This window comes from Mixophyes fleayi, chromosome 6 (genome assembly GCF_038048845.1).
Source record: "Mixophyes fleayi isolate aMixFle1 chromosome 6, aMixFle1.hap1, whole genome shotgun sequence".
Classification (NCBI taxonomy): domain Eukaryota; kingdom Metazoa; phylum Chordata; class Amphibia; order Anura; family Limnodynastidae; genus Mixophyes; species Mixophyes fleayi.
In genome coordinates, this window is record NC_134407.1 from 36443315 (window position 1) to 36587493 (window position 144179).

The 144179-nt window shown below is 40.2% G+C and overlaps 3 protein-coding genes and 1 pseudogene across 3 annotated transcripts; all 4 read left to right on the top strand.

The window, feature by feature from the left end:
• The first annotated feature begins 24747 nt into the window (after positions 1–24747).
• LOC142095303 (olfactory receptor 5AR1-like) lies at positions 24748–95403 on the top strand (annotated as a pseudogene).
• An 11037-nt stretch (positions 95404–106440) lies between these two features.
• LOC142095304 (olfactory receptor 5AR1-like) lies at positions 106441–107415 on the top strand. The gene has a single exon (XM_075178261.1). It carries the CDS (start codon positions 106441–106443, stop codon positions 107413–107415), a length of 975 nt encoding a protein of 324 aa, XP_075034362.1.
• A 16074-nt stretch (positions 107416–123489) lies between these two features.
• Positions 123490–124407, top strand: LOC142095305 (olfactory receptor 1F1-like). Its single transcript, XM_075178262.1, has one exon. The coding sequence runs from the start codon at positions 123490–123492 to the stop codon at positions 124405–124407; it is 918 nt and encodes a 305-aa protein (XP_075034363.1).
• A 10494-nt stretch (positions 124408–134901) lies between these two features.
• Positions 134902–135846, top strand: LOC142095306 (olfactory receptor 5V1-like). The gene has a single exon (XM_075178263.1). The coding sequence runs from the start codon at positions 134902–134904 to the stop codon at positions 135844–135846; it is 945 nt and encodes a 314-aa protein (XP_075034364.1).
• Positions 135847–144179: the final 8333 nt, after the last annotated feature.

Below are 144179 nucleotides of genomic sequence, written 5' to 3' on the forward strand. Positions count from 1 at the left end.
TCCAATCTGGAGCTGGAAATAGTCAGAGAGGTCGCTAAGAGGTCAAAAAGAAAGGCAACACTTCAATGGGACACAAGAGACCCTCCCACTGAGACCCTCCTCCATGATAGAAAGCATTGCCTTACCTGCCAGAAACCGATTGATAGGTATAGGAGCACAAATCCTATCCATACATCATAAGTGGGTCCACACACATTCCTTTGCTTACATATTATAAGGTGACTGAGAACTACATATATACCCAGAATTTCAGTTTGTTGTGACTTTGGAAACATTTCAGCAAAAAAATTTGCGAAGTGCGTCAAAATCCATGTGTTCAAGATTCTACCAGTGAATTGGAGATTTCTGCCAATATGCAGGAGTGAATCAGTGATGTACACTGATCACTTTTCATTCAAGAACCTATGAATCATTATACAGTTGTGTGGACCAGCAGGCAGCAGTAAGGCTAGATACACCCAGCAAACACTTTCGACCAATTTGTTATCACTTACGATTTTACAAACGACTGAAGTTACAATCAGTCTGCTGATTCATGTGTACACAGTATACACCATTTACCTTCAGATCTGTGCTCTTACTCTAGTCCAAGAGCAGTGTAGTTGGTCATTCCTGTCACACTGATTATAACGCACAAAATAAACTTTGACTTTCCCACAATATCACGTTAGCGTCTGTGATTCTGAAATGTAACATTCAGGGGGGTATTCAATTAGGTTTCAGGTCCGCGGTACCGTGCTGAAACGGGCCTTGAAGGCAATCCACGGTACCGCAATAACATGGATTTTCGTGCACACCCCATAGGGTTGCAATGGAAAATCTGCGTTATTGCAGAAGTGTATTACTGTCAATACTGCGCACTTTTCACCGTAACATGCATTACCACGGACCGGAAACCTAATTTAATACCCTCCTCAGTCTCAGAACGAACTGACAAATTAATCCACCTACAGCACTCTCTACATTTATTAGAGTGCAATAAACTTTGACTTTTCCACAATGTCATTATAAATTTTATTAGCTTCTGTGATTCTGAAACAAAATATTCACTCTCAGAACGAATGGGCGAATTAATCCACCTACAGTACTCTTTATATTTCCTATTCTCTCTCTTGGCTGACAGTCATGTGAGTGCATACACACTGTAGGATTGGAAGGTGGTTGGAACGAGATGTTTAAACAGAACGAGCACTCAAATGAAACAACTCTCGTTTAACGTGTAAGTATAGATACTGACTAATGTGATATAGGCTAAACTGTCGTTTATCAGGTGTTTGGCCCTATACTTGGATGAAATACCTCTAGTTTATACCTAGCCTAAGTTGCTGAGTTTGATAGAAAGGATGGTGTCTAACGGGTGTTTTTGGGGCTGGTGCTTTTCCAACTGGAGAAGTGCTAGTGTTAATAGAGATCACATACTCCAGTATCTATACAGTTTGTCTCCTTTTTGAAAAAAATATATATTTTTTGACATTAGTAAATAAATGAACACAAATGTATCCACATAAATCATTCCATCAATCAATTAATATAATTTATTTAGTACAAACACAATTGAGCAAGCTCATTTACAAGGTGGACTTGCATTATATAAGCCAAGTAACAAGTAACAATACATTTATTTATATAGAGGAAAATAGAGAGTAGATGCAAGATTATGAGAGTCCATATAGCACTGCAATAGAAAGGATAAAAAAAAATACATTTGGGTTCAGTTGAAAGGCAGTCAGGAGAATGTGCACAGCAACTGAGTAACAATTTATTAATACAACAACATAGTTGGTTTTCCTGCAAAGGAAATACATTATATTCCAGTAAGGAGTTTAGTTAAATTGGATGCTCAAAGAAAGTGATGTACATAGAGAGTTTAACAGGAATTGAGGCTATCATGTCAACAGAGCTGGTCAACCAGTTGGGAAAAGGAGGGGGGAATCTGGAACTGTGATAAAACTAGCTGTAAGTATACAATAAATAGGTATGATATGGTAGGAACTGGTAAGTGAGGGAATGTTAGGAGATTTATGGCAATAGATAATCACATCCAATCCTCTCTCACCTCCTCAGATCCCTCTCGCCCATTACCTGCTCCCACCCGGCTCACCTCTTCAATTTATACCTTTCATCTGGTATCTTCCCTTCTTCCTTTAAAAATGTTCTAGTCTCTCCCATTCTTAAGAAACCAAATCTCGATCCCACCTCCCTGTCCAATTACCACCCCATCTATCCCCTCCACTTTGCCTCTAAATTACTTGAACGGTTAGTCTACAGCCAACTACCTCTCCGATTACTTCTTCCTTGATCCTCTTCAATCTGGTTTCCGCCCGCTTCACTCCACCGATACAGCCCCAGCCAAAGTCACTAATGACCTCCTAACTGCCAAATCCAAAGGCCACTACTCCCTCCTCATCCTCTTGGACCTCTCTGTAGCCTTTGATACAGTCGATCACCCTGTCTTGCTGCATACCCTCCACTCCTTTGGCCTTTCCGACACTGTCCTCTGTTGGTTCGACATCTATCTCTCTGACCGCTCCTTTTCTGTCTCTATCTCTGGCTCCTCCGCCTCCTCCCCACTTCCCATAGGTGTCCATCAGGGCTCCATCCTTGGCTTTGTTTTTTGTACACCTCTTCACTGGGTGATTTTATCAGCTCCTTCGGCCTCCAGTTCCATCTCTATGCTGATGACACCCAAATCTACCTTTCTTCTCCCCTTCTACGCTCAAAAAGGTGTCCTGCTGCGCCATGTACTCCTGGATAGCCCAACATTTCCTCAAACTTAATACGGTCAAATCTGAACTTATCATCTCCCCCCCTCTAGTGACTCCTCTCCCACCCTGTCCATCACTATTGGTTCTATGATCATCTCCTCTTTACCTTAAGTTCGATGCCTGGTGGTCACCCTTGACTCCTATCTCTCCTTCACCCCTCACATTCAATCCCTTGCTCAATCCAGCCGCTTTCATCTCTGCACCATAGCCCAGATCAGAGCCTTCCTCTCCTCCGAGGCCACAAAAACCCTCATCCACTCTCTGATCATCTCCAGTCTGGATTACTGCAACCTCCTCCTTACTAGACTCCCCGCTCCCATCTTGCTCCTCTTCAGTCCATACTCCATGCTGCCGCCCGACTTATTTACCTCTCCCGCCGGTCTTCATCTACCTCCCCTCTCTGTCATGTCCTTCACTGGCTCCCCCTCCGCTTCAGAATCCTCTTCAAACTGCTTTGCGTCACTTTTAAAACCCTCTCTAATTCCACTGCTCCATATCTCTCCAACCTCATCTCCATTCATACTCCTTCTCGCCCACTGTGGTCATCCAACGACCATCGCCTCACCTCCCATCTGATCACTACCTCTCATTCCTGCATTCAAGACTTCTCCCGTGCTACCCCCCTACTTTGGAATGCTCTCCCCATTCTAGCAGGCTTTCACCTAGCCTGTCTAACTTCAAACACTCCCTTAAAACCCACCTGTTCAGGTTAGCCTACCCTTCCTCCACTTAACCCTGCCCTTCTCCATCCCTCTTCTCTCTCACTTTAGCTAAACTTTCTATTCCTCGCCCTTCTTTCTTTCTCCCTGCTCCTCTCCCCTCAGTGTTCTTGTCCCTTACCCCCTCTTGCCACTCTGTGTCTCCTGTCAGTCTCCCTCTCTCCTTTACATTGTAAGCTCCCTCAAGCAGGGACCTTTTTCCTTGTGTCCTCCTCCTCTTGTTTTCCTTTGCACTATTTGTCCGTTTTGCCCAGTTCGTTTATTAGTTTACTCTGTTTGTCTCCAATTGTAAAGCACTACGGAATATGTTGGCGCTATATAAATAAATGATGATGATGATGATGATGATGATGAACATGGTCAAACCCATACATAACATCTTTTAACTGTGAGCTGCAAACACAAACTTTATTTTAACATCTTTTAATTCCAAACTACTTAGAATTTTGAGTTTGAATTCCAAGAAGTTATAAAATCCACGCCATGGGGGTCAAACCAAAGAGGAATTTTGATATTTTTGATATTTGTTTGACCAATAGTTTGAGTTTGTTGAACTACACTGGTTTTAGTAAATTTGATTTTCATTATACACACAGTGAATTCATATCTATTGCCACTGTACCATTTCTTTTTCATCACCCTTCTTAATGTGTGTTTCACTTGAATCCGAGTGCATTTTTGTAATCAGTGTCGAAGTTGTATAATTGGATGAACGAAAGTATATTGGTTAATATTGTTTTATTGGTCGATTGCACTCAGTATGCCACGCTACACGACATTACAACATTTAGTTATTTACATAATTCATATTCATATTGGTTCCGTTACACAGTAATTTATGAGCAGATAGTATTTAGTTTATTATTAGTTTATATATTATGATTATATGTACACTTCATTGTTATTTAAGGTTCAGGTTATAGGAAATGTGTCATGTCTGATATCATTCTAATCCCCTATTCATCAGCAGCTGTCCGGTTCCATCGCCGAAGAGATCGCATATTGCATACTCTAGTTATTGATGTTAGGCAATATCTTGTCAGATTGATATCAGACTGTAAAATGCTAATGGACTAGTTGTAACTGGTTTCTGGGCGGGAGAATCCTCTGGAATGTTGACCTCAGCCTTTGAGGGGGTAGTTTGAACTAGCCTATGACCTGTTTACCCTGGAGCCACTCGAAGTCTGGACCTATAGAAGCAAGCCACGTCATCTGCATTGTTCACTCTGTAACACTGAATGTATATATATCCTAGCTGCACTCCCACTAGTTTCAGTCTACTCTGAACACGGTATTCATGGGTGAACTACTGTTCACTGGTGCCCATGGTAGCGCAGCGGTATGTATGTATCTTTTGGTATTGGCTGTACTGTACTGTATTATATAATAATCATGTATTGAACTGTTAACTCTTTACATCTGCTAAAATAAATTACTTTGTGCCTTGAAAACACAATACAATCGCCTATGCAATGCTTATTTGAAAATGATAGAATTACTTTAATATCAGTCTTCATATCCTTTTACTCTATGGGGCATATTCAATGGTCCGTGTTATTACGGTAATAGTGCACGTAATTACCGTTATTACGGTACCTTTATTGCCGGCTTTCAGAGCGCAGCTCAGGGAGCTGAAATCCGGCTTAGAATTACCGTAATAACGGTAATTGTTACTTTTGCAAGTAACATGGACAATTGAATATGCCCCTATGTGTGCCCTGTTTAGAAGTGATCAGGGATAGAACAACCTGTAGTCAGAGGACTGGAATAGGAAAAATATATAGGTGAGGCCACGCTTCATGGCGTTAAAAGATATATTTTGCTGCCACAGAGCGGAACTGATGTGGTATAAGGGGGGGTTCCCACCGGGGGGGGTTCCCACCCTCTAAAATGGGCGCATAAAAATGTATTTATAAATTAGGAAGGAGATTGACCGGAATAGTACACAAGTGAATATTTTAATTCATAAACACATTCTGGTCAGAGCAATTTAAAATCCCAATGTAACAATGTATAAACTTTGATACTTGCAGATTAGCAAGTGACAGGCATATATCTGGATAGTTCAAAAGTAAAAACAAATGGCCGTCTATGAACCCACAATATGAGTAGTAAGGAGTCAATGGTGAGTCCGGTAACTTCCGAGCATATCCAATTGGAATGAAAATCAAAAGTCAAAAAGTGCATTGATAACTCACATTTGAGTAATATGGTGATCAAGCCAAGCTTAGGCATCCTCCTCCTGTGATCCGGGCGTTCCTTTTCCTCCCCTGAGGACTGGAATATTCACAGGAGCACTGAGTAACCTCACTTTTGTGGTTGTGCTTGTGAGAACAGTGCAGCATGTGACAAGGGCAGTATGTGACAGGGTCAGTATTATAATGGAGACATGCAAAAGACACAGACAGAGTTACGCTAGGTACACTCTACAGTGTTTTTAGCCAATGATTGGGCCAATCACTCGATAAATGACTGTTCAGCCCTATATCGCATTAGTGTGTACACTTGGACGATGAACGATAGTCGTTTCAAAGCACCGACCATCATTTGCTTTGATTGTTCAGCAGAACTATAAAACTCGTTCAGCTATGGAATGACATCCTTCCAATCCATCAGTGTGTATGCACTACCGATCAGGATCTTCATAGAGCTTATAGAGTTATGATCTTTTCAGCCGACGGTTATGATAGATAATGAGCACAGATTTGAAGGTAAATCGTGTAAAACTTGTATACTGTGTACACATGAATTAGCATGCTGATCGGGAATTTTTTCCCCCCAGTTGTTGGTACAATCGCAGTAGATAACACATTGCTCAGAAAATTCTGTAGTGTGTACACATCCTAAGGCTAAGTACACACTGGAGAATTTTCTGACCAATCTGTTATCTGCAACAATTCTACCTACGAGTGAAGGTCCAACACTCAGGGCAATTCATGTATACATACTATACATAATTTACCTTCAGGTCTGTGCTCTTCATCTAGTCCTATAGTTGTTTAGAGGATGACAGCACAATATGCATTCATTCATTCCTGTCACACTGCTTAACCACCTTGTTACAGCTATCCACATGTCATAATGAATTTTGTTAGCTATTCTGACTCTGAAATTAAATATTCAGTCTCAGAACTAACAAATTATTCCATCTACAGCACTCTCTACATTTAGCAACCAGTTCATTGCCGTCATCTGCTGAAAAAAACATGACTCTGTAAACTCTGAAGAGATCGTGAACATAAGTGCATACAAGCTACATGATTGGAAGGTGATTGGAACGAGATTATTAAATAGTACGAACAACCAAATAAAACGACAATCTGCACTTTGGAACGGCTGTCGCTCATCGTGTAAGTGTACACACTAACGCAATATGTGGCCGAGCGTTCGTTTATCAGGTAATTGGCACTATAATTGGCTGAGAAACCTCCAGTGTATACCTAGCCTAAGATAGGTAATGGAAGGCGCAATGATGGCAAACTATAGCAGGAAGATTATGGTGTCACATGCACCTCTAGAAATCAAAGTTCATACATTCAACTTGTTTCAATTTGCCGTAGGTTCCAAGATGTAACTAGTAAAACAATCTTCCAGGTCCTCTTGGCAGCAGATACATTCTTGCAATAATTTTGTTTTTAATAATTTGGTTGATGTACTTAGATTTCATATACATTTTTCTACCAGCAGCAGTGCAACATCATTGACCGTGGGGCTGTGACTCTTGTGCAAGCTGTATAAAATATGCAGTAAACCATGGCATTTGTACTAGTGTGCTCATCTGACAATACTTTAACATTTGGGTGGGTCCACCACAGGGAAACCCTGATTAAAGGGATTATGTATTAAAAATACTTATTGCTCATCCTCCACACCCACTTAGAGCTACATAATAGTTTAGTGCAGAGCAGCAATTGACAAAGGTACCTTAAATTCCTCTTTACCTGATGCCCAAAGTAATGCATCAGTGCCACAACATGCCAAACCATATCAAGGTGAAAAGATTTTGACCGCAAGTGATTTCGACTGTAGAGCTGTCCGGCACTACTGTTTAGTGTCATCGCGACTTCTATTAATCTGATTTTAAAGTGGCAATGTCAGGCCCCCCAGGTTAGGTGTTTATACCCTTAGCCCAACATTGCCGCTTTAAATTCAGATTAATAGAAGTTGCGATGACACTAAACATAGTGCTGGACAGCTGTACAGTCAAAATCACTTGCGGTCAGCATTCTGTTCAATCGGTGATCTGCAGAGTCGGTTTCAAGGTAAGTCTATTAATATTAACATCGGTTTTTAACACTTTTATTTTTTCTTTGTAGGTCAAGTGGGTGTCGTAAATGTGGTAAGCGTATTAACGATTACCACCGGGTAAGAACACCTTGAAGCTTCGAACAACTGTCAGGTAGGGCAATCAGTACTTGTAGTTTGGTCACCGATACTGAAATGGTTGCAGGAAAGTAATGATCATTAGCAAAAAATATTTATCCAACGCACTCAACAGAGACAGAGCCTGTAAGTTCTCCTCCAACTTCAGCCACCCCTTCTGCTACTGAGTTGCCCCTCACCTGAGGGTCAGTGTCTACTCTGATTGCGACCAATACCATACACTTTTGAACCTTTTTGAACCTTTGTGACCACTGTTCTTATAGGTGCAACTATATTTGACTAAAAGTATGGGTAAATTCTAAATAAGGGGGAAATTCAATTGACAGAGTTACTTGTGAGAATAACGCGGCCCGCGCACTATTAACGTTAGTACGGTAATTTCAAAATGGATTTCTGCTAGTGGCTCTCAGATCTGCGAGCAAAAATCAGCGTTGAAATTACCGTACTGATGGTAATAAGGCACACTATTACCGTAGTAACTGTAATATTGTGCAGGTCACGTAATTCTCAATTCAATTTCTCCCTTAGCTTTTTGTGGTTCGGACCAAAATGTGTTTGTGATCTACTGACTCACTGGAAATTCACTTATCTCCCTGAATTCTGAAATTGAACAAATTGTGTACTTCTATTTTCTAATTGCAAATGATTATTAATGTTATGTAAAACATGTCTATTTATGAATAGCTATTATTATTATTATTATTATTAATTATTATTATTATCATCATCCTCATCATTATCATTGATTGTTTGCCAAGCAATTCCACAGCAATGTTCATAATAGGTAGAAGGGACTAAATATTGAACAAATATTATAAGCAATTGTTATGAATTTAATCAAAGACAACGACGCTAAGGGGTAAATGTATCAAGCTGAAAGGTTTCAAAGGGTTTGAAAAGTGGAGATGTTGCCTATAGCAACCAATCAGATTTCAGCTGTCATTTTGTAGAATGTACTAAATAAATGATATCTAGAATCTGATTGGTTGCTATAGACAACACCTCCATTTTTCAAACCTGCCGGAAGCTCTCAGCTTGATAAATTTACCCCTAGATCTCTTGAACATTTTTTAGAGTTTTAGCTTTATCCATATTGTTACATGACAATTATTTCTACAAATGGCTTTTTTTTTCCTTAATCAATGTTTCTAATATTGATGTCTGTAAATTGAATATCCCTGTGTGTCTTCTGACTGTGGTCCAGACTTTGTACCTCCCTGAAGTTGGAAACTGGATATATACATGCTTCTCTAATAAAATAATGGAACGATGAAAAAAGTCAAACAGTAAATATGTTAAAAGACACTCTGCCTTGTGTTGTGATTGACAGGACGATCTTCTGTAAAAGATCTCCTGTCCATCATCCTGTGCCTGTCACACTAGGGAGCTGGAGTGAATGCAGAGACCATCAGCAAATAGTCCATCTCAGGGAAGGAATGTTACAAAAAACCTATTAGGATTCTACTGACAGCCACACACATTGGATACAATGTTACTCTGCTTTAACTAAACTACTTAAGATACCGCTGTAGTGCCCTTTTGTTGTCTCTAAAATGTAAAATGTGTTTAATCCTTTAAACCTACACATTCTCTGTGACCTGCGGGCCCAGCTGGCTCCCTCCTGACAACTAAAACAATGACTTTTAGAGACAGCCAATAAATCCACAGATTAACAGTTTCTAATCTAGGCCAACTTCTTCTATGCTCATTTTGGTGTCTTTGATCAGCGCTTTCAGCATTGTCAGGGATCATGAGAAGGGGAATTGTGAGAGCAAGAATGGCCATCATACACATAAGGATCTATGATTTGTAAATATCTATATACAATCCCATTTATCCTCAGGCAGCATCTTCATGGTAAATGGATGGTCAAATGGTGAGATGTCTAAATAATTTAAGTTAAATTTCTCTGCCAACAGGTGCTTGGTGCTTATTTAAGCAAGAATTGCATGGCTGGAAGAGATGATGGAGCGCACATGTCCATTAATAATGTGCACTGTCTGGCAGCATAATTAGAACTTTTAGGTTTACTGTAAAAACTGCTAGTGGGCCTCTCCTCAAAGTATATGCTACAAGAGACAAAATGTGCTATTTATTATTATAGATGCCAATTTGAACAGTGCACTAACCAATAGTGGCCAATCAGAGTTAGTTTTGATCAGTTTAGTACAAGCTAGACCAATAAACAGGATAGAAACATAATTTGACGGCAGATAAAAACCACTTGGCCCATCTAGTCTGCTCATTTCTTAACGTATGGTAACCTCAAGCCCTATTTGATCCTTAGGTCTTTGTAAGGATATCCTTATATGTATCACAAGCATGTTTAAACTGCTCTACTGTGTTAGCCTCTACCACCTCTGATGGAAGGCTATCCCACTTTTCCACTACCCTTTCTGTGAAGTAGTTTTTCCTCAAATTTGCTCTGAATCTACTTCCCTCCAGTGTCAGTACATGTTCTTGTGTTCAAATACTTCTCTTCCTTTGTAAAATGTTTCCCTCATGTACCTTGTTAAAACCCTTGATGAATTTGAAAGTTTCTATCATGTCCCCCCTTTTCCTTTTTTGCTTCAAACTATACATATTAAGTTCTTTCAGTCTTTCTGGGTAAGTTTTGTACCCTTCTTTGCACGGTTGCTTTTCTTTGTACAGTCTTTAATATATTTATACCCTTCTGGAGATATGGCCTCCAGAACTGAACACAGTATCTAGATGAGGCTGTACCAATGACCTATACAGTGGCATTATTACTTCTTTCTTTCTACTACTGATCCCTCTCGCTATTCAACCAAACCTCTGACTTACCTTTCACATTGCTTTTAAGTCACCTGCCTTTAAGTCACCTGAAATAGTGACTCCTAGATCCCTTTCCTCCTCAGTAGTTTCCATTATTATGCCATTAATACTATATTTAGCCTTTGGGTTTTTGAGACCCAAGTGCATGATTTTGCATTTTTTGGCATTACATTGTAGTTGCCACACTCTTGACCATTCCTCTAGTCTACTTAGATCATCAATCATTTGTTTTACCCCTCCTGGTGTGTCTACCCTGTTGCATATCTTTGGATAGTAATGGTAATGTCCGATTGGCCAGACAGCACCAGCAGAGATGTCTAGGTACAAGCAGGGTCAGGGCCACAGGCAAGCTTCAGAGTCCAGGTACAGACAGAAGGTCAGGGTCACCAGCAAAAGTTCAGAGTCCGGGTACAGGCAGAATGTCAGGGTCACAGGCAAAGCTCAGAGTCCAGGAACAGGCAGGGGTCATACACAGAAAAGGCAATCCTAGGTTTAACACCAATGTAGCACAGGAGCAGGTAGCAGACTGGGATAGAACGCTACAACCGGCAATGAGGCTCAGTCCTCACTGCCTTAAATAATACAACGGACCAATCACTAGCATAATCAATTAACTGTTACTGCAGCCAATGGAAGGGAAAGGTGAGAGCAGCATATACTAAACAGCCCTAATTGGCTGATTCCTAACAGCCCTGCACGCGCGTGCCCGAATGTTTGACAGATGGCCGGGCGTGGTGGCAGGTAGTCTGAAGCACCCCAGTTATTGCCCAGACAACTGGGACGAAGGAGATGGCCGGGACGCCACCAAAAGGCAGCAGAGAGTCGCGGAGGTGCCCGCGGTCGCCACGACCACTGGCACAATCTTGAAAGTTATTGAAATAATTGGAGAGAGCTGATAATGATAAAATAGAAGTGGGAGGCACAGAGAATCTTAAATAATTGTACAGAAGCATTATAAGACCTAGATGTGTTCACTATCCCTGAAGCTTACTGTCAATATGAGACAAAGATATATATATATGAGATAAAGTAATGTAGTTTGCAGTCTAAAACATTTTTAACAGCAGTCTAAAGGTTGATGGACAACAGTTGAAGAGTGTTGTACTGAATAGCAACATAGAAAGTATAGGGAAGCCACCTAGTGGGTGATGTGCTTGATATTTAGGATTCTAAATTATTTAGGGGTGGTGGTGCTGTACAATTCTACTGTAAAAGTGAAATAAACTGAATCCTTCATGTACAGCATTACATAGAGGGCAATTATATATTATTTCCAATTATCATTTTGTGAAATATAACAATGTACAAACCTAAATTGTATATCAAACAGATTATGGTAAGCTAAATGCCAGGCGATAGCATAACTGATTTCAATGATTGATTTCAATGCAAATGCAATACAATGGCTTAAATGATTTCAAATAATTGATTGAAAAAATGATTCAAATTAAAGAAGTGTCATCAAAGGTGTTACCAGATTATAGATAAAAGTGTAATTAGTTCAGAAATGTCCTATGGTAAGTCCAGAACAAGGTAAGAGAAGGTGGTGATCGCTGAAAGAATGCAAGCAAAATTATTTTAAACAGAAAATGTAGGCTTCTATACCCTTTGTCTCACGTCTGCACCTCCTTAGTCCACATCATCTGTACTTGTTCACTTCTTATATGCGATTATATTTTGTATAATTTGAATACCTGATTGCCCATCATTGCTGAGTTTTGTGACGTATTTCAAATAAAGGATGATATATACATATATATATATATATATATATATATATATATATATATGTACATTTATTTATACACACTATATGGACAAAAGTATTTAAAAGTTTGACCAATACACCAACAGGGACTGTAAAGACATTGTATTCAAATACATTAACTTTAATATGGAGTTGGTCCCCCTTTTACAGCGATAACAGCTTCCACTCTTCTTGGAAGGCTTTCCACTAGATGTTGGAGAGTTTCTGTGGGAATTTGTGCCCATTCGTTCTGTACGTTCTGTAGAGCATTTATGAGGTCAGGCACTGATGTTGGACGAGTAGGCCTGGCTCACAATCTCTGTTCCAGTTCATCCCAAAGGTGTTCGATGGGGTTGAGGTCAGGGCTCTGTCTGGGCCAGTCAAGTTCTTCCACACCAAACTCATTAGACCATGTCTTTGTAGTCCTTGCTTTGTGCATCGGGGTACAATCATGTTGAAAAAGAAAAGGGCCTTCTCCAAATTGTTGCCACAAAATTGGAAGCATTGTCCAAAATGACTTGGCATGCTGAAGCAGTAAGATTGCCCTTCACTGGAGATAAGGGGTCTAGCCCAAACCCTGAAAAACAGCCCTATACCATTATCCCTCCTCCACCAAACTTCACAGTTGGCATAATGCAGTCAGGCAGGTAATGTTCTCCCGGCATCTCCCAATCCCAGACTCGCCCATCTGACTGCCAAACAGAGAAGCGTGATTCGTCACTCCACAGAACACGTTTCCACTGCTCCACAGTCCAGTGTTGGTGTGCTTTACACCACTCCATCCAATGCTTAACATTGGTCTTGGTGATGTGAGGCTTGCATGCAGCTGCTCGGCCATGGAAACCAATTCCATTAAGCTCCCGCCACACAGTTTTTGTGCTTACATTAATGCCAGTGGAAGTTCAGAACTCTTCAACCATGGAATCAGCAGAGTATTGACGACTTTTACACACCATGCACCTTAGCAGTCGTTGACCCCGCTCTGTGATTTTATGTGGTCTTCCGCTTCGTGGCTGAGTTGCTGTTGTTTCTAAATGCTTCCACTTTCTAATAATATCACTTACAGTTGACCATGGAATATCCAGCAGGTATGAAATTTCACGAACCGACTTATTACAAAGGTAGCATCCTCTCACAGAACCAAGCTTCAAGTCACTGAGCTCTTCAGAGCGACCCATTTTGTATCACAAATGTTTGCATATGGAGACTGCATGGCTAGGTGCTTGATTTTATATATCTCTGGCAACGGGTCTGATTGACACGAAACACCTCAATTCAATAATTAACAGTAGTGGCTAAAAAATACTTTTTTGGGTGCTTACGGCCACTACTTCTGCTGCCTTCCTTGTAACACTATTACATTCCATTCACTTACATTTCCATTACATTTTTCATACCACCACTTCTATATTTCCACTGACCACTGCATATATATCTTAACATGCTGTGTAAACTTTTTGAATAACTTTTTACATATACATGTTCTATATCTTAGAAAGAGAAATTAAATGGATAATTAAAGATAGTTGGATTGTTCAAAACTGGAAAACCTCTTAATTTGTGATACCTATGAAATGGCCAATTTCTGGCAAACTGGCGCAGTAACTCACAGCCATCATTTTATAATACAATGATTTTATCTTGATCAAAGATCATTTATAAATTGAATTTATTTTAAACCTCCATTCCAATGTTTCATTTATTTTTTTTACTCTTAAACAGATAAAAATTGATTTATTAACTGCAAAATATGCAGTCATGCCACGCATTTCTATATAAGTCTAATTGCATCCTGCATGACAAGGAACATGGCACACCCACATTCCCACGGCATGCCCACATTCCGCATTTGGGAACTGACCCTGGAAAGTACTCTGCGCCAATTTTGTGGGTCAAGCTGGAAATGCATGTGTGGTTTAAAACCCTATGTGCATCTTAAAAGAATCATAAATTTAAAGGGACGTTTTCAATTAGGTGTCGCTTTGTTTGTTTGTTGTCATTTCAATGACCAGTGTGCGACTATAAATTGTTTTTTTAAATTATAAAGTGTAGATGGAAGGTGCAAAAGGTGTAAGTGGAAGCAGTTGGCTCTCCCGCCATGGCCCCCCACACAGGAGAGCGGGAGAGTGTGGGGCGGGGCAGATCATATTATTTTGGCACCGTCCCCAATTGATGAAATTGACATTTTGTCACGGGGACTAAATGACACGATTCCCCACGAAATCGCGTCATGTAGGCTTACGTCCTGCCCACTTCCTAGTGAAGTGAGCAGGATGCTAGAGAATTGTCTGCTCTCCCGGGAGTCTCCCGGGAGTCTCCCGGACTTTCCAGGAGAGTGGGCTAGTATGATCCACGGGCTTTGCATTAAATTGAAAGCATTTTCGCAAATGCCATTTGTATTGCACAAAATTGCTATTTTCACTTCATTAAGACAGTATCGCACACAAAGATACGCATAGTGAATCACACACTACTGCTGCAATTTTTCCTGCAGATATTTTATTAGTGAAAATGATATCCGGGACAAAGTAAAAGTGACACAAATGCAGTTGGGGACAATGTGGTGCACTCCTCGTGACCTACTAAGCCCTTCACACATCAGTAGGAATAGGAGTTATTCCCTCTCTGTAATGTATGCATTAGGATTTTGTGTCTTGTGCCTTTGAGCAAGTATTAGTGAGTTCCAATGAGCCAGGGACAGACATCCTGATCACACTTCTGAGATCACTTTGGGTTGGCTGATACCTATAATCCATACTTGTCTGTTTGCGGCTGGTATTTAAAATTAAAAGGATTTTGTTTTGAACTCTTTCGCTCCACCCCATTTCTAAACAAGGTGACATTGCAAACCCACTGTGACCCTGCTTATCCTCAACTCCCTATTACTGTGTATGTATGTGTCCCTCTCTCTCACACACACATAGCTCACTGATTGTAATCAGTGCATTTAGCCTCTAATCCATGTGTTTTTAAGATTAGCGGTCAGAAATAGGGTAAACACCAAAACAGCTACGGTTGATTAAATACCTTTTGCATATTTCTTTATAAAATGCAAATAAGAGGAACAAAGAGGGGACGGAGGAAACGCATGGTACTGTGTGTTGTTAAGATTACTCAGATTATAACATGAGAAATACCATTATTAAATGTAATTAACAAATAGAAAAAGTGAAAAACTTGTGCAAAAACTCTTTGCAACCAAGTTTTGTGTAAGTGTGCCCAGTTCTCTGTGTGTGTGTGTGTGGGGGGGGGGGGGGCAAAGGAGTTTGCATTAGCTGACGGGAGGGGTTGGCAGGTTGAGGACGTTCCTTGTTTAGTGCAGATTAGATTAACGAGCATACCTACTGTTGCACTGAAGTGCAAAAACTAGATTTCATCTTGAATCGGACGCTGCAGCGTGCGCACCGAGCACCGCCATATTGTACATTGCCTACGTGCATACAACTATTCCCCTCCCAGTTATGTCCATGCAATCATAGGTTGTTGGAAGTGTCCTTGTGCTCGAAGATGAATTGCATACACATGCGGTCACTGGCATATAGTGCGTATCTGTGCAATTTAATGCAAAATACATCACGTATCAGCATTTATGTTCCTTTTGAATCAGGCCCATTTTGTGAAATATACATGACCCTTCTGTTTAATTATAAGGGGCATATTCAATTGTCAGCGGAAACGCCGAAAATCTCGTGCTCCGGGCACTATTACCGTAATAACGGTATTACGGTAGTTTTCTCGCTGGATTTCAGCTCGCAGCTCCCTGAGCCGCGAGCTGAAATCCAGCTTACTATTACCATAATAACGGTAATAGTTTTAACGCAGCGGGATATTCAAACTATTAAATATGCCCCTAAGAGTCTCATTACTGTAGTCCTTGTTGTGAGTTTTACATATATTCCTTATATCAGATATGTCAACACTGGGCCTGATCCATCTTCAGACGCAATGTAACTTGTACGCAACTACGGCAGTATTCAAATACCAGCGGATATTAAGAAATGTTTGAGTCTGGGTACAGGTACGCTCTGGCTCTACGTTATTTGCTTATGTTAACAGACACAACACGCTACGCACATGCCTATGTGCAATATAAAGTTCCATCAGAAGACATGCAAAAAAATTATACTATAGAATAAAATTAGAACTCCTAATAATATAATCCTTATTAAAATATGTTTTTAAAATAATGTTTTTTCCGCATTAAATACATAAATCAGAATGTTCTTAATGTGCACTGTAAGTAAAATGCATTTTTATAGTTGCGCTTACTTGCAAACACCTGTCCTGGCACGCATATGTGTAGTCATCACTATCAGTCAGCACTTACACCTGCCCTGTAGTTGGTACAAATGATACGGCTAAAAAAATTAGCTGAATGTGTGTGCGCTAGACTTCGGCACGCCCAGGGGTGGGCTGGTAAATTTTAGCCCGGGGGGCAAGACTGGACTCAGCAGCCTATTTTAATGGAAAAAAAATTTAGGTGGCCCAGTGACCCAGCCCAAGGTAGCATACTATTGTATCGCCCTGGGGTGCAGATGTCCCCCTGCCACCCAGCCCAGCCTGCCCCTGGGCACACCCTTATGTTACATTGTGTACGTTAGTCTGTTTCTTCCCACCTCTGTTCCGCCCTTTAAATTGTCTGCGGTCAGTATTATCATTTGCGTGCGACCATGAATTGTATGCAATTGTATTCATTGGTGTAAGTCCCATTCTGGTGAATGCGCAGAGCGATTTCATGCAAGATATGGCACGCAAATGGACTTGCTTTCGAAGATGAATGAGGCCCACTGTGTATGTCTATCTATCTATATACAGTATCTATTTATCTATCTATCTATCTATCTATCTATCTATCTAGGTAAATATATAGTTATAGATATGTGTGTTTGTTGCACCATTTAAGTAAACTAACTTCTACTTTGATGTTGCTACATGACTAATGGCTTAATGTGGGTAGCACAGTGGCCTAGTGGTTAGCACGTCTGCCTCACAGCACTGGGGTCATGAGTTCGATTCTCGACCATGGCCTTATCTGTGTGGAGTTTGTATGTTCTCCCTGTGTTTGTGTGTCTTTCCTCCGGGTGCTTCGGTTTCCTCCCACACTCCAAAAACATACTGGTAGGTTAATTGGTTGCAATCAAAAATTGACCCTAGTCTCTTCCTGTCTGTCTGTCTGTGTGTGAGTGTCTATAGTAGGGAATTTAGACTGTAAGCTCCAATGGGACAGGGACTGATGTGAATGAGTTACAGCGCTGCGGAATTAGTGGCGCTATATAAATAAATGATGATGATGATGGGTACAGGTTTGAACTATTTACACTACTTTACTGTCATAGTTGTTAAAAAAAACTACTGACAACAGATTTACTGCAATATCTTTATTTATACAATATTGACTGTATAGTAATAAAAAAGGAGCATCTATAGAATAAATATGTCTTGGAATGGGGAAAGCAGGAGTTTAGTAGATGTTTTACTAGCTGTCAGCAAATTGGACAGTGGAAAATCACTTATCTATTCCCCTGATCTACTCAGCCATGCACACAACCACAAACCACACCCCAATCCGCAGACTGTGCTCACTTTTTCTCCATTGTTGAACAAAATCAAAACAGAAAGTGACAGCTGGGGGTATGCAAATCTGTTGAAAGCTTCACCCAAAATAATGAATCTGTATTTATCTATGGCAGCATTCCTGGTTATTCTTATCAAGTGTATATCTAAAATAATAATAGCAACCTCATAAGCCTCCGTGAGGCACCACTGCCCAGCAGAGGTCTATGTGATGCTAGTGCTGTGATAATGAAACCTGTGTTCTTTTCTTATACCATATACTGGCTGGGGTACGGAATAATGATGCTGATTATTCCGACAACACTTACCCTGACGTCTTCACACCGAAGGGCTCCTTCCTGAGGAGGCTCCAGGATGACCGATGTGCCAAGCGACGGGAAGCAATCGCGATGAATGAAGAAGCCGGCGCCACTTGATGACTTCACTGCCAACCGTGACGCTGTTATCAGTGCTGTTAAGGGGGTAATATAAGTATGTAGGCATGGGCAATGTACAATACTTTGTAAAGTACATTGTCCATGGCCACATACTTACATTACCCCCTTAACAGCACCGATAACAGCGTCGCGGTTGGCAGTGACGTCATCAAGTCGCGCCGGCTACTTCATCACCGTAATTGCTTCCAGTCGCTTGGTACATCAGTCGTCCTGGAGTCTCGCCGGGAAGGAGCCCTTTGGTGTGAAGACGTTGGGGTAGTCAGCATGAATATGTTGACTACCACTGTATATACCATTATCTTTTAACTAAGTATTAGCTAAATAACTGTGCACAAGAGGTGCTATAACCCAATAACCAAACCAAACATCAGCTGTAAACTATATTACAAAAATTACTGAATCTGCCCTAGTTACTATGGCTTATACAATTTTATCTGGACACCAGTTTTCATTCAATTCCTCTGTATGTATTGTATTACATCATACAAGCTGTACATGTTTTCAGGATAACCATGTTATGAAAGTGCTTTGGTCACATTCAAAACCTCACGGTTCTAAAAGGGAGCCATAAAGGTGCGCACTTTATCCAATGACTTCTCCATCAATTGATTTTCGTCTATGTTCAAATGAGCCGGCGCACAAGAAAATAAACATTCTCAAGGAATAAAGTGTGACGTCGTTGGTGTAATGTATAGCTCAGATAGGATCCATGTAATCAATACCTTTATTTTAACTAGGCTTTTGTAATGTTTATAGAATGAGTCTGTTTCATAAAGAAGAAAGATAGAAGATAGAGAGAGATTATTAAGAATATTGATTCTGACCTCATCCATCAAATGATGCATTTTTCAAGTGTTTTGACAGACTTCACGTTCTTACTCTCTTGGTTGCTAGGGCATGAAAGCAATTGTTTTAAAGGGCAGTTGAAATATTGTATGAAAATAATCACCAGCTGTAATATTCTTCATGGTACCAGTCAGGATATTGCTCATTTTCCAGGGTGTGCCTATACTGATATAAACTGAGGCAGCTGTCTCCAGCAGGTTTGGAGTACAGCAAAATGTACAGTGGGGAATGAATTTAAGAAGGTTGATGTGGGAACTTTGTCTCATATAGAGGTGGGTTTAACATCACAATCTAATCTAGGGGGTATATATACTAAACTGCATGTTTGAAAAATTGGAGATGTTACCTATAGCAACCAATCAGATTATAGTTATTATTTATTTAGCACATTATACAAAATGACAGCTAGGGGTATATGTATCAAGCTGAGATTTTTCTGTTGGGTTTGAAAAACCAATCAGATTCTAGCTATTGTTTATTTAGTACATTCTACAAAATGATAGCTAGAATCTGATTGGTTGCTATAGGCAACATCTCCACTTTTCAAACCCGCAAGAAAACTCTCATCTTGATACATTTATCCCCTAGAATCTGATTGGTTGCTATAGGCAACATCTCTACTTTTCAAACCCGCAGTTTAGTAAATATACCCTTAAGTCTCCGTCTGTGGCTTTCCATCTGCATTTATTTATTCCCCTCCTCACTTCATGGCACTGCCCCTGTCACTTACAGCCTTGCCTTCAGTTAGACAATGATGAGTAGACAGGATACATCCTCCCACAAGACACAGCTCATCTCCTGAAATACCCTGTAATGCTGTGATTTGATGATCTGATTGGCTATAGGTTGTTTTATCTCCACCCACTTCACAATTAGGGACACACAGACATCCAGGTAAAAGAAAAATGGTGTTCTGAGCCTCGTCAAATGCACCTTACAAATATACATTTTTCCTGCTGGAGCTTTCAGCATAATTGGTAGATCTATAAATACCAGTGCCAATATTTTATAGTTTATATTGCGGATATATTCAACATGAGCGAAATGTCACACAAATAAAATATTCATGCTAAAAGTATGGTTCTCCATCAGTAGTTTTGTCAGTTTTCTGTATATATTTTGGAGTAGTTCTTGAGTACTTAAGTAGTGACTTTTGTGCAAAGGTGACACATAATGCCACTTGCTATGTCAGATCTTATCATGCCATATTCAAAGGGTGGGCTGCCTGCAAAGCAGATCTAGCAAATAGACTTAGAAATTGATCTTCAGTCTTGTGCCTTTCGATATCACCATATCAAAGGCAGGTAAAAACTATGTTTAGTTGTGGAGTTGTGATGGAGTTTTAGAACACAGAAACTGAAGAATACTTATTACATCCTACAAGGCAAACATTATTTCGGATTATTGATAATGGTAAAATATTCCTGTTGTACTGACATATAAATAGATTTATTTTTATTCAGTGTTAAATGATACCATTACAGAAAAACAAAAGCGGACATCTAGACAACCTTTGTGTGTTTTGTATATTTTTATTAACTTGATCAAAGTGGGCCTAGCAGAGCGGTTCTCTGCAAAAGTGTAACGGGAAGGTACAAAATGCATCCAATTAAAAATATGATGTTGGGTTTGTGACACCTATGACCACTGGGCCAATTAAAGACCATTCATGCATAGGCAAAGGCTGAACACCTAGGATAACGCCTCGGAGGAATTGTCTTCTCTGCCCACTAGCTCATTTAAATAGTCCTGTTCAGAAAAATGAAATCTAATTTTTCCACATCAGAGCAAAATTTGGCACACTTATACTCCAAACTGTTCCCTTCAGTGGTGCCCCCAGTGGAGCTGCCCACACGGTGGCAGAAGTGCTAACCACTAAGCCACCGTGTGGGCAGCACGGTGGCTTAGTGGTTAGCACTTCTGCCTCACAGCGCTGGGGTCATGAGTTCGATTCCCGACCATGGTCTTATCTGTGAGGAGTTTGTATGTTCTCCCCGTGTTTGCGTGGGTTTCCTCCGGGTGCTCCAGTTTCCTCCCACACTCCAAAAACATACTGGTAGGTTAATTGGTTGCTGTCAAATTGACCCTAGTCTGTGTGTGTGTGTTTATGTGTGTGTGTGTTAGGGAATTTAAACTGTAAGCCCCAATGGGGCAGGGACGGATGTGAGTGAGTTCTCTGTACAGCGCTGCGAAATTAGTGGTGCTATATAAATAAATGGTGATGATGATGACACACTTAAGTGTAAACATGAATGGACAAAAGTCCATTTGCACTGTGGGATTGAACTTTTGTAAATGACCATTTCTGATTCCACAAATAGAGATAAAAATATGAAAGACAAGTAAAGAAAAACTGGAGAAAAGCATGGAACTATTAAATAGTTATATTAATGTCTCTATAGACATACAATGGTGTTACTAATACCTGTAGCAATATTTAATATGGAATAATTGTAGTGCTATTTACTTCACTTTAATTTTGTTCATGTTCATATATCTTCCTCTTATGTTACAATCTGGGAACAAGTGCCGCAGAAACTGGACTGATTACATGCTTAAATGTATTGCAGCTAATCTTCTATTCACTTGTCAAGTGAACAAATTACTATGTTCTGTATAATACTCATGACAACAGAAGCCCAAACTTTTGGATACATAAGATGAAAAAATACTGTAACACTGCAGATAAGAGCTAAGTCTTCTAACATGCTCTGACTGTGATGAGCCACATATACCACACTTTACTTATCATAGTATTGTACTATCAGTACCATTCTGTCAGTGCTCAATCACCATCCTATCAACACTAACAGCCACTATCAAACCACTATCTTGTTCATGTAGTAAAATCACTTTTCCTTCAATTATAATAGGAGAATGGTAGAACAAATGTGATAGAATAAACAGACGCGATATAACGGACTTCGATTTGGCCTCTATTCTACAAATGGGCTGTATATTTTGTCATATTATGTACAACATTGTTGGGTTTTCCATCTTCAACACAATTATCCATTTTACTAGAGGTTACGTTTGTAATTAAATCCTTATTTCTCACAATGTTGATCAAGACTAATGAGGTAAATTGCTATCTGATAAGATAACGTCCATCACTCTTAATAACATTCTTTCCCAGAGGCTGCATTGCACAATGTATAGTGGTGTTGTGGTTGTTCTTAGGTGCCTCGGGGTATCTAAATTAATTATAGTTCTCAGTAAGGATGTTACCTAGCAGTAGCAGGCAGCTAAAGTAAACTATACCTTTCCTGTGTATGTAGTAACCTTTACTTTGAGCATGCACATCTAATGCCTGACATAAGGGTAATAATTTAATAAGGTAATGTAATGAGTGCCATTGTGTAGTGAGTAGAGTTGAGTGAAGTGACCTTGAAATTCAAATAGAATATTGCACCAAGCTCTGCTTTTACTTTGATATTCCGCGGAATTGCCTTATGCAAAAAAATGTTATATTTGCATTTTGTGGACTAGAGCTGAGATATTGCCGGGATATTGGCCAGGGACAGTGTAGGACACCCTGCACAGTAAATTACCAGGGTAGACGTGTTCACACTGAACATGGATCTGCCCAGGTTTCCATGGCAACATCACAAGAGGAGCTCTGATTGGCTCCTCTTGTGATGATGATTTTTTTTTTTAACTTTCCAATGCTAGGTGAGACCCTCCAAAAGACCTGGGTCTAATTCCCGGGTCATCCGACCCGGGTAGATGGTCTTGGACTCGTTCACAATGAGCTTCGACCCGAGTAATGGGGGCTCACCCTGGCAAAAAAGGTCTTTTGGGCAGTGTGAATGGGGTATTAATTCAACAGCCATGTCCAAGTTTTCCACCTGCTGCTATCAAGTAAAAGATCTATTTTAATGTATGAACCCTAGGAGCTATTTTATTAAATATGATAACATTAATTATTGTAAATCTTTTTTAAAATATTTTCTAAAACATCTTTGCTCCTCATTGGAAGTGTGGCATAAGGCTCAATGTCAGACTTCCAAGTGAAAATGTAATACCCTTCAAATCACAGGTATATTACTGTATGCACACATTCAGAAAACTATAGTTCCCCAGAGTGCCTCTGGGAAGTTAAATGCAAATTGTGTTGACCATTTTTGGGTGGACAGACTGCAAGCTAGAGCCCAGGCTGCCCTCTTGAGCACAGGAATGTACTAAAAGGCTTCAGGAGAATCTTGGGGGAAAGGGGGAGAAGCTAAAAACGGACAGAAGTGATGTGTTGAATGCTGACTCAGCTAATGAAGGATCTTCCTACAAAGAGCCACTGAATGTTATGGCTGAATTGTTGTCCTGAGGCATGTTTGCATCCAGCCCAGAAAGAAGCATAGGAAAGTATAGGAAAAGACCTCACTTGCCACTGCCCATGAGATGTCAGCAGGAGTCACATGAAGACAGATAAGTTTCTTTTGCTTTACTATGTTCAAGTTATTTGAGTGAGACATCAAACTGTGTTATTAAAACCTCTGACTAGGACTGTAATATTGCTAATGAGAGGTGTTATAGCATTGGCTAAAGGGAGAGTTTGTTCCAGCCAAATCTACTGTATTTAAAGTTAACTGCAAGTTGACTGAAACTGCCTAAAATGGATGCTGATGAGAGAATTGCAAGTTGTTTAACCCTACAGTTGCGGGGAGAGAGCTGCTTATTCCATTAGACGGATTGCTAAGTGGACACTGTCCTTTACACTGGAAATTGTTTATTGTACAGAATTGCTGTTGTTTACAGTGCTCAGGAGTCATGCATGCATCAAGGTGACTACTGATTTCAACTTTTACAAGTAAACAAGCTTCATGTGTCAGCTGAAACTTCGTTTAAACCTGTGGATTATAATTTACCCCCTTGGGTTCTGTATATCATAAAGTGAACTAGAAATCCTCTAATCTGAAACAGCTGGATTACTCCTTGTTGCATCTCTACTAATTTTTGTGTGATAAGTACGATCCGTATAATTGTTCTAAAAGTATTGTGATTGATTGGACTATATTATCTGCATTTAGTGTAATGGTCTAATTAACTTGTAGCAACCGGTTGTCTCCTGAAGTATCTATCCAGTGAAATCCTTGTCACTGATGCACAGTGCCTAAGTTTAAAGTGGGATATATTTATTCAGCCACCTATGTGTTGTGTTAATTTATGTTTGCATATTGCTGAACCAAGATTCCTAAAATGTTATTTATTTTGGGACATATATTCTACTGTCCCCATATAGCATGCAGATAATCTACAGAATATATAAAACAACTTAAAGTAGGATCCAAAGGGATAATCAAGACCTCTATAAGTACAGAAGTTTACAAAAGTTCAGGGGGAAGGTAAAGATAATGAACTTATAGGTTGAGTGTATTCCGCAATGCAGGCAAGAATAATCAGTTCAGTCTGATGGGGTAGCATAGAGTAGTAGACTGGAAAATGTAAATGCAATTAATACCAATTCTGGTGTAACATTGACCACAATGTCCTTGGTGCTGGAGGAGGCAATGATCTGCTTCGGGAGAGTCAGATTGGAGCCTAGGGAAACCTTTTCTCCTGTGGCTTGTAGCCTTTCTGTTTCCTTGATGTACAATCCCAAAAGTCATGCTACTCAAGCTTTGGTGGATTCTGGTGCGGCTGAGAACTATATTTCACAGACTTTAGTTAATGAATGGTTAATTCCATCCGTTCCTTTGGAGAATCCTGTTGTCATCTCAACCATCGATGGATCCCAGCTTTCTCAAGGGGTGGGTTATGCCTGGACCGAGCCTCTTCGTCTTCATGTTGGTGCTTTACATTCTGAAAGTATATCTTTTCTGATTTTGCCTTGTACTGCTTTTCCAGTTGTCCTGGGCCTTTCATGGCTTCAATTACATTCTCCACAACTGGATTGGAAGACTTCTGAGATTCTGTCCAGGGGTCCTCATTGCCATTCTGGATGTCTGACCAAGGGGACACCACTCCAGTCTCCTAGACTCCCTGCACCTTTGGAACCTTCTGCATTACCTTCTCAATATCAATTGTCTGCTCCAGAGAGGGCCCTGTCCCTCCAGTCTGCTCCAGAGTGGGCCCTGTCCCAGGCGGTTCAGCCCGAGTTGCCAGTCCATGCGGTTCAGCCCGAGTTGCCAGTCCATGCGGTTCAGCCCGAGTTGCGAAGCCAAAGTGGCTGAGAGGAAATTTCTGGCGGAGCCAGAGTCTACGAAGGCAGAGGTTACAAAGGAGCTGCCAGGAGTGTCCAGAGAGATGGGCATCAGGAAATCTGGTTTTGAGGTGGAATAGGAAGTAGTAAGTTTGACTCCTAGGTCGGCCTTCTATCACAGGCTAGGAGGATGCATTTCCCGGCCCCTTGGAACAAGTAGACAACAAATGACCGTGTTCCCTACAATATAAACAACAGTTTTGTTTAAGTTGTCTCTTTACCTCTTCTGGGGAAAGACAAGACCGACCAATCTGCATTGGTTCATCAGAGGGGACAGGGTTCGGATTCTGTAAACGAGGAGCAAGACATGGAACAAAACTTCTGGACCAAGATTTTTCTTGAGTTCGTTCTCGAAAGCGGGGATTAATTCTGTTGCACAAAAAAATTAGGGTGTCAAGGTTTGCTGTAATATCACGGGGCACCAATTCATCTTTAATGTGATCAGCCAACCCCTGCCAAAATAGTTCCCACAAGGGCCTCATTATTCCAATTGAGCTCAGAAGCGAAGGTGAGATATTGAACAGCGTACTGTCCCATGGTCTGAGTACCTTGATGCAGACACAGGAGGCTGGAAGCTACAGAAGAGACCCGGCCAGGCTTTTCAAATATCTTGCAAAAATCTTAAATGAAAGAAGAGGCATTCTGTTGTAATTGATAATTTTGTTCCCATAAAGGAGAAGCCCATGCCAAAGCTGAGGCTGCTGGAGCCGGGTGGACTGGCTCCTGAGGTGGTAACTGCCACTGGCTGAGGGGCGGATAAGGAAGCCTGAAGAGAGCCCACATGGGACACTACTCCTTATATACACTGGAGTATTTGGGCCTGCTCAGACCCATGTTGTTCAAGCCTGTGGACCAGATGGAGTAATAGCTCATGGGCAGGTGGTTCACTGGGACCTTCAGAAAACATGGCCAGAGTATACTGTCACGGGTTTATTGGTCCTGAAGATCTTACTAGGGAGTTAGGAGTTCACTGCGAGAGACATGTAGCTTGCGGCCCTTCCAGTTAGCTACCAGCGAAGTAATAGGTGAATAGACGTTATCGTGCAGGTTGAGGTCAAACCATGCGGGCAATAGTGGTACAGAGGAAACAGGCAAAATCGGAGTCAAGAAGCCAGAAGTCAAAACCAGGAAAATTATGCAGACATAGGGAGATCCAAAGGCAAAGTCAGACAGAACCGAGTCAGAATCCAGGAAGTCAGACAAAATGCTGGGAAGCATGCAGGAACACGGGAGCATAGGTGGACCTAGATACTCTGGCACCCTGATGGTGCCAGAGCCAGCATTAAATAGATAAAGGTGAAACCTCATAGGTGGCAGTGGGAGGATCATGCGTCTCCGTTGCCTAGCAACATAGACGCGATTGTCCTGTGCATGCGTCCGTGCTGTCGGGCTGAAGACAGGAAGGAGTGTCCTGTTGCTAGGCAACGGGACACATTTGGGGAGGCACCTTCTGTGCATCTGGGGACGGCGCCTGACAATGGCTTAATTGTGAACATGCATAGAATTAGGCCATAAAATAAGCAGATTCTGGTCAGTAGACATTAGACGTATTGAGTATACAATGCACCTGTTGCAAAAGTGCGAAAAACAAAATAACAGATGTGCAAGCTTTGTATTTTAATTAGCAAAAGACCATTCACTTGTGATATACCACTCATTTTTAAATGCGCAAATGAGTTTATTATTTATTCTGGTGCCATTAAGTGAGAATTTCATTGGGAAGGTGTTACTGCATGCATCCATTATTGCACGTAGGTCTGACGGAAGCTTTCTGGGCTTCATTATGCCATTCAGTGCATTAGCCTACCTGCAAATGTCTAGGTTATCCTATTAGTAGCGCAGGTCCTAATTGTGTGCCAGTCACAGCTGTGCACACTTAAAAACAATGCAAAAGTAAAAAATTAAAAAAAAAATTGAGTATCTTATAAATGAATGTTCTAGGATTAGTCTCAGACAAATTCACCTCCAGCTCACAAGAGGTCACTATTGTTATTAAACTTGCTCTTATCCAAGATGACCAGTACTGTCTCAGAAGAATCCATCTTGGATCCTGTTTTCTGTTTAGGCCTATAAATAGGCTTTCCCTGACTACAGTGGGTAGTCTGCAGGTTTGCTTAAGTATTATGTTTGCTCATCTCCTGCTACCTGAAACTCTTTCTTTTACTATATGTCTGTATACCAACCCAGCTTATTACTGATTATCTGCTTGTGTACCAACCTGACTAGCATCTGACTAACCGCTTATGTACAGAGGTAGAGAAGCAATGAATTAGTCAGAATAAAACTTGTCAATTAGGATTCATTTTTGTATTTCTATGTATCACAGTTATTATTATTATTATTATCTTTTATTTATATGGCTTCAAAAAGGGTCCACAGAGTCGTGCATAGAGACAACATACAGGGCAGTACAAAGTACAAGTGCAATTAAAAGCAACTCAGCTGAGAACAGGTGCATAGGGCAAAGAGGTATAAGTGAATTCTAGAACAATTATAAGCTAGGAAAGAGAAGGAGGAGAGGTAAGGCGTGAACTAAAGTAAGCTGAGCCCGTGCCCAGGAGTGCGGGTGGACTAACAGAATCAGAGCAGTGATGGAGAGTGTGGGGGTTGAAAAGTGAGGCTGGATAGACAAAGGCAGAGGTAACAGGAGTGAAGGACACAAGTATAAGAGGGCCTTGCTCGTGGGAGCTTACAATCTAAATGAAAAGGGCAGACTGACAGGAAACACAAAGTGGGGAGTCATGGTGAGGGAACTAGAAGTCTGAAGGGAGAGATCAACAAGAGCAGGTAGTAAGAGTAGGGGAGGAAGAATGAGGGTGAGGAAGAGGAGGGCAAGGGAAAGGTTAGAATATTTACAGGCTAGAGGATAGCCTGATAGAACGAGGGAGATTGTCCAGAGAAAGGGGGCAGCATGGGAGAAATCTAGAATGTTGGAGTGAAATGTGGTAAGGAACTGGGAGGTAAGGTGGCAGTCATTGACTGACCATAGAGGGTGGGAAGGAGTATGAATGGAGATGAAGTTGAAGACATAAGGAACAGCAGGGTTGAGAGGGCTTTGTAGGTGAGAGAGATGTGCTTGAAGTGAATTATGTTATGGAGGGGAAGCCAGTGCAGTGCTTGACAGAGAGAAGAGACAGATATAGACCGACGGAAGAGGAATATTAGTGGGGCTGCAGCACTGAGTTATGGAAATGCATTTGGAAAATATTTTTGTTTTACAATTAAAGTTTTACCAATGTATCTGTTTATTTGGGATACTTGAAAGAGCAAGGAACTCTTTCTTTAAAGGGATGAAGACACTATGGGGCATATTCAAATGTTTATTTTCCACGCCGCAGAAAAACTATTACCGTTAATACGGTAACAGTTAGCTGGATTTCAGCTCGCGGCTCAGGGAGCTGCGAGCTGAAATCCAGCAAGTAAATTACCGTATTAACTGTTTTTCCATGCACGATTACCGTAATAGCGGTAATCATGCGCGGACCGCGAGATTCTCTGCGTTTCCGCCGAGAATTGAATATGCCCCTATGTATTTATAAAATTACATGATTCCTTCTATAAAAGACCCCTCCTTTAATAAAACACTTTTTTTTTACATTATGATGAATTCAATTATATATACTACTTACTATGCTCAGGTAAAAGTTCAGATAAAAATGAAAAAATGACTTTCTCTTTCACTGATGTTCACACCTTCCTTTAACGGGATGGTCAACAGTCATTATTGTTATCATCTAAAACAACCATATATCTAATAGGCACAAAACAGTACATTGCCTTGGCAAGGTCTGAGAAACATAGTTATAGTTATCGCTTTTACTATAGCTGCCTCTAATCACCACTTCTGTTAATTGGAAAGCTAGATAAACGATCACATCAATTGCTTTCCTCCTCTCTTTTGTTTTCCATCAGAGAAGCTCATTAAAAATGATCTACAACTTGTTATCTAATTTAGGACAGACTCCTTGAGAAAAACAAAAAATAACCCAGGTCCTTAATCTTCTACTCTGAGAAATATAGGAATCAATTTGGCCATTTGCACGTGCCATATTGCGTGGCAGCTTAGTAAGAAAGAAGTATTTAAGTAAGGTGGGAGCTTAGTCAGGGAGCCAAGCATCATCATAAAATTATACACATACTTTTTCAGAGGAAGGTAAAAGACAAAAAACCCCCTTGAGCCTCTAGCCAATTGAGACCCTTTTTTTAGGAGGAAAAATTAAAAATCCCTTCCTACCTCCACATCAGTGTGGCCAGCGGACTTCTCTCCTGGATCCAAACTTACGGGGTAAGGGCTAAGATTACAACATGCCAAAGTCCTTAACGACTACTTTTTCAGCGTCGTCTTTTAACAGGGGCGCACGCAGGAGAGGGGGGTTTCTTGTACAGCAGCTGCGGCGCTGTCAAAGAAGCGTCCGCGGTGTTGCTGCATTGTACGGCCGCATGCGCAGCTGCTCTCTATATTTTTTTTCGGGGGGGGGGGGAATTCCCCCTTAAAAATCCTGCGTGCACCCCTGGTTAAGGGCACAGACTCACATTTGTCATGACTGGGAAATAAAAAAGATGTAAAGCGCTATAGAATATGCTGGCGCTATATAAATAAATGTTGTTGATGATGATGATGATGATGACCAACCATTCAAATAACTTAACAGTGCACCAAAGGCAAAGATGTAATTTTCTTTGCAAACAGGTGCAGAGCCAGAGTGGAGCACAACATGTTAAATTATGTCTAATATGTCAGTATATTACAAAAACAATGATGTTACATACAGTACTTGTCTGATTTTAGATGTATATGAATATTTCCAGACTTGTTGAAAGGGTTTGTAATTATAGCAATGTATGTATAGTTTAGGTAATAGCTTTTATATCTTGTGTATACGATATGTATGGGTACGTATAGTTACCCTTAGCATTATGTTATTTAATATTGTATTGGGATGCTGATCCATTATGGTTTGCTCTGGCACTTTGGCATGTTGACTCCCTGAGGTAATGGAGTTGAACGAATGAGTCAATAAGAATGTCCATTGAGCCAAAGAAAATAAGAGGACAGACGTGACTATAAGTAGTCCAAATTAAATATAGGCAGCTCGGGAGTTGGAAAAGAAGAATAAAAAGGGAGCACTGACTATAGTTTGTGTAAATCCTCAATGTTGAAAAACCATAGCAACTGCTGGTTTAAATAGAAGGGACCTAAAGGATGGCATGCTGCAGGCAAGTAGCCCGCTTACCCAGGATCATTGATCTTCTCCATTTTGCTCCGGTATTAGGTGCATGATGACCAACCATAAGAACAACCACAGCTGCCAAAGCTGCATATCATGCACCAACCTCACACTGTAACAGGAAATGTGAAGTTATCTGAGACACTCCTCTGCTTCTCCCTGGAGCACTTGAGACCCAAATGCAGAGCTTCTAATAATAGGTACCTACAAAAATAAAAGAAGGATGCATGGCAAACCATGAACAGAACCTTTAATCACAATAATTCATTAAAAACACGTATTTAAAACTCATACAAGGGATCAATATAAGCAATGTCTTAACTGCTCCAATCTATGGCTTCCTGTTTCTCCCGCCTGGATTAAAAGTGGCTTCAAGTGCTGGTGAGGAGACAGTTATCTTCCAAAAGCGAGAGACAATTACAAGCAGAAGTGTGTATTGGAGGCCACCCATCATGCTTTGTTTGAGAACTTCATCAGAGGTGTGGCCTCCCATACTGATGAGCTCTTATACAGTAAGCGTGTAAGCTGATTGGCAAATCCCGCCCCTATAGGAATGATTGATATTTGACTATGGTCAACCAATAGTCCGGGCAATAACACAGCCCTTATTTAATCCAGTTGTGCTCTGATAAGTTATTTTCCCTGACTTCAACAGGGCTAAAGTTATAGTTTCATTTATGTAATGCCTATATTAAAATGGCTGATAAAGGTGTTTGCCAAAAACAGAATTTATACATATATATCAAGTTTCAAAAACCAATAAAACGGTTAAAATTAACTTAGCCTGGAGCCGCTATTCCGGCTCTCAGTGCTGGTTGAAAAACAAATTGGCTCATTCATTAGGGTGGGTTATGTGAGTGAGAGGCTTGTCCTTCAGACCTCATCCTATTGGCTCATTTTGATTTATTAGGCTTCCTCTGTTGCAAGCCTGTACGTGTGATAGTTTTTTCTGAACCAATTTGTTGTACCTATGCCTTGTTATGTGCTTCTCTGTTGTATCATAGATTGAGACCCTACTTCTCTCTCCTGCCCCTGAAATTAGATTGGTTTATTGGACCCTGCCTTTGTTTGTTTCCAGCCCCTGACTTCGGATTAATTATTGGACTCTTCTTTTTGTACGCTGCCAGCCTCTAACATCAGCCTGGACTGTACTATTCTGGTCAGAACCTCTTAGAGATACTATTCTATCAGGTATTGCACCGGTAACACTAGTCTACTCTTGGTATCTGCTATTGCTCTCCAGTCTGCCTCCAATCGTGTTCTGTACATCTGATAACCCAGAGAATCTACTATGAGTTAACGGTGTAGTCACAAGAAAATCACACTCAATATGAAAGGGGGCTGCTATAGATGAAGGCCTCCAGAAGCGTTTCTTAGGGTCTCATCATCTTAACGGGTATTTCCATAACAGCACGTTTATTATATAGACAAAATATTATATTAGTATATATAGTATATGCTCTCTTGTAACCTATATTTGTATATTGAGAGCACTAGATGGTATTAGAGTCCAATGTCTCTATGGCAGCTGTTATAGCCAATAATTATAATGTAGGGAACCACTAAAATAATGAGCTAGTATCAATAATATTTTGATTAAAAGGAAATATAACTCCCAAATCTGTTCATTTAAGGCAGCTGACAAATGTTGCAAACAGACGGCTACTCCAAATGCAACTCTTGTTTTTCTTACATAGATTAAATTGCAACTACACCTTATCATATAAAAGAAAATGTGGAATTGTAGATGATGCTACTTTTTACCTTCTATTCCTTACCAACATTTTTTGGTCCTAAATTTACATTTATTACACTGTTGGCAGGAATAGCAACCATTCTTAGACGTTAGAAAAATAAGCTTAAATGTTGAATGTGTAGATGTAATGTCTTTAGCTTCACATCGCAGAAGGCTGGGGGATATATTGGATTTTAAATTATTATCTATCCTATATGTCACGTGGGACTAGGTGGGTAAATGTTGATCTAGAATAGGATCAATTAATAAAGTATTCCACTGCTTTTTAATACATTCTCAATTTTTTTATAATCTTTGCTGTAACAAGTAATGAATTAACTTTTTTAGGGCTAGTATTTTCCAAGGATTTATTTGGATTATTTTTATTATTTTTATATTGAAGTAGATCAGCTTTATCTATCACAGAGGCCTTATTAAATGCCTTCCGTAGAAGTTCTTCATTGTATCCTTTATCTATAAATCTCTGTTTAATAATTCTGATTGTTCAATAAATACACCATAATAACTACATTTTTTTTCTTTCTAATAATTTTCCTTTACATTAGTTTGGGCTGAGTACAAAATAATTTAACTGTTTATGATCATGTGATCATTTCATCCCCCAAATCTACCACCAGTAGTGCTTGTTATGGTAGGACATATATATATTTCCAGTACACAAGTATATTTGCAATTCACCTAAATGATAAGGCGACACAGTTTTTAAAATAATATTTAGCTTTTGCTTTAGTCATGTGACCAGAGAATTGGGATTCACCTGTTCTATTGGTAGTATTGTGGTAATATGAATATTGACACTTGCTGAATTTAAAGAGGGGCCATTTTTGTAGGGAATTTTGTTTTAATCATTTTATTGTTTTTTTTATATTATTTTTGAATGTATGAACTATTACAGGCAAACACCATTATAATTATCATGTATTTTAAGTATAGGCATTATATAAATTATGTAAATTAAACTATAGGCTAAACTAGAAGACAGGGAGGATACTCCTAACTTATCAGAGTCCAATGGAATTGATCATAGTCACCTGGTGACTGGGTGGATATTAGTGATGCAGAATCACGGATGAGAGGTCATTCCTAATTGGCTGCCTATAGATTAAGTAGGCGGGCTTACTGAACAATAACTCATTTTGCTTCTCCTTGAGAGTGGTCTTTCTCGTCTATGTGGGTTTTTTATTTTTGCTCCATATGGATTCCTTTGGATCAAGAACAGAAGAAGACTCCAGATTTTTTTATACTATTCCACCTCTCTAAGCATAGAGAGTCCCAAGGGGGAGACACTTCTCAGTTTTAGACCAAATTAAGACCTAACTTTGCCTAAAGCACATTTTTTCGCATATGAGTCGGACTTACGTCTGACTCTACATGACTCCCACTTATGTATTATTTCTTATATGGCAGCATGGTTGCACAGTGTTTAGCATTGCTGCCTCACAGCAGTGGGTTCATGAGTTTGAATCCAGCCAGGGCCCTATCTGTGTGGAGTTTGTATGTTCTCCCCATATTTGTGTGTGTTTCCCGTTTCTTCCTACAGTCTAAAAACATTCTAGTGGGTTAATTAGCTTAATCTGTGATGACTGTCTATTTTAACCGAATTGCAAATAGACAATATATTCTGCACGCTATAGTTTGTGTTTTCCTTTCCACAGAACACATCTGTATGTGATATCTAAATGATCTTTATTATGCCTGCTTATCTCTGTATCACTAATCTCTCTCATCACTTTCTACTTGTCCATCTCTTCATTAACTCTTCTAAATTGTCCTACCCTGTGGTGCATGACCAGCCTCTGTATGAGTAACTTCATGATGCTTATCTTTACAACATTTTCCTCAAAATCATTACCGTCCTTTCATGTCACCCAAAATCACTCAATTGTACCCAGAATTTGTTATTTCAAATACAGCGTGATACAGCTTAATCAGTGATGATATATTTAATGGGGTATATGTCACATCATATGCACTGCTGGTTTGCTAAGTTTTGCTGCAGGAACTTTTTATTTTTATTTTATGTTGGTTACTTTTGTTTTAGAGGTCCATTAACAAAGAAAAATAAGTAAAGAAACAAAAGCTGAATCAGATATAACACTCCCACAACATACTGCTATGCTAATTGGCTGCTACCTTCAGCCTTATACCCAATTTCCCCTGATTTTGCTGTGTTTGGAGGTGCAGTTAAGGGCGAAAGTGGAACCATGGATATTTGTCTACATCTCACTTCTAAATTCAAATATTTTAAGTTAAAATTTCTAAATTGTATCAATTGGGGGTATGGCTGAAAAATGAAATCGCCACTTGCCTGCACATAGTATTTGAACTGCACTTATAGAATTACCCTGTGTATCTACAATGCATTGTATAGTTGAAAAGCAACTTGAATTTCACTTTTTTTATGCACACACCTTATTGTGGGCAGCACGGTGACTTAGTGGTTAGCACTTCTGCCTTACAGCACTGGGGTCATGAGTTCAATTCCCGACCATGGCCTTATCTGTGAGGAGTTTGTATGTTCTCCCTGTATTTACGTGGGTTTCCTCCGGGTGCTCCGGTTTCCTCCCACACTCCAAAAACATACTGGTAGGTTAATTGGCTGCTAACAAATTGACCCTAGTTTGTGTGTCTGTGTGTCTGTGTGTGTTTATGTTAGGGACTTTAGACTGTAAGCTCCAATGGGGCAGGGACTGATGTGAGTTCTCTGTACAGTGCTGCGGAATTAGTGGTGCTATATAAATAAATGGTGATGATGATCATGATGATGATGATATCCAGCAAGTTCCAGATACCAAAAACTGAAATTGTTGCTGCTACTCTGAGTAACTTTCATACACAAAGACATAATCATCAATTGTGGCAGTCACTGTGGGGTACACTGCTAAACAGTTTAATAAGGAGAAAATGGGCAAAAATTAATCATTTACAGTTTCATTTAGTATATTTTAGGCATGATGTTCCAAATTATCCAAAACTATGACTTGGGAACAATAACTCTGAAGCATTGCACATTATAGAAATCCTTACCTGTACATTGTACATTATACACATATGTTCCAGTGAGAGCAAACATATAAATTACAATTTCAAAAACAAATCAGGGGCAGTTTAAAAAAACAAGGTGAACAGTATCACGAAATTGCTCGTTAAGTTTACCTTTCACGGGTTATTGACCACAGGAGTTCTGAGATATTGCATTTTTCTCGCAAGTTGTGAGTTTAGACAACAGAAAAGGCAGAAAGTGTTTTTATTTCATTGACTCCTAGTGGGCAAAGAAAATCGAACTGATCATATCAAAACCAAAACATCAGGTCGTAACCCAAATTAAAATAGTAGTAATATTAAAATAACACCAATCTCTCTCCACTCTACAGAGGCTACAAACTACAGCTGTGCTTAGGCTTGTGATGAGGTGAAGAATTCATGGAGAATCGGACTGTACAGAAGAAGTCAAACTTGCTATCACTTTACAACCACACTTTTAATTAGATTTCAATTTTCAATATTTGTCCTAAAATACTGCTCGTCTTAGCCTATGGCTAAACTTAATGACAGTGAGAGGATACTGCCTTCATTACTGCTGTTTTTGTGTGTAAACCTTTTTTTTTACATTGGGCAAAGTGCATCAAAGAGCCAAGAAATGGCACCAAATGGGTCTCAATAAAAAGAATAGGTTGAGACTCAATCTCCGCCAGCTAAGAGCTGGTGAAAAATTCAAGTGTTTCATTATTTTATTTGGCAGTTTTATTTGGGAACCCAAAAATGTCCAAATTGAATGAATTGATTTGCTCATCTTTAATAATAAACCAGTGTTGATTTGAAAAAAATATGCTACATGCAGCAAATACATTTTATATATGTAATAATCGTATAGAAAAATATGTGGAATTATTTTAGAAGATTAAATGGACTTTCTCTCCTTCAGAACTTCAATAAAATCACTTGTGTCTGTCAGAATAGGAGGTCTTGTAAGATATACCTGTCTGGCATCTTCTTTACAGTGTGTGTGGTTGATTCCAAGCTTCTTGCGCAGAGTCATTCATGGGAGTATGTAAGTGTTGACTTATATGTCTTAAAGGGACAGCAGCTTTATACTAGATATATTAAATATTTATATATAATAGTTGTCAAATCTGCTTATAACAAGAAATTGGGCTTTGGATTTTAAATGTTTCATTTGTTTTTTTGCCTTTCCTTGTGTTGCAATTTATTTGGGATTTTATTTTTATAATCCTTGCTTTTATTTGTAACTGACCCGTGGTGGATCGGAGATTGTGCTCTGCCCACTCCTGGAAGTACTGACCTTGGCCCGGATATGTGCAACACTAAGCATATTTTTGAGGATGCCACCAAGCAAATTCATGAAGTATGGAAAGAACTACATCCATAATTGGGAAATGGAAAATAGCTTGGTGTAGGCCACAAGTCCGCAAAGAGAATAAAAACAAATGTAAGTATTGTTAAACAGAAATTTGTGCCTATTATGAGAACCTTCTGCAGTACTAGAAAATCCATAGTTTTGTAACTGGAATAAATAAGGCAGCAGAAGTCCAAATGCTAAGAAAGTTCACAGAAACGTAATCCAGGAGCCAGGAGGATTATCACACAAGCCGAGGTTATACATAAAGAAGCAGTCGAAAGAATAAGGTAAAGGAGCAAGAAAAGCTGACCCAAGTAACTGGAAGTTGCTTGTTTCCAGGAGGCTGTTTATATAGGGCTGAACCTTTTGTAATAAGCTGCAGTGGTTAGCATTTCATTACCAGGAATAGTTTGCTAAAACGAATGCAGGTTAAATATATGGAAATGCAATTTAAATCAGTAAGTTGTTAACTGAGCCTGTAGCTCACTGCTGTAAAGCTTTTGCATACTGTGAGCCCAGTGTGAGTAGAGAGAGGCTCGGATACCAAAATAGACCATTGGATGGACAGGTATGTTCTCCTGATAAGGGTTATGTTAACAGGGGACCTGACAGTCAGTGTCTGGATGTGTCCATAGAAACCCATCTTGGAGAACAGGTGCTTTTTCCAAAACGTTACAGGAAAAATATAGCAGTTGACCTCCATTGGGAATATGACTTTGTTAAAGTAGTTGCATTCTAGATTAATTCTGCAGGAAACTTCCTAGATCTTGCTAAGACTTTAGGTATTTTGCTTGCACATACTAAAAATATCTTTTGCATTTCAGCTTTGGACAATGGGCCTTTGAAGGATGGTGTGATATATTTTGTAAGTCATAAGAATTGTATGACAGTAGGTAGCCTACGCATTTTTAAAAAAAATATGTTTTCTGTATTCTGTTACAGTGCTGGTTACTTCCAAGAGAGAAGATTCAGTCTCCCTCTTGTCAGTTATTCCTGGGTCTTCCTCAGTTGCATAAACATAACCCTCTGGTGTATTAACAAATGAGTGAGATCTTAAACATGATTTATATACCCTTCCACTTATCCTGCTGGGGAAGGGTTTTTCTATGTTGTTAAAAAATGGAGTTATCTGTCCTTGTTTTTAGGTTTGAATAAGATTACAGTTCAGAAAAAATATCCAAATATATTCAAATCCAGTGAGCTAAAATCTTCACTGAACTTGATTTAAGAGCCGCACATAATATGATACAGATCAGACAAAGGGATGAATGAAAATTGCCTTTAACGCCAGAGATGGACATTTTGAATATATGTAATTTTTTTTTTCACTGACATTTTCAGAAAGATGGTAAATTGATTTGTAGTCCTTTACCTTGATGATACAGTGTATTAATATTCTCTTCCTCCTTGGAGGAACAACTTAGCCAGATCCATTCGGTATTGGCCGAGCTTAGGGAACATTTTATATATGCCAAAGTTGAAAATATATTTTTGAAACTACTGAAGTTCCATAGCTTGGATATATAATCATTGGCTATGGGTTACTCAGGGATCCAGGAAAGGTTGAAGCAATTGTAGACTGGGCTCAACCCAAGAACTTAAAATCCATGCAGATGTAATTGACTTTGTTAGTTAATAATATTGTAATATTGTAAGTTAATATAATATATCAGTATTGGAATTACCACGAAACTGTGTCTGACAGAAAAGCCCAATTATTTATATATTTTGGATAGCATCTGTAATTTACTTTTTTTTTTTACCATCCTGAAAGCAATGACTATACTGAATGGACTAATCAATATATGCAGCAATTTTTAAGATGTTGCATATTTGATCATTATTCTAATTGGGCCTCGTATTTTGCATGGACAGAGTTTGCTCACAAATCCTAAACCTTTTCATTTTCCTTTCTCTCTTCTAAAGTGCCAAAGGCCAGTTCTATATATATATATATATCTAGTGGAAATAACATTTGACTTCAAAGATTCTAAGCTTAGATCCTCGTTTCATTGGCTAAAAAAAAGTCCTCAAATAAATAAGTCCAGGGGGTAAATGTATGAAGCTCCGATTTCTGGAAGTCTCCGGAAATCTGAATCCGATTTCCAAGCAACTTTCAAAAATCGGAGCTTCTTACATTCACCCCCAGGTCTGGCATCGCTGGGATGCCCATTATGGGTTTTGCTTCTGCTTACTGTTGTTGACCTCTGTGTCAGGCACCGTCTCCGCACTGACACTTTGCGCAGGAGACGGACACCTGCACCTTCTCAGCAACCACGTCCTGTTGCCCAGCAGCGGGACGCTTTCTTTGCTCACCTGTCTGCAGCCAGCATGTCTGACCGTCAAAATCTCCCTAAGCGTATCAGGATGCACCTTAGGGTATATAAAACAGCCGCAGACAATGTCTAGTGCCAGAGTATTGGTTTACTCCTGCTCCAGCATTTCCTGAACTTCTGATCCAGTGTGTTCTTCGGTTCTGACTCGGCTTCCTGTGACTACTCTCCTGTGTTATGTTTTGGTACCTCGCTGCCAGGCTGGTTTGACTATTTGGCTTGACCTGACTTCTCTCTGGATCCTCCCTGTGTACTGCACCGCTCAGTTGGCTCTGACCTGGATTGCCTGACTACGCCTGTCTACTACTGTCGTTACACCGGTGACTGTCTTGGAGAACCACGACCTGCGTACCCTCTGCAGCTAAGCCCAAACCCCCTTACGGGGGTCCCTGGTGAATACCGGGGGTACGTTAGACTCCGCGCCTCCCTGTTCAGTTGCGCCAATACCGGTTAGCGGCCATCTCTGCAATTCTGTGACACTCTGCTTTGTTCTTCAACATCATTTTTTGCAGTCTGTCCTGACATTATTGCCTGTTTTGACCATAGTATTTTGCCTGCTTAATTTCTACCACGTCTGTCCATTTGTGTATGACTCGGCCTAACTCTTGACCGTTCTCGCCCCTTGCTTTGTGTGCTAATTAGCCATACTGGTCAATGACTAAAGCTACATACACAACATCTGGGGAAACTGAGTACCAATCAACAAAATAAGCTTTATGGGAAATAAGGCTTATAGAAGTGAAGACCATGATTAGCTGATCACAGTGGATTACCATTACAGTTTTATGGGTGGTACCTAGAGATGTGAAGGCTTGAAAAACCCCAGAAACATTAATATTTTTCACACATTTTTTCTGGAAAATATGAAATTTGTGGAGAAAAAAAAACCTCTAATGAAATATTTTCTTTAGAATTATGAGTTACAATTTTAAGACAGTGTTTATATATTGATACTATTTATTTATCCCCAAAATTTCTAATTAACAACTTTATAATAAAAACACTTTATATAAGACCGATAATACAGATAATGTACATGGGGAGAGACAATACAGTACAATTCAAAAGATAGAGCAGGATTCAGTCTCCAATTTTTTTCAAGGCACTCCTCCAAAATAATTATTGAGCTGTCCTGTTTTAGAAGTAGTTGGGTCAAAAAATTGTAATAAGTATTTAGGTCAGGACAGAAATACTTATTTAGTTGTATGCAAAAATGTCCCCTCTGCATCCAGACACTCTGCCCTCAGGCACTCTGCCCCCTCTGCATCCAGACACATTGCCCCCTCTGCATCCAGACACTGCCCTCGTTCACACTGCCCCCTCTGCCCTCTCTCATGCTGTGCCCCTCCTCTGCCCCGCTGTCCCCCTCCTCTGCTTTCTGTCCCCCTCCTCTGCACTATGTCACACTGTCCCCCTCCTCTGCTCTGTCACACTGTCCCCCTCCTCTGCCCTCTCTCATGCTGTGCCCCTCCTCTGCCCTCTCTCACGCTGTGCCCCTCCTCTGCCCTCTCTCACGCTGTGCCCCTCCTCTGCCCTCTCTCACGCTGTGCCCCTCCTCTGCCCTCTGTCCCCCTCCTCTGCCCTCTGTCCCCCTCCTCTGCCCTCTCTCACACTGTCCTCTCCTCTGCCCTCTCTCATGCTGTCCCCTCCTCTGCCAAGCTGTCCCCCTCCTCTGCCCTTTCACACACTGTCCCCCTCCTCTGCCCTCTCACACGCTGTCCCCCTGCTCTGCCCTCTCACACGCTGTCCCCCTTCACTGCCCTCTCACACGCTGTCCCATCCTCTGCCCTCTCTCACGCTGTCCTCCTCCTCTGCCCCTCTCACGCTGTGTCCCCCTCCACGGCACCTCTCACGCTGTGTCCCCCTCTCACGCTGTGTCCCCCTCCACTGTCCCTCTCATGCTGTGTCCCCCTCCACTGTCCCTCTCACGCTGTGTCCCACTCCTCTGCCCCTCTCACGCTGTCACCCTCCTCTGCCCCGCTGTCACCCTCCTTTGCCCCGTTGTGCCCCTCCTCTGCCCTGCTGTCACCCTCCTCTGCCCCTCTGTCACCCTCTTCTGCCCCTCTGTCACCCTCCTCTGCCCCGCTGTGCCCCTCCTCTGCCCCGCTGTCACCCTCCTCTGCCCCACTGTCACCCTCCTCTGCCCCTCGTCCCCCTCCTCTGCCCCTCTCATGCTGTGTCCCCCTCCACTGCCCCTCTCACGCTGTGTCCCCTTCCACTGCCCCTCTCACTCTGTGTCCCCCTCCACTGCCCCTCTCATGCTGTGTCTCCTTCCACTGCCCCTCTCACGCTGTGTCCCCCTCCACTGTGCCTCTCACTCTGTGTCCCCCTCCACTGTCCCTCTCATGCTGTGTCCCCCTCCTCTGCCCCTCTCACGCTGTCACCCTCCTCTGCCCCGCTGTCACCCTCCTCTGCCCCGCTGTGCCCCTCCTCTGCCCCTCTGTCATCCTCCTCTGCCCCTCTGTCACCCTCCTCTGCCCCGCTGTCACCCTCCTCTGCCCCGCTGTGCCTTTCTGTCCCCCTGCTCTGCCCCTCTGTCCCCCTCCTCTGCCCCTCTGTCCCCCTCCTATGCCCCGCTAAGCCCCTCCTCTGCCCCTTTGTCCCCTCCTCTACCCCTCTGTCACCCTCATCTGCCCCACTGTGCCCCTCTGTCACCCTCCTCTGCCCCTCTGTCCCCCTCCTCTGCCCCTCTGTGCCCCTCCTCTGCCCCTCTGTCCCCCTCCTCTGCCACCCTCATCTGCCCCGCTGTCACCCTCCTCTGCCCCTCTGTCACCCTTCTCTGCCCCGCTGTGCCCCTCCTCTGCCCTGCTGTCACCCTCCTCTGCCCCGCTGTCACCCTCCTCTGCCCCGCTGTGCCCCTCCTCTGCCCCTCTGTCACCCTCCTCTGCCCCGCTGTGCCCCTCCTCTGCCCCGCTGTGCCCCTCTGTCACCCTCCTCTGCCCCGCTGTGCCCCTCCTCTGCCCCACTGTGCCCCTCTGTCACCCTGCTCTGCCCCTCTGTCCCCCTCCTCTGCCCCGCTGTGCCCCTCCTCTGCCCCTCTGTCACCCTCCTCTGCCCCTCTGTCACCCTCCTCTGCCCCGCTGTGCCCCTCCTCTGCCCCTCTGTCATCCTCCTCTGCCCTGCTGTGCCCCTCTGTCACCCTCCTCTGCCCCACTGTGCCCCATCTCTGCCCCGCTGTGCCCCTCTGTTCCCCTACTCTGCCCCTCTGTCACCCTCCTCTGCCCCTCTGTCACCCTCCTCTGCCCCGCTGTGCCCCTCCTCTGCCCCTCTGTCATCCTCCTCTGCCCCGCTGTGCCCCTCCTCTGCCCCGCTGTCACCCTCCTCTGCCCCGCTGTCACCCTCCTCTGCCCCGCTGTGCCCCTCTTCTGCCCCTCTGTCACCCTCCTCTGCCCCTCTGTCACCCTCCTCTGCCCTGCTGTTCCCCTCCTCTGCCCCTCTGTCACCCCCACTCTGCCCCTCTGTCACCCTCCTCTGCCCTTCTGTGCCCCTCTGTCACCCTCCTCTGCGCCTCCTCTGCCCCGCTGATCCCATCTGTCACCCTCCTCTGCCCCTCTGTCCCCCTCCGCTGTCACAATCCCTCTCCTCTGCAGCGCGCCAGCCATAGGAAAAAAAGAAAGAACACAAAAACTTACCGATCCGCCGGGCGCCGGGACCCAGCAGCCTCCTCTCTTCCGAAGCTGTCACTGCATATCGACATCAGTGACAGCTGCGGGAGAGAGGAGGCTGCTGGGTCCCGGCGCCCGGCGGATTAGTAAGTTTATGTGTTCTTTCTTTTTTTCCTCTGTCTTGCCCGCGGCACCCCAGTGACAGCGCCGCGGCACCCCTGGGAGCCGCGGCGCACACTTTGGGAACCGCTGCCCTAGGCTCTCTGTCTGTGTGTGTGTATATGTTAGGGAATTTAGACTGTAAGCTTCAATGGGGCAGGGACTGATGTGAATGAGTTCTCTGTACAGCGCTGCGGAATTAGTGGTACTATATAAATAGTTGATGATTATTATAATATTTCTTTAAGTAGTGATGTCAATTTATGCAAATTGACATTGAGGCACAATGCAATTATTAATAACATAGCAGACTCTGTAACATCATAAAAATGACATTCTGCCAATTGTAGTTTCTAAATCCTGTTCAAATAAATACTTTCACAAAATCATTTGAATATCACAATAAAAATCTGATATGGCATAGTATCCAACTGTACCTATTGTGTATTAAAAAATGTCTGCCCCAATGTTTCCATTTTAAATAACAACCACTGTTTATACTTCTGTATGTTCTCAGTATATATTTCCCGATAGTGTCCTATGTCTGCATAACATGTACTGTTCATACACCCTTACATAATGTTTCCTGGATGAAAATAGCAAAGTTTCTTTAAAATTTTTCAAATGTTGGTAGTTGTGATTTTGTATGTGGTAGGTGGTGAAGATCCATACATCCAGCTGGAGATGAATAGAGATACTTGATCTGGTCGCATATTAAATGTTTCAAGAAATTAAGCGTAATGTCAATCAAGTTTGAGCTGGTTTGACCATGTTCAAGATTGTTCAAGCTTAAATTGATACATTTTAATGGTTTGCTATTGCAAATGATGAATGGTAAATTTTGAGCAGCAAACTTTGAACACTGTACTGTTCCCAACTCGAATTAAAAGAAGATAAATCTAATTATATAAAAAAAAGTTTATTATTTCAAATATTATTTAAATAGCGTTTTTAAACTAAAACATTTAGAAACAGAAATTGTAATTGTGAACCTCAGTTACAAACTGTTTGTGATCCTCCAAAACGAAGGAACAGTGAACCTTGAATGAAAAAAGAGCATCAACCACAAATTTTTGTATTTTTTAATTTGTAACATTTTAAATCACAAATTGAAATCAGAGTGTTTTGGTGATTGTGTCATGAACGTGTTCCTGGCCATTGAATATGTGAAATGTGATCAAATTTCAAACTGGTTCACAAATTTCAAGCATTTTTCTGAAGATCCATAAAATTGGAACGGTTGGATGACGTTTTTTCCTTTTTACAAAAAAATAAAAACTAAATCAGCCCTCTCCCATTTGATCTCTATCTACCAAGAAATCTAGGATCAAATCCTCATATAACTGATCATTAGAAGGAACATACTCATAATCTACTTTCTGTCCTGTTCAAATATTCTAAGAAGCTTTAGTGCTATGTTTTGCAATAACATTCTATCAAGTATCGCAAGAGAGCTGAATAGAAACGCATCTGTAGATCTGACAATATGTTACCAAATAATACAATACATAATAGCATATACTAATTAATAGCATTTGAATTAAACGTCTCTCTAAACACGAGAATACCTTTTCTTTATCAGCAATAAAATGTATGTATTTTTTTCAAAATTATTTCCCTGTAAAAATCAAATTGTGTTGTGCATTTTACATTTTAGCTTACTGCTCTTTGTGATATAGATTTTAGGAATGCATTTTAGTTTTTACGCTTTTGCTATGACTCTCAAACTGAAAGGGTGCTGGTGAAACCTGTAGTATTCTGATTTATGTCTGGACACAAAGCTGCATACTATCACTATCAGTGAATTCCTTTGCCAGATTCCCTTTTAGTACTCTGAAGTTAAACTTAGACCCATGAAAAGTCTTTTCCCACCCTGTGCTTCACGTGCCCTAATTTTACGGTCCCACCAATTTAAAGGGCTGATCACCCACCGAGTTACCCTTAACATGTGGTGACTCTACAAACAGATGTGCTGTACAGAACACACACCATGTAAAGTGTACTACCACGTCTGTCATTTCCCTTTACAGCCAAAAAACGAAATTCTTCAGTATTCTGTTTTTAATAGTAAAGCTTTAAAAACATGTTGTCTCTGATCACACAAACAGGGCCTCTGCCATTTGTAATATTGTTTAAATTACCTGTAATCTTTATTAAGTTATACAGAAGAGATTGATCTTTAGCACTCACCTTTTGCAATATATTAAAGAACACTAGGGCATTTTTGATGCCTTATAGCTACTTTAAAATGAAAAAATATTCTCTGGCCAGTGCTGCAGAATCTGGAGGCACTATATTATAAAGCAATGATAAATAAATAGTAAATACATCCCTATTTTTGCAAAATATATAGTGGTTAAACTCTTATATTAGCTCTCACCTCAATCCAGCTAGCGTCATATTATTCCCTTGAATTCCAATAAAGCTGATATTGCCTGGGGAGTAACTGACTTGAAAAGTATATCAACTATTGTATTTGGACTCATGTTTTAGTAATGTGTGGACAGGCCAGATAGGCAAATCATTGGCCTGCTTAAGATGTATCTCAAAATATAGGGGAGATCTATCTTAGGTTAATTTTGACTATATCTTTTATGTTTTAGTGATTTACATCAATTCAACTAATCTAATAAAGACAAATTGCCATGCAAATTTCTACTTCTACAAACCTCATATTAGCTGTACATCTCACGTCCATCCACATCAATGGGCATTGTATTTCAATGAGCGCAGGTAATTGAAATGTATAGGAAAAGTAAATAAATAGTTGTTATTTTTTTAAAGTAAAAAAATAATTAAATGCTATTGTGGAACAACAAGTACCAGCAAGCCCAGGTAGTCACTGACAGGCACTTGTAGAACTACAAGTTTCTTTCTCATCCCTTTAATTCCCATTGACATTGTCCATTCAAATAAATATGGGAAAAAGAGCAATTTTGTACAGCAGAGTAAACTCACATCAAATCACCTGACCGATACATTTTTAATGTAGTGGAGAGTTGGGGGGATAAAAATAACAAAACTAACCTTAGATAGCTCTTCCATTTTAAAGTAGCTGCATAGCATAAACATGTCCTACTGTTCTAAATATATAAAATGTATAAATGTTACCTTCATCATCATCAATATCATCATTTATTTATATGGTGCCACCAATTCTGCAGCACTGTACAAAGATTTTTTGTTGTTCAAACCAGTCACTAGCCCAATGGAGCTTACAGTCTAAATTCCCTAGCACACACGCACACACGCACACACACACACACACGGGTTAACTTACTAGTATGTGTCTGGAGTATGGGAGGAAACCGGAGCACCTGGAGGAAACCCACTCAAACAAGGGGAGAACATACACACTCCACACAGATAAGGCCCTGTTCGAAAATCTAACTCATGACCCCAGCGCTGTGAGGCAGAAGTGTTATCCTCTTTGTACCACTGAAATCATTATTGTCAGTTTTTTGCTCATATTTTCAATTTGTGCTATCAAGAGCAAGTGCACTGTATACATAAATAAATCTGTGTCTCACACAGAAACATTTCAAGTCAACATCAAACAGTTTATAAAGAATCATTAGAGTGATGGTATTACAGACAATGTACAGTAGATGTTCAGAAAGAGACAAATAATGCATATACCACATGGTAATTTTATTTTTGCATATTAAGACACACAATTTTCAGTGTTAATAATTATATTTAAACAGGGTCGAATCCAGGGGTGGCGGGGTGATTGGGGCAATCACCTCCCTTGCACACTGTCGCCTCTTGTGCAAAGGAACAGTGCCTCGCTCCATGTGCCCTCCTCCCTGCGCCCTCCTCCTCCTCACTGACTGTCGGGCATGACATCATCATTCCATCCCAATGCTGTTAGTGAGGAGCTGCGCTGAGAGGAGCAGCTGACTGAAAAAAAAGAAGATAGAGGATTGCAAGACTATAAGAAGGTAAGTATAATAAAATGGTGTGATGAAGGGGCACAGTGTGATGAGGGGCACAGTGTGATGAAGGGGAACAGTGTGAGAAGGGGCACAGTGTGATAAGGGACACAGTGTGATGAGGGGCACAGTGTGATAAGGGGCACAGTGTGATGAAGGGGGAACAGTGTGATAAGGGGCACAGTGTGATGAAGGACACAGTGTGATGAGGGTCACAGTGTGATAAGGGCACAGTGTGATGAAGGGGGAACAGTGTGATGAGGGGAACAGTGTGATGAAGGGGGAACAGTGTGAAGATGGGACAAACATCTGTAATTTGTAGTTCTTATTGTTGTGATTTATTAGCTATATAATGTTTTACTTAAAATACAGCAAAGAACAAACCTGACCAACATGTATCCTATTTTTTTTTTAAAATCAATTCAATCAATTTTCTCATAAATCAATTTTCCTAAAAATTGATTTGTAAGTTGTAGGGAACAGGACCTCTAGGAGTCGGGACTGGAGAGGGCGAGGTTTCTGGACTGAAGGGGGGCTGGTGTAAATAATGACTTGATCCCCAGAGAAAAAAATGGGAAATGCCCAGCCAATCACAAAAATAAATAGTGTGTTAATAAGATTTCGCAACCACACAGAAAAAAGGTCAACTGGTGTAAAGGCCACATCACCCACAACACCAGATACATTGGTTAGAAACCCTCAATGAAGTTCTGTATGTGACAAGTATCTGGGTTGATGAACTAAACAGACTAGTTACATCTTACCAGCGCACAAAAGGGATATGTTACAATCCAACCAAAGATGGTGACCGTTGGGAACAAAAATTTAAACACATTGGCTTGGAAGTAGGAAAAAGACGACAGCAAATATGAGAATGTGGTCTCTAGTATTTATTTATAAAGCACCACCATATTATGCAGCACTGTACAGAGAATTTTTAAGCATCCAAAACAGGCCCTGCCCAATTGTAACCTAACTGTCTATATGGTGTCCTTTTGGTGAGAAATGTCTTACCAGTCTTTCCTTCTTTCTTAACCTGCATGTCCAACTGTCTCTCTCTGCCTACTGCACCTGGTTGTCCTAACACTACCTCCAACTTAAAATGTCGAAATCTGAGCTCATTAACTTTTCTCATTCCAATGTCACTACCCATACCCCAGCACCCTCACAATTGACAACAACTCTCTTTTCTCGGTTACGCAAGCCCATTGTCTCTGTATCATCATTGACGTCTCCCTTTGATTAGGCCACACTTTCAGTCACTGACACAGGCATACCACCTTCTTTTTTGCCAAACACCACCCCTTTCTCACTCAAGAAGTAACCAAAACCATGGTCCATTCACTCATTATTTCCCACTTAGACTACTGCAACCTCCTCCTTTCTTACCTTATCTTCTTCCATCCACCCTGATTGCAGTGGTGATGTTTATATTCCTCTCCTGTTGCTCCTCATCTGCTGCATCTTTCTGAAAATTCCCTTCACTGGCTCCCCATTCCCTCCAGCTTACCCTCACCTGCAAAACCCTCCCCTTATAATCTCCTCTCATTCCCTTATCTAAGACTTCTCCTGCGCTGCTCCCCTCCTTTGAAACTCCCTGCCTCAACTTCCCAGACTCTCCCCAACCTTCAATCTTTTAAGCTCCCTCATTATACTTGCCTACAGTGCACCATCCTACACCACTCCGAAATTGCTCCATACACTGTCCACTTGAAATGTCCACTTGTGTCCCATTGCTCCTACTATCTCCATCTGCCCCTTCCCTTTAGACTGTAAGCTCTCATGAGCAGGGCCTTCATCACCTTATGTCAGCCCTAAATTTATCTACCTCGTTTTACCTGTTAAGTTTTTTTGTTGCAATTTTATTTAAGGGAGTACAGTCCTGCAGCTTATACGTCTTATTTGTGCTACTTTTCATTGTACCCCTGTGATTCATACTTATTTTGTACCACATGTTTTGTTATTATACTTAATTTGTAAGCGATAGTGATGATGGTCAGTAGTTTTTATTTTACATACGAACAGATGCCCTGTGATTAGCCATCTTGCTAACATACTACAGTTCTCATGGGCAATCCAAAAGATACCATATAATGTTAGGTGCCAATTAATATGCGCTTGATCTGAAACCTACGGGTGTGTAAAGTGTGACATCAGCATTAACAATTGTTAATTTTTCCTATATATACCCCTTATAGGTGGAGGAGAACTGTACAAACCAAGTAAAGAGGCAGGTATAATATTGGCCAAGACATTGGTGAGTCATAGAATCTCTTTAGATTTGACACCTGTGTGTAAACTTAGAATAAAGACTCTTGATTTGCTGAGTGGAAGTTTCCCTTAATGTTATCCAGGTTGCTCAGTATCTCTGGTCCAAAAATATGTTAGTCATTTTCACTAATTGTGTGTTACAAATGTCTTTATCTGAACTATTGCAAATCACTTGAATTCATTTTAATTTGAGAACGATTGCACCACAGAGGGAAAGTAACAGCTAATGCTATGCAGTACTGAGTTATGATCTGTTGGCTTCTAAAATTGTCTTCTGCCTGAATCTGGTCTTGTCCAAAACACATTGAAATACAAGACATCTATCTTTTGTAGTCGGCAGACATATGAAATCTGTCCATGGTATTGAGAGCATTTCATCATTCATAGTATTGGCATGGGGCATCTTGCCAAATTAAAGATAGATTCCGGAGTGAAAGGATTGTGCAAAGCATAAAATAGTATGTGTAGGTCATTAACTTGCAGTAGGTGCAAAACAATATTCGGAGGATACTTATGGTCTGCGGATCTACCATGAGGTGTCTGACTGCTTGTGTGACCTCTGAGTGAAGGGTCACAGAGTATAAACTGTTAATATTCAAAGTTGCAATGTAAAGGAGGCATAAATATTGCCATAGCGGAAAATGCAATTTTTATGGGGCCCAGTAGCAATGGGAGCCCTGATGTAAAAAATACATGCATCTCCAAGGTCTATATCAGTCTAGCTGCTTTATATGTTTGGAAGCTATTGAGGAACTTATATGTAGCTTAGGTACTTGTGTCAGATTGGTAAAGGTACATTGCAGGGTTAGATGTCATTAGTACAAAGCAGGTCAAGATGAAGATGAAGAGACAGGAGGAGCTGGGGGCCCCTTGAAAATTTGTATTATGAGGTCCAGTAATATCTACTTACACCACTACACAGAGTTACAAGCAGACAGTCCTAGTCCAAAGAGGGAATGGTTTAAAGGCCACGAAGGAATGCTGACGTGTCCCTCAGGTAGACATTTCTTGCACAATTGGTTGACGAAAAATGACCTATAATAGTGAAGATGAAACAAAGAGTCTATTGCTGAAAGTATTAGTCAGCCAGTGGGAGTCCTAGGTGAACTGTGTATTTTAGGGAGAGTGTATATAATATGGCAGACTGTAGTAAGGTATTTAAAAACCTGTCAAAAATATTATTTTTATAGGAGACACACAGTAGGGTATCACATTTTTATGGGAACCAGTGGGGTCCACTCTTGAAGGGTCTGATTGATTCAAAACTTTCTTTGTGTAGTTTGTTAGTCAGGCAAATAATAATAGATGAATCCCAGGAATGTGATGACAGAAAGCCTTTCAATCTGTCAGATTGCGTTACAGATATTGTTCTTTTGATACCTTTGTTTTCATCATTTGAAGAATATTCAGCTACGGTGGGTGAATGTACTTTCCATCAATAGATAAGTGGCAACAGTTTAAACCATTTCTTGATATGTGGTTGGTAACTCCAATCAATTAGGAGAGTTTAATACAATAAAATAATTGAATATGCCCTTACACAGCAACAGTTATGCTTAAACCATGTGCCTATTCTGAGAGTACTTTAGTGTTGTCTATGGATCGTATCTAATAAAATGCGAAATGTGGACAGATAGGCTATAACCCCATAGCAACCAGATTCTAGTTGCATAATTTCCAGCTGTCCTGATTTCAGTCCCAATTTTAGGGCTCTGTCCCACCCATTGAAATGTATGTCCCACTGGCGGGAAAGTTGGGAGGTATCCAGATACAGTATGCTTTCTCCTCTATTTGTTAGCTTAAGAATTGTATTACTATCTTTTGGGGCAGCATGGTGGCTTATTGGTTATCACTTCTGTCTCACAGCACTGAGGTCATGAGTTTGATTCCTGACCATGTCTTTATCTGTATGGAGTTTGCATGTTCTCCCTGTGTTTGCGTGGGTTTGCTTGCACACTAAAAAAACATAACTTTTTCCTTTATCACCATACCTCACCTCACTTCTAACCTCTCACCATCCTTTCTTTCTGTCATACTCTCAATTCCCTATTTCATGCTTATCTCTAGCATTATAATAATTTGATCCCCCCCTCTCTCTACTGCTCTCTATCTTCTCTGTACTCTTCCTCTATCCCTCTATTTCCCTTGTTCTACCTTTCTATGTTCTCCCCCTCCTCCCTCTCCACTCTATCTTTATTTCCTCTTCTCACTCTCCTCTCTTCTCTCCTACGCTCCTCTGCCCCTGATCTGAATCACTGTCCCCTCCTTCATTTTTCCCTCTCTCCTCCTACCCCCCCTCATCTCCTCTCTATTTAGTCCCTTCACTGCTCTTCTCTCTGCCTCCTTCTGTTCCTACCTACCGCCTCCCTCTTCTTTCCCCTGTAATCTTTTTCCTCATATGACTCTTTTCTTCTCCTGTCTCTTTCCCTCCCATCCATACTAATCAAATCAGCCCTATCTCCACTACTCTCCCACCTCCTGTTCCCCTTCCCCACATCCCCTGCTTGCCAATATGACTCTCCTAGTTCTGTTTCTCATCCACTTCAAACCCTCTCTCCATGTCATGCCCCTCACTCAAAAGCATACTCACTCTTGCAGTTCAGCAACCCCAACCACATCTCTCCTCTTCCCACTTTCCCTCTATCTTGTCGACTCTGCAATTCCAGGTCAGTCTGTAACAAATTGGTCTCTATACATGATCACTTTATCTCTAAATCCTTCAACCTGCTTGCCATCACTGAATTCTGAATATCCCTTGAGGACACTACATCTAGTATTGCACTCTCTTTTGGGGGCTTGTATTTCTCCCATACACCAGGACCTAGGGTCCAGAAAAGTGGTGGCGCTGGCATGCTTCTTTCACCCTGCTGCTCTCTCCGGGTTCTTCCCCTTGAACCCTTCCTCACTTTCTCCTCCAGTCTCTCAATTTCTTGATCACTTCGCCACCTAGCTCTTCACTTTCTCTCCTCTGACCTTTCCTTCCTCATTTTGGGGGACTTTAATATACCTGTAGACAATCCTTCAGACTCTGCTGCTTCCAAACTTCTCTCCTCTTCAAATGGTCTCTCACAATTGATCTCCTCTTCGTCCCACCGCAAATGGCCATTCCCTCGATCTGGTCTTTTTTCACCTCTGTACTGTCTCTGACTTCAACAGTTCACTTTTCCCTCTCTCTGACCACCATCTCCTCTCTTTTAGAATCTCTCCACCCCTCTTACCTTCCCCATCCCCTAAAGTTACTTTCACCAGGCCGAACCTTGACACCATTGATACTACCATGTTCTCCTCCTCCCTGGTCTTGCTCCTCTCCCCCATCACCACACTTTCTTCCCCCAATGAGTCTGTTTCCTTCTATAATCACACCCTTACCACTGCACTTTACTCTGTCACTCCAGCTGTCACCTTCAAGAACCTTTAGTACCTGCTTCAACCGTGGCACTCCATACTTACCCGCTATCTTCAAAAATGCTCCTGTAGTGCAGAACAACTCTTGAGAAAGTCATGCACTCATGATGACGTCCTTCATTTCAAGTTCATACTCGATACTTACAGTTCTGCCCTATCACTCTCTAAATAATCCTACATTAAGGCTCTGATTTCCTCCCAATCCTTCAATCCTGACACCTTTTTGCCACCTACAAATCCCTCCTCCCCCACTTCCACTCCCCTAATTGCTCTCTGCTGTCGGCTTTGCTACTCACTTCACCTCTGAGTCAATATATCATGACATCTCCTCATGTCATTGCCCAATCCTCTCCCCTTTCCCACTTTCTAACCAATCCTACTCTCATCTGTGGATGCTATCTTCATCTCCTTTACCCTACTGTCACTCCCACTTCCTATTCCACCCTTCTTCTGTTCCCGTACTCCATTATCTGCAAATTAAGTCTGCACCCTTCTCTCCTCTTCACCCCCATCCATCTGCCCATTTGACCCCATAACCTCCCACCTTCTCAGCTCCCTCTTTCTTGAGGTCGGCTCCAACCTTGCCCACCTCCTTAACCTATCTCTTTCCTCTGTAACCTTTCTCTCCTTTAAATAAGCTCCAGTCTCCGCCATACTCAAAAAGCCGTCCCTTGACTCTGCCGCTCTCGCTTCTTCCTTTTGCCTCCTTTTGCCTTAATTATTGTAACTTCCTTCTCTCTGGCCTATCTGACTCCCACCATGCCCCTCTTAAGTCTATCCTCGTTGCTGCTGCTTGACTTCTTTTTTTCTCTCACAGGGCTATCTTTGCCATCCCTCTGCCAGTCTTTACATTGACTTCTCGTGGCCTACTTCTCACTCTCAAATTCAAAGCTCTCAATCAATCCTCCCACCCTACTTCTTCAACCTCATCTCTACCTACACTCCTTGCCGCCCCCTCCACTCTGGCAATGACCGCCACCTCACTACTTCACTGATTACCTCTTCCCACTCCTGCCTCCAGGACTTTGCCCTTACTCAAGCCTATCAGCCTATCCTAACTCCCTTATCTCGGCATTCACCCCAACTCCTCCAATTGATACCACCGTATTTGTGTCTTCCTCTTTCCTTAGGGATGTAAGCTCTCAGAAGCAAGGGCCTCTTTCCTAGTGTTCTCCTTCTGCTATTTCATCATCCTCTTTACCTCTTGTCCTGCTTCCCTAGCCCAGTTTTCTTGAACTCAGGCCTCCTCCACGCTGGTCATTATCATTAATCTCACTCATTGTCTCGTAAATAATTTGATCTGCATTACCATGTTATCAGTATATTACTTGTTTATTCATTATGTCTGGCCATTGTATTTTGTTTTTCATGTATCATGTAATGTGTTATGGATCATTGCTTTCTGTATATTTCGTGTATGACGCTGCAGGCCTTTTGTTGCGCCTTATAAATAAAAGATAATAATAATAATAATAATAATAATAATAATAATAATATCTTCTGTTCCCAGCTGCTCTGCATAATTGCAGAGCAGAGCAGCAGTGAATGGATGCCATGCACACTTGCTGGTGTCTGCGGCATTGTATGGGCATTTAGAGGGGAGGTTGCTAAGAGCCAGCTTAGAGATTCAAAGTGCTAGACACGGCCCCAGGATTGTGGCAATGCCCCTGTAAGAAGGGCAGGTGTTAGGCTCTGCTCCCTGATGGCGTGAGTGGTCGAATCGACGGGGGAGTAGCCAAGGGCAAGTGAGAGCATGGCCAATGGCAGATGGGGTATGGTCAACTGGGATAAGCCCCAAGAGAGAGGAGCCATTTTCTAGCTGGGACCTGGGAGGAAGGAGGTATTCCCAGGTCCCCGGCAAGTGGAAGAGGTGGGGGATGCGACGGTTGCTGCAAGGCATCATAAGGCACCAGGGGACATCCTGGAAAGCCTAGTAGGGGCAGGAAACAGCCCAATAGCAGTATAGTCCCACCTCTTGAATCACCCCTATATGGGGGACAGCGCCCCCAGCAGTAAGAGCCCAATGAGGGCAAGTAAAAAGCTACAAAATGAATGGTCCAGTGAGGGCATTAAAGAACCCCAGAGAGAGGGGCAGTGTCAGAGGGGAGATTCTCAACTTTAGGGGTACCCCAGAAGAGGCACCAATGCAGAGAGAATGCAGGGAGAGGAGCAGCACTGGTATGACAGTGGACAAGAGAGCCCCCAATACAAAGATCTATGGATGATAGAACCTTTGGCTGAGAAGCTGCTGTAAAAGTGTACCTAGAAGAACTGGAAGAGAGGGACATGGTTGATTTGCAGCCAGAGATCCTGGATAGGGGTAAGTGAGTGGCAGCTGCCATGGAAGCACATTTGTACAAGAGCAGGGGGAAAAAGAGAGTCCCTGGATAGAGTCCCAATGAGCGTCAGCACCCGGGAAGAGATTTCATGACCAGATGCCCTGTGAGACTGATTTGTGTGTCCTAAGCAGAAGTGAAGTGCCATGTGTAACAGTAGGGTTGGACCCCGTCATCAGGGTAGTACTGTGAGTCAGCGTTTGACTACGAGTATATGATGGAGAAGTCCTTGACCACTGGGATGTGTGTCAAATATAAAATAATCTGAAAGTGTTTGCCCCAAATAGTTAAACGCAGCTTCATCGGAGATATGATGGGAGGTCCCTGGATAGTGGGGAATTACTCCGTACAGCAGCCGTAGGAGCCCACTTGGAAAGCCCCCCCATACTTGAGGGGGGGGGGTCACTGCATGAAAGCAGTGTGGCTACAAGTTGAAAAGGAGGATTCCCAACGTCGGGGATGGTGCGCACAAGCGTTGTGCGAGAACCTCTGGACCACGCCTACCGTCTGCCTGTGTATATGATTGGCTCTGACTGATGCTGTGTAATAACTGTCCTTATAACATAGGGTGTGTGAACTACCAGAGTTATTTCATTGCTGCAAGTGTGATCTGAGGAGTTGAAGTGGTCATACAACGTCATTTACAACGTTATGCTCCTTTGTGCTTTAGGAGAAGAGGAGTTGTAATAAAATGTTATCCTGTTTTGAATTGAGATGGCCTGGCACCCAGTATTTAATTTGCACTGCACCACACCACTGCACTAGAGTCTGCCCACATGTAACTGTGTTGAACAACCATGTTTTCAGGGGGGGGGTCCTCTGGTATTGGTTGCCCGTACCCACCAGCTAGCCCGGGCAGAAAGTACTAACTGCATTGCAGCTATGGCCACCAGAGCGACCCTTCACACCACACCATGACAAGGCTATGTCCTCATAGTGCTGGGGTCATGCCTTCTGTCCTGATTTTGGGATCTCCTTTGTTTTATGGTGTGCAGTTATCATTCTAATGCAGAGAATGAAAGCAAACTTCTGTTTGGTTGCTATTAGTTAAAGTCGTACACATAACACCATTTAACAATTTCCACAATGTTTTTCAAGTGTAGTCAAAAACAAATTCCTCATTTGCAGGTTGGTGGGGAACATTTATCGACTTCACCTGGCAGTGTGGAGGAGCGATTTCTGCAGGTAGGCCCTGAAAAGAAATGATTAGCAAATCTGTAGACTGGATGCAGCTGTGCATTCAAATCAGAGGCTGCCAGAGCTGTTAGCTTATCAGCGACTGAGATAGGCCTAAGTACCTGCTAGAAGCAGAAAGCATTTGACTAGGCGGGTCAGAAATTCTGGAGAAAATAACTTTTAAAAATAGACATTGGTTTGTATAATTAAGTTGTGGGAAATACTAGAATTTAATGATAATGCCATTTCACTTGTCTGAAATGGGAATGACAGAGTAGTGACAAAGTGTAACATGCTGTAGAGAAGAAGAAGCATTTGTTTTTTTTTACATAGAGTATTGTAGGATTTTAAGGCAATGTCAGCATTTCCACAAAAAACTTAAACAGTAGTCCTGAATTCACTAATGAGCTATTTCATGTGGCTGATGAGTTGCTAATGTCTGTCCATAAATGGCAATAGGGCTGTTTAGAGGCTTGTGCAATTTGTGCCATTGTCATGGTGCCCTCTAGTGGTCTTTATTTTAGTTAAAGGAAAAAGTAACCCTTTCGATAGACTTGCTCGTTTCCTGTAGACCAAACTAGTAGAAGCCATATGTGGGCATTTAGGAGATGCAAGCAAACTTCTGAATATGATTAGTTGCAGCACCAGGGAAACTAAAGGATTAAATTGCAAAGTGTCCTTGTTGCCTGCACACAGTGGACTGAACCAATCACTACCATCCAGTGACATAGCATACATTTTAAATGCTAGGTGAGGTGTATAAAAGATGGGTACTCTCCCATATATAAGCTTTACATTATGTAGCTATCAACACTATTAAAACTACCATACAGATTATAAATTCTTAATATGTTAAGTGTAATTTCATATTATTGGACTTTTTTTTAGTATAAATAATACATGGTTTATGTTATATTTGATTTTTTGCTCTTGTGCTCCTTCTCTTCCTTAGTATTTAGTTTGTCTGTTTTATATAACCTACAGCACACTAAAGAGGAAGAGAACGCAAGACAACACATAATATAATAAAATCTAGGATATAGGTTTTATTATTTTATACATTATATATTGTTATATAATCAGCATGGTTAGACTATATGTATTTTACACTGTATTCAAGAGTGTTCTGTTTTAAAAGTACTCCTTTAATTTGGGTAGCATACAGGTTTTTTTTTGTTTTGCTAGTTGGTGTTATATATTGGCAAATAATTATTAAATGCTATACATAATAAGTTAGGTGTAAATGTATTACTGTACATTGGCGAAACATTAAGTGAAAATTTTGACATCTTTTAAAAAGAGTTGTCCACTTTAGGATAACCTGTCCTTTGTTTGCTAGTGCTCCTGCCATGGTCGTATAATCACTTCTGGTTGCTGCTATATAAACCTGCATGCAGGAGACCACAGTTTTCTAGGATAAATGCTATTGTTACTTGTAATACAAAAGGCAAGGCATTCCCCTCCTTGTGTGTGCTCCTAAAGCTGTTCCCCAGGTACCCGAGAGTTATTTCTACCACTCAGGAGACATGCAGCTATAGTCCAAAATGTACCTGTCTGTCATTATCATGGACAATCACCTTTTTAAATAAAGTCATTAGTTTTTGGGTCTGGGTTTCACTTAGGGTTCAAAAAGCTAAATAAAAACAAAATCCTCCATTATTAGCAACACCACAAAGGGTTCATTCCCAAACCTCAGTCTAAAATTAACCCTAATTGAAAAAATCAACACCATTTGATAAGATATGAGTAAATATGCAAACCCATGATGGAAGAGGCATGTAGTTATTGAGGAATAGGACCGGTGAGAAGAACCCTTCAGGCTGTGCATCATTGGCAAAAGCCTATGCTATGCAGCCTTTCCAGGGGGTGTGACTGCACAGACTGCATGCTCAACTTCATTAAAAGCAGGTGTTGTGTGCGCAGTCTACACAATAGGAAGCAAGTGGTCTGTGCAGTCACTTTCTCCAGCCCACAATCCAACTCATAGGAGGCCATGAGTGGGAGGATGAGGCCAGAGTCCACACACCACCATCCCGACTGTCATGCCCCCAAGGAATCCTGTACCCTCTCAGAGCCCCAGATGAGGATACCTGATTGGATGGCCATAGAAAATATCCAGCCAAAAGTCCCATTCGCTACACAACTGTATTGCTGCAAAGACCAATAATTGAAGCATTGAATAATGCAGTATTCTGTATTGTTTCTACTATAGACACCAACAGCAATAATAAGTAGGGAAGGACACCTACCTAATACACATTAGGACCCTCAACTTGAGGGGAATAGAAAAGTAGCCACCCCCTTTAGGTTAAAAAAAAACAAACCTTCCCTTTAAATGACATCCCTGCATTGACTTGAATAGAGTAACTAGCAGGTAGTGAAAAGTGACACCTTGATTAATTTGTTCATGAAAGCCTAAGCAGAAAAAAAGCACACCTCTTACTGCAAGCTTCCATCCATCAAGCCTTGCAGAGTGAAATGATATATTTTATCTACACCTATTGTATTGTTTGTTGTATATAGCTCCCTAGAACGCATACCTGCCAGTTCCACTAAGAAACACCAACAGGTGATTTGTATACAAAGGCACTGAGGCGTGTGCAAACAATGCCATGAATCATAAAGTGGAATCAGTGCAGATCAGTAAATTGTTGGCCACTACAAACACAAGGGATTAGGTTTCTATAGAAAACAATGTGAGGATTCTATTTTTATGGGACACCAGCAAGGTATTTACCTCCCAGCAGTTTTGGGAGAAAGGAGGGGCTACGATTTTCCATTTCATCAGCACAGCATATGAACTGATGTCTGCTTAACTGCACTATGATGTATGTAAGTAACTGGGATGTGTATCTGTCTACCATTCTTCCCAATGATGTAGGATGTGTATTAGCTCTGGGCACTGGCTGACACGTGTATTTTAAATGGCCAAAGGACAATGTGATGATTCTTTTCAAAAGTTTAATTCTCCCAGTTCTCTTCCATATGCTTGTTTCATTATTATTTTACTCAATGTGTATTATAAACACTTTATTATAATGTCTGCAGTCCTTCAATAAAATTAAAGATATTAATTAGAACAATATATTTATAAGAAATGTGGTGTAAAGTTAATTGTAATTGAACATGGCAAATGATTTTATTAGAAGAATGTACATTGTGGGCCTGACTCATTAACAAACGCAGAACGAACGTAATGTGCGCTTTAAAAAAAAATGCACCTACATCAGCAGGAGATGCAGGGGCGCACGGAGGATTGTCGGGGGGGGTTTCTCCCCGCCGACCGAAAAACCCCCCAAAAAAAAACCACGAGAGAGAGCTGCTCCGTTTCGCCAGCGCTGTCCTATACAGCAGCCGCGGCGCTGTCTAAGAAGTGTCTGCGGCGGTGCTGTATAGGACAGTGGCCACTTAGTTAGCGCAGGGGGGTTTTCTAGAGACTCAGAAACCCCCCCCTGCGTGCGCCACTGAGAGGGCTGGCAAATTTTAGCCCGGGGGCCAAGACGACTCAGCAGCCTATTAGGAACATTTTAAAGGAAAAACAATGCAGGTGGCCCAGCCCAAGGTAGCCCATTATGAGATCGGCCCAGGGGGCACATGCCCCGCTGCCCCCCCAGCCAAGCCTGCCCCAGTACATCAGGCTTATGCACGTCCATATGCAACAAGGAGTGGATATGTCTGGTGATGAATATGGGTCTAGATCCATTGTACTCTAACAGACAATACACTGCTGGATACGTCCAATACAAATGTGGAATATAAAGTACCAAAAGAACAGACAGAAAAAAACAAAAACTTTTCAACTAATAATATATTTATTAATGTTAATGTATTCATTAATGACAAAACATTAAAAAAATAAAAAAAATGTTTTTTATTTCTTTTTCCCCTACATAAAAATGTATTTATGAGGATGTTATTGACGTCTACTGTATAATAATGCATTTTTAGAGTTGCTCCTGATTGCAAACACATGTTTTAGCATGCATAGGCAATTATCAGCACTAGTTATCGGCAATTACGCCGGACCTGTAGCTGGCGCAAGTGATACGACAGAAAAATATGTATGTTTGAGATGCCCAAAGATTGAATGGGATGCTGCTTCATGCGCTCGAGCTTGGCAAGCCGCTGCTGTACACTGACTATGTGCATACACCCATTCCCCTCCCTGTTCCGCCCCTGAAATCATAGAATGTACTAAGGGTTCTATGATTTGGACATTGCTAGGTTCACTGGCGATTGGTCTGGGTCTGGATATGCACAGTGCGATTTTGCGCAAAATACGCCACGTATTGGCATATATACGAGTGTACATGCTCCAATGCATCAGGCCTTGTACCCGTACTCAGACTGAACACTGGTGTACTTTGCTCCTGCTGCTTTCTATGGGGTGTCATCCAAGTTTATCCAAGTGTAAAGTGCTCTCTCATTATAACCTCACTTAGGTCTTTTAGGTCTGCATATTCTCAGCATACATTTTTCTTTTACAATCCCATCTCTGAAGTCACTATCTCTGAAGGGGTGTGTGATATTCATAATTACACTCGGTTTTTCATACGTACAAGTTCCTTTGGAATTATTTCTGTAAGAGCTATTGGAAGTTTTCTCGCTGGTCCTGCCCAAAGTTTGATGTAGCATATTTCTGGCAAACGGCCCAAACCTTTTTTCTCCATTGCCAGGTGCAGTTCAGTTGCCTCAATATTCAAACTGATTTAACCAGGTTGAGTTTCTTGCAAACTGTAAGACCGAGAACTGCTGGGAGTTTTGTTTCTATGATATAGAACGTCAGTCTCTTTGTCCTTTTTTTTATATACGTTTCAATACACAGCTGCCTATTACTTTGTGGATAATTTAGATTTTATCAAACGTACATTCCATGCTGTTGAATGCTTATTTACTTGTGCATCTGTGTCATGTTACATATTTAATGGTATTTGCTGTTTGCCTACTTTTGAGGTAGACTATTCTCCATCTTTGATGTCTCTTTTATTATCACCCTTCCATAAGTATATAAATTGCAGATTTTGCTCTCTCTCAGTGCCTCTCCCCTCCAAACATACAACATGTGTAGAGGGTTGGTTTTGTGTGTGGTTCCAACTCTTGCTTTAGCAAAATATCTGTTGGTTGCACTTGTGGCATGTTTGTTTTTGTGCTGCGCAAATTTCATTGTAATGTTTGTTTCCACAATTTTTGCAGTATGCTTTGCCTCTTTTGCCTTTCTTTGCTTTGTGCATTGTTTCTATTTATCATCTCTCTGCTTATTTGTGCATTTGTCTGCCTGCGTCCTATAACAGAATTTACTAGAGTTTACAGACTATAAAAGCTACAGAGGGACAAAGTTTGCAACAAAACATAAAGATAGTGAGCTGCCTTCAAATATAATATAAACAAAATGTTGCACTTTTTCTACAGTTAACTAATAATAATGATAATAATAATAATAATAATAATAATTCTTTATTTTTATAGCATCTTTCTCCAAATAAGACTCAAAGGGGGGTATTCAATTGTTCCTCCGGGCGCCGCCGGAACGAGCGCGTTAAAACTATTACCATTTATACGGTAATATTGCACGTAATTACCGTTCATACGGTAATTTACTCGCTCAATTTCAGCTAGCTGCTCAGGGAGCTGCGAGCTGAAATTGAGCGAGTAATTACCGTATAAACGGTAATAGTTTTAACGCGCTCGTTCCGGCGGCGCCCGGAGGAACAATTGAATACCCCCCAAAGCACTTTATATTGTTGCAGAGGGATGTGACTCAAAGCACGTTATATTGTTGCAGAAGGATAGAACTCAAACCACTTTATATTGTTGCAGAGGGATAGGACTCAAGCACTTTATACTGTTGCAAATGGATAGCATTCAAAGCACTTTATATTGTTGCAGAGGGATAGGACTCAAAGCACCTTATATTGTTGCAGAAGGATAGAACTCAAACCACTTTATATTGTTGCAGAGGGATAGGACTCAAAACACATCAGTCCCAGTCTTATTTGAGCTTATGTACAAGTTAAAGTTTCCATAGACCGTCCTGTGATGTTGTATCTCATGATATATATTGTTCTTGATATAATACCACATTTCTTGTACCTAATAAAGTTGTATTTACCATTGGACAGTGCTGACAGTATCTCTGGGTTCTGTGTGTTCATGTTATTTGAGTCATCTGATTGGACAGAAGCGTTGACTAATCCAATCATCTTCCAATGATGTCAGACCCCCATCCTAGCTGGTTGAATAGTTAAGCAGGTTCATTCTTACTATCACCATATCACCAAGAGTGGATAGCCTCTAGAACTTGACCCTAAGAACTTTTTTAGGCAGGACTGTCATTTATAGGTGACAACCTTTTCACATTCTGTTTGCTTAGCCCCTAAAAGTCACTTAATGCTTTGATGTTGGTCAGGCTGTAAATGCCACCTCTTGATTCCTTTTAAGTTGCATGGATTTATAACCACTAATTCTGTGCATTTAGATCCATTGAAAGTCTAAATTGTGTTCCAATTTACAGTTGGCAAAAACTGTGATTGTCCTAATACGGGACCCAAGCAAGTCACAAGTTGGTCACACACATACAAATCTGTTATTGTGGAATATTTCAACACAATTCTGAAAATTCAAACTCAGATCGTAGAAATTTTAATGGACCAAATGGAAATTCTGCCCAATAGATGACCCCTGGAGCATTATTGAGGTCAATGGCTGATCTAATAGTAGGAAGTGACCCTTCTTTATTTACAAGCTGAAAAAATGAATGATCAGATCTGTGAAATTTGTGAGTTTAACTAAATTCCAGGTCAATCAGGTCAAACAGCCAGATTGCATTTTGTGAGGGTACCATTATCTAAATATCATCCCTCTTTTGGGATACTTAAACTTGGTTCATGGCAGTAGCATCTGTTATTCCATGAATCTATTTACGCAGTTGGACAGGTTCCTTGTTTGCTAAAACAGGTTCTGTGTTTACTCTCCTTTCAGCTACAGCACAGTGGTTAGGTAACATTAATTACAAACTAGATATAGGGCTAGATTTACTAAACGGCGTGTTTGAAAAAGTGGGGATGTTGCCTATAGCAACCAATCAGATGCTAGCTTTCATTTATTTAGTACTTTCTACAAAATGACAGCTAAAATCTGATTGGTTGCTATAGGCAACATCCCCGCTTTTTCAAACCCGAAGCTTAGGAAATCTAGCCCATAGACTTTAAAAAATAGATATTTACTTCTGGTAATATAACATGTTTCAGTTTTATTTTAGCGTGATATCTGAGCATTCTTTAAAAAAATAAAATAAAGTCAAAACATTGCTTTGTACACGTGTTAGTAGATAAGAAGATAAAGCACTTAGTTTTGTTCTCAAAGTAGAAAAAGACAGTAGTATAAATGTGGATACATTTTAAAAAATATAGTAAGAAATATAGTCAGCAACCTTTCAGGATTCTATAGTCCCTTTAAGATGTTTGGCTGATGACAAAACGTGTCTTGAAAACTTGGTAATATGTTTTTCCATTTTTAGTCCATTTCATTGAAAGACTGTCTCACATCACAGGTCACTGACTTGGATCAGCAAAAAAATGCTTTGTGAGCAGCAATGTACTTCAGCCGACTTTTTAAACTTCTTTTAACTGTTTCCATATAACTCTTTATTAAAAAATAGGCAATTAGTGCCAAACATTTCTATTATTATGACATTCTCTTTGATCTCTGTCAGTAAATACAATATAGTAACATCCGATTTGATAGATCACCATTTTGATACATCCCTTTCACATATGTCTATAGATGCTGTTACGTGTTACAAGAGCTGTTTTATACTGCAGCAGTGCTGTTCAAGTTTTTATGTGAAGAGGTCTGTATATATGTTACAACATAAAGAGGTCCGCATGGATATTATAACATGAAGAAGTCCAGATATTTGTTATAATGTCTACATATATGTTATAGTGTGAGAAGATCCACTTATATGTTATAATGTGAGGAGGTCCACATGCATGATATTATGGGAGGCAGTTCACATCTATGTTATAACATGAGGTGCTCCACATATGTTATATCATGTTAAGGTCCACATACGTTTATGTTATAGCATGAGGAGGTCCACATATTCAATGTGAGAAGGTCTACTTTTATTTTATAATGTGAGGAGGGCCACGTGAATTTATAACATGAGGAGGTCCACATATATAATGTGAGAAGGTCCACATATATGTTATAGTATGATTAGATCCATATGTATGTTATAATGTGAGGTGGTCTACATATATGTTATAGCATGAGTAGGTCCTCATATATGTTTCATCATGAGGATGTCCAGATAGATGTTATAACATGAGGAAGGCCACATAAACATTATAGTGTGAGGAGGTTCACATGTATGTTATAACATGAGAAGATCCCCATATATAATATGAGGTGGTCCACGTATATGTTATAGTATGAGGAGGTCCACATGTGTTACAATGTGAGGTGGTCCACATAAATGTTATGCGTGAGAAGGTCCTCATATATGTTTTAGTATGGGGATGTCCAGATAGATGTTATAATATTAGGAGGTCCACATATATAATGTGAGAAGGTCCACATAATGTAATAGTGTGAGGAGGTCCACATGTAGGTTATAACGTGAGGTGGTCCACATATATGTTATAGCATGAGTAGGTCCTCATATTGTTTTAGTATGAGGATGCCCAGATATTTGTTGTAACATGAAGAGGGCCATATAAATTTGGCAGCACAGTGGCTCAGTGGTTAACACTTCTGCCTCACAGCACTGGGTCATTAGTTCAATTTCAGATCATGGTCTTATCTGTGTGGAGTTTGTATGTTCTCTCGTGTTTGTGTGGGTTTCCTCCATGTGCTCCGGTTTCCTCCCACACTCCCAAAACATACTAGTGGGTTAATTGGCTGCTATCAAAATTGACCCTAGTCTTTGTGTGTGTGTGTGTGTGTGTGTGTGTGTGTGTGTGTGTGTGTGTGTGTGTATGTTAGGGAATTTAGACTGTAAGCCCCAATTGGGCAGGGACTGATGTGAATGAGTTCTGTGTACAGCACTGTGGAATTACTGGTGCTATATAAATAAATAAATGATGATGATGATGATGATAAATATTATTGTGTGAAGAGGTACACATGTATGTTATAACCTGAGGTGGTCCACATATATATTATAATGGGAGGAGGTCCACATATATAATGATAGAGATTGCAATGCTCAATTATATATTTTGCCTAATACATTATGTGAAACAGTTGTTTTTATAATACAATATGCTCATTTCAACAGGAGAAATTGGGACAATAACTCAATTTTTTTGGGTATCAATGATTTTCCATTCCCTTAACTGAAAGTCCCCTGGAAGTCAGTGTGCTATCAACTTCAAAGTTTCTCTTATTGTGTCAAAGAATTCTACACATAGTTTATTTTTATGCCTTTAATGTCATTAGGTACCAGGTTCTCACTACAATAATTAGGGGAAAAGTAGCAAGATTTACAGAGATCAATTGCCTCAGAATTGCAAGGCATAACCCCTGAGTGACCTGGAACTGAGTCTTTTGTAGTCTGGTACTGATGCATACAGGACCAGTTGGAAAACATAAACTCATTTAGAAAACATAGTATCCTGGTTGTCTCTCACTGCCAACTGGATGTGTGTGACTGTGAGTGTGTATATGTGTGTGTATGTGTATGTATGTGTATGTATGTGTATGTGTGTGTATGTGTATGTGTATGTGTATGTGTGTGTTCAGGATAACTTGTACTTTCAGACATTTGACCTAAAATATGTTGGTTCAGAAAAATATCACTATTGTTTCCACATAAAATAGGAAATATAGTGGTAAATTAATTAGTAACACAAGGAAGAACTTCCTCATTTAAAGTTTGTTAAATCTGTGAAACAGCCAGGGGTGTAACTAAACATTTGTGGGACCCATGGCCAAAATTTTGTAGACTATACAAGATTATTATTATTATTATTATTATTATTATTACCATTTATTTATATAGCGCCACTAATTTCACAGCGCTGTACAGAGAACTCACTCACATCAGTCCCTGCCCCATTGGAGCTTACAGTCTAAATTCTCTAACATACATACAGACAGACAGACAGACAGACACACAGACTAGGGTCAATTTGTTGACATCCATAGAATAAATATGTAATATATGTGAGTATATTTTATATGGATGTTATGCATATATTAAATGTTTAATTGTAACATTTTAAAATGTAATCCAAAGGGTGGCACAGTGGTTATCATTGCTTCCTGAGTCCATGGCTTCAATTTCGACCAGGGCACTGTCTGTGTGGAGTTTTTATGTTCACACAATCCAAAAACATACTGATAATATATTGTCACTATATAAAGAGAGGTTAGTAAATAAATAAAAGTTAACTAATGAAAAAGAGGTGAATAAAGTAGGGGTGGAATGCCACTAATTTAAATTCTGTGTGTCACTGTGACAGCTCCACTATGCAGTTTATGATTTGAAACGTTCCCTTTAAAAATCCTACACCTGTGCCTGATAACAATACTGTATGCATGCAATAAAACGGGAGACTAGACGCAATGCTCAATGGAGCTTACAATCAAAAGGAAATATATATATATGCCCACAATGAGGGTTGTAAATTGCTCAGCGATGCTGTACAGACAGGCCACCCAGATAGTTTCTGTACAAACACAGATATAAAGTGTGTAACACCTTGAAATGAAATAGTAGGTGTTGGGATGACAAGGCACCCATCTTAGTTGATATTTTTGACTCTGCTGGTTTCTTGATTTAATAAGATGAATAGCACTTGAGACTTGGGGACTGTATGAAAGAAAGGAGCATTGCCAAGAAAAATGGTAATAGATACATCTCCGTATCACAAACATCTGGCTTGCATCAATTCTTCTTAAAGTCATGAGCTATGCACTGCACTTTGAAGTAGCCCTGTCTTGTTATGTAATTTAGTGTAAATTAAGTTTAACTTGTTGGCTGAAGAATTTAAGCATCTTTTTCACTTTCCACTAACTAGTTGCAGATAATCATTATTTTTAAGAGTTTAGTGAAGTTATGAATGTGTGAGGTTGACTGAATCCCATTTACTGGTGTGGTTGGTTGTATGGTTAAGTTAGAAAAAAACAAAACATGATCACCAGAAAGTAATGATCATCACAAAGTAAATATCAAAGTGATCCATTTAGAGTACAGGTGCACAAAGTGTACAGCTTTATTTATTTATATAAAGGTGGGAAATACCTCCCATATGTTCTCAATCTCCAACCTTATTTCTATACATCCCTGTATTGCAGGAAAAGGGGTAGCAGCAATAGCTCACACCCTGGGGCCAAGTGGCTTTGGGGATCCTGTTGCATCCCTAATATGCTTGGTATGCAGGCTCAGGGCTACTGGTTCTTTGTCTCTCTTTGACTTGTTTACTAATTAAAGGAGGCCTTCTAAGTTGGGTGTAAAGATGAGCGAAGTTGGACCAAAATTTTGCACAAATTCAGGAACATCTGTTTTGCTGAGGTCCATAGTTTTGGTGATACAATTTTCGAGTTCCGTTTTTGCTTCACCAATCTATAGAATGCCATGCCGCACTATATTTACAAATTTGAATTTCATGAAATTTATAGTCTATGAATAAAGTTAGAAGGATATGGTGAAAGGGAGCGACCAGGCCATATTAATAAAGTTCAAGGCCACCTGGGGCACACTTTGCATTGAGACAAAAAGTCAGAATTTGATCCCTATGTTGTTGTTTTTTTCAGTTTGTCCACATTATGTTCCATCCACCGGTTTTTAATGTGTGCCAACGCTTTGCAGACTTTATGTTTTCCCCTCTATATGCTTTTGACAGGATAGGGGTCTATAGCACAAAATCCACCAAGATGTTCAAAACACCTGTGCAAACATGCACATAGCCCAACTATCATATAGTGGCTCTTTGACCCTTCATTAGCTTTTGCATTGTACCAAGGTTTTAGTCCAGCCATATTGAAACCATAACAGTGGGGGTTGTGTCTGAGAAGGGACTCAATTCACTATCCCCATCACCAATATAGCCCATCTCCAAGTGCCTTAGTTATTGGTGGACCAACACCCACTGTTCCCAACAGATTTTACCTGTACTGGGAGCATAGAAATTAATGATCATGTTTGGGGAAGGGTCAGAGATTTTGGGGGGAGTAAGCTGATGCTAGTAAAAAAGGTTCCCATCTGGCTGATTTGTCTGAGAACAATTGTGGACATCTGCACAGCAAGTGGAAGTTGGTTGCTTCATACTGTTTCTATTGGACCTATCAGAACCAGTTGGGTGGAGTGGTCCATCGAAAGTAGGAAGACACTTGAGCCTGATGCTTCCTGCTGTTAGTGGCAGTATGGGGCATACAAACCATGTGACATCTGCAAAATTTTGTGAGTCTCTAGAATTAGAAAGTGACCATGCGGTCAACTACCAACTCACTGAGAGGCCTCATGTTAGCCTAAAGCCTATGGTAAAATTTGAAATGTATCCAGTTGGCGCAGTAGAACCTTGCTGTAAGGCACATCATTGTAAGGAAAGAAGTATTGTTCATACCAGCTCTTCTAATTGCTGTACTGATTTATTGAGAATATGGGTCAGTTCATATCAGTTCAGCTGATATATGACAGTTTTTTTAAGCATCCTTACACACCAAAAAGATGCTTGTTCAGTAGCAGTAGAGATGAACCTGAATTAGTAGCAGTGGGCATTCTTCTTTTGGACATCAGAAATGGTAACCATGGACTATCATGATGAGCGTAAAAGGAACCTTAACTGGCAGGCTGAAAATGAGGTCCAAATGGATAGGACAAGACATACATTGGGCCAGGAGTAAACATCTATAAGTTGTCTGGAGGCCCAGGTGATCTTAGAGTTATAGCTTCAGCAAGCCTTCACTTTGGCAAAGGGACTAGAAATCATCATCATCATCATCATTTATATAGCGCCACTAATTCCGCAGCGCTGTACAGAGAACTCAATCCCATCAGGCCCTGTCCCATTGGGGCTTACAGTCTAAATTCCCTAACGCACATACATACAGACAGACACACACACTAGGGTAATTTTTTTTAGCAGCCAATTAACCTATCAGTATGTTTTTGGAGTGTGGGAGGAAACTGGAGCACCTGGAGGAAACCCACGCAAACAAAGGGAGAACATACAAACTCCTCACAGATAAGGCCATGGTTGGGAATTGAACTCATGACCCAAGTGCTGTAAGGCAGAAGTGCTAACCACTTAGCCACCGTGCTGCCCAGAAATTGCACTACCCTTCTTAATAGGCAAGGCCGTAGCAATATTTTTCTCTAGTTTATTGTTGAATGCCCCATCCAAATGACTGCAAGGGTTAACGTGAATATATTGTTGGCAAGATCATTCTGTAGTGTAGGCAGTTCTGATCAGAGCAGAAAATCATGGCACATACACAATTCACCCCCTATTAAATCAATTGTATGAATAAGATTATCTTCACCTACCTCAGTTAATTTAGGAGTCTAACACCTCAGTTAAACCTACAGTAGTTGTTTTTCTCAGTCCAAGAGTTTGCTGATGAAAGAAAGAAACATGCTTTCAGAGACACCCCTCATCCTCTGCAAATTGTAAGCACAGGTCTATTGTGTTTAACGCTAAATCCTGCCAATTATTTCCACAGGAGGCAAGGGCTGGTGCTTAGATCACTTTTAGGGGAGTGCTGTCTTTTTAAAACTTATTAATTTAACTCATCATCAGTAAGCATCATTTGCACCAGTGGTCAAGAGTTCAAGCACCGACAACCAGCCCCCAGGCATAGATGAATGCGGTGCTACCACATAGCAGCACCGCATTTCAGACCTGTAAGGCGACAGAATAAATGGGTTTCAGGCTATGGTCATCATCATCATCACCATTTATTTATATAGCGCCACTAATTCTGCACCACTGTACAGAGAACTCATTTACATCAGTCCCTGCCCCATTGGAGCTTACAGTCTAAATTCCCTAACATACACAGAGAGAGAGAGAGAGAGAGAGAGAGACACTATGGTCAATTTTGTTAGCAGCTAGTATGTTTTTGGAGTGTGGGAGAAAATCGGAGCACCCGGAGGAAACCGACACAAACAGGGGGAGATTATACAAACTCCACACAGATAAGGCCATGGTCAGGAATTGAACTCATGTCCCCAGCACTGTGAGGCAGAAGTGCTAACCACTTGGCCATCTTGCTGCTCATACAAACACAATGCTGTCAGTGGGAAGCAGCCAAGAAACAGGCAAAGAAGAATGAAGAAGCAGAGAAGTTGGAAAGAAGAAGCAGAGAAGCTGTCAAGAAAATGACCGAAAAAGTGAAAGTAATTAAATTTCTTTAAAGCAATCAGGAAAAGAACATCCGTTACAGCTAAGCTTGAATTTCTACAGTCAAGGCATTCATTCTATCCTTGAATTTTATATTATAACAAGCGGCTGTGCTATTTCTGTGATATTTACAGATGGAGTTGAGTTTATTGCACTGAACAGTGCCCTATAGAACTGGATGTTTTTTGCAGTTAACTGAATATCCCAAGTTAATTAGAACTGAAGTAATTAGAGATCAAGACAACACTGTCTAACTTAGAATGCATATCTCTTTAACACAAACTCAGTACTTCTTTAGATGTTTCCCCTACTATATCCGGTGTCAATGGTCACACGACTATTAGCAATCAATAAATCTCGTTTACATTCAGCAGAAATATTTACATCGTAAGTGTATATTGTCCGAATGTAACAATTGGTTTGAATTTCTAACAACTTTTCTTTCCCTTTGATGCAACAATAGAAAATTTGTAAGACAAACCAAGCCATGGTATGAAGGAATGTTAAATGATCTTTCAATGAGTTTTCGGAGCATTTCACATAATGAGTCCATATTTCCAGTAGGTTTTGCCAAGGCAACCATATTAAACAAAACACAGTGATACATGGCTGAAATGTAATCAATGCTGTATGCTTGAATGTGTTCCTATGTATTTGTGCATTATGTTTATGAACAGTCTGTAAAGAACTCCAAAAAGCAAAAGTATTTACTGGGAGTCCAAGTTTGAATGGCTGACCTATCATCAACTGTCATTAAAGGGCATTTTACCTTCAGACATTTTCTTTTCACAAAAAACAGACCACCTCTTGGACCTGCATAGTGATGGGTCTCCCCTGGAGCTCCTTTTGTGCAAAAAGCAACTTGGACAGTCAAAAAAGGGGGCCTGACAGGCACAGGTGGGTGGAGTATACTGTTGGAAATGCCCTCTCTGCCATCATCCTGTTATGTCATTTGAGTAATGTATTTATATTTTAAATAACATATTCTTACCATACTGGGACTTCCAAGTGTCATTGTGAATATACACTGGGTTCAGTCCAAATGGGAATCTCATCTGTGGGCACTTCTGTCCACAGACCAGTTTATCAGGGGTCCCCTGGTACATACAAAAAGGCAGCCCATGCTTTTTTTTGTATAAAGAACATGACAGAATTGACAGAATGCGGACATATCTTCTTTTTTTTTCAAAGTTTTATTTTTGCAAGGTCAAAAAAAACCAACAGACAATGAGAGGTTCTATGTACAAGCTAAAGGAGTAAAAAACAGTGTCTACAAACAGCGTAGGAGTAAAACATCCCACGTCAGCCGAAGATTATAAATGGATAGAGAGAATGACCAAGAGTTTTCTAAAGAGTAGGAAGGGAAAGAAAAAATAGAAAAAGACTAAGGGGAGAAAGAGAGAAACAGAAGGAAGGATAGAGACAGAAAAGAAAAGTGGCTTGTTCCATGTTAGGAGAAGCATGAAGTTGGCAAAGAAGAACCAGGGGAGGGGGGGGGGGGTGCAGATAGCATTACAGAGTCATGTAGACATATCTTTTAATGGGTAATGTTGCAACCCTAGCTGAGGTCCATATACAGTCATACCTACTACGTTATAGTCCGGGAGACTGTCTACTTATCCAAGTTCAGGTGTACATTACATTCATGGAAGTCCACAGTGTTCTATAAACATGTTTTCAAATGCAATATGTCAGCATATTAAACCATTATATGTAAAAACAAGTCTTATCACATATAAACCAGGTGTTTAACAGTACTGAACTCAATTAAGTAAATCCTAGGCTTGAATTATCCTGGCAGTTTATTTAACTGGCATCCTGCCCATTTTAAGAAGCAACAGAAACCAGAATTAGTGATGGAATTTCAATGTACTTACAAGTTTTAGAAGCGTCTGTACCAGCTTGGAGGAACTTTTATTTCCTGGATATAAAAGATGGGATTTTTTTTTTTCTAAGGCAGTCTAAAATATTTTTAACACCTGGAGTAACTGGCGTCAGATCTGGTCAGATGTTACATAAATAAAATAGACTTTGAGGACTTGAGGACATTAGAGAAAAGGAGAATAGTGTCCCCACCTCTACAAACATTTCCACTCCACTACTTTCAACACCCTCTGTTTGATCTTAACCTCAAAACATGTTATTAAAAATAGGGAACTTTTTCCAGTGTTGAGTTTCGGGAATGCATTCAGCTCTAGTGCTGAAATTCAGCTTACTGTATTTGACCTAACATTAAATAATATACCGTTAAGCTTGGGATCTGCTTTCATGGATAAATATTACCAATTACTTTATGCCCATTTCAAATTTGAGAACAGAATTGCATTATAACAAATATACTCATGTAATATTATGTAGTTATTTTACATTTCCACTCATAGGGCTAGATTTACTAAGCTTCGGGTTTGAAAAGTGGGGATGTTGCCTATAGCAACCAATCAGATTCTAGCTGTCATTTTGTAGAAAGTACTAAATAAATGACAGCTAGAATCTGATTGGTTGCTATAGGCAACATCCCCACTTTTTCAAACCTGCAGCTTAGTAAATCTAGCCCATAGTTTGCTTTAACCCTTCATGCCAACTGCTTTCCATTCCTTCTCTTCATGGCATCCATTCAGTCTCTTACCTTAGAGTTTTTCCTGCACTGCTCATCGCTATCCCCTCCGTACACCCTTATTACCCCCATTACTTACTCTGTAGCCTCATCTCTTACAGTTTATTTACTTTCATGGTTCAAAGCATAGGAATTTTTGTGAAACACTAAAACCTTCTAATGGGTGATAATGATGCCAGTGGGAAAAAACAATGAGTTGGATATATACGTCCACTTATTAGTAGGCTCACTAGTATTTTTTTCAAAGTGATTATAAACATTTATTTTGCAGTTTAACCTTTATTAGCTACCAAAACTCATAAAGTAGGTGGTGTTGGATAAAGTAGAATAAATAGGGCCTGATTCATTAAGGAAAGTAAAGTAAAAAAAATGAGTAACTTTGCACCTTGGGAAAACCATGTTGCATTGGAGGGGGAGGTAAATTTATAATGTGATGACAGATTTATATTTGGGGTAGGGCATGTCCTAGAGCAAATTTAAATGTGAGTGCAAAAATAAATCTATCAAGTATATGTGTGCTACATGAAAATACAGCCAGTATTTTCCTTACATGTAAAATAATCAACTCATTTGCACCCCTTGCATTGTGACATGGTTTTGCCAAGGTTCAAAGTTACTCATTTTTTTTGCTTTACTTTCCTCAATGAATCAGGCCCATGCTGTGCAGTTACTGAGTCAGGGCACATTTACACATGTTGGGCCTGATTTATTAAGGGACGTAAACAGTGATTTTGTGCATACAGTCCGCAAAATGACTCGGCGCACGCCAGGAACTGACACATACGTCACAGAACGCAGCAATGTTCAATTCATCTACGAGTGCTGAGGACACTTTCTACAGCCTACGATTTCCGTGAGGGAACAGGGTGGGGATTGGGCACTTGCCTGTAGTCAATGTACAGTAAGGGCGTGCCAGTCTCGAGAGCGCACAGCAGCGGCTGATTCAAGTTCGGGGCATCTCATAAGTACTTGTTTCTCAGTCGTATCTCTTGCAACAGCTACAGGTCTAGTCTAAGTGCCGATTACTAGTGATGATGGCTGTGTAAGCATGCCAAAATATGTGTTTGCAATCAGAAGCAACTGTAAAAATGCATCTTATATACAGCAGACATTAAGAACATCCTAATAAATGTATGCCATGGAAAAAAAGAAAATAAAAAAACTTTTTTTTTGTATTGTAATATTATGCCATTAATGACGATCTTATTAACATAAAAGTTCTTTTTAATATTATGTGCGACACGTTGTGACTTTATAGTCCACATAGATATTGGATATATCCTGCAGTGCTCTGTCTAGCAGAGCAGAGCAGACCTACACCTGTATACATCACCACAAGCATATTCACATCTGCTCCTTGTTGAATTCGGGCGTAGGTATACCCACCAATTTACATATGTTACATTGCGTTCTGTATGCGTCCCTTAATGAGCCCTTTGTCCTTAGGTAGTACAAAGAGTAGATCCTGCTCAGAAATCTTGTATAATAAAATTGTAGTGTTAAGAGGTTGTATTGTGTCAGCCATTAAATAGCTTTGGCCTGGAATATCATCCTAAACACTGGGACCTTGATTTACAGTTGGACATAAAGCTGTCCCATTTGAGCAAAGATGAGTCTGCCTACGTATTTTCAGATGTACACATCTTAAGAAACTTAAAAACTTAAATCTAGAGCATAGATCATTATCATCAACTTTAAAACCTGCACTCAATTTATGTAGGTGAAAATTTACGAATCCTTGGCTAACATATGTCAAAAAATCTGTGTAACTCAATATAATCTGTGTCATCTGAAAAGGTTGTGGTTAGTTTGCCTCCCCATACTCTTAGGGGCATATTCAAATGTTGGCGTTACTGGCCAAAGTAAGGCGGCGTGCGCACTATTACCGTCATTATGGTAATAGTGCGTGTAAATACCGTTATTACGGTACCTTTCACCCTGGATTTCAGCTCGCGGGTCAGGGAGCTGCGAGTTGAAATCCGGCTTAGTATTTCCGTACTAACGGTAATACTTTTAATGCTGCGGGGAATTCAAACAATTGAATATGCCCCTTACAGTACTGCACTTACATGTTAATGTCGCTGCAATGGGCTGTAAATGCAGGATAAGTGCCACTCTCTATACAGAAGTAAATTGTGTGCGTTTGCAGTGTGTCAATTTTTTGATGCATCTTTATGTCACAAATATGCAGGTACTTGCAACTCTACATTAGGTCTTGGGTGTATAGGTCCCAATTAAAGGGGAAGAACAGTATTTTTTTTTATTTGAGTTAAAGGCTCCAAGGTTACGGGAAGAGAAGGTGAGGATGTCCAATCTTTGCAGATTAACAGGGCATAATCAATCACTAAAATCCATAGGTCGGAGAGTAGACAGGAATTTGGGCCAAGTGCTTGTGCTTAAATTCTGTGATGAGATTAGGAGACATCATCAACTTTTGCAGTGTACACTTATTAGTGTATGTTCTGCAGCATATAAATAATCGCACAAAAGAAAACAGAAAAGACACATAATGTAGATGTAAAGCAAATGACTGCATTAAATACACAAGATAAACAAAGAGAAAACAATTCTGTGTGCAGAAAGGTTGATGGGGCAATTAGCAGAGATCTGAAAACAATCTGACTAGAATTGCAGAGCATTGTTGTAGCTGTAACATGAAAGTGTGAGGTTAAAAAGGGGGGAAAGTGAGGCCTATTCATATTCACAGCCTTTATTTGGCTTTATGACTGCCTGGGGCAAATTTTCAGCTGTTTGCTATGTTTCAAGTAATTGTGAATTAGCTCTCTTTGTCTAGAAGTTCACAGCATCTTTACATGAAGAAATCCTTCCCCCCAATTCTGACTCTTCTTCTCAAAAATCTCTGCACTGCTTTCAGTGACTTACACCTTCTGGGAGTGTATTTGTTTTGAACCATTTATCAACAGTGGCAAGATCTTCTCCTTGTCTTCTGCTCCTTGCAGGAAGAATGTCCTGAGGGGCTGTGAAATTGTTATCCAGATACCCAACAATGGAAAAGAAGAAATTCTTGTTCACATGGAACAATATATGTCTGTCAGGTGTCATTTAATACACACTCAAGAAAGTATACAGTCAAACCATCATCTTTGTCATTGAAATGCTAAATGGTAATTTCAGAGGCAACGTGTAGAGCTGAAACTTTCCAAGCACTTTCTACCTCAGGTTAACTGAAAGTCACTTTAGATTTGTCAGGGAGGACAAAGTTGCACTGAAACACAATTCTCATTTACCTCTGACAATGTTGGGAGTTATTTGAACCACATAAACGATGCGGGGTAGAGCTTATTTTTTTTTATGTGAAACTGGTCCTATTTTAAAACACTGTATATATAATGCAAGTCAAATGTTGTGGAACATTTTGCAGATTTTTGGCCCTTACTTGCGAAAAATCATCTGAAAGTAGTGCCTGGTATCACATTCCTATCACCACTGAATTAAATTGAACTTTTTCTTTATTATCCAGAAATACTGCTCATTTGCCCTTGAGTGTAGTACAAGATAGTTTTAAAAAAATCAGCACAAATACCTACAATAGTAAATGCACATGGAAGGTCAGGATCAGGGCATGTTGGAAGTTCTACTAATAAAGGCACTGGTTGAGGTTCAATTACTACTATCTTTTAGTAGGTGTAAAAATGTTTTTGTGAGGTTAAACATATGGGGCCTGATTCATCACGGAATGCAAAGTGAACCCAATTTGCACGCATGTACGTCCATATTCAAGTGCAAGCAGATCTGAAGATACCTTTCCATGTGAATCTGGATATGAGTACGCTCTGACTGTGTGTTACTTACCATATGGAGACAGACAGAACATAGTGCAGGATACACACATGTATATGTGCAACATAAAGTTACATGAAAAAAAATAATAATGAAAAATTATAAAAGAAATCACCAACTCATAATACTATAATCATTAGTAAAAATAGGTGTTTTAGAAAAATAACAAAAAACATAGTTTCTCTTCCTTGCCTACACATGTTCTCTAGTGGCATCCATACATGTAGTCATTACTATAAGTCGGCACTAACACTCGCCCTGTAACTGGTGCAAATGATACGGCTAAAAAACATGGACATACATAATGCCCAGAGCTTGAATTGGCCGCCTCTGAGTTGGCACGCTCTCGGCGCGCCCTTACTGTTCATTGCCTAAGTTTGCCTAAGTTTGTATGTTCTCCCTGTTTGCATGGGTTTCCTCCCACAATCCAAAAGCATACTGGTAGGTTAAATAGGTTAAATAGCATCTGATAAAATGGACACAAGTGTGTGTGTGTGTGTGTGTGTGGTAGGCAGGCTGATGTAGAAAACAATTTTACCAGGGGCGATTTAGTCCCCGCCCCCTTTTTGACAGCTAAGGCTGCCTACGGCTGCATACTATGTGCAGGTCTGTTCGGCAGAGACAGGCAGGGAGAGTGTGCTGCCCGGCCGCTCTGACTGTTAATCAGAGTAGTCGGGCAGCACACTCTTCCTGCCTGTCTCTGCCGAACGGAGATGCACATAGTGTGCAGCTGCGGGCATCAAGTCCCTGCTAGGGGGGGAAATTGCCCCGATCGCCGCCCCTTGGATTTGCCTCTGGTGGTAGAGAATTTAGAATGTCAGCTCCAATTGAGCAAAGCTGATGTGAATGACTGCATATTATCGGCTGTGTAATATGAGTGATGCTATATAAATGTATCGATAATAATCATTTTAAGCACCCAAAGGTAAAATAAAGATTTTGTTTGTGGGACGAGTATTTAGCATGGCATTCTCTTCCCTGCAGAAACACTGGAATATTATGGGTACTCAGACGTCCTAAAAAGCAGAATCGTCTTGTACACTTGATGGAACGCCTTTGTACTTTCCAAGTGCGATTTAGATGGAAAAACTTATTTTAAGGTGCATTTTGTGCAATGCAATAAAAACATTAAAACACGTAAAAGGGACAAATGTAATAAACACAGTTCCAAAGTTCACTCCCATACATAATTTAAGAAATAATCGAAACTAAACCAAGCAGTATCTTAGGACAAATTGTGGTAGTAGGACTTTTAAACAGACATATTCACTCAACAGGAGATGAAACTGATTTAAGAAAATAGTATAGTTTACCTATAGTTTAATCTGCTGTATCACACAGTTCTAGATCTACATGTTTATAAATGAATTCATCTTAAAGGATAACAAAATATATCCCAGATGTATTTTTTGTATTTTAAAACATTTGAAACACTTCTCTCGTCATGAGCAGTAATTAGCATGCTCTTTACATCTCTTGTTAGCTGACGATGGATTGCACAGGTTAATTGGCAATACCTGAACCACTGGAACATTGCAAGTTAAAATATATTATTTGCTTAAAAAAAAAAAGAGTAGCATTTACTGTTGAAACGTTTCTACAGGATGCCATCAATCAGTCAGCCAAGAACTGTAAAATATCTAACTTTGTTTTTAACAAGATGTTAAGTAGCAAACTAACAGGTGTTAATCTTTAGATTACTCTGGGAGAGATGTACTCTTTTATTCAGACCAAGAGCTGGATAGAGGCATGTGCATGTGTATGATGCTGAAACCAACACAGATCAGATATATTTGGGATTGATATGCTTCTGTATCTAGGTTTTTGCCTGTTTTTGACTTGTGTCCCGTTATGTCTGAAGTGACGGAATGGGGGCAGGTCAGCGTAAGCCGAGTATAGTAAGGGCGTGTTCACATAAATGTAGCAATTACTTGGGAGATCCAGACATAAATAGACTTTGTTGCTTCCCCACATATGCCTCTTACAAGGTGTATCTCCTCTGGTGCTGGCTAAGTAACGATAAGAGTAGCAGCATGATTGCTTAGTAATACAGGTAAATACAGGTCAAAAGACTGTAGTCATATTTTCAGCCAAATTAACACTTAATATAATCTAGTTTTAAATAGAGTAATACACAAAAAATATTTGTTGTAGCACATGGTTGGGAGAAATTGGTGAACACGTTTGAAACACAATTACTTACGAGTCTGGATATTTAGAAGACTTCATAAAGACCCAGAAGCAATAGACACATTTTATTTTTTAACTTTTTCCACTCTAATATACTATGTGTAGCTGCAGGTTAAGACTACCGTCGACTGTCCTTTGTCCAGTACAAGCTACAAGCAAAAGGATAACATGGCACAAAAACTATTAGATGTCTTGGTGACATGGTGGCTCAGTGGTTAGCACTTCTGCCTTACAGCACTGGGGTCATGAATTCAATTCCCGACCATGGCCTTATCTGTGAGGAGTTTGTATGTTCTCCCGTGTTTGCGTGGGTTTCCTCCAGGTGCTCCGGTTTTCTCCCACACTCCAAAAACATACTGGTAGGTTAATTGGCTGCTAACAAATTGACCCTAGTTTGTTTGTGTGTGTGTGTGTTAGGGAATTTAGACTGTAAGCCCCAATGGGGCAGGGACTGATGTGAGTGAGTTCTCTGTACAGTGCTGCGGAATTAGTGGCGCCATATAAATAAATGGTGATGATGATGATAGGAGCATGGCCATTTCTTTGAATGGATGACTCCATAGAGATATATCAAACTTGTTGAGAGAATATATATATGTATATGACGCACTGATCCATTCTTCCTTTGGCAAGTAGAAAAAAGCAATTAAAAAAAGTACTGTGGCTTTCTTACCGCAGCTACATGAAAATCTTTATCATGTCACATATTATATTGCGTTACATACACAGACGAGGTCTGCACATCTAGTTTCTTTAAATCGATTTATACAATACTGTCTAGTTTGCTTCCTAGCTAACTTAGTTCACAGGAAAATGTGAATGTAAGTTAATATTTTATCTACTCAAATATAAGAGTTTTTAAAATCTTCAATTCAGTCCACATCTTTGTTGCACATTCATGTTAACGTGTTTGCATTTATTTCCTTTCATGTAGTTAAAAAAAAGTGCATTATTATAATTCAGCAGTGATTGAACAGAAGTCTGGGTGGTGCATGAACTTTTGTAGAGTAAACCCACAGTTTCTTGTTGCCCCCCAGTGGTCACTACAAATATGGCATTGTCTATTTTTAAATGCAAGCTGAAATATGCTCTGTCCTCTGGAATACAAACTAGAACAGTGTTTTCCCTAATAAAAATGCATAGCCCTGACTTTTCTTCAATTGCATATTTCCTTGATGTCACTATTGCATAACCATATTTGTACATAATTTCGTAATGTAATAAAGTGATTGTAAACACAAGAGATCAATCATCAACATTTAGTTATATAGCGCCAGCAAATTCCGTAGCGCTTTACAATTGGGGTCAAGTGCGGTAATAAATAATACTGGGTAATACAGAGGCATACAATATCTTGACATTGTTATTAATAAATGTGAAAGTTCTCTGTTCCATTGAATATATAATTAAATACAAACACATATACAATATATGAAAACACATCAAATTCAATTAAATGCAAACATTTCCTTTAAGAATGAAATGGGAATCTGAAGTGGCTCGTTGGGGCTGCTGATAGTCATTATAATTATTCATATTGTTGCACCAGCTTTCCATTTCCCGCAAGAGATACGCCTCCATAAAGTCCTATTTCCGGATGTATTCACGTCTATTTGCTTGAACCCTTACTCTACTCAGCCTGTGCCTGCCTGTTCCCATTCCTCCTCTCCATGTTTAAGGAAATGCAAGTCAACATTTTGCAAAAGTCTACAACTATATCGAAAACAACACAGATCTGAATACCCTGATAAATTCGCATTGACCCTCCGATAATGTGTCAAACAGTTTTTTCTCACATTTATATTGGATGAACGCAAGTGATATATACTTTAGTTAAACAGTTTGACACTGCAGCTAGAGATAAAATATATAAACACAAAATCACTCACATTAAACCGTCTTCTTTAGAGGATATAAACAGAGGCTTACAGGTGGAGGGGGAAAAGGACTTGAGGACTGCAAAGATGACATCTTCAGTAAATGGAAGAGAAAGTACTGAGTGGAGGAGAAAGTTGGTATGGGGTGCTAGATTTGGCAAGAAGAGTTTTCTTGTTTATTTTGAGCAAAGCAGCGAAGTATAGGTGGCAAAGAGAAGACAGAGCTTAGTCTCCACCCAGGGTTAGGGGCTGTAAGTGAGTTGCTTGGTGATAGAGAGTGCAATCAAGTAAGAAAAGAAGGTGAAATTGTAAGTTGACATTGGAGTCATATTTTCTACATATAAATTAATAATAGTGGTTTAAAATACATTTTTCTTATACAAACCTCTTGCATCTTCTTTTTTCATTTGTTATTATTAGGTCTCAGATGGTATTACCTCTCTTATACATGATAAATCCAAGATGAAAATAATATGAAGTGGAGACGTATGTGGGGGCAGACGTGTTTTTTCTACCCTAAGGGCCTGAGTCATTAAGGAGAGCAAAGCATGTAAAAGGAGTAACTGCACTTGGGCAAAACCATGTTGAATTGGAGGGGGAGGTACATTTAAAATGCGATGACAGATTTGTTGTTGGGATAGGGCATGTCTGAAACCAACTTTAAATTTCAGTACAAAATTAAAGCTATCAAGTATGTGTGTGCTACATGAAGAAACAGCCAGTATTTAACGTATGTGCAAAATAATAAACTAATTTGCACCCCTTGCATTGTAACATGGTTTGACCCAGAGAACATTTACTCCTTTTTTATGCTTTGCTCTCCTTAATGACTCAGGCCCTAATAGTTTTTCTCACAAAGTGTTTAGAAAATACAGTTAAACAACAAGACAGTTTGACAAACATTGAACAACATTTGAAGACATCTAGAAATAATCTACATCTGTTGCAGCTTTACTCTGCTACTTCTGATTGCACAGGACATTACAACTAGGTAATTATTTTTAATTCCTGCATTTGTTACCTTCCAAATACCAATGTTTACCAAATTATTTTTCCTGCTTACCCTTCACGGCATTATCTTTAGAACTATATCCTCCTTCACCCGTACTGCAACACACACCTCTGTCCACATTGGCCCTTCATTACTTCACTCACCTCTAGATAACACACACTGATTTCCTATTTAAAATCAATATTTATAAATGCCTCACCCTGTCGCCAGAAACTAAAAGGACACATATCTTGCAATAATCTTTCTTATGTTTCTTCCTCCCTGTTTCTATTAGCTGGTGATATATCACCTAATCTAGGTCCCCCACACTTCTCCCACACGTTCCAATGCTGCTTCAAAACTGCTCTCTCTAACCTCCTCACTTGACGTCTCCCAGTGGATTGAATCCGCTACTCATCAGGATGGCCTCTGTCTTGATCTTGTTTTCTCTAGATTATGGTCAGTTTCTGATTTCCTTAACACTCCTTTCCCCCTCTCGGATCATCACCTTATTAGCTACTCACTCACTCCCAGTTCTTTAACTTCCCTGCTGTCAAACTCTTCTAAGCCTCCTCATACCCGCAGAAATATTAAATGTATTGATTTTCAACAGTTTTCCACCTCTCTCCAACACCTTCTCTCCCCAATTTTTACATTCTCCTCCCCTGATACGGCAGTTCCTCATTTTCACCAACTGCCCATTGATCAAGTGGCTCCAGCGACTCTTCATACTCCACATAGACTTCCTTATAAACCATGGCACACTAAATTAACACGAACTCTGCAAAAACTTTCTCGTAAAGGTGTACGTCACTGGCTAAATCTTGTACCTCTAATGATTTCAGCACATACACTGCTATCTACCACTTCTATCGAAGTGCTCTGGACACTGCTAAACAATCATACTTCAAATCTCTCATCTATGCTAAGACTTCTAACCACAAATGCCTTTTTAACACATTTAAATCTCTTCTCAAACCTCCCACCTCAAACCCCCCAACTACCATCAGTGCCCAGGATCTTGCTTCCTATTTCAAGGATAAGATTGATAAGATCAGACTAGAAATGGTATAATCTCCCTCGACTAGCAATCAGCTCAATTCCTTCTCAGCATCCTCTGACACCGTCCCTTCATTTGATACCACAAATGAAGATATCTTCCTGCTCTACCTCCTGTCCTCTTGATCCCATACCCTCACAAATTGGTAGGACCCTGTCTCATGTGCTCATTTCACCTTTACCTAAAATCACTATTCAAGCACGCGGTGATTACTCCTATTCTAAAAAAACAAATTTCTGATTCAAACTCTCTCTCAAATTACCGCACCATCTCTCAGCTCCCATGCCCCTCCAAACTTCTCGAGCGAATTGCCTACACTCGCCTAACATGTTACCTTTCTGAAAACAACCTATCGGATCCTCTTCAATCAGACTTTCGCTTCAACACTCCACAGAGACTGCGTTAACCAATGTTGTCAATGATCTGATCACAGCTAAAATTAAAGGTGATCCACTCTCTTCTAATTCTCCTGGATCTCTCTGCTGCATTCAACACTGTTGACCACTCTTTCCTCATACAGGCGCTACAATCCCTCGCTCTTCAAGACACTGTCCTATCCTGGTTCTCATCCTAGCTATCTAATTGCTCTTTCAGTGTAAATTTCTCTGAAACAACCTTCACTCCACTTCCTTTATCAGTCCTGAAGGCTCAGGACAGAAAGCTCAGTCCTAGGTCCTCTGCTATTTTCTATCTTCTCTAGGAAAACTAATAAGCTCCTTTGGATTTCAGTACCATCTCTATGCGGATGATGCACAAATTTATCTTTCCTCTCCATCTGTGTTGTCTCGTGTTACTGACTGTCTTTCTGCCATTTCATCTTGGACGTCCTCTCGCCAACTCAAACTCAATCTTTTAAAAACAGAATTAATAATATTCCCACCCAAAAATAGAAGTTTACTGCCTGACATTTCTATTTCTGTTGACAACATGACCATAAATCCCACCCCGCAAGCTCGCTGCCTAGGTGTAATCCTTGACTTGCAACTATCATTTGTTTCCCACATCAACTCTATATTTAGATCATGCTGCATACATCTAAAAAACATTTCCAGAATATGTACATATCTCACACAAGACACTGCAAAAACTTCATGCACTCTTCATCGACTATTGTAATTCCCTCCTTACTGGTCTTACCAAAATCAGACTCGAGCCCCTACAATCTATTTTGCACGCAGCGGCTAGATTAATTTTCCTTGCAAATCGTCTTACATCTGCTGAGTCACTCTGTCAGTCTCTACATTGGTTGCCTGTTTTTCAACTAATCCAATATAAAATTCTTTTACTAACATACAAGGCCATCAACAAAATTGTACCAACATACACTTCCTCACTTGTCTCAAAATATCTCCCAACTTGACACCTTTGTTCTTCCACTCCTGTCACTTCCTCCCATTCTCTGTTGCAGGACGTTTTTCAGGCTGCACCCACTTTATAGAATTCACTCCCTCGCACCACAAAACTTTCCTCTTGTCTTAAAACCTTCAAGCGCTCTCTGAAAACCCACATCTTCAGACAAGCCTATAATACTCTTCTACCACCCTCTTAATCTCCCTAGGTTACCCTCTACAGAGCTAATACAAGACAACAACCCGCTGACCAACATAGTTGTGTGACTAAGCATACAGCCCACTAAATACTTTGCATTCTAGCTGGACAAATATTCAATATGATGTAGCACTTAGCTTGCGAGCAGGGCCTTCTTACCTCAACGTATGTATGTATTACACAGTATTGTTTTATTACTATTTGTTCCTAATTGTAAAGTGCTACGAAATCTGCTGGCGCTATATAAATAACTGTTGATGATGGATCATTTTGAATATAAAAATAGGGTGCGGATGGATCTTTTCTTTCAGAATAGAAGTATATTATTTCACAAGCAGGATTTTATATAGATACTGTTAAGGTACAGGCTATTGGTAACTGTGTGGTGGTCGAGTACTGATGGGATTTCCTTCCCTTACCTTGTCCTCCAGACACGAGTTTCTTTTTTGGTCGGATATCCGGTGGTCAGGAGATAAATTCTTCAATGAAAGGGACAAGGATTGGACAAATAACTTTGGTTTATTAATAATGCGCCACTGACCCCTTCAACTCAATGGTATTGAGAAAATATTCATTTGATCAACATAGAGCACAATAGCATTTAACATATAATAATAAATCAATTTTCAGGTAAATCACTTAACATTAATATTCAACTAAAACATTTGGTGCACCAATATTATCCCTGGTAACGTTACCATATTTTACACTCAGTCCTGGGCTGAACTGTGCACAGGAATTTAGTAGAAGTGCTGCACGTGGTTGTGGCCCATAAATTACTTTTTCACGCCAAATAAGCTGATGATCTTTTGTATTGCAGTCTCTCTTGTGTGTATTCACAGACCTCTCTATTTTCTCTCCTCTCACACTGTTCTCAGTACATAGCTCAGTCTGTTTAGTGTGATGTCACAGATCTCTATACTGCTTATTTGTTTTCAGTACTTTCCTTTTTACTCACACCTCTCTTTGGCTCACATCTTATCTTCTTCTCTTCTTACACTTACTTCACTTTTAATCTGCTTATAGATCACTTTGTCCGATTTTCATTCTGTTCCTATTTTTCTCTCTGTCTATGCAGACACAGGGATCGCTCTCCCTCAGAAGTCTAGAACTTTCCTCTCCCCACTGCCTTCTGGGAGTTCACAGTTATTACCAAAGTTAGTGGACTTGTTGCTATGCCACACACTCTCCTTCCTGTCACCTCCGGCAACCACCAACCACTCCCAACTGTCACTTCTCCCTCAGGAATTTTTTTTTTTTTAAATCTTTATAAACACTTTTAACAATTAACAAATTAAAAACATATAGATACACCCCAGGGTACTCAGATTTTGGGGCACCACAACTGTATTAACCAACAAAGACCCAACCCTGCAGATTGGTATCCTGAGAACCTTTTGTTAGGATTCTCACCTTCCACGATCCAGCACTGACAGCCGCACTTCCGCTTTCTCAGCAGGGACGATTATGTGACTCCTCGTCGGGGATCATCACATGATCTCGCGACGGGGAATTTTAATAAAGAGGAGGATCTGACGTCTACCAGTGTCAGACCAACAGGTTAGCCTACTTCTGACTTGTGGATACTTTGTTACTGTGTCTTTACTGCTGCATGCTGTTTCTCCCTGTGTACCAGACCTTGCTTTCCCTGTTGTTGTTTTTGGATTCTCCTGTGTGCTGTCTGCCATCTGACCTGTATACCGAACCTGATTTGAATCCTGATATCTCTTCAGTTGGACCGGCTCCCTGATGACAGCCAGCCATACCCGGTATCACACCGCTGCTAACCTCTAAGGTACCTTTTGTTCATATACCGTGTTGCCTTTTACCTATCCCTCTCATGTCTAGGGGCCAACCCAAGGGCCGCGACATGCAGTCCCTTTGCAGCCAGGGTACCCTGTCATTAGACAAATGAGCGATGTGGTGGCCTTTCAATAAAAAATAATGTCGGAGAATCTGTTTCTGCTATAGGATGAGTGCCTGTACCTGTTAAACCTAGGACCTATTTGAATCAACTCCAAGGGGCTTGGCTCCTAGGGGTCGGTTTCACTGGCTCTATGCACCTTTCTAGTTCTGCCTGATTCTTGGATCTTTTTCCAGTTCTGTTTCTGACATTGCCTGAATTCTCTGAATTGCCATCTGCACTGCTCTTTGCCTGACTCTGACCAATCTATGGATTGCCACAATGTCCTGTTATTTTGCCAGAATTTACCATTTTCTAGATTGCCATCTGCCATTTTTCCATCCTATGTACTGTTTAATTAGTGTCTCCAATATTTTTGGTGCCAGCTACTATCCCAGAATAAATCATTAGTACTAAAAGCACAAAACTTGGGGGCAACTGAATACTGGTGAGCACATTCATCTCTAAAGGAAAGGGAATGCTATAGGCGAAGACCTGTGCCTCGCACCTCTCCACACAAGCTGTCGCCCGAGCTGCCTTCTCAGCTCCACTTGGGCCTTGGACCCTGTTGGCTGTCCCCCTCAGCAAAGGGACCAGCCTCCAGGTACTGGGAGCACTAATTTGTGTTATGTCATTCCATCTTTTCTACCTATTTGGGTGCTTTCGGCCTGCATTGACCGCCTTTACTTGCTGTCTGGGCTGCCACGTTAGCACCCGTCTAGTCATTTTGTATCCTCTCCCCACTTGTCTTAAGGTAATGTCGTAGAACAGCACCATGTTTTGTTGCATGGCTCTGATTAGTCCACCATACAATTCCTGGATACCATTTCACGATGCTTAGTTTTGATGACTTGATGCACTGTCTTGTTATCTTACATACACTCCTCTGATTCCCACCTACTTTTCCACCTCCACCTTCCCCTTTCCCCCTTCCATTTTCCCTGCATCACCCTCCCACTTTATGACCTACTCCACACTCCCCCTGCCCCCCATCTCACCCCTGGTTGTTCCACTCACTACCTACAACTGCCTCAATTCCAAGCCTTTTACCTTGAAGTCTCCAGGGGGTACTCACCCTGACCCTCCTATCTTGACACACATGATGCATTCTCTGGATGCCACATTGTGCCGTACCTGGGCTTATAACTCCCTCGCTGACCTATGTACTTCCCTGACAAAAAATAACCCCTCCCGATGTCAGCACCACAGGTCCTGGCCTACTCTGCCGTGTGGCAAACCTACCATTCCTTTCCTCCTGATGCCATTTCCAACCCCCCCCTTCACTGACCAAGTCGTGCCATGGACTTTAACCTTCCCATCTACCCATCTACGAGCTCCGTCAGTTTCACCGCAATGGGTCTTAGGGTCCTGTACTTTAATGTAAAAGGGCTCAACAGTTGTTAGTAGTCGTGGCGGCGGGACGCCTGTAGTTACATTGCGCAACGCCCGGCCAGCTGTCAGACAGCCGGGCGCGTGCGCACAGAGGCCATAGTACTCAGCCAACAGTGGCTGATTGAGGAGGCTCTGCTACTTATTTACTGGCTGTATGCCAGTAATTCATCATGCAGCCACCTGACTGATTATTCCTAGCTGGGTACCCTGTAGCCTCATTGGCCATTAGCAAATTAATCATTAGGCTATTCCTGTGAATGCTGGTAGGGCTCTGTTCTGATTGGCTCCTTGCACTATTTAATGCAGTGGGGACTGAGCCTCACTGCCGGTTATAGCGTCCTGTTTTCAGTTCTGCTGCCTACTACCTTGTCCCTGTGTTGGTGTTTCTACCTCTGATTGATTACCTGTGACCCTTGCCTGTTCCTGGACTCTGAACCTGTGCTTCTGACCCTGATCTATTGTCTGGACTTTTACGCTGCTGTTTTGCCTGTGACCTCTGACCTCGGCTTGTTTACTGGTTTCGCTGTCTGCTGCCGGCCCTCGACCCTTGCTTGGATTCACTCTGCTGTTGGCTCCTACACTCTATCGCTGGGTTTTACCCAGTCAGTGCACATCTAACGACCCTCTGTTTGTCTGCGGCCAAGTCTGTCCCTACCACTAGGGGCTCCAGTGAACACCAGACTCCGGGTTTTGTTGCACTGGCTGGAGGGGTTCCTAACAACAGTCCCCAGAAATGCAGAAAACTTTTCACTACTCCCAAACTCCATTCAGCTGACAAGATCTTTTTAGAAGAGACGCACTTTCTACATAACTCCCCCCTAAACTCTGCTCCAAAATGTGCCCTGACATGCACCACGCCTGCGATCACACTGACAAAAAAAGCAGCTTTACCATCCTGTTTGCACACCATGTTACCTTTGAGTCAATCAACTTCCTCGCTGACAGAGATGGACACTACTTTATCTTAGTGGGTAAACTCAACAACAAACTTTACACACTGGTTAACATTATATGCCCTTAACCAACACCAAAACCCCTGTTTTTTTTCGTTAAATTGGATTCTTTGCTGACCTACGGCATTGGAACCTCATCACAGCGGGAGACTTCAACACCATTCTGAATTGCTCTCTGGATCACTCAGCCACTGAGGCGTGGCTCAGACGTTGTTGGACCCACAATCCTCTAAATTCCTCCTCAGTCTCATGAAATACCAGCTTCTCTAGGATTCTTGGCGGCTGAATGAGCTATCAACTCAAGATTACACGTTTTACTCTTCTCTCCACCAACCATACTCATGCATTGATATGATCCTGCTCAGCCATAACTTTGCCTTAAATCTCTAGGCATCTTGGGTCCATCCACTGATCTGGTCGGCTAACACCTCCATCTCCATTGACATTTCTGGCCTCTCACATCGACGCCACTTCATGATTTGGCGCCTTAACGACTCCCTTCTCCTTAAAGTGGATATATTATTTCAGCGCAGAACGTGACTGGAGGAATATTTAGAGTTAAATGATCGCCTGGATATTTCCAAGTCCACGCATGGCCTCTCGAAAGAAAAAAGAAGCTCTCACCATGAACAATACGTTGTCACTAAACTCCAAGCCTTAGAAGCCTAACACAAAATAAACCCTGACCCTACTACTCTGAATGGCCTCCGCAGGACCAAGGCCAGCCTTGACCTCCTTCTATCGACACAAGTAGCCAAGTGCCTTAATTGACTCTGGCAAACCTTTGATGAGAGGGGCAACTAGGCGGATAAAATTCTTGCATCAAACCTCCACTCCGCTAGGACACATAGGAATATTTTGACCCCACAGCGATCAGAGTGGTATTCCAACAATATTACACAACGCTTTACAAACTACCCCCCCTGCCTCCCCATCACAGCTGTCCAATGCCACACTAATCTACAAATTTCTCAATAAATCTAGACTCCCCAAATTGTCCCGCCAGGCTCTTGAACACCTCAACGAAGAGTTTGATAACTGATATTCAATAAACTATTAAAGGGCAAAAAAAAACCAACAAATCCTCCAGCCCCGATGGCTTCAAGGCCACGTAATATCATAAATTCTCATGGGTACTGTCCCCGCTTGCTCTCTCTTTATAATAATGTATCCAAGGAGAGGCTTCGCCGGTGACTTCCTCACTGGTGTCCTGGCACTATACACCACCCCTATGGCCAAGTATCCATTTAAAAGGGCACAAGGCAGGGCTGTCCCCATCCCCCCCTAATATTTGCCTTGTTATTGGAGCCACTGGCTATTCAGATAAGATCAAATCCTGATATACAGGAGGGCAACATCATCTCCCAGGTATCACTTTTTGCTGTCAAAATTTTGCTTTCACTAACCCAACCAGCGCTCTTCCCTCCCAATCTCTATAAAGTACTTTAGTCCTATAGTTTCATCACTGAATATAAGATAAACTATAGAAAAATCAGGAAATCGACCTCTTCTGGACCAGCTTTAGCTTTAAGTGGCAGACCAGGAAAATCAAATACTTGGGAGTCTTCCTCTTCTCCTGTTATGATATTCTCTTTCATAAAAATTTCCCACCCCTCTTTTGGTGGATGCAAGCCCTCTTGGCCTGCTAGAACCGACTTATTATCTCCTGGCTGGACAGGTTCGTGGCTGTTAAAATTATTATTATACACAAATGGCTATGTCTCTTCAAAACATTGTCAGTAACTGTCCCTGCTTCTGTCCTTGCTAACATTCAGAAGGCCCTCATCCGCTTTATATGGAACCACAGACCCCCAAGGATTTAGGCCAACGTCCTAAAGCACCAATCTCCGCAGGCAAGAGCTGTCTTCCTGACATTAAATTATACTACCTGGCCTCCCATTTTTCCCAAATTGTCGCCTCATATGCTCCCCCCAGTTCCACCTCCTGACTCAATATAAAATCGGCCTACATCTCTTTATATTATCTCACTCCCTTGGGGGCTTTCAAGGAGAGAAGCAGGAAAAGCTACTGGCAATAGTGCTTCCCACTATTAAATTTGATGCCAAGATCTGGGACTCACACTCCTTCAATCTGAAATTCTCCTCAGTGACATCTTCCCTGGCCCCCATTTGGCATAGCCCTGTTTTCCCTCCTGGATTTTTCACCATGAGACATCATATCTGGACCCGGGCTGGGCTTAAATTTCCGTCTGATTTCTTTAAGCAGGGTCACTGGCTCCACCTAGTTGAGCCCCAACGCCACTCTCCCTCCCAGACACTCAGCACCTTTGAATTTTTTCAAATGAGTAATTTCATTAGATCCCTGCCACCTACTTATGTACTACGAGACATAACCCCCTTTGAAGATCTTTGTAAGCATCACCCCATGGCCAGGGGTATAATCTTTCAATGATACAGTATAGTCATCGCTACTGCCATTCCCTCTCCATGATCCCACAAAGAAGACTGGGAAGAGGACCTTGGTCCTTCCCTGGATGATGAAGCCTGGGAGGACATGAGACTGGGGAAAGCCAAGAGTTCCATATCAACCAAACTCAAAGAAACCTCCTACATAATTTAATATCGTTGATACTATACCCCCACTCAACTCCATAGAATGTTTCCCTCCTCCTCACTTGACTGCTGATGGGGTTGCGTTCATAGGGGCTCTATGCTCCATATTTGGTGGACCTGTCTGACTATTGCCTCCTTCATAGAGGCAGTCCATGCCTTCTTAAACACCCTCTTTGAGGCTCCCATTGCGAAGGACCCCTGGGTATTCATACTGTGTTACCCTCCCCAAGACCATGACATTTTCTAAGAAACTGACCGTGCACATACTGATGGCCGCCAACTCCCTTATAGCACTCAACTGTAAAACCACTCCCTCCCCATCTCTCTCTGCCCTCAAAAAGTAGATTTGGCATGTTGCAGCCATGGAAGAGATCACCTTCACGACAGGGGTCATGTCTTTAACCAAGTCTGGGCCCATGACTGTTTGCGAAGCATATGTTCTGTTTGCGATTGGTCTCTCCCCCCAAGAACTGCTTTTCTTACCTCTCTGAGCTACCTAAATATTCTTTGCTCTCCCAGTACTTAAACCACCCTCCTCTGTCATGTTTCCTGCATAATTCTGTTTGACCATTTAAAAACAAAACAAAAAAAACAACAAAAATATTTGTCTGTGTGACAAGTGTTTTTTGCAGTTGAATGTGTGTAATGCAGATGACAATCGGGTCTGTGTTATAAGGCTGGCAATTGGTCATGTGAAACAAGAATGAAACTCTAGTCCACCATTTACTGCTTAGGGGATCCAATTTTGTCTAAAACCAACCCTGATCCCATTACAATATTGTTAAACTACTGAGTTGTTTTTATTCCAACGGCTTATCGTCTCTTTTCTCTACATTCATTAAATCATTATGGGATTTTGAGGATTTCTCTGGATCTCAAATCTTTATCATCTCTAGAGAAGACACAATCCTCTGATACATCATCACTGGAGTATTTACAGGAGCTCATAAAGTCTTCACTAAAGAAGGGTGAATGACACTGTGATATGACTCCGATAAAATCTGTTCTTATTAGGGTAAGTTTTAGTAGCTGAAACTGTTCATTGATGCGCACTATTATTAAAATTATTATTATTATTATTATTATTTGATGCTTAGAGACATTTTATGAATCATATTATACAACTAGAATTTTAATTGTTTTAATTCCTGAATAGTAAAGTAATAAGACTTTAGGCATAAAACCAAAATATAGGTACATTTAATATAGGGTAGACTTGATAGTCCTTAACAACCAGATATCTTAAAAGGAGAACTAAAATAAAAATACATTTATGAAAAATATTTTGCAAAACTAAATATGATTCAACATTGTCATATATTTGACTAACTTACACACATAGGGCCTGAGTCATTAAGGAAAGTACGGCACAAAAAGGAGTAAATGTTCCAAATGTTCCATATTACAATGCAAGGGGTGAAAATGAGTTTATTATTTTGCACATAAGTTATATACTGTATGTTTTTTCATCAAGCACACAAATACCTGATAGCTTTATTTTTACACTGAAATTTAAAGTTGATCTAGGACATGCTCTGCCCAAACTATACTCTGTCCCCAAATTTTAAATTTACCTCCCCCTCCAATGCAACATGGTTTTGCCCAGGTGCAAAGTTGTTCCTTTTTTATGCTTTGCGCTCCTTAATGACTCAGGCCCATATAGTTTTCATTAGATTTGATTGTTCTGATTCTTCCTCTTTTTACTATTGAATGTTGCTGTTTTGGAAGCTTTTTTTTTTTACAGGTTAAAGCTTCTCATGAACAATGGTAACAATAGTGACATTTTATGTGCAGTATGTTATATAAAACAGACCAATGACAAACAAAATAGGAGCATAACAGGAACAACAACATATTTAAATTTCAAATAGCATATCCAAAGGTACCTTAACTATAGTTTTCCTTCACGAATTTGGTATCTATATTTATCCCAATTCAACGCCTTGTCAAACTTATATTTAAATTACATCTGTATTAGGAAGGATGATGTCTACCATATGAAGTTGGAAACCTAGAGACTTATTTAAGGTCTAAGTTCATTCTCACCAATGAGGTTTGTATAACATTTGTTGCATGTGAGTAGCTGCACCCAGGGCCGTAACTAGGGCTGTGCGACAGGGGCGACCGCCCAGGGCGCAACGCTGAAGGGGGGCGCAATTTTGGAATATTTTAGGTTAATTTGGTTAAAACTGAGGGCTAGGGGGGCGGCATTTGTCTTTCTCGCCCAGGGCACTAGAATTCTAAGTTACGGCTCTGGCTGCACCTATCTTGATTCATGTGCGATTTCATTACATTAACAATGTGCATATAGAAGTCCACCACGCCTTAGTAATACATACAGTTTTGATGTAGATTCACTTTTTTGCACATCCCATAGGCATGGTGTAATTTTCCTGATTGATTATGATGGCTGTATCTTTGTGTCAGATACACCAGTACTCTAGGGGCTAGATTTACTAAGCTGCGGGTTTGAAAAAGTGGGGATGTTGCCTATAGCAACCAATCAGATTTTAGCTTTCATTTATTTAGTACCTTCTACAAAATGACAGCTAGAATCTGATTGGTTGCTATAGGCAACATCCCCACTTTTTCAAACTCGCAGCTTAGTAAATCTAGCCCTAGATGTTGTTATCTTAAGAAAAGTGACAATTACATTTATCTCTAAATGAGACCTGTAGTGTTGATTTTTGCAGCTTGATTTTTTTTTAGCTTTTATAAAAAAATGTCCATGCATTTAAAAGTTATTTACTGTGTTGCAGTTATTATACATTATGTTACTATGTAATTTTCAGTGATACAAGCAGGATTCTTTTGACATTCATTCCTATCTGTGGTGCAATTCTGCACTAAATCCATAACAACCAATCAATAATGAGCTTTTATTTGCATGTTAAATAATGTAAGTAAATAACTGATTGCTTGCTATGTTTTAGCACAAATGTGTTCATTTGAGCAAGGTTAGCAAACATGTTATATATCTTTACTTTCTCACACCTTGCAGCAGGGGAGGGCTGGCAGATTTTAGCAAGACTTGACTCAGTAGCCTATTTTAATGGGAAAAAATGCAGGTGGCCCAGTGACCCAGACCAAGGTAGCCCACAGACCACTATGGGACCGGCCCGGGGGGCAGAACCCCCTGCCCCCCAGCCCAGCCTGCCCCTGCCTTGTAAGTTCATGTTAACAAGGTTCATTGTTTTCAGTTTGCAGAAATCTCTCACCCTTCTTGTTCTGATTCTGTGCTTAAAATGAGATTCTTAAACCCCAGACAATACAATAATCATCTTACACCATCTGTTCAAATTATTAAAAATTTGTGTTTGTGTTCCATGCACACCTGCAGGATGGGCTGGGGGGCATCTGCCCCTCGGGCTGTTCCAATAGTTGCTACCTTGGACAAGATCACTGGGCCACCTGCAATTTTTTTCCTTTAAAATGATCCTAATAGGTTGCTGAGTCTAGTCTGTCTATCTTGTATCATACAGCTGTATTTCTTCCTGTCCTTTGCTTCCACTGAAATGATTCTTCTTGCAGTTATGGCCTATGACCGCTATGTGGCAATCTGCCACCCATTGCGCTATTCCCTACTTATGAGTCTAGAACATTGTCTTTATATAATAGTTTCTGTATGGATCACTTCTTTATTGGAACCAGCTGTATTTACTGCCTTCTTGGCCAACTTGTCGTTTTGCTCATCAAATCACATTGATCATTTTTATTGTGATGTATCTCCGCTGTTAAAACTTTCCTGCAGTGATACGTCTCATGTTAATCTCATAACATACATTTTAGGTTCATTCATTGGCTTGAGCACATTCATGCTGACATTGGTTTCTTATGTGTTTATCGTAATAGACATCATGAAGATTCACTCTGCATTGGGGAGAAGTAAGACATTCTCTACCTGCGCCTCCCATCTGACCTGTGTTGTTATATTTTATGGGACTACACTGTCTTTGTACATGAGACCTATTCTCCAAAGCAGGACACGTTTTTCTCTCTACTGTACATCATACTGATACCCACACTCAACCCTATTATTTACACACTAAAGAATAAACAATTTAAAGATGCTTTTAGGAGACTTATTGTTAGCTCAAGAAATATAAAGAAAAAACGAATTTAAGATTCATAGTTATGTTATGTGTGAAACTATCATGTGCATTCGTTTCTGTATTACTTTTTAAGGCTGGGTACACAGAATTTTCTGACCAATCTGTTATCTACAACGATTGTACCTACGACTGACGGTCAGACTGGTCGGGCGATTCATGCATACACATTACACACAGTTTACCTTTAGATCCATGCTCTTCATCTGGTCCTCTAGTCATTTAGAGAATGACAGCACAATAGTAACTCAGCACGGTGGCTAAGTGGTTAGCACTTCTGCCTTACAGCACTGGGGTCATGAGTTCAATTCCCGACCATGGCCTTATATGTGAGGAGTTTGTATGCTCTCCCTGTGTTTGCGTGGGTTTCCTCCAGGTGCTCCGATTTCCTCCCACACTCCAAAAACATACTGGTAGGTTAATTGGCTGCTAACAAATTGACCCTAGACTGTGTGTCTGTCTGTGTCTGTGTGTGTGTATTAGGGATTTTAGACTGTAAGCCCCAATGGGGCAGGGACTGATGTGAGTGAGTTCTATGTACAGCGCTGCGGAATTAGTGGCGCTATATAAATAAATGGTTATGATGATGATGATTCATTCATTCCTCTAACACTGATTAAAACCGCTTTGCTATAGCTATCCACATATCCTTACAAATTTCATTAGCTTCTGTGACTCTGAAACGAAATATTCAGAGTCAGAACAAACTATTCCATCTACATCACTCTCAACATCTAAGTGGCCAGGACATGTTCATTGCCAGCATCGACTGAAGAGACCGTGGCTTTGTAAACTCTATGGAGATCATGATTGTGAGTGCATACACACTACATGATCGGAAGGTGATTGGAACAAGATTATTAAACAGTATGACCAACCAAATGAAAGGACGATCAGCACTTTGGAACGATTGTTGTTCATCATGTGATTTTACACACTAACGCGATATGTGGCCGAGCGGCCGTTTATCAGGTGATTGGGCCGATAATCAGCTGAAAAACCTCCAGTGTGTACCTAGACCAGTCTTTGTTTAGTTTGGCCCTTTGTATGTTTTATCATATAATTATTTTTTATTTATATGATGTGAAAGTTTATTTCTAATAACTGTCACAATTTATGTATTTCAACAATAAAAAACAAAACCATTTGCATTCTGATTTTGATGATTTTACATTAATATTTGTCCTAATATATTGACATAACCAATGGATAAGAAATACCCTTTTAACCATTTTAAGAGTATTGAACTATTGATGTTTGGGTTGGTTTCCTCTAGGTGCTACGGTTTCCCCCCACACTTCAAAAACATACTAGTAGGTTAATTATCTGCTATTAAATTGACATAAGTCACTGTATGTGTATGTATGTTAGGGAATGTAGACTGTAAGCTGTAATGGGGAAGGGACTGATGTGAATGAGTTCTCTGTACAGCACTGCGGAATTAGTGGCGCTATATAAATAGATGATGATGACGATGATTATCTATAGCCTGCTGCAAACTACTGAATTCCTGGTCATATTAGAGCTGGGTAGGGTATGCCCAAATATCCCCAGCATTTAATGCACTAGAGAGCTGTTGTAAGCAGAAAACAGCCAATCAGAAGCTGCCATTTATGATAAATGCTTCCAATCTTCATCATTATGCAGTGCTGTACAGAGAATATTTAGTCATTCACATCAGTCCCTGTGACATTGAAGCTCACAATTGCCGCTGTATAAATAAACCATAAAAACGATAATAAAACAATTCTAATTGTATGAGCTGTATAACTTAATATTTACCAAGAAGTATGTGACATGCAATAAAGAATGTTCTAATCACATTTAGTAAACTTGTCATTATGAGGAAGGTGGTGCCCCAAGATCCACCAGCACATAATTGTGCGTGAGATGCTCATCAGCAAAGTGTCCTTAAGGACTATTTTAAAACAAAACTTAACATATTTTAAGGTGTTAGTATTGAGTTCACCGGAGGGGACATTTATGAAAATGGCTGCATAGGTAACTGTGCAATAATGTGCTGTAACTCACAGCAACCAATCAGCGCTTAGGATTTTCATAATAGGTTAGAAAATAAACGAACACTTTTACACTGCTGCCCGTCCTCAACATGGGCGCTCCAGTCTCTAATTCAGCACAGCGGGAGTGAGCGTGGTAACAAAGGGGGAGGAATGGAATCAGTAGAGGCAGAGTACGACCTCTCTCTCTCTTCTATCCTAACTCTCGCACTAAAAGTGAAAAAAGGTTATTCATTAACTGAAACACTCAAGGGGACTCAAAAAAGATTTTTAAAATTAATTAATTTAATATTATTTCATATTCTCAATCTTATCGCAAATCAATAATATCTTCTTCCCAATCCTTATAATATATACATTTAGCAAAATATTAAAAACATTATAGTGGAATAGTATGAAAAAGTGAAAAGAACTAAAAAATATAGTGTAGTTTAGCCTGCCACAATTTCAACATTATATTTGATGAATATCTCCTATCATGTCTTATTGTGTATCTTATGCAGTTTGCCAAAAAATACATTTTAGAATTTTCATATTATCTTCCTAGATCCAATATCTAATCTGATTATTCTTCATATAATGATCTATACTAATACAATAAAAAAATGTGAAAAATAAGGCGATGTCACAATTACAACACAAAATAAAGTAAACAAAAATTCAAACTATTCCACTGTTTATTCCAGTGTAAGTATGTACACTGGAAGAAATATGAAATAATAATGTCTTGCTCAGGGCCGATGCTAGGGTCTTCGGCGCCCTAGGCACAATGTAAAAATCCGCCCCCTCCCCCCCGCACAATGTAACAAAATCTCCTCCCCCGTCTTTCCTTACCTTGGCTCCATAAATCTGGTCCTCTCTGCCGGGTCCCGTCCCTCACTGACACTGTGGGGCCGTGATGATGATGTCATGCCCGACAGTCAGTGAGTGGAGGGGAGGAGACAGAGCGCCCCATCAGCTGTTGGAGGGGAGGGTGGCGGTGGTGATCCATAGCCCCTCCCCCTCCCCGTTGATCGATCTCAAGCTGTGCGGCGGCTGTTTAAGGTATGCTCAACGGTCGCCGCACAGTTTTCAACTACAATAGTAATTGTTTTTTAATTTTGAGGCGCCCTGCAGAGCCCGGCGCCCTAGGCAACTGCCTAACCTTGCCTAATGGGAGCGCCAGGCCTGGTCTTGCTATGTGCTCTTACCAAACATAATAATGTTACGTGAGTGTGAAACAAAGTTAGAAAAGTGGATGTGTGCAAAAAATGTAACTCTTTGTATTTCAGCTTTTCACATTAAGAAAAATTTTCAATGGATAGTGATCCAAACATGTAAAATTTGTGGTTAAAGGCAAATTTTATAATATTGAGCAATTTATCACTTGACATATTACCAATGTTGTCTACCTTATAGAGTATAGTTGTGGCAACCAGTGGTACTCGTTAAAACAGTAGTGGAAACCCCAACAATGGATACCCCGACATGAATACACGGAAGGTGTAATGCCCGATATACTGCTAATAGTGACAGCTTGAAACACACGCCTGAAACATTTCTGACGAATGAAGATCCCAGCAGGACATCTGACGTGACTTTGAAGGGCCACACTATGATTCCTGCTGTCAACCTGGTAATTCAAGAAGGCGCCGCCTGTACAATGTACTAGGCTTTGTAAAGAACAAGGTACCCAACCCGTGGCATATTGTATGTAGAATGGCTCTCCAGGCCAAGGCAGAATTTGAAAGGTCTGGAGATCCATGCTACATAAAAGACGAACACATCCGTAACATTCTTAGAAAACCACTCTATTCCTGTGCATTCTAAAAAGATCCACAAATGTTCAAAAAACACTTTAAGAATTAAGAGTTTCTGAGGTATACAACACATAGAGGACCATTGGAGGTGGAATCCTATCTCGCTCAAGCTGAGATGAAGTGAATCCACTGACTTTCTCCACAAGTATCTAACGGAAAATGAGCAAAAAGTTCTCTGTTAATGGGGGCACTCTATAGTTCTAATCTATCATCAAATTACATTCAAATATATAATAATTCTTTTTTAATCTTTCTTAGAAACAGTATACATAGTAATACCATTCACATAAATCTCTAGAGTCAGTGAAATATTTTAAATCAAGAGTAGAAGTGAGTAGAATATGCACTTAAAATGTTGCAATGAAAACAACAGGGGGCCTCTTAGCTCAATTGAAATATATGGTTATTTTTATTACTCTTTAATTCTTTTTGAAGATTTATTTCATTTATTATTTAATACACCATAAATGTGAAACGTCAATCAAAAACAGGTTTTTGTGTGTGTGTGTATTCTGAAGATGACAACTTCCAGGTGGCTCCATAGATTATCTAGATCAGCGGTGTCCAAACTCAGTCCTCAAGATCTACCAACAGTTCATGTTTTTAGGATTTCTTTAATCTTGCACAAGTGGGGTAATCTATCCGGCTGGGTCAGTAATTATCCCACCTATTTCTACAAACAGAAATCCTGAAAACATGAACTGTTGGTAGCTTTTGAGGACTGAGTTTGGACACATCTGATCTAGATTATATACTGTTCATGAACATAATATGGCTAGTTATTGTCAAATCATACATTTAGGTAGCATGTATTGAAGGCAAATCTATTATTTGCGCAGCATGCTAGTAACTGTATTAATCAAATGTAATTGTTTATAATCATATTATGTCTCAAGAGGAATCTCTACTATCTAAATATAGGATAGTCAGTTTATAATTATTCCCATTGGTACACTTGTTATGCCAGTCTGCAACCATTTGTTCAGACAGAAATTCAATATTATATGGATATGAAACTGGTGCTCCTATTGTGTGCAGCCTAATAAATGTATATGGAATTTCAGTAAATGTATATGGAATTTCACCTAAAGAATAAAATACATTTTTTAAATTTATGCATATACCTGGCGCTCACATGTAAACATGTAGACAATTGTAGACAATTCAAGTTTTCTGTCACATAGATTTCTTATTTTCTGAATGACAATCTGAAACCGTAACTCATACAAAAGTCCAAAATATATAGTCCTCCTCCAGTACAAAATATCTGTAGGTGATAAAGATATCTTATGTTGTATGGAGACCCTACTCGAGATTGGTGTGTAGATCACATTTATAAACAAGGAAGTAGACCGAAGATCTCTTCCCCACTTGTGATTATGCTTACAAGCAATTTTCTTGCTCTGAGCATTGCATGAACATTTGGATATCTTGCAGGATCTCTTCATAATACTATTTTCCATAAGACATATGAACCACGAATAAATGAAAGAGATAGGGAGCATATAGTGCATCACCCTTTTTTATTACAACTTTAAAATCAAATGCACCGTAGCGCTCACATTCTAAAAACACGTATGTGAGACATCCATATAAACAGATTGAACACTCATACCAAAAGGTCCATATGTCACAGCCCAAAAGAAAGGAAGCGACTGATGGTCCACCTGGGATAATGATTCCTTTCAAGCAGCAATGACACGTCCTCCGAAGAGTGAATGCAATGTCAGCCAACGCGTATCAACTCTTCCAATTGAGTCTTTGTCAAGGCTTTGATCAAAGGAATCATTATCCTGGCCTCCCATCACACCCAGTACTGTGTTTAATAACTTGTAGTATGAATTGAGTGCATGTGTTTCAAAATGTGGTGTTTGGATATTCTTAAATGTTAGCTACTGCTAGATTTCCCAACATGTCCCTTAAAAAAGCTGGGATCATCTGGGATCATTGGGGCACTCAGCCACCCAGGGGTATCCTGAGAACTTGCGCCACTAGTTAAAGACTTTTCGGTACTACCTCCGCTTACAAGAGGCCATATTGTGCCAGAAGTGTAGATCAGTTCTGGGACCATTTTGCAATGAAAAAAACACATATTTAACTGTAGGATAGAACAGAGACTTAAGTGAATTTTACTACAATGCCCTTTGTTCTCCATTGAATCCAGGGCGACTTGCTGAAGTTACTCACTGCAGGACACCTGATGCAACCCGAGTACATGGTAAGGGTGTGCACCGGCCACTTTTAGTGTTTTGGGTTTTGGGTTCTGATTAGCTTGAGGTTTTGGGTTCTGATTTGTTTTGCCAAAACATCCGACGAAAGGTTTTGGTTCTGATTTATTTTTAAAAAAGCATAAAAAGTGCTAAAAAACAGTTTTGTGTTTTTTTTTTCACTCCTACGCTATTATTAACCTCAATAACATTCAATAACAATCATTTCCACTAATTTCCAGTCTATTCTGAACACCTCACAATATTGTTTTTAGGCCAAAAGGTTTCACCGAGGTAGCTTGAGCACATAATGCCAAAAAAAGAGGTACAAGATGGAATTGTTCTGGGCCCTCCCACCCACCCCTCGTGAGAATCGACGCGAGACTTGGACGACAGAGCCTAGTTTTCAATGTTTTGCCCGCCGGAAATATCCGAACAGTGCTCGGATCCCGTTCGGATCCGCACTGTTCGGGTGGGCTCGGATTAGCGGAATCCGAGCCCGCTCATCTCTAGTACATGGCAGTCCTCTGATGTACAGGTATCCAAGCCAGTGTGGCAGGCTTAGCTGAATCACCAGATACACCACCATGGGAACTGGACCAGTGTTAAAAAGGAGAGACAAGCCATCCGGTGGGTGTTTCATCTACTTCAGGACAGACTGTCTAGTGGTTACCTTTTTATTTTGTTTATTTGCCAAAAGCAGGAAGACTTTGGACAGTTAGAAGAGTCAACAGTGTGGCATATTACCTGGGTGATCACTCCAAGATGGTGAATATAGCCCCTTTAGGGTAGGCTTGAGTATTAGGCTACTGAGCAAAAGATCTACACGTAAGCCTGCAATCTTCACATCCATGAATAGCCAATCAGAGCCGCATGCCACTGATTTTCTGGAGCATGAGATAACTGCTTTGAATTGCTATTCACACATAATCCCCCATAGTCTATGGATGAACTACATTATATCAATGAATTTCATTGATACACTGATATGAATATACAATGAACCGTGCACCTGAAATAATGCATGAGAAGATGTTTTATAAGCAGTTATCATGGAAGTCTTCTGGATCTACTGGCATCATTTTTCCTGTACTACCAGATTCTTGATTCTTGATCTTGCTATGTCTCTGGTTGTCTGCATTTCACCTAACTTATTTGGATTGCACTAGTACAATTCTGCAGATTACTTTGTGCGTGAGAAGTATAAGAAAGTCCACTAATGCTTAGTACACTAGAAGAAGATCCCATCACTAGGTTTTATTTCACAGACTTTTCATTCAAATGTTAATGATGATATTAATATTTCATAAAGCTTTGAAACATATTTGAGGAGTAAGAACACATTAGATGTCACTGCTCACAGACAGACCCTAAACAAAGGACACAGAAGGACTATTTAACAATTCTCACCCAATGATCTACAAATTTTGTAGCCAGAAGCCATAGTGACTCATCGGAGCTTACATATAATAAAATGGTGCAACTGTAACTTTGCAGACGTAGTATATTGAGAATAAGAGGAGATGCTCAGATATATTTTATTTCCCATTTCCTTGTGATAGGTTTCCCTGTGCTGCATTCATTAGATGATACGTATGATTTGATGATAGTGATTATCGAATCATATGTATTGGAGTGGAAGGAGAGCATAATCAGGGCCCAGAGTAGAGTGAGTGGTAGAAAGTTATTATTTCCCTGCTCAGAAAAGCAGGAAGAAAAACATTGAAGTTCAAATTATGGAGGTGGATGCTGCCTCATAATGGGCCAACCAGGGCTACAACATTTTAGGAAATGATCAGAGGAATCATTCAATATTAAAGCAATATATTCCATTTCATAGATGTGCCCAAATTTCTTTATTGCAGTCAATCGTGAAGGAGGGTTTGACTTTTTTTCAGTGAGCTGTAATGAGGCATTTTGCAGCGCTGAAAATATGCTAAATATGCTTCTGGATAGATTTACAAATTCCTGGTATTGGCCATGGAGAAAGCAATATGAGAGCCTCCACGGGTCAAAACATTGGTGATTCTATAGATGAAGCGACACACTGCTTTTAGGAAAGTCCCACCATACATAGGGACCTCCTGCTGCACAAGCTCCAAAAGGGACTGGAGGAATTAGGGATCATTGCATGTATTTTAATCATGGCAAGGTACCATCTAAAGTTCATTTTTTAGTCTTCATTCCTCACATATATAGAGCTCTTTGAAACATTCTGTCTAACTTTAGCCTAATCCTCTGAGTCCAGCATCTCCTACTCACATCTCGCATATGGAACCTGGTCTTAGTCTACTTGAAGGGAAAACACAGAGGGACAATGCCAGAGAGAAATTTTATACCATTGCAAATCCAATAAAAAAATTAGAAGGTCTAGACCAGGCTGAAAAGCTGTAATACTCCACATTCATGGGCGAGTCCAAGCATAATTGATGTGTATAAATATCTCACACATGTAAGAAAAATATAATGAGGGTGGTATTACATGGTCTATGGAGGAGGCCCAAAGCAGCATAGATATTTGAGCAAGATAGTGCATGGAAGAAGACTCTATCTCAACCCAAATCTTACTTTGCATTGGGGAATGCCAGAGGCACATTGAGCAAAGTGGGTGGCAATAAACTAGTGTCTGAAATGGGGAACTCCAAGACTCCCATTCTTCAAGGACCTGAAGAGCGTGCACAATCTGGCTCCTGACCTCCTTTTGGTCCATATTAATTTGGATTCAAACTATTTTGCGGGGTTTGTGATTAGGAGTGATTGGCATAGGACCCCTGACTGGGTAGGATATTCATTTTAACAACTGCAATACAACCAACTCAAGATATTAAAAGTTTACTCCACCCAGCAAATCTTGTCTCTGAAATTCAAGCAATGAAGAATAGTTGCCCATATAGAGCTGCCCGTACTTTGTATTTCAATTTGTAAGAGTGACATCTTAAATTGCAATTGGACATCAACAAAGTTTGGTCTTTTGGATGAAGGAAGAAGGATTTGGACTTTTTTAAGTGACCTCCTTAATGTCACAGCTGTAAAAAATACTAAAGTACAAGATAATGTGTATATATATATATATATATATATATGTGTGTATTTATATGTATATATATATATATATATATATATATATATATATATGTGTATTTCTATATATAATTTCAACTTTACTACTCATTTTCCTTGTTCTGTCTGATGTGGGAATTGTTTTCAGTTCTATGTTGCATCATCATTAATGTTCCCAATGGAATATGGTTCCTGCAAAGCTTTAAGTACAGTGGAAAATTCATAAAGCCTTCCATAGACTGCAGTAACAAAATGTGAACATGGAGTTTTATAAATAAGCTCTATACAGAATATTAGACAATATGTTCCAACCAATTCATGTAAGTTTCACTAACAGATTATAATATTTTCTTCACAGTTACCAATCTTTAAAGTAAATTGACCGATTTCAGTAAAATGAATTACTTGTAAATGTATATTAATTTTAAATGATCAAGAATCATTATTTCCATCACAGTTTGGGTGATTATAGTTTAAATTATTTAAGACACTAATGATCTCTGATACATTAAGATTTAGATTGGAATGTAAGATTGTAAACATCAATATTATTTTCTATATATTAGTGGATCTCAAAAAATGCAATGACTGACGATGTGATGTAACATGTTAGGATTTATTCATTGTAAACTGAGTGAATGTTTCAATTAGTTTTTTTATGCCTTAAAGAGCATATGAAATCACAAGTATGTCTAAGAGTTAAATTTATCTTAAATCTGGATAAGAAACAAGCTGTTTCTAGATTCTAGGTTTCTATATAAATTTTAAAGGGTGACATGGTGACACATCAGTTCTTTCAGCAAGTATCCTAAGGGAAGATGTGGGTTATTTACCAACAAAGTGCTAAAATACACAGTAACCCATTGCAACCAATCAGCTTTAATCAATCTCAAGCAAGTGAGGCAATGGAGGCAAATTAATTATTGGTTGCTATGGGTAAGAATAAATTTGTATATTTGTGGTTTGTTGGTAAATAAACTGTATATTCAGTTTTAAATCTATATTAAAAGGGAACACAACAGAACATGGACGCAGAAAAGAAAGTCCTGCATAAATTAATATGTTAAAGCACTGTACCTTTTACAGGCAGAAGTTATGTATATCTCACAACAAACTGAACATACGTCACTGTTATATATCATACAATGTTTTCCTCTTGTCTCTACAGAAAGATAAATCAGGAGAAATATCAAACCCAAAAGAAAATACTACAAGTTTTCAATTCACAAATTATTATTAAGCATAAAGTTTACATCTACTATTTACACTTGTGTTATGAGTATCCATGGTCCAACATCTGCACCCTATTGTATCTGCATATATACTGTATAAAATGTTTAGCATGTAGTACAGAAAGAGTTAAAGTAACCTGCTGTAATATCATAAGCACCCACTCCTAATCAGCTGCCCACCAAAGTGTAATTGAAATACCACTAGTTCTTTGATTAAATGTATCCAAAATAATTTTTTTTCCGAAAATGTATAACTCTGTATTGATAATTAGTTAATAATAACAATTATTCACTGTAATCTCTGTACAACATTCAGGAAAACTTTAGTCATTTTGTAGACAGTGTTTTAACTTTGTTTCAAAACTTTTCTTCCAGAACAGGCCATATTTCAGGATGTTGCTGCCTGTGCACAAGTGCAGCACTTATCGCAAGTGACCTCTTTTAGATACTTGGAAATAAGTTTAATAGACCGTTCTCCAGGTCTTAAATTATTTTGACTGATCAGTATACTTTTCTTAGCATTATTATTTACATTGCATTGCAATACTATTCTTCCTACTATTGCCCACAAAACTATTTGGCCATGGGTAACAGAGTTTACAATTTTGTTGTTCCAGCAACAAAAGTATAAAGGGACCCTTTACGAGAATCTGACATTGAATTTAGAATTGGTGTAAAGCCAGTTTCTAAGCTCCCGCTCCAGTTAGTGATGTGGTTGCCCATCCTGACATAGAGATGTTTAATATGACTTCAAAAACTCAGTCCAAGGTGACAGAATTCACAGTCCAGTGTTTTTCCGACAATTCACAAAATCAGATTCCACTTTTCATAACATTTTTGCTAATTTATCTTAACATTGTATTAGGGAACATAGCTGTTTTCACCTGTATTACTTTGGATTCTCAGTTGCACACTCCTATGTATATCTTCCTGAGCAACCTATCCGTTTTGGACATTTTTTCTACTTCGAATATTCTACCAAAGCTTCTGTCCATGCTCTTCACACAACATAAAACTATATCCTTCAATGGGTGTATGACACAGCTCTATTTCTTCATCTATTTCACCTGTACTGAATTCTTTCTTCTTGCGGTCATGGCGTATGACCGTTACGTGGCCATCTGTCACCCGCTGCACTATTCCTTACTTATGAGTGTAAAGCACTGTGCACTTTTTTTAGTAGCTGTGTGGACGGCTGCTGCATTGGAACCTGTTTTACACACATTTTTTCTAGCAAAATTGTCCTTCTGTTCATCCCTCCAAGTCGATCATTTTTTCTGTGATATTTCTCCTTTGTTAAAGCTTTCCTGTAGTGACACTTTACATGTAGAGATCGCAACGTACGTTCTGGGGGCCATTGTGGGACTGAGTGCATTTACACTTACATCGTCTTCTTATGTATTTATCATAATTGCTATTCTGAATATGCAGTCCGCAGATGGGAGACGTAAAGCATTTTTAACCTGTGCATCGCACCTGATCTCTGTTGTTTTATTTTACGGGACCTCTCTCTCTTTGCATGTTAGACCCACATCAACATATTCTCCAATGCAGGACACATTTTTCTCTCTTCTGTACATCATATTGATCCCAGTACTCAACCCTCTTATTTATACCATGAAGAATAAGCAATTTAAAAATGCCTTTAAGAAATTGACTATGGTGTTATACGGCTTCTTCAGAGCGCATAGTAAAACTACATACAATTAAATTATTATTGTTAACTATGCTCACAATGTTCTTCTACAATGCTTGTTATACTATTCTGCAGTGTCTCTGTATAAGTGTGTCTTATATATGCCAGTCTGTTATTTGTGTCTTATTATTATTATTTTTCAGAGAGGGGGCTGTATAAAAAGAAAGAAGACATTTTAGGCTTTTAATTGGTACCTCACTCGAACTGAATTTCATATCGTGTGTATGGTTATATCATAGAAAATAAATTTTTTAAATAAATTGTGTTTTTTTACACTCAGTAATGATCATATACAGAAAAATCTGGACATTTAGTGTCTTTTTTTTATGTACAAATGCCCCTATTTGTCCACCTTGTGCTTATATAGATATATAGATCCACACCCATACCGAATCTGCCAGCGTTATATAAATAAATGTTAATAATGATGATGATGATATAGATGCACTTCTGTAAGTGCCTCAGTGAAAGTGGAAAGTGCCTTCTATTGGTAATATTCAATCATTTATACTGATTTTCTTATAATATACTGTTCACGTGAGCCTCTATTATATCTTAAATTGCCCATGAAAATAATGTGGCATCTGTATTGTCTTTATAACATGTATCACTTCTGTGTGTTTAAATGTTATTAAATGGGTATCTGTGCACATATAAATACAATTCCTTGCATTATATTGATCTGGCAGATACAAAAGCTGTATCATTGAAAGTATAGGACAATTCTTGATTGAGTGGGATTCCAGTACTAATCAATATCCTAAATTAGTTTGCTTTAGAAGGAATATTTATTGTATAGCAAGCAGAAATAGCCATTGAGTAAAAAGGTTAAAATAATTGAAATCAGATCAATGGCCTCATCAGTCTTTTGCTAGAAGTTTGAAAGCTACTTATGAGGGTCAATAAATCAAACTTAAGGTAGAAATAGGTAGGGTAAAAGTAGGTGCACATTATTATTATCAACCAACTTCACAATCAGTATCACTTAACACTGCTATCACAAAAGACAAAACATTTTTATTAGAGGAAAACAGGGAAGATACACTTAAAGATCTCATGCAAATAGCATTCTCTCTACAGTGACCAGTACGAGGTGCAGAGCAATGAGTACAAGAAATAGCACCAAACCCTAGTACAGAAGTTTTCAGTAACCACAGCCATGGTTTGCTACTCCAGTGACATGGTCCACAAGGGGAGAAGAACACAGGCTAGAACCGAGAATATATCTTCTATAACATTATATTCTATATGTTCTAGAGAAATGAGCATTTATGTGATAAATATCACATAGAGGTAATATTTGGGGATGGAAATAAATCCACTATTTCTGTTCCATGGATACCCATAGAGTTAATTATTATATGGCAACTGTGCCATATATAGACATTTTAGATTCTGGGTGTAAGAGAGCTCAGCTCATCCCTATGTTTTTGTGAGCAACAGTAGGTGACGCAGTGCTGCAAGAGCCATGGCCCACCCCAGGGGCACTGGATGGATTTAAAGGGCTTCCATCATCATCAACCATCATCAACATTTATTTATATAGCGCCAGCAAATTCCGTAGCGCTTTACAATTGGGAACAAACATTGATAAAACAATACTGGGTAATACATACAGACAGAGAGGTAAGAGAACCCTGCTCGCAAGCTTACAATCTAGAGGACAATGGGAGTTTGAAACAGAAGGGCATGGGCTACATCATATTGCACAATGGATCAGCTAGAATGCAAAGGTAAAAGTAGTGAGTGGGCTGTGTGTTTGGCAATGTTGGTCAGAGGGTTGATTTCTTGTGTTAGCTGTGTTGGTAATAGGGTAATCTAGGGAGATTAAGATGGTGGTTGAGGAATATCATAAGCTTGCCTGAAGAGGTGGGTTTTCAGAGAACGCTTGAAGGTTTAAAGGAAAGTCTTACTGTGCGAGGGAGGGAATTCCACAAAGTGGGTGCAGCCCGGAAAAAGTCCTGTAACTGAGAATGGGGGAATGTGATGAGAGTGGAAGAGAGACATAGATCTTGTGCAGAATGGAGGTGTCGAGTTGGGAGATATTTTGAGACAAGTGAGGAAATGTATGTCAGTGCAATTTTGTTGACGGCCTTGTATGTTAGTAGAAGAATTTTATATTGGATTCGTTGAAATACAGGCAGCCAATGTAGAGACTGACAGAGTGGCGCAGCAGAAGAATAACGGTTTGCAAGGGGAATCAATCAAGCCACTGCATGCAAAATAGATTGTAGGGGTTCAATTATGACTTTGGGAAGACCAGTAAGGAGGGAATTCCAATAGTTGATGCGGGAGATGATGATTGCATGAATTAATGATTTTGCGGTGTCTTGTGTGAGATATGTGCATATTCTGGAAATGTTCTTTAGGTGTATGTAACATGATTTAGATATGGAGTAGATGTGGGGAATAAATGACAATGGTGAGTCAAGGATTACACCTAGGCAACGAGCTTGCGGGGTGGGATTTATGGTCATGTTATTAACAGAAATAGAAATGTCAGGCAGGAAGATTCTGTTTTTGGGTGGGAATATTATTAATAAAGTTTTTTAAAGATTGAGTTTGAGTTGGCGTGTAGACATCCAAGATGAAATGGCAGAAAGACAGTCAGTAACGCGAGACAACACAGATGGTGAAAGATCAGGAGAGGATAGATAGATTTGTGTATCATCTGCATAGGGATGATACTGAAATCCAAAGGACCTTATTAGTTTTCCAAGAGAAGTGGTGTAGATAGAGAATAGCAGAGGACCTAGGACTGAGCCGTGTGGTACTCCAACTGATAAAGGAAGTGGAGCAGAGGTGGATCCAGAGAAATTAACACTGAAAGAGCGATTAGATAGGTAGGAGGAAAACCAGGATAGGACAGTGCCTTCAAGACCTAGGGATTGTAGCGTTTGTATAAGAAGAGAGTGGTCAACAGTGTGAAATGCAGCCGAGAGATCCAGGAGAATTAGAAGAGAGTAATGTTTTTTTATTTTTTTCTGTGATGAAATCATTGACAACCTTTGTCAGCACAGTCTCTGTGGAGTGTTGAGAGTGAAAGTCTGACTGATGAGGATCCAATAGGTTGTTTGCTGTAAGAAAGAGTGTGAGGCGAGTGTAGGCAATTCTCTCGAGAAGCTTAGAGGGGCACGGGAGCTGAGAGATGGAGTGGTAATTTGCGAGAGAGTTAAGGTCAGAATTTTGTTTTTTTATAAAATGGGAGTAATCAATGCATGCTTGAATAGTGATGGTCTCCTGGTCTGGGGGTGTGGGTAAAATGGAGACCACCATATGAAAGGGCTGCAGGTGAGGCAGTGTCTAAATGCGTGAGTCATGTGTCTGTTATTGCCATAAGGTTGAGATTGTTTGAGGAAGAGGTCATGTACGGAGGTAAGTTTGTTACAAACAGAGCGTGCATTCCAAAGGGCACATTTAAAGGACTTTGGAAGAGAGGGGAGACAGGTGATGTGTTTGAGGTTTGCTGGATTTCTGTAGTGTTCAGATATATGCCTGTGGGAGAATTGAGGGGGACCTAGATTAGGTGATATATCACCAGCTAATAGAAGCAGGGAGGAAGAAAGGTGGAAAAGATGATTGTAAGATGTGTGTCTTTTTATTTTCTGGCGGCAGGGTGAGGCTGTTAAAGTTATTGAATTTAAATAGGAAAAGGGTTCATGAGTGTTAACTAGAGGTGAGTGAAGTAATGAAGAGGCAATCTGGACAGAGGTGTGTGTTGGAGGATGGGTGAGGGATGATATATATAAGGCCTCCTCCTTATTATATGTGACAAGTAGAATACAGTGGGGAAACATATGTAACAAATGCCTTCCCAACTCTGCCACCATTCTCCCCTTGTTATGTGTGCCTCAAGCTCTTCCACCTCCCCCCAACAGGTTTAACAATAAAAAAGCTTATTTCATAACACGATCAAATAACTTTCACCATGGCATGGACAATGTGTGAGCAAAAGATCTTTACCTTCTGTTTCATTTCATTTTATGTAATTTGTTTGTGTCATGTCATGATGCCGTCAATGTACAACGCTACATAATATGTCAGCTCTTTCTAAATAAAGTAATAACAATACTCATCACCTCTCTAACGATGACTGTCATGTTGCAGTACTACTTTCTGATCATGACTGAGAATAGTCACTGGCATTTAATTATGATTTCAGATGTCATTGTTCGGGGTGGCTGGCTCATTAGGGTACCAGGGAAATACAAGATGGGCCGCACAGCCCAAAGTTACTGCCCAGACTATGTACTGCTTCCTGCACTAGTGACACTAACTGCAACAAAGATGCAATGTCATTTGTGGGCTGAGAAGTGCCAGAGAAACGTAGAACCTTACAGGCAGTGCTTTAAGAAGGGAGGGGGAGCCATTTGCTCCAGCCTCAGCCCACCATATGTGGTTCCACCCACAAGAAAATCACCTCTGTCCAGTGGCTCTCTACCCAGCTCCTTGATAGAGGAGGGCTCCATTAATGCAATGTGGAGTCTCTATTAATTGTGAGGGATAATAAATTAAATTCAGGGAAATGTAAATGCTATTGTCTTGATATTGGGGCTGGTTGGGGAAATATGCCTATTTATTAAAAAGTAATACTATTATTTCATGTCAGGGTTGGTTGTGGGAGTATTAAATTGTAGTGCTAATAATTTAATGTTGGGGCTGCTGGTGGGGAAATAGCTATTTTTTTTAAATGTGAATACTAATAATTTAATGTGAGAGCTGATTGGGGGGAAATAGGTCTATTTATTAAATTTGAATGCTATTAATATAATTTTGGGGCTGGAAGCATTGAGACAGGTCTATTTATTAAATGTGGGTACTATTGATTTAATGTTGGTTTGTATTTGGGGAGGGAGGCCTAGTTAGTTCTCTCATAGATTGACTTTCCATATTTATTGTAACTATCCCTTTTCCCAAACAGGGCCCTAACATTCCAGAATCCAGACAAGCAGCTACTGAGATTAAGACATTGGCGGCAGCAGCAGGAATTGAGAGTTGCAAGTAGAGGTAGTAAAGAAGAGAACATTTTGCCAAGTGTCCTGATTCTGCAGTCTCCATTTTGGGTGACTGTCCCGGTCAATTAGGACTTTGTCCCCACTGCAAGGACAGTTGGGAAGGGCGAACTGCTCATGAAGGGCGAGTTGCATGCACCTAACAGTAGTGCACGCAGCATTGTATGTGTATTTGAAATGAATGAGAAGGGGTTGGAGAGCAGTCTTGCACTTAGTTAGTGATAGCCAATGATGTTTGGTCATGTTGACTCTGATAGCATGGCGTGGAAACCCCTTACTAGAAATCCTGCATTTGCCTCCATGACACCCTCATTTAACCTGCCATGTGTACGAGAGCTATTTTAGAAGGACACTGGACACTGAATTGGTTTTAACCACTAATTGGACCTCAAAGCCTGGAAAACTTTAATTAAAATCAGTTTAATAGAGATTAACAAGTTTCATTATCATCTGAGCTGCCAACACAGGTTAAGCATGTGTTTGACTCTTATGTACAACATCACAACTTTGGCTTACAAAGATGGTCTTGTTTAATAGATTATTTTACTCCTTGACATGTGGCATAGCAATGTTATAACTTTACATAATGCTTGTCTGGAACAAAAAGGACACAAACTTACATTGTTAGACACAGTATTTGACTGAATAATAAGTTTTAAGGGCAGGTCAAATAGTTATCATCACTGCATATTTAATATTACTGTTGTACAGTTTTATGGAATATGCAGGTGCTTTATAAATAAAAGATTAATAAACTATAATATATTTCTCTTCAACTATTTTATAGGATATAATTAATGTTTTGGCATTATTTTTTGGTATAATGTAAGTCTGAAGACTCACAATAGGGAAATCTATAAAAAGCACATGGAGTCTGAGAACTCCTTTGTGACTATTAGAGAAACCATTCATAATCATTGGAGACTTATTTTACAGATTAGTTGATAAGGGATGTATTTGACTGGTGCCAAGTTTTATAATTTCTTGATGTCTATTTACAGCACATCCACATCATGGCTTTATTATTCTGTTGTATTGTTTTAATATATGTAATTGAATTTTAAAATAATCACTGATTAGAGAATTGGAAATGTAATGTAGGGAAAACATGGTTTTATCTTGCCACCAATTGAGCTTCTTATGAATATGTGTTAACTTCTGTATTGTTAGAATATTGACCAACTACAGTTACTCACAAACCATTCTCCTAGGTGACTCTTACATCACCATCGACAACTCAACACCCAGCGTCCATCAATCTTCTTGCCCTTTTTTTCTTCTTTGGCCTCTCACAATGGATCTCCCCCCACCCATTGTCTCGGCCACTCCTTTGACGAGTCTTCTCCCATCAATGTGCTCTTTCAGACTTCTCTAACCCTTCCTTTCCACTCTCTGGCCACTACCTCTTCTCCTTTACTTTCCTCATCTCCTGCACTCCTCCACACACCCAAATCTATAGTTTTCTAGATGCAAACTTGAAGCTCTTGGTCCTGCTATTTTCGCCTATTCACTTGAAACTTTCCTCTCCCCTCTATTCACCTGCCCCAACCAAGTGGCCTCCCTGAACAACCACACCCTCACCACCACTTTGGACTCTGCCTTTTCTGCCCGTCTTCACTGTTCCAAACCCCAACCTTAGCTAAAGTTACACAAAAAGTGCACACGTACCGACAAACCACACTGGAGGAATTCTCGCTCCTTGGCAAACTTCCTTCATTTCAAGTTCATCATCAACATTTATTTATATAGCGCCAGCAAATATAGCGCTTTACAATTGGGAACAAACATTAATAAAACAATACTGGGTAATACATACAGACAGAGATAAGAGAACCCTGCTCACAAGCTTACAATCTATGGGACAATGGAAGTTTGAAACACAAGGGCACGTGCTACATCATATTGCACACTGGACCAGCTAGAATGCAAAGGTAAAAGTGCATCCTCTCATCCTACAGTTCTGCCCTCTCCCTTGCTAAACAATTGTCAAGTCTTTCATCTCTTCACAGTCCTCCAATTATTATTATTATTATTATCGTTTATTTGTAAGGCGCCACAAGGTTTTTCGCAGCCACTTTTAACACACTCCTTTGCCCCCCTCCTCCCTTCCCATCGTCCCTTAATGCCTGTCACTCACCAGACTTCTAGACCGAGAATCGGGCCACTCACCCCTCTGCCGGTGCCTGTGCTGCGCCGCGGCCGTCCGCCATCTTGACTATGCTTCTGTGCATGTGCAGGCTAGGAGAGACCTTTATAACCTTTCCCTGCTTGGTATTGGCTATCCATTAGCCTTTTCCCTATTTAAAGCACCTCTGACCTCTCCTTGATTGTCTGTTCTTGATTCTCACTTCCCTATGACATCTGTGTACTCAGTTCCTGTGGTTTCTGTTACTCTCAGCGCTCCAACACCTTCGCACTGGTTCCTGACTACTTTTCGCTGCTTCTCACCTGTTGGCTGGATACCTCTCAGCCACATCCATGGTAAAACCTGCCTCCTACTGAATGCTGTAGTGACCGCTGCTTCTCACCTTTTAGCCGGATACTTCTCAGCCACATCCATGGTAAAACCTGCCTCCTACTGAATGCTGTAGTGACCGCTGCTTCTCACCTGTTTGCCGGATACTTCTCAGCCACATCCGTGGTAAAACCTGCCTCCTACTGAATGCTGTAGTGACCGCTGCTTCTCACCTGTTTGCCGGATACTTCTCAGCCACATCCGTGGTAAAACCTGCCTCCTGCTGAACGGTGTAGTGACTGCTGCTTCTCACCTGTTGGCCGGATACTTCTTAGCCACATCCGTGGTAAAACCTGCCTCCCGCTGTACGCTGCAGTGACCGCTGCTTCTCACCTGTTGGCCGGATACTTTTCAGCCACATCTGTGGTAAAACCTGCCTCCTGCTGAACGCTGTAGTGACGCTGCTTCTCACCTGTTTGCCGGATACTTCTTAGCCACATCCGTGGTAAAACCTGCCTCCTGCTGAACGCTGTAGTGACGCTGCTTCTCACCTGTTTGCCGGATACTTCTTAGCCACATCCGTGGTAAAACCTGCCTCCTGCTGAACGCTGTAGTGACGCTGCTTCTCACTTGTTGGCCGGATACTGCTTAGCCACATCCGTGGTAATACCTGCCTCTCGCTGTACACTGTAGTGACCGCTACTTCTTAACTGTTAGCTGGATATCTCTCAAGCTTTTCGGTGGAAAACCTACCTCTGGCTGATATCCATAGCCTGTGCTATATCTCACTAGTTGGACAGACACCTCATAGCTACATCGGTGATAACCCAGCGTCTGACTGATCATCCTAAGCATCTGTTACATTTCATTTCCTGGCTGGACAGCTGTTATCTACAACTGTCATATAGACTTGCTCTTTTGAGTATTCTCACACATCTTTTAGTTGTCCATCTTCTATATCTAAGCTGTACTCTGTTGCTCTGCTGCACTCTCTTGAGGGCCGCGACCTGAGCAGTGACGCCTCAAAAACCCAAACCCTCTTGCGGGGGTCCCTGGAAAAGACCAGCCGCTGCGTTAGACTCCGCGCCTTGAGAGTAGTGATAACAACTAGCAGAACTCTGGGTCAAGAACTCTAGTGACCGTGACACTGCCACTGAATTTGCCTCCTTTTTCACTTCCAAAATGGAGACTATCAGACACAAAATCTCCTTCTAGTTTCACTCTTCTACCACCCCTACCACTTCATTCTTTCCTCTCCCTCCAACTACCACCACTTGAGCTAATTCTGCCTCACTATGGGTGATGAGGTCCATTCTCTTTTATTATTCTCTCCTTCTCTACTGCTCCCTACATCTCCATACATACTCTCTCCCGCTCTGCCCTCTTTTAACCATATCTCACTACCTTATCCAAGATTTCCCCCATGCTGCACCCTACCACTAGTATGATCTCCCTTGTTCTATCAGACCATCCCCTAGGCTGTATAGTTTCAAACAATCATTGCAAACCCACCTGTTTAGAAAAGCCTACCAGTCCTCCAGTTAAACATTTCACTATGTAGTATCATACTTGCCAACTCTCCCTGAATGTCAGGGAGACTCCCTGAAATAGGGGTGATCTCCCTCACTCCCTGAAGAGTCTGGCATTCTCCCTGATGCTGAGCCAGTACAAGTTGTGGTTGGCTTCGCCATCTTTGGCATGGTGACACTATTCAGAAATTGTGTCCTATGTCCATGTATCGATGACTATGGAGGTGGCCATTTTCATAAAGACCAAGATTTAATGAAAGACTGACAGGTAAGACAACATGACTTCAGTAATGGAGACAGAAATTTAAAAGACCTTTCAGTCTCTAGAGATTCATTAGCTACTTTTCTTTAACGCATAGTTGCCTACTCTCTGTGAGACTCCCGCATTTCTGGGAGACCTCCTGGGAGAGTATGGCAACCTCCCAGTTCTTTCCCCCACAATAGATAAGTGGTGGGGGGGGGGGCTTAATGACGCAAATATCGTGTCATCTTAGCCCTGCCCCCTGCTGTAATTGGCCAAAATTGTAACAATTGTTTAGGGGGCAGGGCCAAAATGATGCATTTTGTCAAGCCCCGCCCCCGCTTACCCACGTCCTCTGGGATCTCCCTGAAGCCAACGAGGAAAAGTTGGCAAGTATGTGTAGTATACCTCACCCCTTTTCACCCTATCTTGCTTCTTGCCCTCAGATCCTTACATTGGCTCACCCTCATGTGTCAACCATTTGTCTGCCCCTTTCCCCTTAGATTGTAAGCTCTAGTATGCAAGGCCCTCTTCTCTCATGTTCTCATTACCTCAGATGCACTGCGCATCTCCTCCTTGGGCTTTCTGCGCATTGACTCCACTCCTCCATTGTCTTTGCACCTCTTTCGGTGGCTTTAAACCTGTTAGTTGCACCCACGCTAATAGGCACAGGATTCAGCCTGCACTGAATTTAGGGAGGTTAGTGGTAGGTGGTTAAGTAATAATGCTGTAAAGGATGGATATAGAAGGTGTAAGCTGTAAACTTTTTAATGTTACAGGTTAGGTGTGGATAGAGGGATAAAAGTATGTGATTGGAAAAAATGTAAGTCCTGGGTATCCTATGGTTTAAGTCTATGTTCAGTCCTCTTGGAGTGAGAGAATCTTGTGCATGGATCCATCGGACTTCTCTTGATATATAGGCCAGAAAGCTTCCTCCTTTCCATGGTTTCTTTACTTGTTTGATTACTATAAATGTGACTTGTGATTGGTCATGTTTCAGGTATGTTCTGTAATCTTCAGAGATGATGTTCAGAGTGCAACTTTTTTCTATATAATTCTGATGTGTTCTTGTATTCGGAAGAAGCATTCAAATCAGTCAAAATTAGCAAAACAAAGAAGAAAAACGGGTACTACAGGAAATAACAGAAACCCAAGTGTTCTATACACATGGAATAACACTGGAAGGCAATCCAGAAGAATTGCTGGACCATTTTTTAGACTTCTTCCAAAAATACTCAGGACCCATGGACCCAAAAATGGACCCCAACCAAAGAGCAGACCCCAAGACAAAAAAGGAAGAAAACAGCTTCCATCTCAGACAAGGTAAAAGAAGAGGATGAATAAGAAGGACCAAAACTGATAATAAAAAAAAAGAAATAAGACCAGATGGCATCTTCATTCTTGGCACCCTATGCCTCACCCAAGCTACTATATGCTCTACCTAACAAGGAAATAAAACCGCCTCAAACAGCAGACTAGACAAATTCACCACCTATTATTATTATTATTATTATTATTATTATCATTTATTTGTTAGGCGGCACAAGGTTTCCGCAGTGCCGTTCACAGTACAAACAGTAGACCATACAGGGTGACATAGTACAGAACAATAAACACAAAGTACCAATACTTCAGAAACTCCGGGCAGACATATGGGTAAAGACGGAACAGAATGGAGACAGGAGGGGAGAGGGGCCCTGCTCATATGAGCTCACATCCTAAGGGAGGGTGAACAAACAGGCATAAACAGGAGCCATCGAAGTTAGGCAGAGAAAGGCGGGGCTCGGGGAGAGAGGGGAGAACGAGAGAAGGAGGTAAGCGAAGGAGCACGAAGGTTAGGGGTTAAGTAGATGATTGGTAGGCTTTGAGGAACAGGTGAGTTTTAAGTGCCCGTTTGAAGGAGCACAGACTGGGAGAGAGACAGATGGAGCGAAGGAGGTTGTTCCAGTGCAGGGGAGCTGCTTGGGAGAAGTCTTGGATTCTGGAGTGGGAAGAGGTAATCAGAGTGGAGGAGAGGCGACGGTCATTGACTGAGCGCAGGGAGTGGGCAGGGGTGTGAATGGTGAAGAGGTTAGAGATATAGGGGGCAGTAGACCTTCACAAATTCACAAACTATGCATCAAAAAATATTTCATAAAAGAAAATCATCATCATCACCACCACAATTTATTCATTCAGTGCCACCAATTCCGTAGTGCTGTAGAGAGGATTTTTGTCATTCACATAAGTCCCTGCCTCATTGGAGCCCACAGTCTAAATTCCCTAACCTACAGACTAGGGTTAATTTTGTCAGCAGCTAATTTACCTACTAGTATGTTTTTGTAGTGTGCTAGGACACCAGAGCACCCGGGGGAAACCAAAGCGAACATGGGGAGAACATACAAATTCCACACAGATAAGCCTCTGTTTGGGAAATGAACTCATGACCCCAGTCCTGTGAGGCAGAAGTGCTAACCACTGGTGTCAGGATACTCCACAGTCACATGGTAATAAAACAAGCTAATAAAACAAGGGAATTAAAAATAAGAAACTACTGGTCGAAAGCTTACAATTATTAGGAAAATAGGAGTTTGATTATAACATATTGCATTTTGGTCCAGTCAGATTGCATTAGAAAAGTTCTTATTAGGGCTATGTGATCCAGACGCAAAGCAAAGTTGGTTTGGGGATCAATAGGTTGAGAGATAATAAACTGGGGTTCAAAGGGTGGTTCAGTAATTTAATAAGCTTGCCTGAAGAGATGAGTTTTCAGGAACAGCATAAAGGTTTAGAAGTTAGGGAATGTCTTATTGTGGGAGAGAATCCCACAGAGTGGGTACAACGCAACACAAATTCTTCTAACTGGGAATGGGAGCAATTAATGAGAGTGGATGAGAGACACAGATCTCGAACAGAGCTTGTAAGAGATTAGAAGTTCTTTAGAGAAGGGTTTAATTCTTTATGTGACTCTTTATGTTTATTTTAAAATGTAAATAATTATTACAGTGCCCTGTGTCTATAGTACTATTTATTCTGTACAGAGCTGCAGGTGACGTTGACACTATTTTGAAATAGTTCTTAGTATTGTAAACAATAATAATAATAATAATTATTATTATTATTATTATTATTATTATTATTATTATTATTAACAATGCTAAAAAATATTGGAAAAAAATCTTAAAATTACTGGGTACGGTTGGAATATCAGCACCCTTATGCCACCCTTTGACTTATTATTCAGCAAACAATGAGATGGAAAACAATATAAGCATATAACAAATACCTAAAGGACATAGCAATCATGCATCTTTGGAGAACTGGTGTTTTGAATCATGGTCCCAGAGTCTAGAATCATAATTTATTACATTCTATTTAATGGCTACAATAGATACCCAAGTGAATATACTTACCAATATAAACAACATAAATGATGCAAATCTCCCATATAATGTCTCAATCAGACTGACTGCTTTGAAACACATCACTTTGATGAACAAAGAGATGAGGAGGTCCTTTTTCACATTGGCATTGGCAAAGTATACTTAATTTATGGATTTACCTAGTGTAAGCTATACTGACACAAATATATTATTATGCTAGTAATATATAATATTATATAATATTATATATAGTATTGTTATTAATATTTTTACAGAATATTATAAAGTTATGATATTGTCTTTATTGTGAATGACTGTTACAACAACTCAGTATATGCTGTAATTTTTTATTGTGACTTTGAACATGTGGATAGGAAAGTAAAGTTGTAAAAGGCTGTTTATCTGAATACATTACACAGAAATCAAACATTTCAAACACCCACTAGCTGGATTTATTCCTAGTTCCTAACCAAAGAGTATTTATGCTACGAATTTGAATATTCGGAGATATCCAAAGCTAGACTAGTTATCTTTCCTAAGATATAACAGATTCTCCACTTATTACTATGTCTTTGTGCATTATTCATTGCAAGAATCTTAAACCTATTTATGGCCACCTGTTTTAGAAGGTTGGAAGGTAAGATAACTAAAATATACGAGTTACTGGGGGAAATAACTATGAGGATAATATGATTGTAACATAAAGGACATGGTTATACAGTGAACATTTTGAGAGTTACCTTCAAATTTGCAACAATGACTTTTGGTACTTAAAATATATCTCCACTAACATGTATAAATTTACTAAATAGTATGTAGGGGCAGCTACTGTATGTAAGAAGCAAATCATATTATATTTTCCAAGTCAGCAGTCAAACCTACATTTCATAATCTGATCAAGTATTTTTTTGTTTTTGACATGTTATACACCGATCAACCACAACATTAAAATCACCTGACTAATGTAGGTCATCATCATCATCATCAACATTTATTTATATAGTGCCAGCAAATTCCGTAGCACTGTACAGTTGTGCAGATCTATAACCTATGTGATAGGTAAGATAGAGACTGAGTGCTGGAATCGTGTGTAACCCCATACAGTAAAATACCCAATGTCACAAAGCTGGGAGTGAATGAAAAATTGGTCCTCCTCATGTTGCTATAACAGCTCTGACCCATCAAGGAATTGACTCTACAAGACCTCTGAAGGTGTCCTGCGGTATCTGGCACCAAGACCTAAGCAGCAGTTCCTTTAAGTCCTGTAAGTTGTGAGCTGGAGCCAGTGCCGTAACTAGACACTTTAGTGCCCTGGGCGAGACAGGACACCGGCGCCCCCCATCTAAGTGGGAGTGACATTTGCCAAGTGGGTGTGGCCAACCTAATATGGGGGTGTGGCTACTGAAAAAATTCTGTTACACATATTTGCAAATGCATGATAAGCCGGATGCATGAATATATATATATATATATATATATATATATATATATATATATATTTATAAAGAGAGAGAGAGATCTATAACTCTATCTATATTTCTGATGCATTTGGATTATCATAAATTTGCAAATATGTGTATTATAAAATAGAAATTAATATTAAATTTATAGTTGAGAAATAGAGAGAGGTTAAGTAAAATAAGGTGCTGGTGAGTTCAGTGGGAGTAGAGGTGGGTGGAAGTGGTGTATAAGTGGGCTGAAATAGGAGTTTGGGTATGGAGGAAGTAGGTGGAAGGGATGAGTGAGAATGGTAGTGGAATGGAATAGAATTGAGAATTATGCTCTTATAAGAGCAGTTTGTTGTAAAAATTACTTTTCTCTAGCAGTGGTCATCAGCGGTGATCGGCGCTGTAGCTGCGGCTGAGCGGCTTCCTGCTTTGGCATTTGGAACACAAGTTTGTGTTCCAAATGCCAAACTTCCTGTCAATGGAACGCATGTGCGTTCCACTGACAGGAAGTTCGGAATTTGGAATGCAAACTTGCGTTCCAAATGCCAAAGCAGGAAGCCGCTCAGCCGCAGCTACAGCGCCGATGCCGGGAATAGGTTGTTTCTCGTCAGGCAGGCAGAGGCAGATGGATGTAAGAGCGCTGTGTGCAGTGATTGAGCCTGGGCACAGAGGCAGGTAGCGGGCGGCTAATGCGCCCCCTTGGGCTTGCGCCCGGGGCGACGGCACCGCCCGCACCTGCCTAGTTACGGCTCTGGCTGGAGCCTCCATGGCTTAGACTTGTTTTTCCAGCACATCGCACAGATGCTCAATCAGATTGGGACCTGGGTAATTTGGAGGCCAAATCAACACCTTGAACTCGTTGTCATGTTCCGCAAACCATTTCTACATTTTTTGGCAGTGTAGCAGTGTGCATTATCCTGCTGAAAGAGACCACTGCCATCAGGGGTATATTTGGTGTGCAATAATGTTTAAGTAGGTGGTATGTGTGACATCCACATGAATGCCAGGATACACACACACACACACACACACACACACACACACACACACACGGCCATCTACATAATGTAAAGGAAAACATAATACAGACCAAGCCACCTTCTCCCTTTGCTCCTTGGTCCACTTTTGGTGCTCATATGTCCATTGTAGGGGATTTCAGATGTGTACAGGGGTCAACATGGGCACTCTGACTTAACTGCGGCTATGCAGCCCCATAATAAGCAGCCTACGATGCACTGTGTGTTCTGACACCTTTCTTTCATAGCCAGCATTAACTATTTCAGCTATTTCTGCTACAGTAGCTCTTCTGTGGGATTGGAAGAGGTGGGCTAGCCTTCACTCCCCACACACATCAATGAGCCTTAGGACCCCATGACCCTGTCGCAAGTTCACAAGTTGTCCTTACTTGGACCACTTTTGGTAGGTACTAACCACTGCATATCGGGAAAACCTCACATGATCTACCATTTTGGAGATGTTTTGACCCAGTCATCTAGTCATCACAATTTGGCCCTTCTCAAAGTCACTCAGAACCTTACGCTTACCCATTTTTCCTGCTTCCAACACATCAAGTTCAAGAACTGAATACTCACTTGCTGCCTTATATATCCCACCCCTTAACAGGTGTCATTGTAATGAGACAATCAATGTTATTCACCTCTATTGTCAGTGGTTTAAATGTTGCGTATGATCAATGTATAATATAATGTCAGTACTTAATTACAGACACATACAGACACCATAGTCCTAACCTAGTAGCTGCAGCTCTCCCTTTAGTAGCAATGGTGTGAATAGATTCTGGGTACTGCAGTTCAATCTCAGTGCATGTGCCCTTACTGCTCTTAGCTTTTGCTGCTCCCATTTCCACCTGTTATATAGTCCTGACAGTCCAGTCAGAGTACGGTTTTGGGCAAAAGCTTCGATTCAACAACCGCTGAACATTGCTGCAGATGTTATGATTATTATTGTTATTATTATTATTATTAATATTATAATTATTATTTATGACTCAAATTTACGCTTAGGGAAGAAAAGATAGAAAATGATGACAGGATTCCAGAACAATATAACAGAGTTTACTATCCAGGGGTTTTTGAATGTTCAGCATTTGCATTATCCACTTTTTATTCTCTTCCTATTTATTTACCTGATCACTTTATTGGGGAATCTAACAGTTTTTACCGTGATTTCCCTCAATTCCCACTTGCACACCCCAATGTATATTTTTCTAATGAACCTTTCATTTATTGACATCTCGTTTACCTCTACGATTCTACCAAATTTCCTGCATGTTCTCTTCACACAGCAGAAGAACATTTCCTTTGTAGGGTGTATCGCTCAAATGTATGTGTTTGCATCCTTGGTGGTCTGTGAATATATACTGCTAACAGCCATGGCCTATGATCGTTATATTGCAATCTGTCACCCACTACACTATGTTGTACGGATGGATGAAAAACACTGTGCTTGTCTTGTCGCTGCCGCATGGTCCGTTGGTTTTTTAGACCCTATTGGACATGTAGTCCTAATATCTAAGCTATCTTTCTGTGCATCCCATGTAATTGATCATATTTTTTGTGATGTTACTCCACTGCTCAAGCTTTCATGCAGTGACACATTTAATATAGAAATTATGAATTACATTGAAGGATTCCTTTTGACTTTTAACTCCTTTTTGCTAATTTCAGTGTCATATGTGTGTATTGTTTTCACCATCCTGAATATACAGTCATCAGAAGGACGCTCTAAAGCCTTCTCTACCTGTACTTCCCACTTGACCTGTGTGGTTATAATATATGGGACAATCATCTGCATGTATCTCAGACCTACATCAATCTTATCTCCAGAACGAGACAAATTTTTTTCTCTTCTCTACATTGTATTAATTCCACTGCTGAATCCTTTTATTTACACTCTGAGAAATATTGAATTCCAAACTGCATTAAGAAATCAGAGATAAACATATATTTCTTATTTTTATTGATACCTCAAAAATATTCTATTTTACAGCCTTTAGTAACTGACCACTACATCTAAAACATACAGTAAGTTACTGCTATAAAAATGGTACTAGTAACATACAAAATTATTTTTATAGCTGTCAACATCACTTATCGAAAACGCAGCCCAGGAATCGAGACAATTACTCCGGTGTACATCTCGGACTTGTGATCTGAATATAGTAAAGGGAAATCCCCAGCTGGTTCGCTCTCAAGCGGGGTACAGACAGACACTCCTCAGAGAGATAAAAAACAGTTTGTTCAATATAGCCAGAAATGAAAAATCAGTGATAAGACAACAATCACACCCAGAGCTGGATTAAAACACTTAAGACAGGGGGGCCCTATGGTGTAATATGGCTATCATTTTAGACAATGCTGGAAGTGTGTCGGTATCAGACTGTATGACATATCGGCACTTCTAAATTCACACTGTCCCTGAAGAGATCTGCAAGCATGTATTTTGCTTGCAAACAGGTTAAGGACAAATATGCTCCGGTTCTGCCCCAAAATCCAATGATTGTTTTGATTGATTTTTTTTTAGGGGGGGGGGGGGTCAGTTGCGGTTCGCGGGCCTACAGAAGTGTAGATTGCTGTGCAGTCTGCACAGTGCAGAGGCAGACACATGACTTGTCCTTTGTCCTGATGCCCTTTCCCGTGCGGATAGTGATTTAGATGTTCCCATCTCAGAAGGATTTTGTGAAGTCTGTGTTAGAGCCTTTCAAGTATAAAATAGAATGAATACATTGGAAAGTGGTTTAAGGGAGTTTACCAGCAGCTAAATTGTTTAAATGCTGCATTATGGGATTAATGCAGAAGACTGACATAGAAAATTGCTGGCATATAATAATAATAATAATATACTATGTTTCTGAGAAGGTTGCAGTCTTTAGCTGTTGTGACGGATGGTCTGTGACGTGGTAATGATAGGAGACTGCTGATTTCTTATTACTGGGCTCGCTAACTATGAGCTTCAGCCATCTTGACATGTTAATAGTGTTTAATGTTCATTCTGTACACATGGACACAATCATGCAAATATACATGGATTATATTTCAAAACAGCTTTTACCCTGTGGTCTAAGGTATTTGCAACTTCAGGTTCATTAATGACCCTTCCTGTGTTCATTTATCAGCAGTGGTCATAAACAAGTTATGGTCCCTTGATGAGAGAGATGGTGTATGTGATTTATAACACAATAGACTATATTTGTTCCTAGCGCCAAACACTACGAATCAGTTAGGAGTTAACTTCACTAATTCTTTTGCTTTCTTCTTTAAGTATCTTCTTCCACATTGAACCCTCTCACAGATATACACGGTGGCACTGTAAGGAATGTTTAGGGATTGCCCCTACCTGTCAACTACTTTATTCCCCTCTTCCGCAACTTCATCTTCTCTATGTTTCCACTTTGAGTCATCTCTCCACCCTGAAACAAGCAAAGGTCTCACTATTTTCTATATATTATATACAGGTTGTGGCGGTGACATTTTTATTTTTTTTATTTCCTTTTTGCTACCCGCATAATCGTCTGATACTTCACAGCCTGTGTTCTTGCTGGTTGTCAAACTGCAGCTGTAGCTATCTCTCAGCCGACCTAGTCCTTATCCTGTAAACGCATTGGGTGATCTTCTGCTAGTGACTCCCTCTCCTGCACCGTTTTTTCCAATTAATTTATGAGCATGCATAAGTGTAATAGATTGCTTCTGTAGCTCCAAGGAAAGCTGTTCTACTTCAACCAGTGCATCAAAGAGTAAACCTAAGTGTAATGCAAATGAGTTGTAAATTGATATTGGCCAAGTACCGTCGTTAATCAATGTTGGGTACACCCTATTTCCCCAGCTTTTTGAGTTTTATGGGAATGAATAAGCTATGTGTAGGAGTTGACAACCCTACGCGCTGCCTCACTCTGAAATCACGCGATTTTACTGACTCCAATCCTGTCAACAACAACCTACACTCCAGTAGCCAACATTCTGCACACTCAAACTGTGGTACATGTTGCATATATACTTGAAGAGATGGATGATTAAGGGGGAGAGGGGTTCCAGAATGACCTCTGGCCCCCAGGCCCATGATCGCCCCCCCATGGCCCTGGACAAGTACACACTGAACAATAGGAGTGAGAAGAACTTAGCAAAGAGAAAGAGACATGGGAAAAGTTGCATTGATGTTTTCTCTAATAGGTGCCACATTCTCAAAACTTTGCTGATATCTGCAAGCCGCTAGCTAGTCATTTCAAAGCCAAACAGCATGGGAGTTGTAGTTTTATTAATGTCTGGAGAACTACATGGTGGACATCAGGAGCTATGTTCTGAATATTATATGATATCTAATATAAATGCAATTTACTAAGTTCCAAAAATGCCTAAATTTCTGAACTTATCCACGTTAATGTATGCCAGCTCAGGCTGGCATACATCAACTTTTTGATACTTGTCAGCTATGTTAAGCTCTGTTCCGACTTCCGAATAGGAGAGCTCAACAGCACAAGTGTGGAGGTATCATGTGATCCCTCCCTGTCATATGACTCACGTTCTTGCAGTCTGGGATTTCATCATAATCAGCATCAAACAGGAGAAGAGACAAGTGTAAAGTGAGTTTTGTTATTTCCAGGAAGAGCATTTTTTCGGACTCCTGCTCTCCGTGTGAAGGTTTTTTTAATAAATATGAACGATAGTTCAATCATTATCTATGCAATCAGTGGGTAATAAATTGGGGCCATAGAGATGTGGATAGATAGATAGACAGACAGACAGACAGACAGACAGACAGACAGATAGATAGATAGATAGATAGATAGATAGATAGATAGATAGATAGGAGCTGGACTATCTGATTCTAAATCAGATGGGTGGTTGGATGGATAAGATAGATATATATAAAAGTAGATATGAGATAGATATATAGATAGATATGAGATAGAAAGATATGAGATACATAGATATGAGATATATAGACAGATATGAAAAAGATTGATAGATATGAGATAGATTTGCATGCTGCTTTGCATTGGCAGTTCCTGCCTCCAGGACTTTTGGGCTTGTAATGTTATCTGGCAGTACTTCTATTCACAAGAGATGCTGCTATTGTGCCTTTCCTTCTCATTACTAGCGGTTAACCTGTTGCACCAATTATCTCCTGCACCTGGTGATTCCCTATTTATACCTGCCCCTCTCTATTACCTGTGCTGGTCATTGTTGTTTTGTTGCTATTCCTTATAGTTGTGTTGTCCTAATTCTCCTGTGCTCTGGGACTTTCACATGCTGCTGCTGACATCACTACACCAGATATCACCCCACTCAGCCATTTTACCTGCATCCGCTGTATTACTTTGTTACTGGTATTCGACGATACTTAGAAAACCCTGTGCAGTATCAGCAATATTCGGTTCGTACTATTTCCTGTATTTTCTTATTTACTTCTGCAAGCAACGTTGTTCTTTGTTAATAAAACTGTTTTCTTTATACCGTTCAAAAAAAATAAAAATAATCCTCCACCATTCTTTGGATGTTGATAGTTGATAGTAGGATCAGGTGGAGTTACAGCAGAGGTGTCACTAATTCTGGTCAATTCTTTTACAGTAGACAAGACCAGATGTGAAAATGTTGTGCTGAGTCATCTGCATCATCAATGGCTATCTAAGATTTTTGCAAAGCACACAACAGTATATAGCATATGTAGGTTACATTGGCACACAGCGGTAGCTGAAAGGAAAAGTGGTGGAAGATGGAATTGTCCTTGGGATCTCCCACCCACCCTTATGTTGAATCTTAAAAAGGACATTCACACTTTAACAAACCAAGCACTTCAGTGACAAGGACTGCCACTTTTGAGGCTGATGGGATGATGAGCTGCACGGTGGCTCAGTAGTTAGCACTTCTGCCTTACAGAACTGGGGTCATGAGTTCGATTCCCAACCATGACCTTATCTGTGTGGAGTTTGTATGTTCGCCCCGTGATTGCGTGGGTTTCCTCTGGGTGCTCCAGTTTCCTCCCACACTCCAAAAACATACTGGTCGGTTAATTGACTGCTATCAAATTGACCCTAGTTTGTTTCTGGAGTGTGGGAGAAAACCGGAAACACTGTGTGTCTGTCTGTGTGTCTGTGTGTGTATGATAGGGAATTTAGACTGTAAGCTCCAATGGGGCAGGGACTGATGTGAGTGAGTTCTCTGTACAGCGCTGTGGAATTAGTGGCACTATGTAAATAAATGGTGATGATGATGATGATGATGTGCTTGGTTTGTTTGGGCCCCCACAAAACAAGCTAACAATGGGCTTAAGGCCCCTAAGGTAACAGTGCTGTTAATGAACTCTACTGTGGCAAGATGTTGTTTTCATCATCCCCAGCCTCATCCTCACCCTCATCAGTTTGTACATCATCCTCACACATTATTAATTCATCACTGCTGGAATCCATTACAGAAGTCTCAGTATTTTGATGTAATTGGCGGGAAAGGCCTTCTTCGTGGAAATTGAAGTTCATTTTTATGAACATCATCTTTTCCACATTTTGAGGAAGAAGCCCCCTTCGCCGATCACTGACAAGGTTCCCGGCTGTGCTGAAAACTCTTTCCGAGTACACACTGGAGGGTGGGCAGCTTAGACAGTGCAAAGCGAGTTGGTACATGGGTCTTCAGTTTCCCTTTTATTCCTTCTAGTATGTAAAGGGACTGTCTGATGTGTCTATTTCTATGCTGTCATGAAAATAATCCTCCACCATCCTTTGGATGTTGATAGAAGAATCAGGTGGCGTTATGGCAGAGGTGTCAAGTTTTTTGGTCAATTCATTTAGACCAGACCAGGGGGTAAATGTATCATAGTGCGGGTTGTACAAGTCGCTGGAAATCAGCGAGATGACAGCTTAAATTTAAAGCGGCGCTGCCTTGTAAAGGGAAGTTTCATTGGATTTGCAAATTGTTATCGCCAATTTATTCAAGACTTCTCCAGTCTCATCGCATCCACCACTGAACTCACCCGTAAGACCTCCAACCCCAAACAATGGTCTCCAGAGGCTATGACTGCATTTGAATCTCTGAAGAAAGTGTTCTCCTCCGTGCCAGTCCTTAGACACCTGGACCAGAAAAAAACATTCTTTCTGGAAGTTGATGTATCCGCTGTTGCTATTGGCGCTATCCTTTCTAAGGAAGATTCCTTTGGTAGATGGCATCCTTGTGGTTTCTTTTCAAGGAAATTCTCATCCAGTGAAAAGAAATATAGGATTGTGGATAAGGAGTTACTAGCAATTAAGTCTGCTCTCGTAGAAGGGTGACACCTCCTCGAAGGTGCTCTGCAACCTGTGACAATCTTTACTGACCATAAAAATCTCACAAACCTACATTCTGCTCATTGCCTCAATCCTAGACAGGCCTGTTCATTATCTTTTCTCTCTTGTTTTGATTTCACACTTACCTTTCGTCCTGGATCCAAGAATTCTCGGGCCAATGCTATTTCTCACTCCTTTGATAAGACTAATCTTCCTGCCGATACAGAGTTCCGACCTATCATCAACCCAACCAACATTGTGGCTCTTGCCCGTACCAAGACTCCTCCTATCAGCTGTTCCTGCTTGGAACCACACCTTTGTGTCAAAGGTTCCTAATACCATCTCTTTGGTTCCTGCTGCAGATACCTTGGTGCGTGATTTTTCCCACATCTGGACCAAAACAAAAAACAAACTGCTGGAGTCCTCCTCCCGTTACAATGTGGCAGCCAATCATCATTGCAAGATGTTCCCTGTTCCCTGCTGGTCCCCTCCATGAAATTCGCACCTAGGTTTATCGGACTATTCTCCATTTTACACATCATCAATCCAATTTGTTGCAAGCTCCGCCTTCCTTACTCCCTAAGGATCCATAACTCTTTTCAAATTTCACTCTTGAAGCCTCTGGTACTCAATAAAGCCTTTAAGAAGCCCTCCCAACCTTCCCCCATTCCAACTACTACGATGGTCAGCTGCATTTTGGACTGCCATCTATCCCATGGTCAACCTCAGTTTCTGGTTCACTGAAAGGTTATCAACCCTGAAGAGAGGTAATGGGTAAAACAAAAAAACCTTCATGCTCCTCGTTTATTACAAGATTTCCTTAGACGTCATCCGAATGTTCCTTGTACCAAGAGAAAGGAAGGAGGGGTACTGTCGGGCACCATCCCTACGTTGCTGGACATCCGTCTGCTGCTGCTCCTCCTGCGTCTGATTGCATAGCAACCAGATGTCATGCTTCCGGCCACCCAGCCGGCAGAACCACACATGAGCTTAGTCTCAGTAATTAGGATCTGGACCAGCACTATTTAAGGAATTCTCAGACACCCTAATGGGTGCCAGAGTATCAGGTCCCAACTCTACTCCAGTGTTCCCTGTGTATCGTATTGACTCCTGGTATTTGACTTCGACCCTTTTCTGACTCCTCTCTGATTGCTCCCTGCCTGCTCTTTGTGGATTCTGACCTCGGCTTGTTTCCTGACTTTTCTATTTGATCATGTATTGGTACCGTCTCTGTCTGACTGGTTCTGACCCGGATTGCCTGACCATTCTACTTCTGCCTTGCTGGCAGCTGTACTGGAGAACTGTGACCTGCGTGTCCCCCGCATCCAAACTCAAACCTCCTTCTGGGGGTCCCTGGTGAATACCAGAGGCACATTAGACTCTGCGCCTCCAGTTTAAGCAGTGCTAATACCAGCAGGTAGCATCACATCCCAGTGTGACACTGAGACAGTTTGCGCGCATTATCTCTGACAACCACACCATTGATGTCCAGGCTTCTTCGCATAGATCTAGATAGTGCCTCCATACACAACACAAAAAACAATGGTGAGAGAGGGCATCCCTGCCTGGTGCTGCTTGTAATGGGGATGGCATCCTGAAAGAGAACCATTTATCCGTATTCTGACTGAGGGGTTTCTGTATAGAGCTAGGATTTTATTTAGGCACATTGGTCCCAGTCCCGTGTGCTCTAGTATACCACATATTAATTTCCAATTCACCCTGTCAAGTGCCTTTTCAACATCAGTGTAGATTAACATGGTCAGGATGTCTGTAATTTGTTACATGTTGTATCAAGTTAATGAATTTGTATGTGTTGCCTCAGGCCTTTCTACCAGGGACAAGTCCCACCTAATCAGAGTGGCCCTTATCCCTGGTAAGAAGGTTCAGCTTTTCAAAAGGTTTTACATCGGCATTCAACAGGGAAATAGGTCAGTATCTGGAGCACAGGGAGGGGCCCTTAACCACTTTTGGTATAACCATGATGTGAATCTTGAGAGCTTGAGCGGAAAAATGGGCAGCATCTGATCTGATATATCGTTGAAGGCTTGTAAAAGAAACTGGGACTAATTTGTGCTGAAATGTCTTATAATAAGTGGGGGGAGAATCCATCAAGGTTTTGACTTTTACTATTCGGTGTGAATAATATGGCTAGGTCCAATTCTTGGAGGGTGAAAGGTTGGTACAGTGCATGAGTGTCTCTGGTGACAATTTGGGGAATTCAATGGAGTTTATGTAATCCTAGACATGTAATATAGCAACCGATTTCGAGCTGTTGGAAAGATTATTTAGTTTGTATAGTAAGCATGGAAGGCGCTTTCTATTCCACTGTCGTTTGTTGGACAATGCCACATTCACTTTTATAGAATGTATAAAAGTCTGGGCATGTTGGGCTCTGAGCATCCTAGCTAAGTTTTTTTTTATCATCAATATTTTTATTGACTCTTTTCTAAAATATATGGGGTACAGAAAAAAGAAAAGAGGGGAAATCACACAAGGTGGAACACATGGGGGACACCCACGCAGGGAGGGGTTCACTTAGTTGAAGCAAGGCTCATAAATTCAGCAATATACATATAGAAAAGTGCAAGTACACATCAGAACACATTAACCTTCATTTTGACAGTCTGAAAATACTCGCAGCATGGCAGGGGTGCCAGAGGGTGTAGTCTGTTCGTTGGGCTGGGGGAATTCTATGAGGGCCACTGGAGATGGTGGGGAGTCTGGGGTGGTAGAAACTTTTTTGACATTTGGAAGATGACCACTTGATCTTATTGGTTAGCAATCTGTTTAGGGCAGCTCTGGCCTCAATTACATCTGCATAGGTTTCCTTTGTGAAATTTTGTTTATGGCAAGTTTAAATTGTTTATATCTTAGCCAATAGGGTTTCAATTTGCATCAACTATTGTTTATGAAACAAAGACACCAGCTGTATACATCTCCCTCTCACGACACATTGGTGTGCCTCCCAGAAAAAGGTCTCAGAGGTTGCATTATTGTCATTGATGTCGTGAGCAGGGAGCACAATGTAATGTGCGTCAGGGAAGGATGGCCACTTCAAAGTGCACGGTCACGTCAGGTTTTGGCGAGATTGAAACGAGGAGAAAGAGGGATGCAAGCCATGTTTGGACACATATGACCAATCAGTAATCTTTCACTGAGGTCCGTTTCTGGGGTCTGATGGGTCAATCGAGCAGCTTATGTAGAACCTCCATCAGGGATGTGAAAGAAGCACGATAGTATGTGCCATACTATGGAACCTGGAAGAGCCTTATGGTGGGGAGCAGATGATCAGGCCTCAGGACAACTGCAGTGTACTGACTGGGTACTTCTTGCACTCACTGGAGCCCCAAGAGTCTTGTGGTGGAAATCGCAAGTTGGCATGGGTTGGGGAGACCCCTGGATGATTAAGGCTTCAGTTATTTCTCACCGGAGGTAGAACAAAACGTGTCCACCATCTTTAGTACGCAAGCAACACCCCCTATGCTATTTGAATTTAAAAAAAAAATATTAATTGATTTTAAAATCAGTTCAAAGTATATGACATCCACCATCTGTTGATTATCATTAATCATTAAAAAGGGATATTTTGTTTAAAGCGCCTACTATTTGCTTGTTTGGTAACACTGAGTGGGTGCAACCCGAAAAAAGTCCTCTAACCGGGAATTTGAGAAATTAATGGGTGGATTAGACAGAGATATTGAGAAGGGTTCTAATTCATATTGTATCTCCATGTTTTTGTATATTTTAAAGTCTATAAAATTGTTACTATTTTTTCTGTACAAAGATACAGGTGATGCTGATATTTTATAAACTAATAATATTTATAAACCAGCATTTTTTTTTTTACAACAGTTCTTAGTATTTTAAACAATATTAATAACAACTATCACTATTATTGTTAACAAAGCTAAAAATAATATTTTGAAATTTACTGGGTACAATAAAATGCCTTCTTTTGACTTACCGTACTTATAAGCAAATTATGAGACAGAGAAACAAAATAAAATAAAGTGTACATCTAAAATATACCTAAAGGTCATAGCCATCGTGCATCTCTGGAGCATTGGTGTTTAGTATCTGAGTCCCAGAGTCTAGATTCATAATTTATTACAATATATTTAATTGCTACACTAGTTTCCCAACTGATCATATTTCCCAATATACACAATATAAATGATGCAAATCTCCTACATTCTATCTCAATCAGACTAACTGCTTGGAAACACAGCAATGATGAGATAAGATAAGTAGGTGCTTTTACATATTATCAGAGTATATTGGATTTACCTAGAGTAAGCTATAAGGACACAAATCGATTCATATGCCAGTTAATATATAATATTATGTATTTTCATTATTATTTATTTTATATAATGTGAACAATTTCTAATATGCCCTTAATTTTGAGTGATTGCTCAAAATAACTTCATATAAGGGGATATTTGTTACTGTGACCTGGAACTTCTAATTTGTAACTTATTACTGAGCCATCGTGCACTACTCACAGCATGAATCTTTACCCCATCTATAGCCACCTGTTTTTACAAGAAAATATAACTAAGATATACAACTCTACAGTTCAGAACCTGAACATGTATTTGTTGTTACTGACAGTAATGGTGTAAATAGATTCTGTGTACTGCAATTCAAACTCAGTGCATATGCCAGTGGCGCACGCAGGGGGTGTTTCTGGGTCTCCAGAAACCCCTGCGCTAACGAAGTGCCACACATAGCGGCACTGTACTATACAGCAGCCGTGGCGCTGTCAAAGAAGTGTCCGCGGCGGTGTTGTATAGTACTGTATAGTACAGTGCTGCCGAAACGGTGCGGGTGCATGCGCAGCAGCTCTCTCGCTTTTTTTTTTTGCTTTTTTGCTTTTTCTGTGGGGGTGGACAATCCTGCGTGTGCCCCTGTGTGCCCCTATGTGCCCAAAATGCAAATGCCCTTAGCTCAAAACACGTTTGCTGCTCACATTTCTACCTGTTAGATAGTCTTGAAGTCCGGTCAGAGCATGGTTTTGGCCAGAAACTTGAATCCAGCAACCTGCAACCTGCACATTATTATTATTATTATTATTATTATTATTATTATTATTATTATTAATGTCTCAAATGTGATTTACTTTGCACTTTGATGTGTATTATTGCTTATTGCAATATTGCAGGGAAGAAAAGATAAAAAATAATGACAGGATTCCAGAACAATATAACAAAGTTTACTATCCAGGGGTTTTCTAATGCTCTTCATTTACAGTTTCCACTTTTCATTCTGTTCCTATTAATTTACATGATCACTTTGTTGGGAAATCTAACAATTTTTATTGTGATTTCGATAAATTCCCACTTGCACACCCCAATGTATATTTTTCTACTGAATCTTTCATTTCTGGACATCTCGTTTACTTCCACAATTCTACCAAATTTCCTGCATGTTCTCTTCACACAGCAGAAGAACATTTCCTTCATAGGGTGTATGACTCAAATGTATTTGTTTGTATCCTTAGCTATGTGTGAATTTCTACTGCTATCAGCCATGGCCTATGACCGTTATATTGCAATCTGCCACCCTCTTTACTATATTGTACGGATGAACCAAAAAAACTGTGCTTGTTTTGCCGCTGCCGCATGGTCCATTGGTTTCTTAGATCCTATTGGACATGTAGTTCTAATATCTAAGCTATCTTTCTGTGCATCCCATGTAATTGATCATTTTTTTTGTGATGTTATTCCACTGCTCAAGCTTTCATGCAGTGACACATTTAATGTAGAAATTATGATTTACATTGATGGATTACTTTTGACTTTTAACTCCTTTTTGCTAATTTCAGCTTCATATGTGTGTATTATTTCCACCATTCTGAATATACAGTCATCAGAAGGACGATCTAAAGCCTTCTCTACCTGTACTTCCCACTTGACCTGTGTGCTTATATTTTATGGGACAATCATGTGCATGTATCTGAGACCCACATCAATCTTATCTCCAGAGCGAGACAAATTCTTTTCACTTCTCTACATTGTATTGATTCCACTGCTGAATCCTTTTATATACACTCTGAGGAATATTGAATTCCAAACTGCATTAAGAAACCAGGGACTAAAATATATTTCTTATTTTCAGAAAGATTAGATGTCCAACAATATTCTATGCATGTAATACATACATATAATACTACACCTAAAAGATACAATAAATTGTTCTATAAAAATGTAACATGCAAAAAGTCTGTAAGATTTCCATAAATAACTACCGTTAGTTTTTTAAGTCTAGCACATGATTATTCCTGTAAGTAGGCTCAATGAATGAAGGTGAGTGAAGATCTGTTTATTGTGATAAACAAAAAGATTCTATACAATGTTCAAAGCAGCACATTACTAAACATTTTAGCTTTTGTTATAATATAACATTTATGTTTACCATCCCTTATTATGATAAATCAACCTGTAGTTTAGGTTTTGTGGTCATTTATGAGAATTTTCAGAATGGAATATGGCGAAGTGCATTCAGTGATATTTTACTTGTCAATATAAAACCGTTATCTAATTTTACAAGGAAATTATGCTGAAAACGATAAAGCTATGTAAGTTATGTAGCGTTACTTAATTTATTATATTTTTAAGCTCCCTAAAAACAAAAGAACACAAGTTGGTGTTAGAGAAATGGATCCTAGTCAGAACAAATAACCTAAATAGTAATATTTTTTTTCATGCCAGCAGAACTTTATGTTGTGTAGATGTAAAAGTGATACAATCTTGCTTGACCACACGCTTTTTTGTCCCCCCGATTTTGCTGCTGCCAGTCTAGGCGGCATGTTTTTTTTTTTTAACATTTCTTGACTTTTTTCATATATTACCATTTTAAATATAGTGATTTATATTGACATTTAGACTGCCAACTTTACAACCTTGTATACATTTTACATGTTGACATTGTAACTGTGTGTACCTTATGAACACGTAGACATTATGACCGTCAACATTTTAACAGCGTAGACGTTATGACTTTCGACATTTTGGTGTATACATTTTACTGTAGACATTTTGAATCTCGACATTTCATACCCAACCCTAATGATTAGTTGATATTGGATGTACTTGACTTGTGTCAAGTTTTATCATTTCTAGACTTCTACCTGCAGTGCATCAACATTATTTTGTTTTGTATGTAATTTTATTAGATTAGACAAATGGCAACTGCAATGCAAGGGAGACATGGATTTATCTTTCCACCAATTGAGCTTCTTTTAAATATGTATTGTTATTTACTCGTTCTCCATTTAAAAACAAACAAAACAAAACAAAATACTAAAATATTAGGTTATATGTTGCATGCATATATACACAAAACAAATTCACAACTCCACTTTGTAAGACATTTAGAGAAAAACTTTTTATCGGACAATTCGCCATTTTGGGCCCGAAAGTTAAATTTTTGGTAAAACAATTGTCAAGTCCATAATTGCAGTTTAAATTAAAATTAAAAAACTTTTTAAAAAATGAAAAATATATATAAAAAATACAATATATATATATATTTATATATATATATATATATATATATATATACACATATATATGTGTTGAAAAATTGATCAATTTTATTATTTTTTGTGTAAACTTTGTTTTGCAAAAATGTCACTTTAAAGTACAAATTTTTGCCATGTTTACTATAACATAACACAATAGTTGGAGTGACGTTCTTGGAATTTGTTTTGTAAATTGAATTCTGAATTGTTTTGTTTGCTTATCTGTAGTCATGTTTTATTTTAGTAATCTCTTGTCATATTATTACATTATCAACATAAAGTAACCTACAATTCCCAATTCATTCACAATTTCAGGTGTTCAGATGTGTTGCTTATCCTGATTAGGTGAGATACTGTGATAAGTTGCGCAAGATGACAAAAGGTCATAAAATGTGTTTTCCAGAGACTGTAACTTTTAATGTTGACTCCCTAGACTTAGTGCAAGATAAAAAATTTACTGTTATAGGAGCAAAACAAAGAATAAAGCAGTTAAAATGTTTTGATAATTGGTATGAGCAGTCTATATTGTATAAAATTCAGAAAGAAGAAGAAAAAGAGCAATCTGATGTTGTTGAAAAGATGAAGCCTTTGCACTCTCAAATTTGAGTACCTCCTGTCCACTGTACCCTGAAAATATTGCTAGTATTTCAGATGAATAGTGGCATGATGAGTTGGAACTGGCTGGCATTGGTGCTACTCTAGCCAGCGGAGCTCTAAGGGAGGCAAGACAAACACAGCCAGAAGCCAAACTACAAGCACAGGCTTCTGCTCCTGTAGAACAGCCAAAAATGGAAAATAGAAACTGTTGATGCTAAGGTAGAATTAGGGTTATCTGCAGAAGATAGTGGTAGTTTAGAAGAGGGAGAAATAGAAGAAATCAGGCTATCGCAGTAAGAGAAAGAGCTGCACAGAAATAGGATATTTTTATTTTAATAGGAGAAAACGCGAGCACAGCAAGTGAAAGAAAGAGAGTCAAAAGAAAGTCCAACAGCCAGTTCTTACTAGAACTGTAACTAAGGGGCATATTCAATTGTCCGTGTTACTTGCAAGAGTAACATGGCGTTAGAACTATTACCATTATTACGATAATTCTAAGCTGGATTTCCTGCGAGCTGAAAGCCGGTGTTCAGGGTACCGTAATAACGGTAATTAAGCGCTCTATTACCGTAATGACAGTAATAGTGCGCAAGCCGCGTTACTTTTCCGAGTAACGCGGACAAGTGAATATGCCCCTAAGAGTGGATTCCATCCAGTTTGCATGTTTACAGTCACAGGGGACAGGTCACAAGAACACCAAGATCCTCTTTGGTCACCGTGGCACCAAATAGGTTTACAGTCCATAGTGAAAAATTTTCCCGATCCTAAATTTTTTTTTACAGCAGAGTTGTAAATATGCGCAGACAATATCTGTTTCACATGAACCGGCAGAAAAAGATTGAAAACAGCTGGTTTTAGCAATGTTGTCAGATGGTAAAATAGATAGTAAGAAAATAGTTTCTGTACAGTGCAGACTAACAGGCAAAAATAGTTAAACACTTTCAGATTCAGTTAAAGTTTGTATTTCCGCAACAGATTAATTGTCTGCACAAGTTGTATTTGACTAAACAAGAATTGTTAGAAACAGTTACTGAATATCATAAAAGATTTGTAAAAAATATTAAGGAATATGCTGGCTTTACAAATTTTGAAGATGTCCAGATTAAACCTATGATGAAAGCAATTTTTATGGATGGATTAAGTGAGCAAATACGGGATAGAGTTACAATCTCGCATCCATATTGGAAAGGGCAGGAATTGTCACTATTATTAGAGTCAGTAGAGAGGCACGAAAAGAATATTTTTCAAAAAACAAAGACAAATGAACAACTTATGTCATTACAGTTAAAAAATTGGAAAGTGAAATGCATAAGAAGGATAAGATAGGAGCTAAAAGTCAAGTTAAGCAAACTCCTCAATATGTTTTAAATCATGATTTTGCAAATGTAAAGTCTGGTCAATGTTTTGCTTGTGGTGTGTCAGGACATTCTCAGAGGGATTGTCCAATACTTTTGTCACTTCAGCATTACAATCCAGACCCAAGGCTCTCTCCTCTCAGTCCTATGGGATGAGGTGGATGGTTTATTCCTACACAGAGGGAAGGTCCCTGTTTAGCATGGAGAGGTTCATTTTCCTATATGTTAAACCCAAACACACAGTCTTTTGTATCACAAAATGGACAAAGGACTGGACCTCGCCCATTGGATTAAGTCATACCTGTATACTTGCATCACAAATACAACCCTTTCAAGAACCAATAGTTATGATGCAAGTGGGGGGATGAAACTCATTTTAATAGGGTTAATATTTCTAAAACTTTACAGACTGTTCAAGCTGTGGGAATAACTGGACAGATCACAGATCTCCCTGTGTCTATTAGTCAGAATGTGATTCTAGGTCCAATTTCTACATCACATGCTTTTATTTTGTCAGCTGTATCTCCATCAAACTTGTTAGGAAGAGATCTGCTATGCAGGTTAAAATGTTAAACTTTCTGTACTCCGGACGGATTATTTTTACATGTTCCAGAACCTAACAAGGAGGACGTGCAAGCTAACTTAGACACAGTTTACATACCAATGTCTTATACAAGCCCTACTAAAACAAGGGATACTAAAGAAATGTATGCGTTCAGCAAACTCACTCATCTTCCCTGTACCCAAGAATGGGAACCCAAAAAGTGCCTGAAACTCCTTGAGATTAGTACCAGATCTAAAGACCTTAAATAAAGTGGTAAAATCACATTTTCCTGTAGTGCCTAATCCAGCAACTATTTTGATGCAGATCCCTGCAGATACAGAATGCTTTACTGTCATAGATTTCTGCAGTGTTTTCTTTTCAATACCAATACATACTGATTCACAATATCTTTTTGCTTTACCTGAACTCATTTTACACAATGTTCTATAGACAGTCTGAATTATTTTACACAATGTTCTATAGACAGTCTGAATTATTTTACACAATGTTCTATAGACAGTCTGAATTATTTTACACAATGTTCTATAGACAGTCTGAATTATTTTACACAATGTTCTATAGACAGTCTGAATTATTTTACACAATGTTCTATAGACAGTCTGAATTATTTTACACAATGTTCTATAGACAGTCTGAATTATTTTACACGATGTTTGTGGAAAAATTTGGAATCATTTGTACCCACAGGTGGTTCTGTCCTGTTCCAATATGTGGATAATCTCCTGCTGTGTTCCAAATCGTATCAGACTTCTCTTAAGATACTAAACAACTATTGTCTTTTTATTGTAGAAGAAGGCCATAAAGTATTCAAGGAGAAAATTCAGTTAAATAAGTTAAACACCTAGGCCATTGTTTGTCACCTGGATACATTTAGATCCCCAAAGTGTGGCACTGATTCTTAAACACCCTCTACCTCAAAATCAAAAAGCAGTATGCTCATTCCTTGGTATGAGACAATGCAGTCGCAAGTGATACCAGGATTTTCAGCTATAGCTTTTCCCTCTTCATCAATTTCCCAGAATATGCCAGATGAGGTTGAACACACTCCTGAATCCATTGAGGCATTTGAAGAGATTAAAAGACCCTTGGCCTCAGCCCCAGCATTAGGCATTCCCAATTATAAAAATTCTTTCCAATTGTATTGTAATGATGATAAGAATATGCCTATGGTAGCGAAAGCATTACTTTCATGGTTAAGGTCCATAGGTGTAGCAGCTATTCTTGTGGAAAAGAGAGAGGATATTGTGAATATCGTGTGAAATATTGTGATATACTGAATAGTGCACAGGCTAGACACGTGTCTCCAGAAAGGTTTTCACAATGAGAAATTGTATTATTAACTCCTACTAACATTACAATATACAAATGTCAGAATCTCAATCCTGCTATTTTGTTGCCCTCTAAAACGTCACAAGATGAGGATGAGGAAGACAATTATCATGACTGTATGAAGTACATAAGTCAAAGTTTTTCTGTATGAGACTTCATTGGAGAATCCAGATTTAATTTTCTTCACTGGTGGAAGTTGTCATAGACAAACACATGATGGGCAGCACGGTGGCGTAGTGGTTAGCACTTCTGCCTTACAGCACTAGGGTCATGAGTTCGATTCCCGACCATGGGCTTATCTGTGTGGAGTTTGTACGTTCTCCCCGTGTTTGCGTGGGTTTCCTCCGGATGCTCCGGTCTCCTACCACACTCCAAAAACATACTGGTAGGTTAATTGGCTGCTATTAAAATTGGCCCTAGTCTGTGTTTGTCTATGTGTGTGTGTGTGTGTGTTAGGGAATTTAGACTCTGAGCCCCAGTGGGGCAGGGACTGATGTGAGTGAGTTCTCTGTACAGCGCTGCGGAAATAGTGGCGATATATAAATAAATGATGATGATGATGATGATTCACTAGTGACAGGATATGCAGTCACTACACAAGATGAGGCAATTAAAGCTAAGTCATTAGGATCACCTCAATCAGCTCAGGTAGCTCAATGTACAGCACTCATTAAAGCATCTCAGCTAGCTGTAGGAAAACTAGACATTTACACAGATTCACGCTTTTTGGCTTCGTTCATGATTTTGGAGCTATTTGGAAACATAGGGGTTACCTAACATCATCAGGAACACCTATATCAGATGCACAGACGGTTAAACAATTAATAGAGGCCATACAGTTACCAAAAGAGGTTGCAGTTATTAAGTGCCAGGCACATACAAAGCAGACTGATGAAATATCACTAGGAAATAGACTAGCAGACTCAGCAGCTCAAGAAGCAGCTTTAGGGATGCATCTACACAACCAGTTGATGATTTTTATAACATCACATTTGAGTACTTACGACAATGTCAAGAAAAAGCTAAACTAAATGAAATTAACACATGGAAAATGAAACAGTCATAAAACAGAGGATGGAATTTGGGTAGATGTGGAAAACATACCACTACCACCAAAAATGTTGTTAGCAGCTCTTGCAAAAAGTGCTCTTGGGTTAGTGCACATGGGAGCAGATACATTACTAGGATTGTAAAATCTTATTGGTATGTCCCAGAATTTAATAAAGTGGATAAGTGTAAATGTGAAACATGTATAATTTGCCTCAAGAAAAATGTAGGAAAAACAGTACCCACTAAGATCAGACATTTGCCTAATACAACAGGTCCTTTTCAGAGGTTATAAATCGATTTAATTCAATTGAAAAAGATAAGAGGTTTACAGTATGTGTTGATTTGTGTCGATATGTTTTCCGAGCGGGTCAAGGCCTGGCCAACTGCCTCAGACACAGTGCAGTTTACCGCTATAAAGATCTTGTAAGAATTTGTATGTAGATATGGTTTACCCAGAGTCATTGAGAGTGACCATATAAGCCATGTCACAGGAAAAGTGTTTCAAAGAATGTGTGAAATGATGGGAATAGATTCCAAACTTTACAACCCATATCATGCCCGAGCACCAGGAAAAGTTGAAAGAATAAATGGTGTAATTAAAAATAGGTTAGCCAAGCTTACAAAAGAAACCAGAATGACATGGGTAGATGCACTCCCCTTAATGTTTGATAGTATTAGAATCACACATAAACCTCCACTCAAAATCTCTCCATATGAGCTGTTACTTCAAAAAAGATACATTACTTATCCACAGACTGACTTAAATCTGCATCATGATCTAACGGTTCAGTATGCCAAACAGTTGTCTAAACAATTGCAGAAGCTTCAGCAGGCCCAGAAGCACATTCCACCAAAATCAGCTCTTGGGCCTGCACACAATACAACCTGGAGACTATGTTATGGTAAGAAATTTCTTATGCTCTGGTTTTCTTACACATGGATGGGACAGGCCATAGCAAGTTCTACTAATGACTGATATGGCTGTAAAAATTGCAGAGAAAGACAATTGGATCCACAGTTCCCTTTGCAAATAGGTCAAAGACCCAAGCTTAAAGGCACCAAAGGACTCAGAACTGAACGCAGATAAAACTGTCATTACCAATCATCACCAATCAACCACGAGGCTTACATTTGAAGGAAGATTTCCGATGACAAAAGTATGATAACAACTCTGAAAATGATTCAACATGGTCATGGTTAAATCCAAGTACATGGTTCTCTGAACTTGGAAACTGGTTATCTCAGCTGTTGTATTCTTGCATGAAATTTATTTTGGTAGCAATTGTGGCAATATTGTTACTTTATGCATGATTGAAGTGTGGTTTGTGTTGCATACAAAGACTTGCGAAAACCAAACCTAAACCCGAGAACATTATGGTGACAGAAATATACACTCCCATTTAACTAATTATACTCACATGAAAAAGTGCCTTTTTATGTGTATATTAAAAGGTGGAAATTGTGAAAGCAATGATTAACAAAAATCTATATTACCAATTACAAAACCAATATTACTACTAATGAACTAATCTTATGTGCCTGTACTTTTAAACATACTTGCCAACTCTACCGGAATGTTCGGGAGACTCCCGCATTTTGTGAGGGTCTCCCGGACTCCCGGGTGAGTGTGGCAATCTCCCGAATTGTGCCCACTTCCCTAGGAAGTGCCCCACTTCCTAGTGAAGTGGGCAGAATTAGGGCATTTGCGTAATAACATCACAGGGGGCAGGGCCAAAATAAAGCGATTTTTGGCGCCCCGCCCCCCTCACGCCCACCTCCACTGGCAGGCTCCCGGAAGAGAGCTGAAGAAAGTTGGTAAGTATGCTTTCAAGAGAAATGAGTATGTGTCATTTTTAGAGAAAAACAAGAAAAAAACATATTACACAATACAGAGAGCAAAATAAGTTATGTAACACAGATAACAAACACATGTTTAGTAAATTTCCTTGACTTTTTATTTCATAACAGGATTAAGTCGAAAAATAAGGTACAAGGACATGACAACTTAATGAAGATAAATGATAGAAAGGCCTTGAAAGTC

Coding starts and splice junctions, on each gene's coding strand:
- LOC142095304 (XM_075178261.1), top strand. CDS start 106,441: ATGTTTAATATGACTTCAAAAACTCAGTCCAAGGTGACAGAATTCACA.
- LOC142095305 (XM_075178262.1), top strand. CDS start 123,490: ATGATGACAGGATTCCAGAACAATATAACAGAGTTTACTATCCAGGGG.
- LOC142095306 (XM_075178263.1), top strand. CDS start 134,902: ATGACAGGATTCCAGAACAATATAACAAAGTTTACTATCCAGGGGTTT.